Below are 144,179 nucleotides of genomic sequence, written 5' to 3'. Positions count from 1 at the left end.
CTCCTTTAATGTGCCCCTTGAGAAGTGACTAAATACAAATATTTATTGCTGCCTTCCCTGCTTGTATGCATCATCCCAGATGTTAATGTTGAACCCCAATATTTTTCCCTGTTTTTTCTTGTTCCTGAGGGCTCTGCAAAGCTGATTTAGCTCAGGCTGGGACCTGGGGTCCAGGTCCCATTCCTGCTGGTAGGAATGGGCTGGTTCCAGGCAGAGGGTGGCCTCAAGGTCACTGCTAAGCCTGTAAATGACTGGACATGTAGCACGATGCAAAATGACATGTCGCCTTCAGAGTCTGCAGGTCAGAGAGAAAGAATGTTTTCTCCAGTAACGTCTGGGGGATGGAATCTGTGAGACCTGACAACACACATGACCCTTGGTCATCCCATTTTTACAGACCTTTTCAGAACTTCTACAACTGCAGCAGGTCCTCCTTTGGATTCCCAGTTTAAATCTTTCTTTTCTATATCAGTTTTTCAAAAGCTGGTGATTTTAGTGTCCCTGGTGTCCAACCTGAACCATATGAGGAAATCCAAGCTGCACTCTGGCAGCCAGACAAGGCAAACAAAGCTTGTTTTTTGTTTGGTTCATTGGCTGGGGTTTTTTTCCCCTGGTGTTTGACTTACAAAGTCACTTTACAGAGAAGGAGTGCTTCAGATCTATGGCACACTGAGGCTCTATTAACTCATATGGCTGCTGGATGTTCATCTAGATCCAAATCACCTCAAAAATTAAGCTATCTACCTGTAGACTTTCACTCAACAGGAGCAATATTTACTTTTTTCCTTACTTAATGCACACAGCATTATATATTATATGGGTAGCGTGAATGGTAGGTAAATCTAGGTTCTGGTTTTGACATTCAATGGTATTGCTAATAAAAGAAATATGTTTCAAACAACTTTTGTATAAATCATGGTTATTTTTGTAGAAGATTAAACAATGGTTTGGTCCCTTAGGCTATTCATGAACAGAGGAAACATTAACCACAGGGTCTTAAATGTTTTATAAATCTGCAGCACATTCCTGCAATGGAAAAATAAACCCCATGATTTATAAGCCAGGAGCCCATGGTAAGATGTTTACTTTTGCAGAAACAGGGCTGCACATTAGGCAGGGCTGGTACATTGTGGTTATGAAAATCTGGCCAGGTCACAGCGTGCTTTGGACATGTAGCAGAGAATTTCTGCATAGGCCAGAAGGCCAAAAAATCAACCTTGGGTTCAAAGGCAACATAATCCCCACGCTACCCTGTCAAGGTGGAGAGGAGGCTTGAAGGAGGTTCAATCTCACTGCACATCTTGACTCAAGCTTTTCATCCTGCCCACTGACTGGTTGTGTATTTAAGGGTAGGTGAAATTATCTTGTGTTTGTCCCTTACTAATCTGGATGATGTGGACAGTTTAGCCACCTCCACTTGCCTTGGCTCCAGATTGCTGTGATGTGCTCAAGCCCAAACTCTTAGGGTAGGGATATTAGGTCTCAGCTCCCACAGTCAGCTCTGCATAGGTATAAGTTCAGCTGCAGGAATCATTTCCTCTCATCTTTTCAAAATATGCACAATTACAAATCCTTTTCACTTGCTGTGGCAGAGAAAAGAAAACCTGTGAAGCTGTGAGGAAACTTCTTTTATATCATTATATATCATAGGCAAAGCTGCTATTCACTGCATGTTGTATTTGGCGTCACACACTTCTTTCATACAGTAGAAGGGAATATGCTCTCCTGGGAAAACAGGGGCATAAGTCTCAGACTGCAGAGAGGTGGCCAGAAAGTATGATTCTTGTTCAGTGGAAATGCTGGGCTTTATGTCATTTGCTTTTCAGCCCAACTGAAAGGTGCTTCTACCAGGGAGACAGAGAAGTTCCCTGGCTGTGAGGCCCATGGCTCTTCCCTGCCTAGAGGAAAGACATCAGGCCAGTCTTCTCCTGGAGCTACTGTAAAGTCCCTTGTGCTCATTTCAGGCAACAGAGTTTTTACCAGCCATGTGCGGTGTGCTTTCAGGAAAACTCCAGCTGGTCAGTCAGGTGCGTACCTGGGACCTGCTTCCCTCAAAGGCAGGTGTCAGACCCGTCCCAAAGATCCTATGTATCCGTGCCCCGAGGATCCCAGGCGTCTGTGTCCCGAGGATCCCAGGTGACATAAGGATCCCAGGTATCCGTGTTCCGGGGATCCCACGTGTCCGTGTCCCGAGGATCCCGGGCGTCCCTCCAGCACTGCGGCGTTGCGGCAAATGGGCAGCAGGGGGCGCTCCGCGACCGCGCAGCCGCTGGCGCAGCGCCCGTGGCCGCTCCCCCCTCCCCGCTGAGTTCCCCATCCTCCTAAAGCCTGTGATTGGGAATAAATGTGCGCCTGTGCCTGCTCCCGCGAGTACCTGTACGCGAGAGAGCCTTTACGTGTGAGTGCCCACACCGCAGGTGTGCCCGCACAGCCCTCTGCCTACAGGTATCTCCGCCGACACGTTATTCCCTCTCCTTCCCAGGACAGAATTAAAAGTGCAAAGCCCGACGATGGAAAAAGCATCAAAACCCCAAACAAACCCAAACAAAGCCTAAATAGCCAAGCAAAGCAACAAAACTAAACCAAACTAATGAAACAAAAAGCAAAAACGCCCACTCTAAAGAACAAACAGGAAAAAACCGCCAAACAGGCCATAAACATCCTTCCCTAAAGCAGGTAGGGGGGATTGGAGGTCAAGAAGTATCTGCTCAAAAATAAAGAGAGAACTACAAATTAAATAAACATATCTAAAAACCAAGCCCAGCTTGATACAGTAGGACTTTAAGACATAATTGAATTAGTTTAAAAGGCTGAGGCCCAAGCCTTAGGAACACAGATTGTGTGCCACAATTGCATGGATCCTATTAATTTCAGCAAGTGACATCAGCTAGAAATTGAAAACTACTTTTAAAAATACCAAGCAGTTGCAATTGCCAAGCTCTTGTGCTTTCCCTGACTTCCTGTGGTTTAAGATGCCTCTTTTAGGTTTCGGGAAATACAGATACAATTGTCATGTGCTGTCGCTCACATTGTTTAAGTCAGCCATTTATGAACTGAGTAATTTTGAATTAATTAAGAATTAAGGTCTGTCTGTCCATTTCTGCTCCACACCCACTGGTACTGATTTGTGTGCTTCTGAGAGTGAGAGTTAAACAACTTTATATGCTGTGCTGCTGGCTGATTGATAACAGAAGGCTGCAGTTAGTGCTTTTTTGTTTCCACAATACAGTATTGTTCAGGAAGAATAATTTAGCAATAGTGTGAGGTCAGAGCACTTACAGCTTATTCTCTCACTGAACAATAATCTGAAGTTTTGCCTGGAATATTTGTGGGCCTTCGTGTTTTTTAAAAAGCACAAAATAATTTGAAATCCAAATTTTTTCAGGAGCAAAACTAGATCTAGCTATGGGCAGGCAACCAGTGCCAGGCAGACAAAGATGCTACTTCAGAACTGCTTCAATGCAAACCAAAGCTTTGGCCCCATAAAGAAGCCTTTTAAAATGATACATGTATTTGCTGTGTGTGTTGTGCAAGCATCACAAAAGTAGTCGTTGCATTGGTAATGTGACAGCTAAAATAGCTGTTTTCACATTTCAGGGCTTTAGCACTATCAGCAGATGCTGATGGAACAACCCAGAAACTCAAAGCACGGCCCAGTGCAGATAAAACACTTTTTATGTTATCTTTAATCTGGGGGTGGGGTGGGGACGGGGACGGGACAGGACAGATGGGGGGACGGACGGGGGGATGGAAACAACTTATCATTCTGATAGGGAAAGAAACTTTGATGTGATGGTGGACGTTCATGTAAATAGGTTTTGAGGCTGGCAGCTTTCTCTGTGGCCATCAGGAAGATGCTGCCTCCAGGTGTTCTGGGCTGGAGAGGAAAAATGAATGGAAGGAAGGGAAGGAGGAAAAGTACAATCTCACTAAACAGTAGTTCTGCCACAAATCTGGAAGAATTGAGAATCTGCCCAGCAACCCTGCAAAAGAAACAGAAAACATGACAGATGTTCATTTTTGTGCTGATAAATTCCTCAAGCAAAGGCTGGAAACAGCCGGCTGTTGGATTTACCACCAAAGCACAGCATGCTGAGTGTTAACCCCGTGCTCCTTGACATGGGTTATAGTGAAGACTCTGATCTTCATCACTGGAAATACTGATCAGAGTGCTGCCATCATGTCATGGCATGGCCAGCAACACTCAGACCTCCCCCCTCCACCCCCTCAACAGCCATCCAGAAACTTAATAAATAAACCTTTGGAGATCCCACCCCTCACTGGCTGAGTTTGGCAGATGCAACACAGCAGGAGTATATTTGTGGGGCCTCACCTTTGGCTGTACAGTCAAACACACCCTGCTCATATTTGTGTGTTCAGAGCATCTCCCTCACCTCTGGAGTAGCACGGCTGCTGCCCAGACCTTTGTCCCTCAGTAGGAGCCCTGGGAACAACAGTCCCAGTACGTGTGGGAGAACATCATCAAGAATACCTTTGTTGCTGCATTTTCCCTTTCAGGGGAGCCAGAGATGTGGCAGCAGCAGATCAGAGGCTCCTGTGCCCAAAGAGGGGCACACCATGTTGGCTTCTGGAGGTTCATCCTAAATTTTGCCATAAGTGATTTAAAAAAGCAAAGATGGAGCCTAGAAGCGTCTGAATGATCTTTGTTTGTGAAAAAAGGAATAACAAAGCCTCAGCTAGCTGGCTGTGAAGTGCACAGAAATCTCTCTCTGTTAAACACTTCCTTTCAGTTGCAAAAGAAATTATAGAGTACCATCCGTGGAGGTGTTCAACGCCAGGTTGGACAGGTCTTTGAGCAAGCTGCTACAGTGACAGATGTCCCTGCCCACAGCAGCAGGGTTGGACTAGGTGATCTTTAAAGGTTCCTTCTGAAACAAACCATTCTCTGATTCTATGAAAACCATTTCACATGGGCCCACTGCATTTTCACTGGCTTAAATTTCCCCAACTCTGTAGCCCCCCGGGGCACCATTCAAGGTACTTTGCGTAATAAGGAGGAGAGCACCCTAACAGATGATTCCCATCTCCAGGGATAGAAAGGGATAAAAATTATCTGTGAGGGGCTGGAGGTAATGTTAAAGCAAACTTAATGAATTCCCAGATGTCTCTCCCCTGTGACAGCAGTGTCAAAAAAATGTTGGTGGACTTGGCTGAATGTTCTTTAAAGTCCTAACAGTATCAGGGATAATAATCAAGGGATCAATTCTGTTGCCATGCCTGTGTTTGGTTCATGTCCACATCCATGCCTGGACATGACTCTCCAGGTGCCCCATCTTGATTTTTTTTTTTTTTTTATTTTTTTTTTTTCATGTGGAGCTGTTGGTATTCTAGGAAGTACATCAAAACAAGTGAATTCGTTTCAGAGAGGTCCTTGAGCTTGGTGATCAAGCAGTGATGAGTCAGGTCCTACAGTACTGCTATTTTCTCCCTCAATTTCCACTACAATGCTCTGAACTGTACGCTGTGAATGTTATCTTTTCTCCTAAAAGCAGCATTTTTGCCATAGGAAAAGGGCCCACAAGGTGGCTCAGGTGGAAAAGAAATGCAGAGCTTTTGATCTCTGGCTAGCACATATATATTTTCTGACTGGGACAGAACAGTGCTACTCTAGAACTGCTGTTTGAGACTCTCCCAAGAGATGTGTTGATTTGAATTCAGCTAAAGATGAAGAGTGCAGAGTACCAAACCAGTGGCAATCAGTGCTGAGGGGACCTCATATTAAAAGACCAAGAGCTGAGACAAAATAGCCAGGACACACAAAGAAAATGATATCATTGTGAGCCAGATCTTAGGATTTAGCCCTTCTGACTTACCCACAGGTAGCTTCTCCAAAAATTAAATGTACCCAAAACTGAAAAGCACACACATCTTTCAGCATTTTCTTCAGAGTCAGTCAAGGAAGTTTCTGTTGAACCAAGAGCTGCCTCTCACGTTTGGTAAATCCTTTTAAAGCCGATGAAGAAACTTGTATTATTATAAGTTATTTACAAAGTGAGAATCCAGAATCACAGAATCACATAATGGTTTGGTTTGGAAGAGACCTTAAAGACCACCAGTTCCAAACTCCCTCATTCAGTTTGAAGCCATTACCCATTGACCTATCACCACATGATCTTATAGAAAGTCCACCTCCAACTTTCTTGTAGGCTTCTTTCAGGCACTGGTAAGTGCTATAAGGTGTCCCCAGAGACTTTCCCATACTGAACAGCCCCAACTGTCAGCCAGTTTTCATAGACGTGCTCCAGCCCTCTGATCATGCTTGTGGCCCTCCTCTGGACTTGCTCAAGCAAGTCCGTATCTTTTCTGTGTTGAGGACCCCAGACCTGGATGCAGTACTCCAGGTGTGGTCTCATGAGAGCAAAGAAGAGGTGGAGAATCATATTCCTTGACCTGCTGGCCACGCTGCTTTTGATGCAGCCCAGGGTATGGGTGGCTTTCTGGGCTGCCAGTACATGCTGGTGCCTCCTGTTGAGATTCGCATCATCCAGCAACCCCACCTGAGAGGCTAACAAACTGCTCATGGCATGAATTCATTATTTTATAATATATCATTAGCAAGGTGTATTGTTTTTATTGTCTAAGTGGATGATGGGACATTTAATAGTGGAATAAATGGAGAACAATATGTAAGAACAATATGATCTCAATACCAGGCACTTCAGGATTTCTATGCCATAGAATCATAAAGTAATTTAGGTTGAAAAATGCCTTTAAGATTGAGTCCAACCATTAACTCAGGACTGCCAAGTCCACCACTAAACCACGTGCCCAAGTGCCCCAGCTACACTTAATAGCAAGGTTTGAACTGCCTGACCAGGGCAGAACAGGAGTACAGCAGTTATCTGACAGTTTGCTTTTTGCTTGCATAAAATGGTGTCCCAATAGGTACCTGTCCTCTTTGCCAATAAGTGTGGGTTGAAAGTTCACCAAGTGGAGAGTTTGGTAAAATGAGACTGTTCCTTAGCCAGCAGACTAACACTTTTGTCCTCTGACCCACATGGTTCCAACTACAATATGCAAAGCTTTTCAGATGAAGCATCACAGTGCCTCATGTAACTTCCCTGAGACAAATGTAAATACTCTGGGCAATAACCTTTCTGTCTTAAATGCCTTGTTAAATGTCTCCTTTTATAGTTACCAGTGACAAATTCCTTCCAAAGAAGCAGAATAGTGATTCTTGCTGATGTGGAATAACAATTTCTCACACCTGCAGAAAAGAGAGTGATAACACATCAAGTCTCAAAGTTTAGATAGTAATTGACAGTGTTGTATTTTGAAAAGAGAGGTCTTCAGGATATCAACTTTACTAAAAGGAAACAATCTATGCCTGTTATGCTCAATGCATCACTGAAAAAGCCAGCACTAGAACCAGACATGGTTTTCCCATTCACAGTGCAGATGGTGTGAAGGATGCCTCACTGGGATGCATCACTAGCACAGCTATGTTCTTACACACCAATTTTCATTCCTGCAGCAACAACGGTCGTCTGCCATCACCAGCTTCTCTCCAAATGCAAAGAGGTGGGTCAAGGAAAGCTAGCTCCCAGCACTGGAGTTCTCTTCCCTAGCAAAATGGCTTGCTGAGTGTTTTTGGGGATGCCTCCTTCAAAATCTCCTGAAGTGCTTGCCTTCCATTCTCATATGTACACCAAGATACATCTTATCAATACTACAGGAAAGAGAGGTAAAATATACAGGGCATTGCTTACAAAATATTCCAACAGATACTCCAAGACTCCAGCGACAAAAATATTTTCATCCTGGTAAGTCTGTATTCCCCTTTGATGGTTCATCCCCTGCTCTTTGAACACTGAGGGCAGTATTGAGGGGGTTCAGCAGCCTTCAATCTGGCAGGAAGTCAGGACACCAAGCCTTCACTCCCAAGCATGGTGGTGCCTGAGGGCCATGAATCACATCTGCTGGTCCCAGCACTGCTGCTATGACACCCACAGTCTCCTTCCAGCCCCTACTCTCATGGGGCTCCACTGATTCCCCATGAGTGCCTCAGACTGATGCCCTCCATGAAGTTCTCTTCCCCAACAGAAAAGAAAACTGTTCTGCTTTATGCTAGCACTCACTACTTTGCATTACTGATTTGTTCTAGGCGGTCATGACAACCTCTTCATTTTATAACCAAGCCAGTTAGCAGAACTAGATGAAAATTGGCCACTTACATTATAAAACTGCAGTTTTTTAAGAATTGCTTCAAACCAAAGCCCTATGCCAAATGCATTTAGATGAAATTAACTAATTTTGCCTGACATTTTCTAGGCACTATTTCCATAAAAGCAACACTATGAGATGGTAAGGACGCTGAGATCTGATAAATCACCAAAATAAGGGTGACTTAGAAATTACATTTCCCACAGATGAAAGAAATTAATCAAGTTGGACTTATCTCAAAAACCAAGCTCCTGTTATATACATTAAAAAGCAAAGCTCTTCATATGAAGGCAGTAACTGCCCTCAATAGCCATGGAGTTTCCTTGAATTGAATTTTGGGGGGAAAAAAAAAAGACTTTACAGAATATCTATATTTTTTAGTTAAAGTGATCCAGACTGGTTCTAGGCACCCATGATCTCTGGTGGGAGCTCTTATCTCCATGCAGACTGATAACCTAGCTGGGGGATACCCTCTCCCAAAATAATTTTTCTTTCCCAAACAACTCTTTATGGTTATCTATTTTACCCACCTCCAGTCCCAAACCCTGCCATATCCTCGACAGTCCTGGCCCCATGGGCTTGGGAATGGCACCCACTATGCCGGGCCATGTTAGTGTATCATTATAATCTTCTTCACCTCTCCCTCTGAGGAGATAGGGGACAGTGACATTCTACCAAAGCTGTGTGAAAACTGATTTTCTACAGCTAATCCCAAAAAGATGCAGCAGGTGGGAATTCTAGTGGGAAGGAGCACCCAGGAGCTCTCTAAACAAAGATGGTGGTGTATATAATTTCTTTGGAGACATGGAAAGCAATTAGCCACATCACTTTGAGGGAGGAAGGTCCCTGACAGGGAAAGGAAGAAGTTAACCTCAAGGAATCTGATAGCAGTGATAACACTCTGGGGGTGACCTTGGCTATGGGCATAAACGTTGTGTGCCATCTATGGGGTGGCCAAAGGGTGTTGAGTATCCGGAGACGGACACATGCTGTAATAACTCTGTCATATGCTGCCCCAGCCTCCAGGCACCTATGGGCCAAGCTGTCCATGTCCCCAGCTTGTGGCCAAGCATTGAAACTGCTCTGCCAGCAGCTGGAGATGGCTGGTCCCTGGCTTTCAAACCTGTTAGTGTCTCCAAATACCTAAGAAGCGGACATAAAAATAAAACTATATATTGTATATAAGTTGCTTAATTACAGACATTCTTCAGTTACAAATCTTGCAGCAGCTGAGGATCTGGTGCTTTGCATGCATAAAGGACAGGTTGAGTCTTAAAATATTTACAATAGCTTCCAGGTAATGATTAAAAGATGTAAGTGCCACACCTGAGGCATAAGCAAATTGAATCCTGTTTCACATGTCCTGAAATTTAGCCATTATTTCTAGTTAACTTATCATTCACTGAAGTCTATGGATATTCTAGGTATATTTTTTTTACTCTTTACAGAATTCATAATTTTTAAACTTTTTTTTTTTTTTTGCGTTTATTAGAGTTGCTTTTGTGTTTTCATGCAATCTTTGTTCAGACAGTGCCCATAGATTCAAGGCATGTTTTTTGCTTGAGAGCAGATGTGTTCTGAGCTCTTCAATGACTGTCAGGGAATTTTTCCTGATGGGAACATTCCAAGGACATATGAGGGATGAGTTAACGCAGAGCCACGTGCCAACCTGGAATATAGGAAATGATGGATCAGTGTCCTAAATTAGCATGCATGATAGCAATCATATAAACCATGTATGAGTGGAAGGATGAATTGTATCATTTACAGTATGCAAAATGTTGTCTAATTTTTTCTTCCCCCAAACTGAGGGTTAGCAGTAAATGGTCAAAAGTTAATGCAGTGTGTTAACCCTTCTTTAGAAGTATATTAAAATCTTAAATACAAAGTGTTTTAGGTAGTAAAAACACTACTAAGTGTTTAGAGCTAAGAAATTGTAAGGAAAAGAAAGGAAGTTAATGTTTCTCCTGAGAAATTCCTCTTTTCCATTTATTAATAATATCTAGGCAATTCCTAGCTTAGCAGTACATTCAAAGTAGATTACCTGAAACTAAATTTGAAGTTCATTCAAATTCAGTTCTCCTCTACCATAGAAAAATGTAAGGGCTGATCTTTAAATTAAATGCTTTCCTCCACGAAGAAAAAACAGTAGCCTCTATATGCAAGAATGCAGTTAAAATACTGGCACTAGCAAGGGATTTCTCAGAATTTATTTTTCATATTTCTAGAGTTTCACTGGAAAATATGCTGTCTGACCTCCTGAGGGAGCAAAGCATCTTCTCCACAGATTATGTTGGAGAGCTTGGAAGGAAAGCAGCCATTTGCTTCAGTGTTGTGCCCTGTGGGTTGCTAATTTGAGTTTCTGCAAAATGGAACCAGTTTCAAGTGCCTCAAATGATTCCTATGAAGTGCTAACACTTCCAGATAAGAGAACATTAGCTCCTATGTTGTCTTTCTCTGCAGCTTCAGCAGGCTGGTTCTTAGCCCTCTGCTTACCAATATCACTGCATATTTACACTAGCTTTTGTTCTCGGTGCCAAGTGGCAAGAATTACTGGGAGGATTTCCACACTGTAGGGAAGAACACAGTTTTTTATGAGACAGAAGTAGTTCAGTAGAAGAATTGCAAAAGTGTAAGTTTTATAGGCCTTGAGGTGAGGAATAGTGAGTGTTACAAGGATTATTTAATGGGGTAAAGTCCCCTCAGGGATCTGAAACCCTCAACCGGCTGTTGAAAGAAGAAAATTAATTCAAGAGTGTCTTGCCAGTCAGGTTATACAAAGAGGGATTTTTTTCTAGTGGCTGAGTGGGAGGGAGAGGTGTGACGGTATTTTTAGCTATGTGAAATGGGCATGGCTGAGCAGTTGGAGTCCAGTATCCCCATTTGCTGATGGATCCTGATGATTATCATGGCCTTTGAAGGTCAGTGACTGAAAGTCAGGCCTGGTCTTTGTCCCACTGATGCTCCAGCCGAGTTGAACTGGGGCAGTGGTCCTGCCTGGTCCAGACATCCCAGCTCCTGTTCTGGGGAATAAGCGATGCACAGAATTAATGCCAAACACACAAGTTTCACAAATTTCATAATGACTTACTGAAAGATTTTGATCAGCTTCTGCAAGAGCTGGTGAGGGAGTCAGCAAGAAAACTGACAAAGGCCACCCTGGCTTCACATCATTCTTCCCTGAGAAACTCTGCTGGGGTTTTGCAGAGAAGCACCTACAGCATTTTGCCATTGGTAATAAAGTAACACTTCTAATTAAGTTCATTCACTGCAACAAAAAAAAGCAATCCCTTCCCAATTAATGTGAGGAGAGATGGCATTTCATCACTGGTATAATGATCTTAATAACATCTAATGTTCACTTAATACCCTTATTGGTGGTTGACCACGAAATAAAGCCAGGTTGATTAGGATTAGTGGCTTAATGCCAAGGATAGCTGGGTTTGAAGATGGCCACTTTAATTTTCAGAGTTAATTATTACTGCTAGGATCTGGTGGTGTTATTTCTATAGCAGCACTAGGAAGCCTTTCCTACTTACCACTGCATAAGTACATGACAAAATTGTGACCATTGCCACCGGCAGTTTGTCACTGTGGGGGAACACACCCTTAGTGGCCTGATGGTACCACTGCTGAAGGATTGGGGTACTACTTCTGAGTCTTGTAGATTAAAAAAAAAAACAAAACATTATTGTTATTATTATTACCCACATGAACTGGATTTTTCTCAGTTCACCAGATACCTATCAACGAAAGGACTAAAAGACAAATAAAGCAAGAAGTTACAGAGCAGACTAAGAGAATTAATGGTAATAAACACTCAGTCCTGGGAATTGTCTTTTGAGCTTTGAGTTTCAGATGTCCTCTGTGTTTCAAATAGTTTGTGTTCATCACTTTGTTACTTCTTTAAGGTGAAAAAATAAACCCTTCCCAAAGTAGGATCATACAATTACAGATGTATGTAGAGCTCTTGAGGATGAGCACATTTATCTTGTTTTCTGGTACAGTTTTGAAAATACATGGTCCACTGTTTGCTGTTGTTCCTGCTCTGCTCCCATTAGCATGATTGTGAGCTCCAAAGGGGATGCTGCACATCGACAGATCTGGGGCAGAATGAATTTTCAAAGGTGTGCACAGTGTTTGGACATGAGAGCAAGGGCATTCAAGGGAATGATACAATAGTGTCATTCACTCGCAATATATATTTTTTCTGATTTGAGCTGCATCAGAAGCAAAAGCGATTCAAAAAGCAGTTTGCTTCTGCATTGGGATCTGTTTCCTCTACCATTTGACTGTCATTTAAACAAAGGCTGGTTTTGCAGCGTGGCCCATATTACATCATACAAAACCAACCATCAAGCTGCCACAACGTCACTTATTGCAGAGCGTTGCTGCACAACCTCCACTAATGAACAGAAGCAGCCAAATTCCTCCTAACACTGAGGAAGGAAATATTTCTCTACATCTGATGTCTTTCACTTCTCCTGTTCTGAGTTATAAATATTCTGGTGCATGAGCTCAGATGAATAATGCTCATACTACAAATAACTAAAGCTAAGGATCTTTATATTTAAAGGTGAAGAATCATTTCTTTTGGAATGTAAAGTGTGTTTTTTTCTTTTTTCTGTTAAGCAGCTTTCAAATGTGAACAAAACATTCTATGAAGGAATTGAGATTATGGGGTTGTGGGTTTAATTTCAGATCTAGAAACTCAGGTATGTATTTCTCTCCAGTTTAAGATAATGTTAATTAAAAGGAAGGGGGGGGGTTGCGATGAACCCTGTAACTCTGAATTATGTCTTCTAATTGATCATTCTGTTTTCCAGCAAACTCATCAGTGCTGGTGTTTCTTTTGTCTTCTGTGCAACTCCACCATTAAGAAACTTTTCTGACTGCACAGTTCAAATCCAGACAGGGAATCTGAGATTTTATTGTTCCGCTTTTGCTAGGCTGTGGTTAGTAATGGCTTACACAATGTTTCATAACCCATTTGTAGTCTAGTATCTATCTCCTTGAAAAAGACAGATAAGTTTGACCCTTTTTTCACAAAATAACTCCTCAGTTCGTCTCTTCTTGGCAGAGCTGTACTGATTTAAACACAAGAATAAGAAATTAAGTAAACACAGGGAGGATCAGTTTTGAGTAACTGAACACTTGCGATACAATGCAGACACCTCTTTGTTTTGAAAGCGCTGAAGTAAAAAAGACAGATTTTTTTCTTTTTTCTTCCATAAAACAATTCTGAGAAGCAATGCTAAGAAAGTTATGAGATGTATCAGCAATAAATATCTCTGTCATATTGAGAGGTTTATTCGTTAGGGACAGTATGACACACAAATTCAAGACTGATAAGATTATTGGTGCCAATCTTGCCCATGGCAATGTGCAGGACTGTCTTGTTACTGCAACTATTTAGCAGGGAGCCTTTCTCACCCGCCTTTTAAATTTTTGTCTGCTAAAACACTGCAGGCCAAAACCAGTCATTTTGTATTTGGCCGTTACCTGTTACCATTCCTTTCTTTTTCAGCTAGTGAGCAGCTTAACCCCTGCAGTGCCTTCTCTTCGTTTTCCTCTGGTGTTCAGATTAAAATAGATCGTGTTTAACATCCTGCACTTTTGAATGGGGACAATGACTGTTGAAAAGCAAAAATTGTAACTACTTTAAATAGGCTATAACACGATATGTAGATTTAACATGATGCATACCACTTGTTTTGCAGTTCCTCGTTCAAATGCCTTCAAAGATGGCTTTTTCCTAGGCACCAACTTTACCCAGCCACCAGCTCCAAAACCCAATAAATAGCTCCTGTTGGCATGTTGCACATCAGTGCTTCAGTAAAGTGAGAGGACCAGTGCCTTTAAAAGAGAGGGCTACTGCAGCAGTAGGTCTGGCATTCAGTACAAAGCAGGAATAAAAACAAGTTCTATCAAACAAGTTCCATCAGGAGAAAGCTGGATGATGTTAATTATGAGCCTACACAAACACTTAAGACTATGCATGACTGTTAATACACAATGGACTGTCCACATCTTCAGTGGAAGGCTTGGACACAGATCAAGCATAGAAACTCACTTGTGTTTTCAGCTTGTGCAATCAGTTATTTCTTCCTTTTAGGTCAATATAAACTGCTTCCAGCCTTTCTTAGGTTTGTCACCCCCTAAATAACTTTCCTCACTCTTCAAGCATTCCTCTAAAATACTATGGGGATAGCCATTGTAATGGCTTTGAAAAAAATCCCAACAAGTCCCAGGACACCTCCATTTGAAGTGCTGTGGGCGATACACTACCAATGCATCCTACTGGTGGCAGCCTTATTTGTCACCTGTAAGGCCTGCTCCAGAGTTAAAGCCCGGCTTGCTGCCTATGCTGTGTCTCCCCTAAAATACAGGGTATGTGGTCTGAGAGAAAATGGTAAGGATGTAATTTAGGTCCAGATTTTGCTCCACAGCTCTTGTGTTAAATATTCTAGAGAATACATTTGCAACAGTAAATATCTCTCCAGTTATATTCAACCTGCACATAATGTACTTGTCAATTTAAGAAGTAGTATTTTCCAGTTCATTTAAGTGAGCATGAAGAATGAGTTACACCCAACTACAGATAATGTTGGCTCATGAATAGGCATGAAATCTTCACATTTGTGGATTAAAGCCAAAATTGCTTTTCTGTTTGAATCTATCAGCACGTTGCTCTTGTTACCACCTAAACCACCAGGCTCCAATTTTGACAGTTTTATCACAATGAACTCCCCAGTCCCTCTGGCTGGGATGTGTTTTGTGCTTTTCACCATCATGTACCGTAACTGTGTCTTCATTAAGAAATGCCTTCAGCTCCTCACCCATTTTTTTAAGATCTGGCTCCCACAAGTACTTGGCATCTTCATAGCCTTGCTTGGCAATTGATGATTCGAACAGCCACATCAGACATGAACTTCCTTGCATACTCTTCTGTTCTCAGGGGCTTTGTGTCAGCTCCCTGAGTGCCAGATCTCCAACCATCACACTTCCTCCCTGCTCCCATGCCACCCAGCTTCTAACCTACTTGTTTTGGTTGAACAAGACCCTAACATCCTTTAATTTATATCTAGCTGTTATATCCAAACCTGCTCAGAGCCTCTACTCATCTGTTGTTCCCCAGTTCTGTCATTTAGGATATTAATGCAACAGTGGTATAGCCCTTCCCTACAAAAAAACTACTAGATTGGACCAAATGGAAATACAAATACTCTCTCCAAAACCAATTTTGTTGGAGACATCACAGCCATACTGCATCTCCCAAACTCTGATACTCCAAGCACTCAAAGAATTTAGCTGCATGCCTTTCTCCCAAAATGTCCTTTATGTGTTTGTTCTTCTATATTTAACTTTTACTCCCTATTTGATGAAAATTTTTGTGCAATTAAAAAAAAACCCTCCGTCAACTAGATGGCAAATTCACTCCTGGGTTTCCCCACTATGGCAGTGGTTCACAGTACTAACCTTACTTACCTCCAAATTCTATACAGCCTAAGTCATGAGAAGTTTCCCTACGCTTGTGAAAACATCCTTTAATACTTTCCCATTTTCCCCCCTTTTTCTCAAGGGAATACAGTGCCTTGGACTAGATGGTTATTTTGCTGCAAGTGCTTTCTGCTCAAAAAATTCCCTAAGCTGGCAGCACTGCCATCCTTTGCCCAGTGCTACACATGTATCCCTCCTCCCCTGAATGCAACCACTCTCGTTACCTGTGGTGTAATAAAATCTGATCTCAAAAATGCAGATACATTAATGTCTGCAGTGAAGTACCTTTAGACTATGCAAAATCTAAGTTCAAAAGATCCCTTCTGTATACCATGCGTGCACTTGAAAAGAATTCATAAACATCAAAATCTAAACCCATACATTTTACATCCATATATGTGTTTATATACATATATTTAGATAATCATATATCATTCAACATTTTTCCACCCCAAAATAACAGTTTATGAAACAGAATAAATAGCATCAATTTGGCAAAGCATGATCCAACAGCAAGTCCTCACACAAATGTTTTTTATTCTTAGTGCAGGGAAATAATTTCAGTCTGGAGATTGTAAAATCCATTTGTTGTTCATAGTATTTTATTAGGTTTCTTTTCACATTCAATAACTTTGAATGTTATGAAATTACTACATTTCCGTGGAAGTTTTACACAGCTAGCAGTACTTCTACTTACTGTCTCACACACTGAAACAGTGAGTGTCACCAATATATCTGCCTTTGTACATCAGAAGTGAGCAAAATAGAACAGAATCATTGAAGTTAGAAAAGACCTTAAAGATCATCAAGTCCAACTGTTAATCCAGCACTGGCAAGTCCACCACTAGACCATGTCCCCATTCACCATATCTACACATCTTAGCAACTCTAGCACTTCCCTGGGCAGCCTGTTCCAATGCCTGACAGCCCTTTCAGTGAAGAATTGTTTCCTAACATCCAATCTAAACCTCCCCTGGCACAACTTGAGGCCATTTCCTTCTGTCCTATCACTTGTCACTTGGGAGAGGAGACTGACTCCCACTTTGCTACAGCCTCCTTTCTGTCAGAGAGAAAATATAATTGTACAAAACTCAGCATTTTGACATTACCCTTAAAACAAGATGCCAATTTAGCATAATTTAAACAAAAAGATTGCAAAGCACTGAGAAAAGATCAATGTGGGCCTGCAATACAAGCTTTCCCTGCTGTCACCAGCCTTGATGCTGCTCACTGTACATTGGCAAGTACTCCATATAATGGATGAAGAAAGTATCTCAGCACTTTAATGCTGAACATAGGCTCTGACCTATGCTGCCCATGCCCTTTCTTCATTTATATCCAACCAGCAAAAGTTGCCTTTACAGCTTCACATTTTGCTTCATCCCAATCATGATTATATTTAACACCAAAATTTAAACAATATGGTTCAGACAAGCAAACCAATCCAGAACTGGATGTTTAACATTAAGCCAAGAACATACAATTTGAGTAATGAAGTATTTTAAAGACAGAATTCAATTTTCATTGTATTTTTACTCTTGCTTCTTAATCAAACCCACATGGAATGCATTGTATTTAATGAAACTACAAGATTAATATTTCAACAGACCAGCCAGTACATAAGCCCACAACTGAGTGTAAGTTGAAGAGGTTATTTTAAAGTATTTCTTAAAAAGCCTTTTATGAGAGAAGCACCCTGCTGCAGGCTTGGGCTTGCTTTCTCTTCTCTTTTAGGAATGATCTCTCCTTGAACACTGAGCTTTGTCTCCATGCACTATTCCTTGTTTTCAAGTTCTGGTTTGGATTTGACTGGCAAAGAACACATGAGCTTGGAAATTAAAGCTGTTGTCATCCATTTATTTCCTTACAATGCTGTTGTCTGAAACTTTTACTGTGGAGGACTTGTGAGCCTTTCCTCGTTTAGGACTCCAGCAGTATTGATTCTTTACTGGGCAATGGTTAAGCACAGTTCCTCTTTCTTGGCAGCATGTCCTCTTTCTCTCTAAAGAGATAGTTAATTACAGTTTGCCAGCAATTGTTTATGAGTACTGCAGGTCTTCATTGGGTTAGCTAACATATTTGAACTAATGAATTTATAGGATATAAGCCATAAGATTACCGAATTTGAAGTCCACTTTTATTTTCAAATTAATGCACAACATAAATTTAAGTCCCATATTACATAATTATAGTACTGTATGACCATTATGTTTCAGGTACTTATTAAAATATCTCAAAAGGCACAAGCTCCTCTCACACAGTGTGAGTGTACATAAGGCTCCCAAATTAGTTTGGCCAATGTAGAGTCTAGCAGATTAACATCTAGAAAAGTACTTAACAAGTCCTGGTCACATGGACATTAAGCTTTAGAGCAGAGCCTGAATCTTGCTCCTTTGGCAATTTCTACAGCCTCTTCCACCCACCACCCTCTGCCTTGTCCTCTCCCCGGTTTTTCTTCCCCCCCCAGATGTATCTACATCTCCCTCCTCCTCCTGATCCCTCAAGCCATACCTACAGGAGAGTGCAGTATGTTACAGAGCAGCAGCAAAGCAATTATTCCCCAGCATACTTGCTCTTCAAGGCAAGGATTACGAGAGTTTCACAACCAGTGTGAAATGCACTTTTCCCCCAAGCCTTGCTCCACACTATCAGCTTCTTGCCCTGATGACTGTGTGGGGGGGTTACAGTGATGCAACTCCTTGAAGACTAAACATGAGCAGCCTTGAAAAGGAGTCAGGGCAGCCAGGCAGATATTCTTTACTGTTTCAAGCCTTCATATCTACCCAACATCCTCCACTGCAAGAAGTGCTCACCTCACCTACATTTCTGCCGTGGCAAGGTCCTTCCCTCTGTATGGAACTGTGGTTTGCCACACTTTCCCCCACCTCAGCACAGCTCCTTTTCCTTGGTGAAGGGGCAAGGAGCAAGTCTCACTGGCATAGGGGTCATTTGGTTAAGAGCTGCTATCATACTAGGAATATTTTGTCAGTCTATTAACATCACTGCACTGGGAAGGCCTTATGCAAAAGAAATCTCTGAGCTTCAGCTTCTTCCTTGGGCCCAACCATAACTTAAGAGCAAAACCACACTTTTAAAAGAATAAAAGTCACAAGGAAAATGAGAATCCCTCTGCATTAAACACATATTTAATACTGTACTTCACTACTTACGTAGGTTAAAGCAAGAACATGCTTCTGATAGGATTCATTTTTTTAAACACTCAAGCTAAGTAACACTAGAGTCAAAGGTCATCACTGTGTGCTTTACATTACATTTATTCAGATTAATATTGATCTTCTGTTACCCTTCTTCCCCTCTGCTTTATTAACGAAAGGATAATTCATGTGAACAGTAGGTAGTAGCAAGAAGAAACTGAGAACAGGGAGAACACAGAAGAAAAGGAAAAAAGTTTTCTGCATATAAAGCGAGGAAAAGAATTCCAGAACCACAGAATAGTTCAGGTTGGAAAGGAACTCCAGAGGTCATCTGGTCCAACCCCATGCTCAAGAAGGGCCACAAAGAACAGGTTGCCCAGAACTATATCCAGACAGCTTTTGGATATCTTCAAGTATGGAGACTTTGCAACCTCCCTGGTTAAGCTGTACAAGTGCTTGGTCGCCATCACAATGAAAATGTACTTCCTGATGTTCAGATAGGCCTCCTGAGTTTCAGTTTGTGAAAGAAGACATTGAAGGATGACAGCTGATTGCTGTATCTACATACATTTCCACAAACTGCAACCATCCTTTCTCTGCCTTTTCCAAGGAAGTAGTGCCTGAAGGAACTGTTACACATAGTCACAATTCTGGGATGTCCTGCTGGGAGCTGGAAGTCAGGCAAAATCACAGCTAAAGTGATAGCACTCACTGCAATTGAACTTACTTGCCTTCATGAATTTAGACACAAGTCATCTAGCTGCCAAAATACAGAGTATTAAACAGCTTCTCTTTGCCTAACGGCACTACTTGCACGATTTAAATATGCTACTGCCATTATTTTGAGTCTCCCATACTGTTAATGTTTCCAAAACTAGTGCTGCTGGATTTTACTGTCCAAGTGGGTCAATACTCAGCATTGAGACTCACTTTCATTAAAAAGAGAAATTCATCCTTTGACTACAGCTGGAGAACATTCATAAGAGCTCTGCAACAGATCAAGTATTGGTGCAAGAATGTCGTTTCCAAAACTTGAAAGGTAACAGCCATCAGACAGGGTAAAAATTGTCATTGCACAAATAGGCAGTATTGCCTCACAGCCCGACTAGGCTCAAAATAAAGTGGCAGTCATTCACTAATAGTCCCATGGTGTTTTTTCACAAGGCCCAGGATTCTGTATGCTCACTTCAGCAAGTTACTATATGCATACATATAATTCAGCAAGTAATTACTAAGAGTTGGCTATATGAAGCCAAGTTTCAGCTCTCTCAGTTTGCACCTAATGAGGATGAGGTTTAAGCACACCACCTCTAATATTTTAAATACAGGCTCAACCCCTCCAAGCTATTTTCGATAGTATTAGCACCAGTATTCCAAACAATAAATCCTGGTCATAGAAAAGATTATTTGCCGAGTACAGTCAGCACAACGGGCACCTGGCTCACTTCTACTTCATCAGTTACACGATGTAAGAAAACAGCCTTATTTCAATGGCATTTGTCAAATCTTTTTAACTTTTACTTCCCTCGCAAAGATTAAAAATACACCTTGGATTGCTCTGCAGTTTGTTTCCACTTGTATGAACCCACTTATTTATAGCTCAATGTCCTGTTTCTACCAGGACCAGGTTCACCTCCTCTGGCTCCAGCTGCAAGGCAAATCCTTGACCTCACGGTGTCATTAACTCACCTCAAATACTGCAACTTTACTTCCCATTCTGCAGCTGACAGATGCACTGTGTTGGCAACTTCAGTATCCTGCAAAACATTTCTATCCTGCTGTCCCAAGATTTTGGGAAAAGACCACTGCTACCACCAGAAGCAAAATAAACAAGACTTCAGGTGCTGCTGCACTAGGCGGGCTTTCAGGGCACTTCATTTTATGTGGATCTGGAGAAACTTTCTGAATATAGCTGCCCAGACAGCAGATAAATATAAATATACCAGGGTTTTTAGTAGTCAGGTCATTACTTCCAACACTTTATTTGTATTTCATTGAACTCTATGGTCTATTTATAAATTGTTTATCATACAGTTGCTACAAGTCAGTAAATCTACTTCAGTTTCTAATGAAACAGAACAACTTAGTTGCACGAAAACACACATGAAAGGCTTGGCCTTTTTATCTTTACTAACAACATTTTTTGGTACAAGTTAAATTCTTGCTTAAAACTTCAGCTCAAAACCCAGTCTCTGGAAGCTACTTGAGTAAGCACATTCCTCAACTCTATCAGGTCCCATGGCATCCTGAGACTAACCAGCTACAGGCTGTGCAGCTTGCCTTTACTCTATATTCCCTATGCTCTTAATTATTCTCCCATCACAAAAAACCCCCAGCACTTGAACTTGCACACTGGCTCATCATTACCCCCAGCAGTGCAAGACATGCCAAAATCTTGGCATTTAAGAAGATCCCAACCTGGAAGAGAGAAGACATGAGATAGCACCTTTTATATTCTAAAATTCTAAGATGTCTCTCTTAAAGCACCTCTGTAGAGATTTCAAGCACGTACATACAGCTGAATCAATACATACAGGGAGTCTGGGCCATGCTCAGATCCATTCAGCTTCAACCTTCAGAGTACTTGACAGCAAACTCCTTTCCTGTCCTCCACTTTTCAGAACAATAAATAGGCTGGTATCATTTCCTTTGCCTCTGCTCCTTCAAATAACAGACTTGAACTATTTTGGAAATGTGTGTAATTTACTCAGCATGCTCATTTGCCACTCTTCCAATGAGGGAAGGACTGTAATTGGAATAGACACTCTCAAGTGTCAAAAAGCACTAAAAAATAAAGCAGCAGTTTAGAGTACGTCTCCAGTGATGCACTGGAAGCAGACAATGCCACAAAGTCATTGGAAAATAACGTGTGAACGCATTTACAGTTTGGCATTCAGACTCTTTATTAAATAGCATCACCAGTTATTTTTCTGTTTCCATTTCCTGCATCATCTTCATCAAACACCACTGTTAATAGGTTAGCCAAAGTTTCATCTCCCATTCAAGGCCCCAAGCACTGCTACACACCTCAAGTTTGCTTCTAAAGCCCTACACTGCAAAGAAGTGAGAAAGTTCAAATGCCAGGGTACTGTCAGATCACATACATTTCAGTGCAAGAATAAAGCACAAAATCGGAAGTGTTAAGCTCTTTTCTAGTCCTATCTGAAGGCCACATGATTTCCTGTATCAAAGCAGAAGTGTCACCAAAAGGTCACTATTCAAGTATTACTTGTAGGACAGGAGGTACAACATGCTGCAGACATGTGGCAAGGACAAGTGAGGGATACCAAGAGGCCAAGCAATACTCACCTTACCTTCAGAACCGGTCAGCTTGACCGCCAGGGAACTAAAGCAGGAAAAAAAAAAAAATTGGCTCCAGCTGTAATGTTCTAAAGAGAAGGCAGACAATTCTTCATTCCCACTGCAGCTGGACTCAGATTTGCTATCTGCCATCACACCCAGCCCAATACAAGAGGTTTCAGGATCCTGGCCCACCCCCACCCCGTTCTGAGCTGAATTTATACAGCAATAAGCTGAGATCCAAACACATTATACTTACCTTGAAAGAGTAAGCCTATGCTCCAGTCTGTGGCTTTCCAGAACTCAAAGAATCTATATGGAGTTTTAACCACCAAATCCAAGTATCGAAGAAGCCTTTCTAAGATCTACTGTGCCACCACCCCACCCCCGCCCCCCCGCCAGTCCAAAAGGCTATTCAGTACAAAAATTGGAAACTGCAATTTGCATATCCTGCTAGGCAGGAACCACCCCTAAATTAAATACAGTGGGACTTCAGCCCTGACAGTACAAGGTGTTTCCCTATAACCGCATTGTTTAAACAGTCTGCAGACACCAGACCTCCAAGTCCTTTTTAGCAGACGTCACACTGCACAACATAAAGCTGCAGGCAATTGGCCAAAAATGGTTAGCAAAAAGGATTCCTTAAACCTCCAGCATCCAAATATAGCCCTAGCTGGTCACATGGGCTGCCATACAGTAAGTGCTCCTCACTTTACCTACCCTTTGATTAAACATTTTGAGCTAAAAAGCATGTACTTAGAATAGCATTTCAGTTTCCAGCCCAATTCCATGAACCATATAATCTTGCTGTACCTTCCTCATTCAGACTGGCAGAAAGGAAAAGGTGATTCAGGTTTCTAGTGAGCCCAAGGGGGATGATTAGCTAGAAGAAACTAACAGAATATGAGACCTCTAACATAAAAATGTATACACACGTATTTACGTGCATGTATAAAATTATAAAAATAAAAGCAACATATCTGCCATACAATGCAGCTGCTGTAAAATACTTCATTATTAACACACTCTACGCCACATACTGATCTTTAAATAAACTGTCATACCTTACTCCATCGGGCCTCGAGAAATATGTTTTTCCATATTACTCTCATTATGATGAAAGTGGATCAGCTGATTACATCCACCTCACAAGAACTCTACAGTTAAGTTTACACATCAAGAAACTCTGCAAAACTGCTGAAGAAAGGCAGGCCAGTTACCGTACCGCTGCCAGGTGTCAAACTTGAACTGAAGGAAGTTGAGCTTGGCCCTTCCCTTCTCAACCCCTGAAGCCACCATCCAAGTCACGCATTGCGCAGCTGTCAAATAAGTTTACATTATAAAACCTTGCAACTGCACTAAAAAATACAACTGTCACTTTTCCTTTCAAAGCCTACCCCCCATTATCAGTGAGGATGAAGCCTTGCAGTACTCACTCACAACAAACCTTAGGACCTTTGGTACTGGGCTGTTTTCCTCTTTAGGAACCTCAGACTTTCAGCTTCAGTGGAGTAATACTTAAAGCCTCTGCATATTCAGAGGCAAGGCCTAAACCCTGAATTAGCACACTTACTGCACTGTGTTACAGCAGGGCTCGGTGGCATAGATTTTTGCTAGAAGCATGGAGCATTTATCAAACTCAAGCCCTCAGTTACGCTGCCATATTCTGTTACACACTTAGAAGAAAGCACAATTATGCACAGCATCGAGCACGTTCACATACCCACCACAGGCTCAGCTGCACTGAGCACCAGTTAGTTTCACATTTATACCGGCAGCCAGGCCGGCCTGACTGCACTGAAATAACCCTCAGTACCCAGATGTTGCGCTATTTTTACCCTGCAGAAGAAAAAAAGGACACCCAACAAAACTTCAGAGCGGGAGGCCACGACAGCATAGACTTTATTCCGAGGCTGCAGCGCAGGTTTCGGCGCTCGGCAGCGCCCGGGCTCGCCATCCCCGCAGTGACGTGTCCACCTGAGGCTCCGGGGCCGCCGCCGCCGCCGGAGACAAAGTTCTGTAGTGCACTGACTGCTATCGTACCCAGAGTCGGAGTGTCACAGAACTTTGCTTCCGGAGGCTCCAGTCCTCCGCCGGTACCGGCGCCGGGGCCGCCCGCCAGCACAAGTTTCCCTGCCTGGGAAGGGAAGGCGCACACGGTTAAAGGTGGGGAAGGGAGCCCCCTCCTCCTCCGCGGCTCGGCGGGAGACCCGCTGAGCGGGGAAGAGGGAGAAGGAGGCTAAGAAATTTTTTTCCTTTTTTTTTTTTAATAAATACCCAAAATGCGTTCCCCCCCCCCGTACACCTCCCCCAACCCGGAGCTAACGGGCCGCCCTGCGAAAGCCGCGGCCGAGCAGCTGCGCGGAGCGCTGCCGCTGCAGCCAGCGCGGCTGCTGGTTGCCGCTGACAGCCCCGGCGCCGCGGCCTGCGGGACCCCGGGCAGCGCCGGGCATCCCCCCGCGGCCCCGCAGCGCCCCACGGGAGGGACCCGAGCGGCGCCCCCCCGCCCGCCAGCCCTTCCCCCGCCGACGAGCGCAACAGGTCCGGCCCGCCCAGTGCCGCCCGCGGTCCCCGCGGCGGCGGCGGCCCCGTCCGGTCCGGCCGCGTCCCGCCGGGCGGCGGTGGCGGCCGGTGTCGCCCGCCCGCCCGCCCGCGCCGCGCGCCCGCCGCTCCATCTTGACTTTTGCCGACGTGGAAATTTTGGGTTCGGGGACGAGCCGCGCTCTTATTGGCCGGCGGCGGGCGGGGTCGGAGGTCACGGCTGCTGTCGCCGCTCCGCGCCAAAGCCGCCTCGCAGGCGGCCCCGCCCCGCCGCCTGCCCCGCCCGCCCGGGGGCGGCGCCGCCCGCGGGGCCCCGGTGGCCGCTGCGGCCGTGTCGGTGCGGGGGGCGGCGCGGAGCGGAGCGGGTGGCGCCGCCCCGGTGGGTTCTCGCCCCCGACTCGCCTCGGGCGGTCGCGGGACGGAGCTGGGGATGTGGGGCGGACCGGAGGGGCTGCCGCGGGCCCGCCGGGGGCGTGGACGCGGTGCCGGTCCTCGGTGCGCCCCCCCCTCCGCCGCCTGCGGCCCCGCAGCGTTACCGCCCCCGGCGGGTCCCGTCCGCGCCCGGCGGTGCCCGGCCCCGGCCTCGACAGCCGCCCCCGTCCCGCCTCCCGCAGCCCCCGCGGGGAGGGCTCGGTGTTACCTCAGGCCGGGGCGCTGCTCCTGAGCGCTGAGCGCCGCGGTGCTTGGGCTCCGCGGGCACTGCAGGTGTCCCGGCTTCCCCCGAGAGAGCAGCCGGGGCTGTGCCGTGGTGGATGAGAGCAGGAGAATCCTCGGCCGCCTCCAGTTCCCGCTTGGCATTTGATGGACTTTGGAAAGAATGTAACAACTTTTACTGAAGAGTGTGTTCCCTCCCGGGAGGAATAGCTGAGGGCATCTGTTGTCTGAAAACAATGTTTTCTGCTCGCTCTCGGACGTGTGAGGACTTCATTAGTTCTATGTGGAACTCATCGTACGCTAGTAGTACATACCTAAACAAAGCTTTGAAAATATTTCCTACAATTGTTTTTATCTCTTACATTGAATTAAAGTCATAGAACTTAAAACTGGTCTTACTGTGCAACTTGTTCGCTAGGCTCAGACGGAACGGCTAACACCAGTAACAGTTTGAAACACTGATCCAGGGCTCCTCCAGCCATGGAAGCCTCGGCAGTAAAAATGCTCTTTCTGTACTTGAGGCACTGGAGTAGTTCCAAGAGAACCCTTCCCCGATAGGAGCTGTGTGAACATGCAGGTGTTCATGGGAGGAGACGTGCCGGCCCTGTCCCGCAGCAGCAGCATCGCTGCACCATGAACTCCAGTGTGTACGTGGTCCTTGTCATTGCGGGATCACAGTGATACCTGTTAACCCAAACCTATGGCTGTCATTAAAGTGTCTGAAAGAGAAATAAGCTGAAAAATGCTTTGAAATTAGATTTTGCCTCCTTTAGCTCCTTTGTCTGCAGAAACAGAAAGGGCAAGCCTTTCCTGAGCCTTTCTGTTCTGTTAGAAAAACATGTTCCTCCCTCCTTCTCAGCACCTTCACTGTGCTGTTCAGTCATCAGCCCTATTCTGTCGTACTGCAGCTTGCCATGGGTGGTAGTACTTCCCACCTTCCTGTTGCCCCTCTGTCCCTGCTCCCTCCACATACACCTTCTCTACTAGGCCATGGAGCAGGCCCCAGCTATGATCTGCTACTCAGTTATGTGTACGGGAATATTGATTTGACAGTGTGTATGCTCTGTAAAAAAAAAGAAAATCAATATTTCAGTAGATTGAGCAGAGTGTGTGGCAGTGTAATGGAGCCCAAGCCTGCTAATGTAATGTGCAGGGGTCCTCATTCAGAGATTGAGGTCACTCAGAAAATGGAAATGTGTTTTCTTATTTTATTGTGTGCTTCAGGTATAATGTAGGTGTTTATGTTCTAGTGTTTAACTTACAGCACGCAGTTACTTTAAAGTCATATCCAACAGAAGGTCACATATTGCAGGTGACACACACAAAAAAGCATGCCACAGATGTACAGTCCATTTTTTTAAAGCTCAGTGAATCGCCTTTTACCTTTATCCATCATATATCTACCAAACAACAGTTGTGAGGGAAAATGCATTATTTTTGTTTCTGCAAATAAAAATAATGTTCTGTTGTTTGGTGCAAACTTGGCTTCTGATTATGTAATGAAACATGCAGTACTTTAACAAATTCCAATATAGCGACATGTATCGAAGAGTAGCATAAAACAGGCATAAGTGAAAAGAACGAGGGAGGAGAAATAACCAATGTATGACACAAAATCAGAGTAAAAGCTCCCATTGATTTTAGTAGACCTGGGATTTCAGCCAGAATGTTCTCCATGATACATTTTCCACTTTTTAAACCGTTGCATCATGCCTTAAAATGTAGCAAAAGTAATTCATAAAATGACATGAGAAACCACGGCATTCTTAGGCTCAGAGTCAAGATTAGTGTAAGTTAACTATTGTTTCACCGCTCTAGGGACACTCGATACGGTTTTATCTTTACTTAATAATTTCATCTGCTTGTTTTGTCTGAAGCTATTTCTCGTCCACCAAAATCTCTCGCTGCAGCAGTGAGCACAGATCTGTACAACAGGCAGGAGAGTTTTATGTTTGTGAATGTTACAATGCTTTGTGCCGAATATAACATACATTTCAAGATGCTATAGGGGCCCTCCTGTTTGGTAAAAAAGGCAAAGCTATTTATCCTTTCGTCATTCATGTTCTTAATTGGAGACTGATTTGGCAGTCGTGGCCGGAGAGGCACGCAGGGCTGGAGCAGTAACATCTTTCAGTTACAGTTCTGGTTTAGGACATGACTCATGGAGAAAGCTTCCAAATGTAAAATACTGCTACCTACAAAGGCACTCGACAATGGGATTTTTCAGAAGTCAGCTGATATTCTTCAGTCACTGAACACAGATTTCTCATATATGTTTCACTGTTCTGAAGAAGTGTTTGTTTTAGTATTAACAGCTGATGGAAACCTATGCACTCACCACTCTAAAAACATACCTCAAGACATGCAATATGTCTTAAAATATTTTAGCTATCGTTTAAAAAATAATACTGTAATTCCATATAAAAGTATATTAAAACCACTATGATATAATATTTTACTTGATCCTAGAATGCTTTTCACAGTAGAAGTATGATAAACTGCAATGAAAGTATTATTCCAATTGAAATTAGAAGATAAATCTCATAGCTGAAGATTAAGAAATAATAATTAGTGTTGCACTTTACTTTAAGAGTCCATCTGTTTTGGCAGCATGATTCCAAGTAAGAAGATTCAAGGAGGTGGTAACTATGTGAGACAGACAAAAGTACGTGATATAGAGGACCAAGCTGTGACGTTTTGTAAAGTAAAGCTGAACAGTATTTCACAGAATAGTTTAAAAGGTGGGAGAGTTTTATAATAGAATTTACTTCCATGAACTAAAGACTCTGTTTTTCAAGGGTTTTTGTCTGCCCACTTTGTGAAATAATAAATTGGGGGTGGGGTTTTGTGTTTTTTGTTTTGATTTGGTTCGTTTGGTTGGTTGATTTTTTTGTTTTGTTTTGGTTTGGTTTTTTTTTTCATTTTGAAGAAATTAGTGCATTATAAGAATTAGTATTTAAATGTAATTGAAAACTGGAGTTATGCTGGATGGGAAATTAATTTTCTTGTTAGTTGGAGAACTTTTATGGTATTCGTACAATAAGTACTCAGCCTAAAGCATCAATCAATATTATAGAATGTTTTAAAACAAATACAATTTATATTATGACAGTTTGTAGCATTACTTATTGATAGAAGAAAAATGATACATAGAAACTCAGAGCCATATAATTCTAATTCTTAGTTGGATATTATCTGAGATTGCTCTTGATTAAATATGATTTGTGTTATATCTGTGTAATTCTGGTCTTCATTATTATAATAGATGTGCATTAAAACTGCATTATAATGTCCTAATTGTGAAAAAACCATTGAGTAAATTAAGGTTATGAGTATTGTAATGCAATATTTTACTGAATGTTTTTTTTCCCAGTGCTTAAATTTCCTTGCATATTGGAATCATAAAATTAATTGCTAAAGTTAATAAATAATGATAGATAGTCTAAGTCAGTGGTAAGTCAGAGAAGAATCCAGGTTTCCTGAATTTCTATTCTCTCCCTAAAGAATAGACAAAGTAGATACTTCTTTCTGAAATTGTAGAGATGCATCACTGATATAAATATAATTTTAGTATTATATGAACATTACTAGAAACAGACAAGATCAGGCATCAAATCAAAACTTGAAGATACAAGGAAAATGTAATGAACTTTCACTCGAGGTCAGTAGAAATCTTTCTATTGACTTTAATAAAACTGTTATCAATTCATAATATGCTGGCATCAAGTGTATGAATAGCTCCATTAGTTAAGTAACTAAAGCTCCTAACAGCCTATATGTTAGAAATTTGCAGAATCAAACCCTAGATGTCTCCTAAAAAACCTTCAAAGAGTCAGAAGGGGTGCATTTACATCATAGATCCCAAATGGAGTGACTCTGTCATCTGCCCTTTAAAGAAGTTATGAATGGATCTGCCAGGCAATCACTAGCGGGTTAGTGTAACACTATCTGCAAAACATTAGTATTTTGGAAAACAATGGTCATTCCAAAATGTGCTTTTGTTGAGCATTAAATTGATATTAGAACCTTTCTGAAAAAAATGCCAAACAGGCATAAAAAGACAGAAGCCAGTAAGAACACTCCCTTTTTCCCTGTCTGATGATGTTCAGCTTTGCATAGCTGGACCAGAACGAGATTAATACACTGAACCAATGGGGTTTGAACCTCTCTCGCACATTTCCTCCAGGGAATGCCTGAGCACTAAGCAGCCATCTACTTTGAGGAAAAGACTGGAAATCTGCCTTTCTCTCTCTTTTTTTTTTTTTTTTTTTTTTTTTTTTTTTTTTCTTTTCCTTCCAGAAATTCACTTCTGAATCTGAGAAGCTTTCTTACTGGAACAAATATTTTCCACGAAAAGGTTCCATTTCCTCAAGTCAGCATTTTTTCACACAAACAAATAGACTGTGGGAAAAATCCCACCAAGCTTTACTTTGGAGTCTTTCAGAAAAAGCCATGCAAGGGAGAATTATAGGAATGGCATTTACAAAGGCATACACATGTTGTTCCTCTATTGAGTTCAAACACAGTGACATGGCAATATCTAGGACAAAGACTTGAAGGCATTTAACCTTTCATTTTTCTAGCAGCAGAAATCTCTGATACAAGAAAATCAGCCAGACATAAATAAACAACCGAATTCTGTACCATCCATCACAAGCCACAATTCATTCAGTTTATAGAAACTTCAGTGGGGATTGTGCTGAAGCTTGTCAGCAGAGTCTGCAGGACCAGGATTGAGAAGGAGCAACCAAGAGGTTATTGACGTAACAGGCCCAAGTGTCTTGAACGGCGTGTCCTAGAAATGGGAACCAAGGATAATACAGCTTTAACTGTCCGGCAGCTACTTATGTAAGTAGTCTCACCAAATTCAAACCTGCCCTAAAAAGGCACTTAACAATCTTCCGGCTGCAACAATGCGAAAAAACGTAAATAACTGGAATAAGAACTACGCAGGCTGTAGTCTAGCAAAAATGGCTGGGATGATCGTGAAATTACTTAATTCTTCCATCTACCCTACATGGGCGGTTCAAGATAAACCAGTTGCTTTCACACTTATGGAAAAGCACTTGCATAGGGTGTTCCTGTGGTGAAAGATGTAAAGGCATGAACCATCACTGCCATTTCTCCTGCCTGTGGCCTCAGTGTTTGAGTGCTACATTTTCTCACAGAATCATAGAACGTCCTGTGTTGGAAGGGACCCACAAAGGTCATGGAGTCCAACTCCTGGTCCTGGACAGGACACACCACGGGCCTGAGAGCATTGTCCAAATGCTTCTTGAACTCTGTGAGGCTGGGTTGACTGGCTGGTGACAATTCCCCTGGGAAGCCCGCTCCAGTGCCCAACCACTGTCTGAAGAACCTTGTCCTAATATCCAACCTCAAGCTCCTCAAGCCTAGCAAATCTCAACCGGTGAGCGAGGCTGAGGAAAAGAATTCATCTGGCAAAATTTAATGAATTAATGCTGGTAATGAAGCTTGCAACTGCAGACCAGTTGAAAGTGCAAAGAATGTTAAAAGCATAGCCCTGTCCAGCCTGCACACACAATTTCTCTGGATAAAATAATGTCATTTGCAGATACTAGTCTTGTAGGAAAGTTCTATAAGCATTTGGGAAATGAAAACTATTCTTACATACTGAATAACCAAAGAAGATAGAGGGTGTTGGAAAAAACATATATGACAGTTGTGTTGTGCGACAGTTTTTCTTATCCTCCTCCAAACCATTTGCCTGGCAAATCCCTTCTTTTTTTTAGTTTTTCCTTAACTTTTACGGTCTTGACCACAGCTTACCCCTCAAGGAATAGGCTTAAAAAATAATATCCAGTGAACATTAAAAATCATAATATCTCTACCACATTAATTTTATTTCTGTTATTTACATCAAAGCATGAATTTGGGGAAGGTATGGTTATTCAGGGTAAAGAAACTGAATGTTTAGCAGAAGACCCCTTTCCTCAGTCTCCTTAAACACCTAAATCACAGATTCTCAAACAATCTTTTGACACAGAGGTATTTGATTAGGAAAAACCGGCTCTAATGGAAAGGTTTTAGTTAGCTCGGGATGAAAGAGATTGGATGCTTTCTGGTGAATCCTGGAGCTGTGGGTCTTCCTGGGTCATGCATTTCTAGCTCCCTTGGAGACTGTCGCAGTGCTGAACGCTCAGCAGCTTTGGTATTCATCCAAGATGCAGCGTGACTGCTCCAGAAGGTACTCAGCTCCACAAGCATATTTAAAACATCAGCTTCTGTCTCTGAGGTAGCAAGCTGGGTATGATGAGTTGGAATCCCACTGAATGAAGCATCATACAGCCATCCTTCAGAGGCCATCTGTACCTCCTCCAGAACACTATGGCTTTTCATTAGCAGTCTTGGAAGAAGAAGTGTACTCATCACACCTCCTGAGAATTTCTGAAGAATACAGTTCAAAAGTTCCCTCTTTCACTGTTTCCTTATTCCAAAGCAGGGAAAGTATCTTTGTCCTGTCCAGTTCTTAAAGAGATGAAATGAAGTTTGGCATCCTAATTTCAAAACGTTAACAATTGCTTAGACTTTCACTTCTGCTCAGACCTGATTTATGGCTCTCACCTTGCAGGACATATAATTCAAATCACCATCCACTTAGGTCCAGAGGAAAAATCTTCAGGCTAAACCATTACAACAACCCATCACTGTTCTGGCTTTTCTATACCACCAGGAAATGTCAGTGAATGCCAAACTTTTGCAATTGCAAACAAAGGGAAATGGATATTCATCTCAACCATTACTTTCATAATTAGTTGAACAGGGAGAAAACAATCTTACCGGGAAATCCTCACAAGTCTGAACTACATCTGTCAGCCTTGTTTGCTTGCCAGTTCTTCTGATGAACCACAGGAAATATATTCCAACTCCAGCACAGATTGTTCAGAGGAGACAAGACAGGCTCATTAGCACTGTAACCTGCAGGCAGTAGGCAGACACAAAAAGCCTTCAGCCTTTGGATAGGGTAGAGCAGATGCAACCTCACGGGCTTGCCTGACGCAACTGGATTATGTATTCGTATTTATGTTGATCATATAACCCCGACTGTGGCTCTTTATCAACGCACATGTGACCTCGATAAAGCAGGATCCTAGATCCCAAGACCACATGCATGAGAAACCTGGATAGTGCAGGTTCCCCTGCGTGCAGTTTCCCAAAGAACTGTATTTCTTCCACGCTGGAGGGTAACTGCAGTAAAACTACTAATTGATGCAGTCATCAGATATTAATAGAGTCGCTTGAGGGAGTGGTGTAGTTGCTGTGCAGGACTTCCTAGGCACAGTAAGTCACAAAATGAGTACATCACTTTTTGAAAACGATATGATTTTGTCAAAGCTTGCTGGACAATACACCAGGAAATGTATTAAAATAAATAATCTGAATAACCAAACAGTGTATTTAAAATTAAATGCATCAAAAAGTAAATGAGGCATATTTTGTGGGTCTGGATGTTTCTGTTTCCTCTAGCTAAATTCTGTATCATTAAATGAAGAATTTCACTAGGCTTATTAGTTTGTTGTCAATAAAACTGTTAGTAAATTTATATATACCCCACTCAGCTACTTTCAAATAAAGGCATTAGAAGTTGTTTAACTGAGGGGCTTTTTTCATTAAAATCCACAGAAAAATATTTGTTAGTTTCATCAAGTGAAGGAGGCAATCTTTATAAAAGTTTCCTTTTGGAACAGATTGCTTGGAGTCCTTAACTGTAAGAAGAATATTTCTCTTTAGATCCCACAATAGCGCTCTCCTAATTTTATGAGATTAGGAATAAACTGTCAAAATTCTGAAACACAGGGAGATCCTAATCATGAGCAGCTTGTTCCAGCTAGAATCATATTTCCTATGTTGCAGGACAGCAGTGGGCAAAGTGCTTCATTTGCACCTCACAGAAATGTGCTTTTCCTCCCCTATTTCTCAGCAGAATGCAACAAGACACTTCCTCTGGCCCTTAGCAACAGCCCTTAGCAAGGGCTGACAGAGAAGTACAAGCAGCAAAGCCAGGACTAGCAAAGAGCTATTGATTCGTGAATGAAAGAGAACATTTTCTGAAATTAAAAAAAAAAAAAAAATCTAGTCACAATAACTCTAGGACAAGTCTAACTTTAGTGACTAGAAGCAAAACGAGCAGGCAACTTGAATTGACATTGATCTTGCTGGCAATCCAAGGGTAATATTTTCATTATGATAAAACGTTCCTTAACAATCTCTCCGGTGAATTGGGCACAAGCCTGCTTTTCTTCTACATTGGTCCTGCCTATCTTCCTGTTCCACCTATTTTTATACTTCTAAAAAATATTTGTTTAGGCAATGCAAACAAAATCCCCCTTCCATGTGTGTAAGTTCCCTTGCCGTTTATGCTATACTGTAGTACAGGACCAGGAAGACAGTTTATAATTTAGTTTCAAATTAATTTTTTGTCTTTTTTCACTCTCCCATCAGAAAAGGAATAATAAAACTTGCCCACAAACTTAGTAAACATGCAGGACCTGGACGAAAGTTCTACAGCATCCCTTCCCAAGAAACACACCAGCAGAGGAGCATACACACATACATAAATAAAAACACATTTGTGGAGATGGACAGGCAAGTGTGTTTTGTCCAGAGAAATATTTTTGTGTGCAATAATATAGAAAAATCAACACAAAGTTACATACTATATAAAATATATGTAGATAAAATTTCTTCAGCCATTTTTAAACTTTGATTCCCAAGGAAAACAGGCGAAAAGATATGATTACAAATAGTCACTATGGATCTTCATCTTTCATAAATTTCCATGGTTTCTTTGCCCATCTTAATCAGGCGATAATTTGTCTAACAACATTTTTCATAGGAGGGGAATAGACTGTGTGCTTTTCAACACTGCTCCAAAAATATGTAGCAGTATTACGTGACAAAATGCACTGATAGCAGATATATGACTATTGCTTGTTATTATAAAGCATCCGCTGTGCATTCATGGGCTGCACAGAAGACAATCTCTGACTGAAGTCCTGTAGAGTCCCGGTGAAGATTTATGTGACTTTTTTTTCCCCTGCAGCTTATGATGTGGCAGGATGACCAATTTATGATGTGGGTGGAACTTTGTTCAGCACATGGAAATGCCTCCACTCTCCAGATTATGTTCTCCTGTGGTGGGCAGCAATGCTTTCTGCCCTCCATATGGCCACCATGTGCCAGCAGACACCAAATTGCAATGTGGGTTAAATGTAAAATAACCACAAGAGCTCCTGAGCCAGTAATTACAAAGCTCCTTTTGATATGGTTAGTGTATCATTATCTGTACTGTGCAATAATAAAACAGAGCTAATGTTGTCCCTCTCTTCTCCTTCGGTAGTTGGGGACCTCATTGCAGAACTATCACACAATTGATGTTCACAAAATGCTTTCAGGAATTGTCATAGCAGCAGCAAAGAGCACACCAGAATTGCAGTTCTAATTAGACATTAGCTTGAATAAAATACTGGAGAGAACAAAAAAAAAAGAGGTTTATTCTGTTCATTTGCTAAAGACATGTATCTGGCATCCTGGTCTGAGCTGCTTGGGCTCTGGGGTAGATGAGCTGGTTCGGAGGGCATCTCAGGCGTTAAAGAAGTCCATTCAAAGCCTAAATTATCAAGTTTTAGCACTCTGTATTTGTGTGTTCAAGGAACACACAGCTCTGTAAACACTGCTAGTTCCCACTTCTATCCAGATCCAGTTCAAGGCTTGGATGTGAGTTATTTTATAATTTTGGCCTTGCCACAAGTATCTCAAAAACTAGCCCCTGTGGTTTTACCCAGCAGCTGAGATAAACTGGGATTCAGAAGCAAATGCTTCCTGGACATGCTTAGCTATAGGCTTAGGACAGGTCGCTCTTAGGTAAAGAGCTCATGACTATTGCTTTGCTTTGGTGCACCAAATCCCAACATTTTTGTTAGGGTTCTTTATAGACTTGAGATTTTTGAGAGGGTAGAATTTAGTGGGAGGGATTTGTTGAACAGGGAGTGCTTAAACTGGTTTTTCTCTTACACTTGGCAAATATGGATTATTACTTGTCATAATTCATAATGGTATTTCATGTGTGATTTTGACTGACCTGCTGTGTTAAATAGAAACAAATAGGACTTGTCAGTCATTTGTCTTCTGAAAATGTCATTCAGAACATTCTAGCTGTCTGGTGCAGGATGAGCTTCCTGCTCATCTTCTTGCAACGTCTATAAAGCAATAGATGAGCACAAATCTGTCTCTATCTGGAAATGTACAAACATTCCCATTAATCAGGGACCGAGAAGTTGGTGTGCATACAAAATCCAGTTAGAAAGTAACTCACATGAACACCAAATAAGATTTTCAGGTCAGTTGCCTATTTGTCATTTATAACAACCGACAGTGTTCCAATGAGCTTTAGCATTTTCCTCCTTATAATATATGGAGTATATTATTATGCCATTAATTATAGTGTATTAATTTTTCATTATGTTGAATTAAATAATACAGAAAAGTATGTCTTGGGTATACAAAGGAAAGCTATGTGCATATATAGATGTGTACAGGGCAGGGCTCTAAGAGACCTGTGATCAAGGGAGTGAAAGACCTCCCAGTGGCAGCTTCTCCAGCTGTGACTTCCACCTAGGCTGCACATTGTGGTCACTGTAAAACCAACAAGGTGACACTTCATTGACAACCATGTCACACTTCATGGGCGGCTGCAGCTCCTCACATTTAGTATGAACAATTCCACCTCAGCTTTAATCTTTATAAAGACTGTCAGGCAACACTTCCAAAAAAACCCCTAAAGCAACACTTCAAAAAAAAATCCCAAAACAAAACAACAAAACCAAACAACTTTCTGCTTTACCTCGGTAATTTTTATTTAATTACAGTTGTATTTGTATATTTGTAACTAAAATGCTAGCCATGCCATTTCTACCCTTTTCTTTTTATTTTTTTTTCCCAATCTGTTATAAACCAGTCATTGGTTTCCTGACCCAGACAGCTCCCACGGGTATCAAACACCCACTGAGTACTAGATTTCTGGACTGGCTTTCTGATTTGGCTGACAGACATGCGAAATCACACACAGAGAAACTGCTCCAAACCAGGTTGGCAGAGACTGAAAGCTACTGCTATCTGGAGTTTGTCCAGAGATAGATGGGAATTACAGTAGTTTTGTAGTCTCAGTCAAGTTCCTGGCTGACCAGTATCTGCATCACAAAGCCACCACTATACCCTTCACTTGGCAGTAATTAGTACTTTGTTAACAATCTCCACAAGGAAACTGTTAGCAAAAAGCACAAGACCAGAGAGTACACGATGGGGCAAACAGCTGGATATCCAAAATAGCTATATGCAATATCAAGAATATGTTGTATAAAGGGGAACATTCACAGTCTTCATTAGCTCAAATCTGTAACATCATAGGGGCCACGAAGTTCTGATGGAACAAATCAAGGAACTGGAATAGGAAGAGAGATACAGCTTTTTTTTTTTTCAAGAAAAAAGGAATTTAGACATGAATACTTGCTTTCCAGTTCAGTGAGAGCTAAGAAGCTGGCTTCTTGACTGCCTTTAAGTGAAAATGAGGAAGAAACATCTTGTTGGATGTGTTTTGGAGAAAACTAAATCATGGAGAAGAAATAATACATGAGGGTCTTTTTGCTTGAGCAACTCATAGAGATGTTCAAGAGTCAACCTTGTCCTAACAGGACTCTTCAAATAGCATCATATCCTTTGAAAAGCAATAGAGGAGGACACAGACAGTTGTCAGGGTCTTGGAATACACTGAGGGTAGGTTTTCCCACAGAAGGTGTGGTGTGAAGAGACAAAATGTTTGGGGACATAGCTAAACTGAATATGATTCAGCTAATAATGAGGGGTTGGTTAAAAGGCTGGAAGGTAATCTGGGTGAAAGAAAGAAAGTATGAAATGACAGAAAGCTATTTTAGGAATAGCCTTACTATTACGGATGAACTACATAAGAGCAGATTTCTAAAAATTCATAAGCTGGTGTGGAGGCCTCTTGAGAAGATAATTGAAAGGATAAAAGGGTAGGAGACCACTGGCAGATACTGAAAAAAACCATATTAAAGGTTCTTCAATAAGCTGTTCAGATACAAAGGGAAAAGAAAGCACAACTGCAGGTTGATATTGTATTCTAAGACATCCTTTTGGCACCTGGAAATGAAAGTTCCATAGAAATCCTGGAAAACCGGGACACCTCTCTATGTCTGACTGTATAATATGTAAGGACAAAGCAAAACATTTGGGCATACAAAGAGTAACAAATAGTAGGAGACATAAAAGGCAACCAGAAAATGTTACCAGAACATTTGATGAGGAAAGAAGGGCAACTATATAGCAGGGAGAGCAAATAACAGACTGCACAACAGAGGCCAAAGTATCCATTGCTTGTCTTCACTGAAGAAGTTTCTTATCCACAATGCCTAATAAAATTAGTTTAAACAAAAGAATACAGGGTCAGGCCAGAGCAGACAGGAAACAGTTAGAAATGCCTATCTAAAGCAATATTCAAGGCCTGACCATGTTCACCAAGAAGTACTGAAGGAACAAGTCACAGTAATATCTGAGCCATTAGAACTTGCCTCAGAGTGTGTTGGCCTGAGGAACAAGGGGGCAATTTAGGATAGAAGAGAATAGATATAAATATAAGTATAAATATAAATATAGTACAATACCTGTGTGTTGAAAGGGGAAAAAAGTAATTATAAAATAACCAGCCTACCCTCTGACACCAAGAAAGAGGCTCCAACAAGTCCTTCTACAATATACTTACAAACATTTTGAGGTCAAGGTGTTAAAAATTATAACCAAATCACACCAAATCAGATTGATTTATTTCATTTTCCAGATAACTCCCATTCATAGCATTCAATATGCTGTATCTTTATTTTTGCAAGGGTTCTGGCATGACCCTTTTGACATCCAAATCTTAACTGGTTAAGTGCAAGTAAAACCACTGTCTAATGGAGTGCACACAAAAAATTGCAGATACACATGGGTAATAGTTTAAATGTGATCTCACCAGGAGATCTTGTATATCTGCTTTCTACTTATGGATGATATGGGTATTGGAACAGAGAACAGACTTACAAAATTTACAGGTGACAGTGAGGAATAGGGATGAGAGAGCTTTCAGGTGCTTGGGAGGCCAAGATCTGAATTCAAAATAGTCTTCACTCCAAATTAAACAAATGGAGTTCAGTAAAAAAGTATCTAAAGCATTATTCTTGGGAAGGGGAAAACAAATTAATACTTAAATAATAGGAAATAAAGACAATATTTTCACAGCTACTGGAGAAAAGAAAAAGGTCAAAATTACGATAGATTTCAAACTCAGTGAGCCAATAACATGGTATTGTTACATGTATTAAGAGCTAGACTGTGTGTAAGAAATGGGGATTGGGAAGTTTTAGGAGAAGTCCCACTTACAGCTCCAGGAATACTTAAAAACACAGGTGAATTACTGAGAAGTAGACAGAATCAACAAAAGTGAAGGGAACATATAAAGAATGGTGGGAGAGACTGGGATGCCTCCTTCTTGAGGGGAATGATGAGGGGCATGACATCAGACTTAGAGTGCATAAGGTTGTTTCAGGGAGGGTGGTGGTCCATTGGAAGTTGGCAGGACAGAAAAGAAGTGAGTTCCCCAACTAATGAAAGGATTACTGGCAGCCTGTCTCACATGTTTACTCAACACTATAATTATCATTACCTACAGACTCACTGAGTTCTGATTTGCCCTCTACTAAATGATTGGTATCCTAGTAACACTTTTTTTTTCTTTTTATCTTTTTTCTTTTTTTTTTTTTTAATATCAGTTATTTTTATCTTTGCATTATTTGTCAAAGCAAAGGCTGAGGATCTTTTATGCAGTGTAAAGTCTATGTTTTACCAAGACAGATAGTCTTTGTTATGCTCTTCAGGAGATCTTGGATCATACAACTTGTTATTCCAGTTCAGATCAGTCACTTCACCTGACTTTCCTCTCCACAGCAACTGTTGCCTTCACAGTATGTTCTTAATGAATGTAGAAATCAGAGAACAAGAAAGATTGCTTCAACTCAATTTTGCTTTCTCTCCAAACCAATCTTGCTCCCTCCCCAGGCACTCAATACAGTTATGTCAGGCCAAACAATTTGAGTCTTAATTAGAAAATTATCATTAGTCAAAGAACATGGTGATTTCTTCCCACACACACATCCACTGTGATATAACAAAAGCCACCATTTTCAAGGTCCATGACTCCCTAAATCCACCTTTCTTTTATGGAAAGAGGAGCACTAGTTCTGCAGTGTCCCACATACCCTCTGGATACCACTCTCTAGGACTTCTTATGATAAGAATTTGCTGCCTGGACCTTTGGTTTTGGAAGCTGTCTCTGGGACAGTCTCATGTCCTTCTATGATGAAGGCCAATGATTAAACCAGCTATCATTGTCACTTCATTGTGGGGTTTGGTACCTTTATTAATAGTCTGCATAAGATTAAGGTTGTTTGGAATCTCCTCCTAGCTGAAGGTGCCAGCAAGAGTGCAGGAATTAGAGAAATGTCAGGTGACAGCCAAGATCTACCAGATAAATCAAGGTACAAGATGAGTGGAACTGCTCAAGCTCTTAGCTTTGCTGTGTTTTCCAGCTTTTACCTTCCCCTTTGGTGACCATGGGTTTTTCTCACCCCAAAACACTCTGCCATGCCATATTCCCATTTTTATCTGATTCGCAAAATTTTTGCATGGCTAAGGAAATTAAACAGTGATGCCCAGTGGTTCTTGAGTGCAAATATATTGAAAAAGGAGTGGAATGCGTCTCTTGTCATCAGTAATGTACTAAGGACCCTCAGCTTCACCTGCAGGTCCTGCTTGTTTCTATGTTTGTTAAGAAACTCTTATGAAAGGTCATCTTGCTGGAACATGACAGATTTGCTTTCCTGTCACACAGGACATGCACACAGAGTCATCACAAACATTAACTAATTTTGGCTAGTAATGACCCTCCAGAACCAAATCCTGCCTGTGCCCTGGGTAGAGGCTCATGACTCCTGGAAGCCCATGGGAGTGAGAGTTGCTGTTGGGTGAGGGTTTCAGATGGGTATGCCAAGGAGGCACTGACTGCTGCATCATTAAAAGCACACGTTTCCTAGGTTATAGAGAGAGATAATTTCTGCCTACAGAAGTTCCTTAAATACACCTTTATTATAGATGGTTTGAAAATATGTGTTGAGAACCAACAATACTAATACGTAGGTGAATTATACTGTATTGTATGAATTGTCTAGTCACAAGCATATTTGCCCAAAATATCAAGACAATTCCTCTTTTCTGTGGATAAAGTCAAAACAGAGGGATCAAAATTTGATGGAAAAAGACACTCACAAGTTTCAGACATGAATTCTGCCACATTTCAGAGATTTCATATTTGTTGTTTGACACTGTATCTTGAGTGAGACACTGGAAGTAGACTCTACACACTTTTTCAAGAGTCATCTGTGTTGTGCTGTCCCTGAAGTTTTCTATGATTTCATATGTTCTTAAAGATTTAGCATTTGCACTTCCATCACCCCTACTTTAAATGCAATTTTTTTTTAATACAGGACCAAATAAGTCTGAGTGCAAGAAAGATATCAAGAAAAGACTTGAAATGAATGGAAGCTATCCAGATGAATGTCAAAGAAAAAGCAAACGGCAAGGAAAAAATAATCTTATCCTGCCCACATCAGGTCTTGGAAACTAAATTTCTGTTTGCCACTTCAGCATAACTATGAGCAACTATATAATCACCTAGGTTATCATTACTCATTTGTCTGCCACACAGTCGGGGTGAATGATGGCATCAACAGAGGAAAGATGCCATTAAAGTCAGTAGTCTCATTGTGAAGTTATTTAGCTATTGCACACAGAAGATAAGGTACTCCCTGCTCAAAAAAGCTGCATTTCTTCTTCGCAGACATTAAAAAATCAATGCAAAATCACAAAAGGGATTGCATGCTCAAAACTTCAGAGCAGACCATTAAAACTTGGACAGTGGACTCAGCCTGTTAATGTACTCCACAGCTGGGATTGTACACATGGTGCTCGGAAACATCCAGTCTCAGGGTTGATACATCCCAACACAGCTGCCATTGTGCTCCCATCCACAATGAGATGAGGAGGGTAAAGAAATCAAAGCAAAACAGAAGCTATAGATTTTTCTTTAGAGTCCCTGAGAACACTGTACCTCTACTGTGGGGAAAAAATAAAAAGAAAGCAAAAAAGAGAAAGAAGCAAATAACCTTGTACTCAGTTTAGAAAATAAAAACAAAGGCAAAATTACTTTTTCTCATAGAGGTGATGCAGCGGGTTATTATGCTCAGTTAATTTATTTTAAACGTTGCTGTGTGTATGTAAAGGGTCTCACTTATTTCTCTTTTGTTTTGCTGTAAGGGTTTTTTTTAAATCAGAAAAATGTTATATGCTATAACAAATTGTAGAATATGAAAGCCAGATGCCTTGCATATTCCTTTGACTCTTATCTGCGTCCCTCCACCTAAACATTATAATTTTTTCTTTACCCCAAGACAAGAACTTTTCCTAATCTTTCTTTTGGTCCCTAAACAAAGACAAAATTTGACTTGAAAAATGGAGGATTTATCAATTGGTAGAACCATATAATTAATAATTTTCAAAGGGAAAATGTTAGTAGTTGGACACTTGCCAAGCACCACTCTCTTGGAAGGAGGAAATTGGTGTACAATTTTGGAGGGGTGGAGTGCACATCTGTCTTTGCACTAAGGACAAATGGTGAATAATGTTTCAAACCAGCATTTTTATTTTGTCATTAGTTAAAAAAAAAAATCCTTAGGGTTAAAATCTGATTCTTTTCATGCCAGTGGTGAAATTTCTCTAAGCTCTGCTTGGATCAGAGCTTCACCTGTGGCGTATCACAGGAGTGAATTACCTCTCAATCTATTGTTTCCTGCAAACTGCCCAGACAAAAGGACTTCATTCATTTAATGTATATTCTTAACATGGGGATGTCAGAGACTGCAACTTGTAGCTAGAGAATTAAAAGAGGAGGAAAACTTGACTTCAAAACAGATATAAGAAGAGTCAGTTTTGTGACAGTGAAATAATCGTGCTGAATGTGGAGATATTGATAATGCCTGTGCAGCTTTGTTTCAACAGGAGATGCAGCAGAAAATAGCAAAGGTAAATTGCTCAAGTAATGTTCACTTCAAGTTGTACAGTGGGTCATGGTACAATGGTCACTATTATCTCTATACTCAGAAAGCAAATGTACTTAGCAGAGTCTCAAGAAAGTTTTGCTTCAGTTGAATGACAATTGAAATGAAGTCTGCAAACCCTTGGTCAAAAGAGGAACCAACACAGGAAAAAATATATAATTTTCCCAGTTCTTTACTAACTGTGCAGTGTAATCTGATCACAGAAGGATGAGAAAGTTTGTATGATGTGTCATCATCAGAGGAAGACATCATTTGCATTGTGTAATGTGTTATATAGATATGTTCCCTGACACCAAATTGCTACTTGTGTTTTATACCCTGGGCACCAGGAAGGGAGAGAGACATGACTGTCAAAAAAAAAAAAAAAAAAAAAAAAAAGGTCTAAATGGAATAATGGGGTCAGCAAAAATTAGATTCCCAGAAAAATACTGGAATTATTGACAGTCAGCTGCAATAAAAAAGTGAGATAAATAATAGCTGCCAATGATTTGTAAAGGACAAATAGGAACAAAGCAACTAAACTTTTCATGGTGGGTAAGCCATGTAAATAGAGAGAAGAAATATTTCATGGCTTTAGTAAGAACTCACTAAAAAGGACAGTTAAGTAAAGAAAAACAAAACACAAATAAAATAAAAACCCCCAAACAAACTGAAACAGAAAAATAAAAAAACAACAACTAAAAAAAAAGACAACAACAACAAAAACAAAAAACCTTGACAAAAAGTGGAGGCAGAATTGGACAAAAAACTACTCAGGAAGTATTCAGTAGTTCTGCAGAAGGCCTTACAGTACTTTTCACTTTTGTGAGGTGGAAAAGTGCATGCATTAATATTACAGATGCACACCTGGAAGGCTGGAAGGAAGGAGAAGAGCTGTGAAGGATCTCAGCAAACTAAAGGAATTACCTAGGAAAAAGATGGAATCCAATAACAAGATTTTGGAACTGCAAAACGATTAAGACAATAGTGATTAACTGCACAAAGAAAGGATAAGGATTAACTGGGTAGGGAAGAATTCTGCAGAAAAGGTTTTGGGGCTTGTTGTAGATTACAAGTTGACAAGGACCCACTGTTACGAAAAAGATAAATATTACAGTGAGATGGAAAAAGGGAATTATTGTCTGGAGGACAATACTCTACTCAGCATTTCTAAAACCTCAGCTGGAGGTCTATGTTCAGTTTCAGAAAATGCATTTCAAGAATGTATAGACCAGTGGAGAAGAGTTGAGTTTGGACATCTTAAAACCGAGGATGTTTCATCTAGATACAAATAACCCCGAGGAACAAAATAACAGTCATTAAGTATTTTATAGAATACTATGAAAAGGAATGGGATGATCTGTTTTCCATGTCCATGTAGGACAGGACAAGGAATCATGGGGCTTAAAATGAAGAAAGAATTGAAATAAACATTAGAAAAAACTTTTCCTAACTCTAAGAGTAGCTAAGTACTGAGCTGGAAGCTTTTAAGACTCATTTATGCAAATCACCGAGGCACAGGTATAAGAAGTAGATGATTTTCACAGGTCCCTACAAGCCTTATTGTCTGAGACTGTGTTCATTTGGAAATGCCTGAGCTATTGAGGTAATAGATATTATCAATAACTTGTAAAAAAATTCAAATATTTCATATTAATATGAAAACAATGTGTTCCAACATCTGGTTTTGTAATAGCTGCCATAATAAATTTCACCTGCTAGTGAAGAGATCACGCACATTTCCCTTTGCCATACAAAGAAGCATTTTTTCAATATTATTTTCCAGGCCTTCATTTACAGCTATATCCTCTGAAAGGAGCTCACTTTCTAAAAGCTGCAGATGCTTTCATTTTTCTAGCAGTTTTGAAGAAACTCCATTGAAACCCAATTAGTTTTAGTACAACAGAATAAGCTAGCGATCTTTGCCAACTACTTTAAGAAAGAAGTGGCTCATTTTCTGAGAATAAATATACTGTAATACTGTACATTTGTAAATACATATATATTATATTTACAGTAATATTGTATACTTACACATGCATTAATACTGCAGCAGGCAGTGAGGAGAAGGACCCTTATATTTGATATTATCTGTGCCATCCCTTGCTAGGGCAAGCCTATTTTTTACAAAGCATTTTATAGCCGTTTTTAATGATTGCTGCATATAATGAATGGTTGCATATGGCTGGAGGGTAACATTAGCTTGACACACAGGGTGATGTGAAGAGCCCTTTCATGTTTTATGGGTTGCCTGTCATGCTGTTGCTCTTATACTGTTCTTTGAACACAGTATATAAAGTACATATGCCAAAAAGAAGCTATGTAGTCATTCCAAAAGAGCAAGGGGAAGGGCAGGAAGGAAATACCTGCCTGTTAGATATATCAGATGAAAATCACTTCATTAACAGTGTATTCAAAGGTTAAAGGGGAAGGATGTTTGCAGCCAGCTATCTCTGAACTCTTGAAAAGCAACACACACAAATGCACCAGAAGAAGTGGAAGTGAGGATCCTCTCTGCCAGCACTCCTGGTTTATCATGGTTACCCACATCAGTTTCAAACAGGTGTAAATCAGTGACCAAAGCTAATCCTGATTTCTATCAGTGTGGAGGAGCAATCTGGACATCCTTCTCTTCTAAGTCTTGCAGATTTAGTGATGGTCTGTAAGTATTACGAGGTTCTCAGAAATGTGAGACTGTAGGGTTGTATAAGTTTTATGTTTCACAATCTGCAGTGGAGGAAAAGGAGCACTGACACCACACGAGACTTTTTTCCTTATGTGTCTGTATACCCAGGTACTGGGCCATCTTCAGACCATTACAGCTCCTAACACAGTCACCATCACTGCCACGGGAGCTGAATTCAAAGGAGCAAGGGGTGGTGAAAACCCTGGGTACACTTCCCAGACTTGCCTTCCCTGCCCAGGCTGGCTGAACAACATCTTACATCCTTGCCTTTGTGACCAGCTTACCTGATGTACTTTCTCCAGGAGCTGCAGGTCCTTTCTGCTGTGACAGCAGTGTGGGATAACACAGATGTTGCCCAGCAGCACTATCAGCTCCTACCTCTCTCTTCAGCACTGCCACTCTCTGTGGGTCCCATGCTGCACCCTCCCCATGGCACTACAACTGCCCCTAAAATGGGACTGGGGAACTCAGCTGGGTTAAAAATAACCTTTTCTTTTGCTGAATTATTTTTAACTCGGATCAGTTCCCTGATCCGGGTCACCATGTTGCTGCACAAATAGCTGTGCCAAGATGTGCCAGCATATTTGCAGAGTGGAAAAAATTTGGTAGAGGAGGGAAGGAGAGAGTTTGATTGTGGGGTGAAACTACTAAGAGCATTCTCAGAGCTTCTGAGCAGGCACATTGTGTTTCCTCACCCAGGGTCTCCAGTGAGAATGAGGCCCAAAAGGCTTTGTGCTGCATGATGAGCACACCTGGACAATATCCATGGTGCAGTGTTTCATGTTGCTGTTGTGGTTTGGGAAAGATGGATAGCGAGACCTCTAAGGCCATCAGGAATTTTTACAAATACCTTTGACACCAGCTTTATCAGCTGCTTTGCTCATGTGGTACATATGGGCTTCATGAAGAGCTGGTCCTATGCCAGTCTACAATACGATTTTGTGAACTTTACAGAGCATGTGTATAACTGATATCCTCTACAGTGTCAAATATCCGATGTTAGAAGCTGCAACTCAAGTTGAAATGCATAAGATAACAGTTTAGATTAGGTGAAAATGGAATCACCCCACAGGTGGGTTGGGTAGGAGCTGAGCACAGAAGAGCTTGCTCTTCAGTTTTCCAGGCTGAAACAAGGCTGCCATGGGTAGTTGCCTGTGCAGCCCAGAGCAGGGCATGTGAACTAGCCCACGTGGCAAGTGGAGTATTTTGAGACTGTGCCAGTAGTAAATATGAACCAGGAAGTAGAATGCAAGGTAAATGAGGGATACAGAAAGAAAAATCAGCTGCTTGTGCACTTGTGGGAGTTGGTAGAGGAAAGGCCAATCAGGGTGCTGCTGGGGGATAGCAGCCCCAGCTCTGATAGAGGTTAAAGTACCTCAAGTCTCCCAAGTAAACTGGAATAAGCAGTTGCCAAGATATCCAGTTTTACACTTTTACTGGAATCGTATTTCACACCTCTCCTCCTGCAGCCTTTTGTTTGATCTCATAACCAGAACTCTCGCTGTAATTCTTGATGAATAAACCATTTCTGTCTTCTGCCATTAAGGTTGTTCGGTGTTGCAAAGTGAGACAGAATAAAGATGCTGCTTTAGTAGTACCAGAGTCATATACAGCGCTATAGCATCACCCCAAGGGGACTGCTTCTCAAGGCATGTTCAGGGCCAGGGACTTCCTACCACAAGCTATGTTTTGGAAAGAAGTTCTTGCTGCCAAGTATGTCCTTTACCCCACCCCATTTCTTTCTACTGCAGAAAAATGAAATACCAAACATAACTGCAGGCAAATCCCCAAACTTCCAATAAGGAAACACTGAAATATGTGATCTCAACAGAAATTGGAAATCAGAATAGTATTTAAATAAGGTCATATTGGAAATTTGTCTTGGAAGTGGTTCTATGGCAGTATTGTAAAATAAACTTTGTGAGCTCCCGATCTTTCTGAAAGATGACTAGCAAAAACACAGTAAAGAGATGCATTTTTCATTGATTGTAAATTTTGAAGTAAAGTTTTAAAAGTTTAAATGGTGTTGCCAGGTTCTTATAAGGAAGAGCCACCTGAAGATTTAAATAAGGTTTAGATGCAATGGAGATGTGCTTCAGACAAGTCTCGGAAGCCCATGGTTAAGCATGTCGCAAAATGTCACTGCTCAAGGGTGCCAGAATGAACCTTTAGCAAGGTCAGCTGTGTTCCTGACTTCTTTTGCTCCAGAAACCACTCCAGCATACCAGGACACTGTGATCAGCACGATGGCAGTTAACACAGTGGGAACCATATTGCTAATCTCCCCATTTTGCAGAATACATGTGTTCTGTGGAGTGTTTTTTGCTCTGAATCAGGATGTTTGGGAGTTTAGATCAAATGTTCTTACTGAGAGAGTCAGCCAGCTAATCTCCATGCCAGGAAATGAAGCCATCTGATGTCCCGAGGTGAAGCTATAGGAGGCTGTATGAGTCCAGAACAACTTGAAATCTGTTTTATAAATAAATCCTCATTGGTTTGGAGTGTCTATTTTCTACCACTATCAGTACTGCCTTCTTTTTATTTTCAGGCCTTCTCAAGGGGACAAATGCAGGTAACTTACAGGTACGTACTACTTACAGGTACAGTTTCACAGATTTTACAGATTTGTAAACAGCCTTTCTAATGCTGTTTGCAAAAAATCTGAATGCTGTCTGAAAGAGAGAGAGTAACACTTCGTACTGGCAAGCTGTAATTTTCTATTCTGCCTCTGAATCCTGCGCATTACAATACTGCAAATGAAGATCCTGGAGACTCAGAGAAGCATGTACTGTTTGTTTGGCTCTATCAGCAGTGACATTAACCTCAAACAAATGAAAAGTTTCAGCTAGAGAAGTCTTTTTAAATTTTATTTGTATCGTTAGCTCAATAGGTCTCTGTCCTTCAATCTTTTGGGCGATGCGGAAAGTCCAAGAGTAAATATCCTCTCTTTATTTTGATGATGTTCTGAAAAGAGTATCTCCATATGATGAGCATAGGATGTGCTGGCACAGACAACTTGTGCATCCAAGTCATTGTCCAAAGGACTTATATTCCCCCACTGACTACAGAAGGTCCCAGATCTTTGTGTGAAGACACACAACATGATTAGATCAAATACAATTGCGGCTGGTGCCAAAATGGGAATATCCTTTTCCCTCTTCTCAGTTCTGCTGCTGGCTCCAGTTTCCTTGTCCACTTACCTTTGTGCCAGGTCTGGCATCCAGCAGGGTCAGCCATAGATCTTCTCAACTCAGGAGCCCAGGAGAAAATTAAAGCCATCAGAAAATTGTGCATAGCTGTCTGCCAGCTTTGTGAGCTGAACTGGTCCAGCCCGGTGAGTTGCAGAGTAAGTCCTGTGACATTAAAGCAAGATGATATAGATGTATAAGAGCAGTAAGGTCACCTGCTTGCAGTTTTCATGGGAAGCTTGAAAAATTTTGAAAGCATTTGGACAATTTAAAGTAGCAGGATGTAGTTCCCCCATCATGTGTAGCTGCCCAGAATCCAATAGAGAATTTCTGTGCTAAGGAGCCAATTACTCAGGGTAAAGATGCTAGGGAAAGATGCTGAATTCCCAAGCCATAGTTTGTAGAAGGGCTCTACATGCATGACTTGCGCTGGCACAGGGACCAAGAGAGCTAAATTTGTTCAACGCAGAGCACAAAGCAGAGACTTCAGGTGATACCAGAGTACTGACTCAGCAAGTAAGAGGTCCAGTTAAGGGCCAAGGAAACAGCAAATGTTGTGCTGGCTGGGCAGTCCCCACTACCCAACCAGCAGGATGAGGGAAGAGGCATCTCAGCAATGAGGGGCACTGACAGTAAGGTCAGGTTATCTCTGCTTCCCTCCATACACCACTCATGGGGTTGTGTTCAAAGACTACATGAGTGACAGCAGCACCATTTTGGGGACTCAACCACCTTTATCTGGAAAAATTGGGAGGATTTATAGACTATACACAAAAAGGCCTGGAAAGGAAGACCTCAGTATTTTTTGCCTTTGAAGTTTACGCTCTTTCTTCCCCTTATCACTAGAATTTTTACCCGAGCAGAGAATGAGTTTCACCATCAAAACATTGGACAGCTGTGTAAAATAAGAAGTATTTTTCCAAAGAGGAAGCTCAAATGTTTCTGCCCAAGGCAATTCAGGATCAAAAGAAGGACACGTTGATTTCTCAAATAAAAGCGTTTTCAAATGAGAGTCCCTTACTTTTTGGAGTTTTTTAGAAAATGATTTGCAGATGGCACATCTCTCCCCGGTGTGACTTTTTCCAGACACATGGAGCATTTAGCACATCCGCAGTTCGAAAGCAGCGCAGCTCGAACATTTATGTGCCGACTTAGTAAATGAACATATTACTGTGAGTGCCTCCTAGGTAAATAACAGAAGTTTCCTTATGAAAGGATCAAAGGAAATGCTAACAAACCCTTTCCACTGGCACAATACAAAGTGCCCGTTTATCAGCTATCTGCAATTATTTACACAAGAAGGTCCCGCAGAGCCCAAGGAGGCTCACGGTGCCAGCTGTGACGCATGGCCACATGCACCTGGAGCTGAGGGAAAGGAGAGGAGCCCAGCCTTTGGACACAAACCTGCATGAATGGAATCAGTGTTGTTCTGGGAATGCAGCTCAATGGAAAGGTCTGTTTCAAGTGCATTGGTACATAGAGATCAATAGCAAAATGTGCAGAATTGGCAAAATTTTCAAAGAAGCATGCCTTTAAAAAATACAGGCAAAATCTTGACATCCAAACTACAGCTTCCAGATGTTTACCAGAACACCTAGAAATTATTATTGTGGTGAAAATCGTATTTCTTCACTTGGCTCCATGTGCTGTCTTTGTCAGCTGTGTTCTCACCAAGAATTATGTCCGTAACTTCTGCTCAGTTTAACCAGTGAAAGCTACACATGTGAAAAGATGAGATACATAATTCTTCAAGTTAACCATGACCAAATCCTGTCAAGTGTAAAACTAAGTTTGTTTTAATAAGAATTGTTAAATAATAGTTGTCTCAAAGATATATCTTTGCCTTAAAAAATTACTTATGAAAAGACACTCTAATTTTGTTTTATTATTATATGCATATTAAATGGATACCAATAACACACACATACATTCACACACAGTGCTTGGAGGAGTTCTGTAAATGACTGTGACATAAGGAGACATTTAACAGCAGCAAGTTGAAGATGGCATATCCTAAAAAGTGCCTCTTCACATTTTGAGATGCTGGTTCAGTACTAATGCCTCAGGAGGAGGGGTGCCTGCTGAACCAGCAGCAAGACCTTCTCTGCACAGAAACTTGGGGTTTCACTTGGGGAGCTTCCCTCTTTGTGTTAACTGTCTGCAGTGCACTTTTCAGAAACAAGGTCACAGTCTCAAGAGCATCATGACATCCATGTATATGTGCTTCAGGCTGCTCCAGCAAGAACATATGCCGGTACTTTTGGGAGAGGGTGTGCTTTTCATTTCAGTGTGAAAGCCCTTATCAATGTGCTAGCATGTGGGGAGGCTCAGGAGACTGTTTGGCAGGAGAAATATATAGAAAAAAAGGAAATCTATGACAGGTGGGTTAGGTACAAATATTGGAACAGTACATCACTAAATGATTAAGAAAACCCTAGCAGTGCTGTCTCAGTGCATGGAATTAGTAGGAACCCAATTAAAAGCTCACTATTGTTAGCAGTAAAGTGCCAACTGAATTTGTGAATTCTGAATCAGGACAACTTTTGAAAAGAAAGAGGGGTTGTAGCTGGATAAGCCAGAAAAAAAATGTGTTGGCAGAAAATTCTTTTCACTATCAGTAATGAATTTGTTGACAGATATTATGTAGAACCGGATACAGACACTGCCTGTACATGAACGATTTAACCAAAAATTACAACATACACTCTTTCAGAAGATTATATGACAAAAATAAACATCTCAGTAAGAATGTCTCTGAGCTCCATAATTTATCATGTTTCACAGGAGTCTTATACTAAGAAAATTTACAGCTGAAAATTTCATGGTTGTGCTCTCATAGTCTTAGTCTTAACCAAAAGTAACATAAGATGCGTTATATCTAAAAAACCAGCTAAAAAAAGCAAAATAATTATCAGGCTAGTTTCTCCACCATGTAAGGCAGTTGCAAAGATTTATAGACCAATCCTGCAGATTGTTTTTTTTTTAATTTAAATGACAGCTACCAAGGAAGGCGAAGTGTTTCAACAAAAGAGAACATAATTTGAGATTATATTTGAAAAAACAGTTTGGAGTCTACAGAAAGAAGGAACTTTGAAAAATGACCTGGGGGTTGAAACTATACACAATTGTTCTTATAGGAGCTTTCAGTTGGAAAGTGCTGGCCTAACCTGTTTCTCCTGAATGCAAATTCTCCCCTGACGCAGTGGAACGGCGTTGTACAATGTCCGTGATGGAAGGGGATGGGCACAGCAACCTCAGAGCTGACTTTGCACGCTGAAGGAACAGGAGTCTGGCAATTGTGTAAGCAAAGTTAAAGCCCCTGACTGCTCAAATGCGCCTTTTGTATCCAAGGCAGGGAGGAAAGTGCAGAGGTCAGGAAAAACAGAAATTGTAGTTTCAGCACTGAAGTACCTCTACATCTGGGGAAATGGGCTGGTCTCTTGTCACTCTTGTCTAATTCTGCTGGGTTTGCTACTTCTGTGGACAAAATGCAGTGGAAGGACAGGAAAGACAAAGACAATATATCACATTACCTTTTTGCTTCTGTTGATAATTTCATCTTTTCTTATTTAACACATGAGGTGAATAAAACTGGTCCTTCTTCCTTCACTTTGAACCATCTCCTATTTCATCTGATGGGCACCTGGTTTCAGAAGACTGTTCTTCCAATCCTACTCTTGAGATGGGTATGAGCTCACATGCATTCTGTTACACTCCCAGTGCTTGATTTGGAGAGTCAGTTCTGAAATGAAGAACGTCTTTGGACCTGATTTCCTGATCTCTGTGTGAATCAGTGGTCACTACCCAATAAAGGCGTGTTTGTTTGTCATTGCAAATGTAAACACCACAATTCAGGGACACCTTGCTATAAAGCCTATAGCCTCTAGGGATGTTTAGTTTGCCACAATAAGCAAGATCTTTGTCTGACAATGCTGAAGTTAATTTTAGCCACTTGCTGCTTCCATAAAGCTACAGTTTAGGTTCTAAATCATGGATTCTGTCCCAGCAGACTCAATGAAAATCAAGAAGTGTTTTATTTCTAGAGCTGAAGTAAAACTTACTACAGTAGAATTCCATACTGCAACTCTGTAGTCTAGTATCATCTTTCTTATTCAGAGAGAAGTTAGACATTCCCAGCCTGTATTTATGATCAAGAATGCTTCAGAATAATGTATATAGAGTTTTATTGATCATTGAACATCTGCTGGCACTTAAGCATGTGAAAATCTAAGCATGAACAAAAGCTTTGCAAGTTTGCATTTTTTGATGCTTATAAAATTATAATTTATAATCAAGTACACTATGTTATGTTTTCTTTATCACCTTCATAAAGATAAAGTAATGTAAGCAGGGGCTTGGATTACAAGACCATTATAAGATTGTAAAGACCCAGAGGTTTATGATTTATGGAAGAAAAGTTCCATTATTTTCCCTTAAATCTGACACAATTTAATAGCATTTTGCCTGCTGTGGTGGAGGGTATGTGCCAAACTATGATTACTGCAAACAGAATTGGAAGTGCTATAAAATAATTTTTTTTTTTATTTTGCATCCATTGCCAAAGGTGGTGAGCAAATGTCTTTGTCCAACTTCCTGATCATGCAATTTTCACCCATCCTTTCCAACACTGACTAATATAGAACATGTGCCAATGCTGATGCAGACCCTTCTTAAAGTGTGTGCCCTTCACACACAAGTCTCATGGATGCTCAGATCATTCCGTGTAAGTACAGCCTGAGCAGGGAGTCAGGAGGGGGGAAATGTAGTACTGGAGAGAAACAAAACAACAGGGCATGCCACCCTTACAGGTGTGGGTTCAAGAAAAGCCTCTGCACATCAGGTGTGTGTTGGGAAATTATGTTCTTTTATGAAAATGCGGGTCATAAGAACTGAAAGAAACTCAGAAGAAAGAGCCTTTGTCTCATTTCCCGGAGTTACCAAGCCTCTTTCATGTGGCCTGACCTTTTCTCTTTATTTTCAAAGTCAAACGTGAGCTAAACCAAACATGCCAGCAGCATGTCCAGGCATGGAAGCAGTAAAGTTGGCCCCTCTTGAGTTTATAGACCTACTGCTCTGCTGGCATAAGTCTGACCAGCTCTAGGTTTGAGCAAGAGGACCCCCAAAGTTCCTGCTGAACTCAAGTTTTGCTAGATAAGGATTACCTAGAAATTCAGAGCATGCTGGAAGGTGTGACTGCAAAGGCTCTGAGAATATCACAGTTTCATAGGGGTTCTGAGGTACCTGAAATGAAGAAAGGACAGCTTTTTGTTCAAGAGAGATTTTGTAAGAAATGGTGGCCTATAATGGGTATCACACTTAGCTAGCTAAACCAGACTTTAAAACACTTGGATAAGATGATGTTTCATGACTAACAATTAAAAACATCCATCCTTAAACTCAGAATGTAAAATAACTGTGGAAACCTACTACATGCTGTTACCCATCTTTTTAATAAGAAAATCACCCTTTAATTGTCATCATGACAATGCCAGAAAATTCCCAGGATGGAACCTCTCTCTTTCCTGTGCCAGTGCCCAGTGCCTAATCACTACTGCTTGGGAAGGAAATGCTGCAGATTTAAATACTACAGACCAAGATGAGGAGGTTAAACACGGCATCTTGACTCCTGCCCAGCCAAATCCTGCACCAAGGTTAGGGACTGTGCCACTGAGAGGTCTCACTAGAGGGCAGCCAATAAAACCTCTAGCAATAAAATTGCACTGGCTGAATGCTGCCTTTTTTTTTTTCTTAGACCCTGGAGTGTGATGGGATATGAAATTTGGCCCCTTGAAATTGCTGCCATTAACTGTTTGTGCTGTGTTTGGTTTTTTTCCATGCAGAGTTGTAGAGGAGGACCTACTCACTGCTTTAGCTCCATGAGATTGCTCAGGCCTGATGGATGTGGAACATCTTTGTGAAGCTTTGAAAAATCATGAAGGTGAGACAGCACTTGATGCAGAGGAGGGTGATTGTGACTACCCCTGTTCGTGTTTCTTTCCCTTGAATCCTAAAGGGAAACATCACAACTTACAAAAAAATATGCATAGCTTGATATGTAGCACACTCTGAATCGCTGGCCATAAAATCACTACTGAAGTAGTTATTGAAGTTCAAATGTACCATGCCATATTTTTTATTTCTGTAGTCCTTGTAATAAACTGCAATCCTCAGTGCCTCAAGGTCCTCTCTCACCTCTGTTTTCATAAATGCTTCCCAGTACCTGTCCTATCCTGTAACACCAAAGAAAAAAAAAAAGTATGCTATATACTTTCCAGAGAAACACAAGAACAAGATCTCAAGAGTTTCCAAGATAAATACATTCTCTGAATTCCATACATTCATCACGTAGTTTTTATTAGGCCAAATTTTTTTTACAAGATTTTGTGTGGTTCTGAGCTGAGATACATTTTTCTATCCTTATAGAAACATCTTTTTTTACTAGATCATATATTGCACTGCTATTAAAAAAAAAACAAAACAACAAAAAAAACCCCAAAACCCCAAAAAAACCCCCAAAACAAAACAAAAACACAACTAAGCATGTTTTCTTTAGTTTTCATGTACCAGGAACGATGACTATCAAAACCAGCCCTTTAAACCATAAACTCTTTCAGAAATAAATATCACTTGATGTTAATAAAATACATTCCTCTGGCTGTGACTACTAAGAACTCCATTTGATGCAGGAATCCATATTTTAAGTAATTCTGACTTCCCTTAAGGTGACCAAATGTATATCAGAATCTACTGTAATGTCCCAAATCTGATCCTGCTTTATGCTACATATTCAAACCCCCTATTTTCTTCAAATGAAAAGATGGACCAAAAAAATGCTAATCTGCAGTTTGATAAGTAAAGTTTCATCAGAAAAATCTTGTGGATGAAATTGAATTCATTGTAGAAGTTTCCATTTCCTACGAACACAGTAAAAAGTATTTCGTTTTCAGTACCAGTCAATAAAGCTGAGTGAGCAATTATACACAAATCTGCTTTTCGTGGTTGTGTAACAGCTGCACTTAGTTTGAAACTTCACCAGATATATTAATTACCCAAACATAGTTAACATTTTTTGTTCATGAGAGTAGCAACTTGAGTCTTTGTTTCTTAATCAATTAGAATGCTCAGTTTTTTGTTGTGCATGTGTGTGTCGCACACACAATTCATTCAAAATTGATTTTGCCGGTGATTACGAGGGTCTTGCAACATTGGCTCCGCTCCCTGTCTGGCTGATCCTATCTCATCCATCAGAAGAATAGCCTGAAGATAATATCAATCCAGTAGTTTATGAAGTAGAAAAAAATAATACATGATCAGAGATTTCAGAAAATACTATATTGTTTTCCTCTTTCTCTGCACCCCACAGACTTTAGCAAACCATCCCTCTTAGACCAGAAAATGGTAAGATATATTGGCTAGGAGAGGAGTTTCATTCAATTCTTACTCATTGCATTCACACAAAATAATTGAATGCACATGCAGTGTCTGGTTTTAAGGGATCCAGTCAGGCCTTTATCTGATTCACCTAAAGGTCCCCTAGATAGTGAACTGGCAATGAATTTCAAAAGCCTCTTTGCTACCTCACACCAAGCAGTTTTCCACTCAGAGGAAGGACTGAGAGAGGCAGAGTTACAATTGTTCATGGAATACATAGTGTGATACTTTGGGCACCTTCAAAAGATCTTGAAAAGCTGAGGTCAATAACATGCGGATTTTTTATGCGTATTTGTAAATATTAAGGGGGTTTTATCAGCTTCATTATCACGTGGTATATAGGAGACCCTACCACAGGTTTAATGGAAAGCAGAATGTAAAGAACTGCTGCTTTGCATTTGTTCTTTAAGAGGCAGAGCCTACCAAAGTGTCTCCAGCTGCAGCTGTGGCAGTAGCCCGGCGGGGCACCACAAGGAGTTTAAAACCCCAGCAGTGTTCTGCCTGGCTCCATCCCTCAGCTGCCCAGCCATGCAGAGCTTACGGCTTGCTTTCAGGATTAGTTGTACCTACAACTTTGGGGATTTCTTTACAAATAATTATTGCCATAGTAACTTTGCACTCTTGTGACCATAGCAATAACAATTGCAATTCAACATGTCCAGTTCCTCCTTCTCCCCTTTTCTTGACCTCGCCTCGCTAAGGCATGAGAATCCTATGGGGAAAGGCAGTCCAGGCCGAGGGAATCCTCCCAAATGTCCAAGGGCTGGAGTTAAAAATCAAACACAGTAGCCTTGAGTACACAGCTCCACATCTGGAAACACTGGTATGTGATCTCAGAGGAGGGGCCTTCCTGGCTTGTCTGGAGCTCCAGGTGTTGCTACCTCCCACCTCCCCCACAGAAGGAGGAACGGCTCTCCGCTAGGCGTGTGTCATTAATTCGGAACACTCGCTTCCCTTTATTTAAACCATATGGATGCATTTCATATTCTTATTATTTTTCATAGGGCTGAGACCACCGCAAGTGCTTGCTCTGCATCTTTGCGTGCTTTAGTCTCCTGGAGGAATTTTCTCTTATGTTTCAGTGAAGTACAGGCTCCACCAAACACATTATTAATTACAGACGTGGGTTGCCTTATGCAGTATGATGTGTTCTCTCTGCACATTCACTTAAATGTCTGTTGTGAAACAGTCACACAGATACTGGCATTTTATCTACAAACTGCCTGAAATAGAAGCCTTTATAATTAAACGTTGATTAAAGCTTAAATTCTGTGATGAAAATGCTCAGTTTTAGGAACAATGTTTTCCACACCCAGGAGGTGCTTCACAACATTCTAAAGACCTGTTGATTTCATTGGGAATACTCACAGGCCTTTAGTTAGGCTTGCACTAAAGTACTTTGCTATGTCACGGTAAGCAAATAACTTTTTCAAAGAGCTATGGTAGGTGGTAAAATCCTAGTGACTAGGGTCCATCTTTGTGTTTATGGAGTAGCCTGCTGAGTGCAACCAACAACAGTGGCATTTGGATTGACACTACCAACTCACTGGTGCAGAAACCTTAGAAGCCCTAAAAAATGCTTATTTTAAGCAAACTCACCTTCCTGTCGGCTTTGAAGAAATAATACACAGATGAAAGGGTGTGCGATTTGTTACTCATTCATTTATTGCAATTTTTCAAACCATTGTTTTCAATAGTGGTCTGTATTACTTTTCAAATATTTGTGTTCATGTGAATTGGTAAAGTGATGGAATAGTGACAATGCAGAATACACTCATAATAAGAGTAGCAATCAAACTCAAAAGCGTAATATTACTTTCAGGGGCGCCTGAAACCTTTCCTTTTTGCCAGTCTGCCACATTACTCACTTATAATTAGGTCAGAGTGTGTGTCAGTTGTTAATAATATTATTAACCAGGAATTCTTGAACAGACAGTGAAGAAAGATGTAAGCTAATGAAGAATTAAGTTGAGGGAAGACTAAAGGCAGTGCAGTTCAGATTCCTGATCACTTCTCACAGTGCTAAGTCAGGTAAATGGCACAGTGACTGCTCTCATCAGATTGAATTTTCCTCTGGTGGAATTAATGATACGAGGTGCAAAGAAGTAAAGAATTTGGCCCAAGAGACTTTTAAAAGCCTGCCAGTCTAAAGCAATATGGGAATCATCCTATACTGTGACTACATCTTCACAGATCACTTCACTCTACTCCGACACAAATAGAGCTGCTGTAACAAATGCTGTCTGTAACAAAATAGATGTTTAACATTGATACACATTTTAAAGCAATCCCAGATTATTGTTCACTTACTAGCATTAGATTATTGTCACTAGGTTACAGTGCTGTGACTGTCTCTGATGCTGAGCAGCAAGCAAGATCTATGGAGCTGCCTCCCTCAAGTGCCTAAAATAAATATCAAGTGTGAACATTTCTGAGATGTTCATTGGAAATGGGAGAGGAAACAACACATTAAAGCTAGGGTCCTGCCTTTGGTCATCTTGGTGGACAATTAAATCCATCAATTAAACAGTGACTAGCCTTTTTAAATCAGTGCCCACACTGAGTGAGGAAGGTCCCTCACATGCTCATCCCGAACAGCTCTGTCCAAAAGTAAGAGTGGGTGGGGAGAGAGTTGAACATCAGAGAGGGAGCTGGCTTCTGTCAAGGTGGATTTTAGACTTAAGAGTGATCTAGACACTGCCTTAATGATACTCATCTCCACCGGTACATCAGTTGGCGTTACAAAGTCGATGCCCTGGTTGCATCACTTTTACATCAAGAAGAAAAGCAAGCCAGAATCTCCATGAATGCCAGGCACTATTAAAGTTGACCAGGTACCTGCAGTCCCAGCTCTGCCCATCATAGAAATGGTGCCTAAAAGGCCACTGGAAACCCCACTGTAATAAAACACCAGCAGTGAGCATGCACTGCCCGCTGCCTGCTGCCCCGACTCAGGGCTGTGCCAGCTGCTTCCCTCATCCCATCTCTCACATCCCCTTCTTCTGAGGGACCCTCTTAGCCTTAGCAACCCCATGCCAATGATAGCCATGCTGAGGGGAAGCATTCTCCAGGAGCTGGGTTGTGCCTCTTGCCCCACAGTGCTACAGGGCTCCTCTGAAGGCCACAGGGAACAGCGTGGGGAAGTGTCAATGACTGAAAACAGAACATGGATATCACACTCCAGTTTCACTGTGTCAAAGACAGGCAAACCATCTGCAGGTGTGTCCCCACTAGAGAACACATACCCACATCCTTTCCTGCTCCTGTGCCCCAGCTGAAGAGCAGGAGAATGCATTCCTAATGAAAACCTGTGGCCAAAATCCTCCAGACTCCTTTGGAAGCCCCATTATTTTAAGCAAGTCTGCTATGCTCATCACAAGGTCAAGGTGCTGGCCTAGAGGACAGTCACTGCAATGAGGTGACACACACATGCACAGCAGCAGGCAAATCTCGGATAGAATTGAGATGTAGATCTCTGTTTGGTGTCTTTCTGCCATACATAGGAGGTGTCAAGGCAGATCTCGGCAGGGTTTTCCCACTGGCAGCCTTTCACAGTGCAGTTTTTCTACTCAGGCAGCTGGCTTACCTACTCTTCTGCTGCCAGGTAAACACCTGGTTTTGTGAGGGCAAACTCCAGGAAAGCCAGAAGAATTAATTACCTCATGATATAAAAGGGTAAAACAACACAACCAGTGTTTGCCTATTTTACCTGGTAGAACTTTGGTCACTGTAAGGTACACTGTTAAGCCAGAACCACAAAAATAGATGCACCTGGGTACTGGGTATTAACTTGCACCTCTCATTTCTTATCAGGAAAAAATAGCTTGTGACTCTGCCAAGAAACAAACCCGTGCCCTTTAGGCAGTTCTCACCTCCTTCAGAAAAGTAGACAAACCAGCTTTGAGTGAAGCTAGGTATGCAACATAGCCCACAGCCACTGAAGCTAGAAGTAAGAGGTTTCAATGTTTTTGGTGCCTCTGCCATACAGGAAGCAAAGCTTTGCATAATTACACTTAACCCAAGTGTTTCAGGGTTATTTTTCTTCCCAGAGTCAGACCCTGAGATAAGAAGCCAACGTGCTTTGAAGCATGTAAGTGTATTTTAATGGTTGATTAAAACCTACCAGCATTCTAGTGACACCAGCAACTAAATAATGTAACAATTCACAAAACATTAAAATGGCCCTGATTGTCAGGATGGGGGTGGGAGAGTGGGGAAGAGTACACTCATAGCTTTTAGTGTGCTCCAGGCAGATACCTGGAAGTGAGGTAGCAGAAGTCACAAATCAGGTGGTTGCTAATATAGAAAGCAGAGAAGCATATTTTTAAGAATTGTTTAGTTCTTCAAGAAAGGTTGCAATGAAGGAACAGAAAATGGAATAAATACGTATTTTTTGGAAGTCATTTGTCCTAGGGTTTCCCCACCTGGTATACAGCAATAAAGCTGTCAGAATTAAACGCACTTCTTTTTGGAGCAGGTAGTTTTAGTTCTGCTTATAAAGCAATCTAAAGAAATTCACCAGCTGGAAGACCAAAACCTTTCAGTAGTGGATACAGGAGGCTTCAGTGTTGCGTTAGTATCATTGCTATAGGAGTCAGAGGTTTGCCACTTCTGTTTTGCTTTTGCCCTTCCAGAATTTAACAATACTTTAAATTTTGCCTGAAATTTGTCTGTTGTTTTCTACTGCATTAGAAACAAGAGTGGTGGGTCCAGCGAGGAGCTTGCAGCAGCACTGGACTGCTTCCCTTGTTTTGTGCACACCACTTTCAGACTCTCTAGGCCTCCCTGGAATGACACTGCTGTGAACACTACTCTGTTCTTCTCTGAACCATAAAGAACACTTTGAAATTAACCTAAAATCTGTCTCTTTCCTCTTTTTATAGACTGGTTTAGCCATGCTGTTTCCTTCCAACTTTGTTTCTTTATCTTAGTCATCCGTTATTTGAAGAAACAACTCCTGAATGTAACAATGTTCTACTATCCAGTCTCTCCTGTTCAGTAGTGTTTTCCATGTATTTCTTGCAAAAGTAAAAGATTGCAGGATCCTAGTAGAATCCATAGAAGCCATAAAACCCATGGGGTAATTTTTTCCACAAAGCCACACTGATGTTAAGAAAATGTAAGGCCACAAGAGAGATTTCTGATATCTCTTTGATAGACTAAGATGTGATGTGTCCAAAGTCTAAAAAGTATTTTTGGACACTGGTTTCCTGCTAGGGATAGCAGCATGCCTGTTTCCCCTCCATGTACACATGATTGTGTTGGCATATCCAACATTCTGCAGCATCTGAAACTACAGTTAAGGGATTTATTACACGCTGGCCGACAACAACAAAGCTTCCAAGGATACAGCCTACCTGAGGATCTTCTGAGTCTGTTTGTGCCAAGTGATAAGAATCATTCTATCCAAATTTAATATCCAGCAATGCCATTGGACTTGGAATTTCTGTGAACAGGTGAAAGATCCCTCGTGCACGGGGGTAACACCATCTGAATGTGTCTCAGAAAGGTGGAATAGGGTGGGAAACTATAAAATACTTGACTATCAGAATATCAGGGCTCAGTAATATACAGACTACACTTCTGCATGTGAAAGAAATACAAATGAGTTGCTACTATTGCTGAGCTGTCACTGCTCTTACTTCTCAGGCAAATATCTAGCTTTAGAGAAATAGTAGTTTTACTAAAAACAAAGGAAAAATTAGGGAACTGGGAAAAAAGACTGATATGACAAGACAAGCAAAAATATTAAGCATATTGTAGCAACTTTAGTAAAATCATTACAGTACATTAGTAGCTAAGTGTAAAAGAATAAGATGAACCACAATGGACTGAGAGATGTTTTTATTTCCTCACACCTACATATGTATTTATGAGTCTATCATCTGAGTACAAAAGAAGCAGAAAAAAATCCCCTTCTGAGCTGGCACCATTTTATTTCCATTTTGCCAGGGCCTGGATGACTCCACAATTTTAGGAGCAAAAATAGCTAGAGCAGAGTCTGAATGCAATGCAGTGATAGGTAGGATGGATAAAGGTAGTTAGTGACACATACAGATCATGTGTGGTACGAGACCAGAGAGAAAAAAAAAAAAAAAAAAGAATAAAAAAAAAGAAAAATGGGATACAAAAAAAAGTTAGAAACTGGTAAAAAGTGGAAATAAATGAGGTCCAAGGAGTAATTTCCAGTAAAAAATTCAAGAAAACTGTGATCTTGTTGTTGACAATTTACAAACAAAGAAGGTGAAAGACCTTGGATAAATTATTCATTATCCACCAAGCTTTAATTAGAACACACCCACATACGTGTGCAAGGGTTGAGAGAAGATTTTTTTAACTAATAAAAGCAGTTTTGATCTGCATCCCAAAATGCTGTAATGGATTGCCTCAAGATTTGTCTCAAACTGGAACTTTCTTAGGATGTTTATCTCATCAAACAGTTTGAGGGTATCCCCATGTGTCAAAAAATGTTCAAATGAGAAGTGTTTCCCTAAAAAAGGAATATGGCATCCCATAGATTGTATTGCTAATTGCAGCTACGTATTTCTTGATGGTTGATTATGACATTAAAATAATTTTCTAGATCCACACCTTGAAAAAGGAAAAATAATTTAAAGTCACATTTAAAGACTGTAGGTCTTCAGAGCCTGACAGGAGAAATGGATGCTTTGGGATGCATTCAGACAGCATGGATTCAGTATCAGTGCATAAAATCCATCTGTCCATAAACTTTATAAGACAGATATATCATTCAAGTCCAGCATTTTGAAGATTATATTCAAAAAACCACTGCTAGACTAATTGAAAGTCTTATCTGGCAGCAGAGTTATAACAGAGTTAAAACAGACATTGAGTCAAACAATTACCACGAAATTTGGTCCTCTATTCTGTTGATGCCTGGTCTTTCTTTTATTTGCACAGAGTCAGGATGTCTTTGAGACCATGACTCTGATATTTCTCATAGTTACACTTGCACATGGACAACCAAAGGCACAAATATTAGAAAAAGAGATGTCAAGGAGCTGTATTTATTTGATTAGCATAGGTAAGCAGAGCAGTTGCAGTCAGACTCTTATCTGTTCTCAAAAATGTAGCCTAAATTCTTCTAGAAAAAAAAACCAACAACATACAATGGATTCTGGATGAAAAATGGAATTATGAGACTTAAACATCTGTCATTATTCTCGTGTCATGATCATGAGTGTGGATATGGTGGGTACCCATGAACAATCATGGCTTAACCAAAACACAGTGTGAGGCACAGGTGAATTTCTGCCAGGGTGGGAGGTGCAGTGGCTGTGGCTCTGACCCAGAGTGGAGCTGGACAGAGAAGTTCTTGTTCAAGACCCAGGCTTGAACTCACCTATTCACCACCTTTGGTGGTGGAGCTACACAGCCAAAGGTGGCTGGGCCTGGTTGTGGCAATATTATTCTCGTGCTTTAACTGTGTCAGTTAGTAAGCTGAAAAGACCATTTGAGCTTGACCGGTGTCATATTCAGTTCAAGTCATAAGGCTGCAGGTGAAAAGAAAGGATTTATGGCATTAGCAAAGGAAATTTATGGCATTAGCAATGAAAAGCCTCCTGCAGGAGTGATATGACATGACACTTTGAGAAGCTTTGGAAAGGGACTTCAATCCTGTGACTTGTGCTTTCAGGATTCAAACCATTTTAAAATACAATTAAAATATTGTTTTACCAAAGATTACCAAGGACAAAGATTCCAGGCATGAGAATCTCTGTGCCTATGGAGCTGAATCCAGCAAGGGGAGGCTGTGCCATGGTACCAGGAGAGCTAGAGAAACAGAAATTCTCCATGTAAGCAGGGGAGAGCAGCTCCACAGTTCCATTTTCCCTCAGATCCAATTGTTTGCATTCAGCCCTTGCATTAAGAATAATCTATACACTTGCTTTTCCTCAAGAATGAGAATGATCCTCAAAATCTGTAGCCTAAGGCTCTGCCTCCTTTGTCATGCAAATGAGCTACCCCCGCCTTTTACTGTATAAGCCACAAAAAGATGAAGATATATACCTTTTTCTTTCATTGCATACCCATATGTTTGTACAGTGATTACCTCTGCAGCTAACAGATGCTCTTATTTCAGGGTTCTCAAACAGAAACCCAAAATCATCTTGTATCTGTGTTTTTCTGATACAGACAGATGTGAAAGGTTTTGGTTTGTTTTAAGTTATTGATGGAGAAAGTTTTTCTCTACTTCCCTTCTACATTAACATTTTTTGAATAATTGATTCCTTTCTGGGTAACAGAAGTAGAGCATTTTCCTTTACCTGCAGATCACTTCTGAAGCAAGATGGAAGATCTGATGGACCAAAACTCCTTTTAGGTCGGTATGACAAGGCATGAGCCCTTAAATTATTTGATTCCTAGTAACAAATAACAGCCCCTCAGGCACAACATTTATTGGAATAAACTATTGTTTCATTTTGCCTGTTGGAGGAAGTGCAGAACCACCTAAGAAGAAAAATCTAAGACATTGATGGAAGATTTTGAAAGATGTGCATAATTTAAGGATTACAGTAATTGACATGCCTCCTATTCTTAGATTTCTTTCAAGTCAGGGGTGTGTTTAGTAGATTTGGCTCTTAAATGATAATACGTGTGAATTAGCTATTCATTCCAGTATCTAGATCTTTGCAAATCATAACATATCTATGGAAAGCAATCTACTTTTATTTTCTAATTGTTGAGCTCCAGGGGCTGGTGGTTTTTTTGCTTCTGGAGATTATACTGGCAAATTTTAAATGGTGGTTTCAGTCTGCCTACCCAACAGCAAAATTACAGTTGAAATTTCAGAATAGAAATTGAAAATATTTTCTTCTTTTATTCTTGTTTTCTCCCAGTTCTTCATTCCTGGACATGAAAATATCCCTCCATAAGGACATGGAAAGCAAGGTCTCTGCCCCAAGAAGAAGATAATTTAATCCAAACAGAGAGGATAGGAACAAAAAGATCAAGTGAAGAGATGGTGGCAGATAGTGCTGGAGGGCACACTCAGTGAATTCTAAGTGGAAGGAAGACATCTGAAGTGAGTTTTGAAAGCAAAGAAAGAATTATCTTAATGAAGGAATGTGCAAAGTGCAAAGTGTTGCTTGAGAGTATGTAGGACTCAAGGAGAGGAGGAAAGACCAAGAGAGCAGTTGGCAAGCATTAGGTGAGGGCTGTACCTCATGCCTGTTAACAGAGGTTTGCTTGTGTAGTTTACACAATAAAAAGCATGCAATGGAAAAAATATTTTTTTCTTCATGAATGCATCTGTTCAGCAAGCAATGAACAAGCAGTTTTATACATACATACATATACACACTCGTATCTACAGAACCCTTCTGTCAAAGAAAGAAGACGACAAAGATAACATGCAAACCCACTGTAGAGTTAAAGATGCTTCCTGCACAGACCTGGCCAAAATTATGCCAGAGGGCAGTAGAGAGGAGCAGAGAGAGTTAGGAGACAGACCTCGCACTACCTGAAAGAACTTTCTTTCCATGCAGAAATGTAGGCAAAGAATAAGGCTGCCTTGAAAAGACACAGAATTTATTTGAATCCAACTTATTTAAAAAAAGGCACTCACGGATGTGGTGGAGTACATTGTCCTCAGACGGGCAAGAGAGAAAAGGAAGTAAGGTATGAAGCCTGTGATCCAAACCTTCATATATATCAAGTTCAAACTGTCATGAGATGAATAAGGGCTCTGATGATTTAGTTTGTGCTGAAAAAATATTCTGATTCTGAACAGTGCACAGTTCCAGATAAAAACAAAAACAAAACCAAACAAAAACAAATTTAAAAAAAAAGGAAAAAGAGATGTATACCTTGAAAGAAGGCCATTAGCTCTTCCATTTGAAGCATGTATTATAGCTTCAGCCCATTGGTGTTTAAAAGACAAATGTGCTAACTTTCATATTGAATCTGGTGCTTTGCTTACTTTTTTAGTATGCCCTACTTACTCGTACTTATCCCTGTCCTTGCAAAATTAATGTTTTTCAGGTCTCCTCCTCTGTCACCTTCTTTACAGTAAAAATAATGTAAATTACTTCACTTAGCTTCTGCTGATAATTAGAATAGTGCTATTTATTTGAACAAAAAAACCTCACCACCTACCAAGTAATAATACTTGCTAATACTGCAGCCAACGATTTTGTTGGATAACGGGTAGCATAGATTTGTATAGCATTTTTATCTACCAGTACTGATGAAGAACTGCAGCAGTCAGAACAGCTCAGGAATTAGGAGTATGGCAGAATTAGAAATCAGACCTAGTGTTTTGGACTAGACTCTGCAGTGACCTAAATTCAAGAGCTAATCCCTGTCTCAAGTAGTTTGTACTACAGATTATACCATGACAAAGATTATGAAATGGGAGATTATGACTCACCTTTGTGAAGCCACTTCTCTTCACAAATTACTCTTTTCGGAACACTGTCATCAAATAAGAACTTTATTTATTTATTTATACGGCTTCCAAAAGCATGTTAAATATTTGAGGGCAGAAACAGGCAGGATGCAGAAGAGAGGCATTTTTCTGTCTGACAGAATCAAGACTTTGCACAAGAACTGTCAATTTTTCTTTTGTGTGTGTGTGTTTCTTACAGGGTTTTTTGTGCATTTCTTAAAGAAATGAACAGAACCCTGTGTCTTATCTCTTTGCAATAAAGATTGGCGGGTACTGCTTGATACTGTTTTAAAAAGCACAGAGCATGATAGATCATGTCAATTTAAACATATTAACAACTTCTTCCAGACTGTTTTATTTGAAAAACATTCAACTCTACAGCATTCTCTTTAATGCAAGAAAAAAGCTAAGAAATTATGTTCATAGATCTTGTCCTGTAAACCTGTCTACCAAAGCCTTTTTTTTTTACCAGAAGACATTAAGGCATTACCTTGATATGAGTTTACTTGCCTATTTGTAAATAAAAATGGAGCAACAGATATATTTCATTTTGAAATTGTATCACATGGTTCTATAATTAATTTGGTTCAACTGCTCTGTGATTCCATTTGTTCCTATTAATGTAGAAGTATGTTAGAGCTTACAGAAAGTTAATCACTGACACTAAGACATAGATGTTACGCAGTGCAGTGCATCATTTCCCTATTTGTGCTGAATGTGAATTACTGTACTAGGAGAAACTTGAATAATGCCCCAGATCCCTCATACCTTCAAGCAGAGGTTCACATCAGTTTGAGTTGAACTAATGCATGAAATCATTTGTATGTGTTATCATTTCTATGAATTTGACCCACTCACCCTTTACAAGCTCCAAAGACAGAAAAGGCAGATGGGCAAGGATGCTGGATGGGACCTGCCAGAGTGTGGAGGCATGTGTGGATTTTTCCTCAAGACCCTCAATCCCCTCCTAGTAAGTCCCTGTACAAGTGCCCATACTCATGGCAGTGTCTTAACAGGGATGAGATTTTCCAACTCCCTTCCAACATCACATGTCTGCACCTTAGTGTCTTTATTTAAGCCTCAACATGCAAATTCTAGAGATGGCTTAGGAAAACAGTGGACAGCAGAGGCTAAAACTCTGTTCCAAAAAGTCATATAGCTGCTACTGAACTGTGGGGATGCCTGACTTGCCTACATCCACCCCTGGCAGCTCCTGTGGTCCTATTTACAGAGGTGCCTGGGCAGCACAAGCTGGAGCTCCAGCTCTGCATCAGCTTGCAGGCTCACAGCAGGCAAAATCTCCCAAACCTGACCTACCTTGTACACAGATACATAACAACAAGACCAAGCAAGAGCTGTAGAACTCAATCCTCTTCTGCATGGAGCCTAAATAACCTGGAATTTTCCCTTCTTGGCCTATAGGGGTTCAAATTCCCATCTTTTATGGCATCAGGCTTCTGGCTGGGCTGAGGGGTTTGTTTAGCCTTTCTCTGAGTGAAGCTGTGCCACCAGGCAGAACCACAGAGACAGTGGTCATGGATTTTCCATTGAATCGGGGTATGAATATGACCACTACCTACAGCCCAAACACAAAAATCCTCCCTTCCTGTTGAGCAACCTTCCACCAGGTGACAGCACCTGGGTTCTCCATATACTTGTAGTTTCTCTCTGCTCTTGTGGTGGTCATGAAGTTGCTCTCTGAGAGAAGGGAGATGAAACCTCTGTTTTTATGTGGAAAAGGCCCAAACTTCATGGCTGTTCAGAGGGAACGTTTTAACCAAGCAGACTATTAAACAAAAGATAAACAGCTTCACTGTGCTATTATTAAAAGAGAATGGGGGGGCGGGGGGGGGAGGAAATAAAAAAGCAAAAGGGAAAGAAAAACACAATCCTTACGGTTTCCCTAAAAAGCATTAATTATAAGAATATACAGAGTTATGGAGAAGATATCAGGCTCAGAGTACAGAGTGGGTGCAGTGCATGTCATAGATCTGAGAGAGGTGCTTAAGAAATGACATCCCTGTGCTCAGCAGCAATCTTTGGAGGAGGGGAGAACAGGCAACATCCCTAACCTGGAGTGGACCTTACTCCTAAGATTATGGTTTAAGTGAGCAAGAAAGGAAAGAAAAAAAGAAGGTTTCATCCCTGGGGTATGGGGACAAGAGCAGCTCTGGGGTTTAGAGCCTGCTTGTGAAGAAGAGAGGAGGCTCCTCAGCATTTTGGGACAGGGCTTTGCATTTTGGATTTCCTCCCGTGTACAGAAAAGGTTCTGTATAAACACTGTGCTCTTTCCAGCAGGGACTTTTGCCAGGTTCCTGTGCTAAAGGCTGGCATAATCTAGGACTGCAATTCCCAGCAGTCTCTGAGTTACTTTTTCCCCTCTGGCAGCTGGAGGAAAAGGGGTGGTTAAAACACTCTGCTCGAGGAGCTGCCACCACGGATCCTTACCAGCATATATAGTTGCGAAACAGGAATTTCCTCTCTCTGCTGCAACTTCCCCCATGCCTGTCCCCCAAAACCACCATTTTTTCTCTGACTCCATCATTAAAAAGAAGTTATTACTGAAATTAAGAACATTTGTCCACAAAAGCTCCCTCCTTTTTGTCATGGTTTAACCCCAGCCCCATACTAGGTACTGTGGAGAAAATTAACTCCATCCCAGCCAAAACCAGTACATTTCCTTAAAGGGCAGAACCAGCCCAGAACAGGGGCAATGTGATGGATTTTTTTTAGAATCTTGTCTGCAGAGAGAAATAAAATCTGACATCCCCAGAGTAGCATCTTTCGATATGTAAGTATTGAATGTACTGAAACAATATGCAGGTGACGTGACGGAATCATGAAGACTTTTGTTAGTTAATCACTTGGAGATCTCTGACAGTGAAAAGCAGCAACTCAAATATGCCCTATTTATTCTTGACAGCTGTTAACAGTTGCAAAGTCACAGAAAATGTTAAAGTCATAGAAGAGGTAATGAAGGCACAAAGACCTAATATGATTTCCTTCGAGGTTGCTTATGAAGCCAGCACTGTCCCACTTGATAGAGAGCAGAAGATATTGGTATATCTTGTTGGTACACGTAGATGTGGTTCTGCTTATCAGGTACACTTAAAATCTAGAAGGATCTGGCGCTCTCCACAGGGACTTAGTATAAAATATTTGCAAGTCCTTCATTGCTAATTTGAAGACAAGTATTCAAAATGTATGTGAATATAGTTACAATGATATGGCTAAAAAAGAACAAAATCATGGCAACTATTTAGTTCTGAATTTAAGTAGACACTTAGCAAATATCTTTATTTGTCTAATAGAAAAGTTGCTCTTTTTACCTACTGGAAGGTGTCATGCCTTTGTTAAATACCGTATCTCACCAATCTATTCTCCAATAATCATAGCTTCAATCACTGTCACTAAAAGATGAGAGATGACTTGTCTCCCAGTAAAAATATGACATTGGTAAATACTGTAAGGGCCCATATTGCTAAAAATTAATTCTTTTACAAAATATATTACAAGTATCACAACCCACCGTGATCAGCACAGAAGTGTCCTCCTGGTTTGAACTTGCTTGGAGTTCTGCCACATTTTAGGATTCCCCCCATTGCTGTGCCACTGATGAACTCTGCCCTGGGATTCCCCAGCTGTCCTCAGGGGAGTACCAATGCCAAGAGCTGGGGCTGTCCAGGGCTTTCCTGCTCCCAAGCCATGGTGGTGAGACAGGTCCTACCTGTGAGATCCTGGCCTGGCATGCTCCCATGCTGCTGGACCCCAGCGAGCACCCAGCCCCCAAAGTGCCCTGGAAATTACTGCATGTCAAGTGTGAAATTGTATTGTTCCATTTGGTTTTATAAACAATAAAAATAATTACAGCTGGCAAAATAAATAAGCTCAGAGTGTTTTCCAATGCATTATCCTGGCCTTACTTGTTTGTGTCTATGTCTGTGTCTGCATCTGCGTCTGTGTCAGTGTGCCTGCTTCCTGGATTTTCTGAATTACAGTGATTAAAAAAAATTTTGCAGTAATTTTTGGCTACTTCTGTCAATTAGTCTGTTTCTAGAAAATCCATTATCATAAAAAAAAAGGATGCATAAAGGCAGTCTGGCTTTATCCTAACAAAATGCACAGAACTGAACGAATCAAACAATGTTTGCCCCCGGATGCTCAGGCTCAGCAGTGCTGATGTGACTAGTACCAAGAAAGGGTGGGAAGCTGGGGATTTGCTTCTTCTCTCCTTGTACCAGAGCCTGCTAAGCCCAGGGATCTCCTAACCACCCCATTAGTAAATGAAATGTTCTGCTGTCTTGGAAATCAAATGGGAAACAGCATCTTTATGACACTGCATAAACAAAAGTGTGGAAACAGGCAGGAAGGCAGATTGGAAGTATGGACTAGCTCATCTGAAGGTTTTGACTGAGAAAGGTCTGTAACATTCCTACAAGAAAGAGTGTTTGCTTTGTTTTGTTACTTTTTCTCATAAGACAGATCATATGATAAAAGGCACAATTAATAAAATGACCAGATAACAGGTTATCCCAAGCAGGCTATGAGGATATTGTGGAGATCTCCATGTGACGATATTGTGGAAACCTAAAGTGCAAACGATTTCAAAAGGGAATTAGATGACTTGAAATGGGGCCAGGGGCAGCTGACAAAGATGATGTTCCAATGGCAACCTCTGGCAAAGGAAGACCCTGAACTGTGTGTTGCCAGAAACTGGAAGAGCTCAGCATAGGAAGGATCCTACCCTGATCCTCTCACTCTTTCCATCAGTGCTGGCAACACGTAGATGTAATGAGTGATCTTTATAGGCTGCAGCAATCCAAACACTAAATATCATTTCCACACAAATAACAAGTCCACTTACTATTAAAAATAGCAATGAGAATAAGAACAATGTCTTTCTTCTCTACAGGCTCTGGAGTGAAACTTCCTTGCAGAAGCTGCTGCAGGAAGCTTCATGTAAAGGCAAGAACTGTGACACCCTGGTGACAGCCATAAGCAAAGCCTTTGAAATCCATCGACCTTGGGAGTAATGCTGAAGATTTTATGACCCTCCCTACACGTTTCCTTTACCTCCAAAGATCTCTTTCTTTTCCTTTTGTGTGTGAATTTTCATAGGAATTGTAAGTTGTTTCTTAGACAGATGGAATGCTTGAGTCAGTCCTTTCATTTTCTTTAACAGAAAAATAGGATTTGTTGGATTATTCAGGGAGAGGGAGGAAGATTTTTGATAGCTCCTCCATATCTTCTGTATTGCTGATTTAAAGGTTCAGAATCACATAATAAATGACCAGTGAACCTATCCATTCTAAGCCAAGAAGTGCATTTCTGGATCTAGTTGTAAGGACAGTTGTTTAGAAATTTTATTGCATTACAGAAATCTGCATAATACCATACACAAATGCAGTTTATAAATAGACATGTTTGGGTGAGTGTCTTTACTCCTCATTTGTCCAGGGCATATGGACTAGTGTGATGATAAATGCAGCACATGCACATTCAGGATCTCTGGTTAGGCTAAATGTTTGCCTGATTCAGCATAGCATGCTTTAATAATATAATTCAATTTTTCCTCATTTTTTAATGTTATTTCAGCCCATTAACATAATTTGGTGAGCTATTATAGTTGTTACAGCTGCTAGTTTTGCCCTTAATACTGATTTCACTTATGACCTCAGTCAGAACTAGATTTAAAGTTTGAGATGATGTAAGTGAATAAGGATTATTAGATTTATTCATACGGCAATTTAAATAAGAAACTGCCTGGCTTAGAATAAATGGTAAATGAAAAATGCATGTGATTTATAGACCTGTCCACTTTAAAGATTTATACACAGAGTGGGATGATTAAGTAAGAGACAGACCTGATTACATGAAATATGTAATTTCTGTAATGCAATATTGGAAGCAAGCTGCTAAACAGCAGCAGCATAACAATGATTGCCCCAACAGCTTTTATTACAATATTACTGTACAGCTGGTATGCAGTCATGTAAACACAAGCAGCAGGCTTATGACCATTTCTTTTCCTTGACAACTGGTAGATGTTGTTATGTTCCTATGAAAAGCAACTTCCCCTCGCAGAGACTGCAGTACCATCTCCTGGAAGCAGGATGTGGGACTGGAGTTGCCTCCAGGCTTTGTCTATCCCTCCCATCCAAGAGCACCATTTTCTGTGTCTCTGTGCTTTCCTACAAATATGTGTACAGGCACTCCCACGACTGCATGCCAAGGTCATGATTAAACTCTTCTGTATCTGAAATAGGTAGAGATTTCTGAGGTTTGGCAGAAGCAATTGTGCCTCTCCGTCAGAACCTGAGAAGGTCCAGATGCATCACCACAGAAACAAGAGGATTGGAAAAAATCCTCTCATTTTTCCACTACTTAAGAGAAAGAAAATGCTCTTCCTTTGCTCTCCATCAAGCTTGAAAAGCAAAAAACTAAATGCATGTCCTTTCACTGGTTTTAAGGGTGAAAGAAGGTGCTGTAATTATTTAGCCTTTCTACCACAATACAGTGCAAGCCGTGGACCTCCATTCAGCGACTGCAGCTGTCTTCCCCTTCAGCTGAGAACTTGGTGAAGCCCTCAGTCTCACCACTGCTGCAGTAAAAGAATAACACCAGTGAGGTCTGAGCATTGCTACAACAGTTTGGGCCTCCTAAGGCACTATCTCTGCACACAAGAATAAAAGAGCAATAGGGTCTGTGGTTATTGTGGCATTTTTGTGTGTTTGCATATTTTCTCCATGTGGAGAGTTGAAGACTACATGAGGAAACGGATACATTTGGTACAGAGATATTAGGCTGTGCTGTTCTATATGAATTAAGACAATTTTTAGGAGAAAGCTTCATAAGTGTGTTTTAAACCAGGGGGTCTTCCATAACATAATTTGCACAGAGTGAATTGACCCAGCAAATTTTAATCTAAATCCCAATCTGATTTGTATAAAGTAATTTAATTTCCTCCCTAGTAGTTATATGGATTTTATCAATTATACCAATTAAATTGTCAAGCAGATTTATTGACCAGTCATCTACAAGACACTCTCTTTGATGTACTATTCTGGTGTCATCAACTGGTCATGAATGTCTAGCCTTAGTATTTTGGTGTCATTATGTGCAGCTCAAAAGAGAAGATCGTATTAAATGAGTGTTGTGAACCAAATATTGAAAAGAGGAGGGAAAGCTCCTTGTTTTGAATTGCAGACACAAAATTACAGGTAATGGCAGATGCAATCCATTTAGATGCTTAGCCATCCTACATGGAAGCCACATATTTGATTTCTGACCTCTGAGTTGCACCTCAGTTAGAGATCTCATGGCTAATAGCTATTATCGAAATGTAATAATTCTTGAAAAAATGCATATCCAGTAAGTTTCAAATACAAAAACTGGAGCATAAAATTGAAGCTTGGTTTTAAACTTGACAACTCATGCTTTTCAGTATGTTGCATTTTCTCTATTGCCTGAGTTCTAGACAAGGGGCAAAACTTTGTTTCTATCCATCCTGAAAAATTTTGTTATTAAAATAAATTTTACTTTGTCAGAACAGATTACTATAATCAGACTTCTTGCTTCCATTGAGTGAGTCACAGTGCAACTTCTTTGTGACCTTTTCCTAAGTTTCTTCTACAAGTTTGCCAAATGAGAATACTACTAGAAAAAGAGTGAAGAAGTTACAGATCTTTGTAGTCAAGGCAAAACCAGAATTTGTAGCTGATAATCAAGGGAGATTGCTGTGAAGCATATTCAAAAGTCTAAAGACAAAAGAAAATGCACATAATGAACCTGACACCCTCTGGAGTGCTTTGGTGCCTATTTGGTCACAAGATTTGGCACACAGACACCCCTTCTGTTAGGGGCCCAGAGAATATACACCATAGTCTGCAGCATGTTTTGGTCTCTTACAATATGCTTACAGAACTGAGGGGGTTTATAGAAACGAGACACCCAGCACGAGTAAGAGAAGGCAAACTTGTTCTCCATCAATGAAACTAAGTCCTGTGGTACCAGTTGCAGGGAACCCCAAATCTGGTGGTTGGTATTATGTCCTATTATAACTAAACTTAAGCTTTTGCTTTTCACTGCTGGCATAGGAAGTCCAATTTTTGGTTCAAGTCACTGCTTGAAACTCTAGTCTTAAAACATTTGGAGAAGTTTGCAAAAATCAATAGATAGTGTGAGGTGGCAAACAGAGCTGATATGTGAAAGATGCCTGTTTTTCGGAAAGAAAATAACTTGTTGGAGCATTGAAGAGCTACTAGGACTGCTCCAGAAACACTTGGCTACGTGTCAAATCTCTTTTTTTTTTTGTTAAGCCTGACTGTGAATGCATACTTTAGCCAAAAGCTCTGTATCACTCTAGTGAATGATGTAATGAAAGATATTTCATTATGAATATAAAAGAAAAATAACAGCTATGTCAGTGCCAAGCTCAGCCTTGAGGAGTAACCTTCAGGTCAGCACTCCAGGGAAGGATCTTCACACACCTTAGGGGGGTATGCTAGATGTCCTCACCATGAAAATGTGGGATTGGCCTCTCATAGAATAAAATGACTGTCATTCATATGCATTATTAGATTATGGGTTGTCAGGTTTACTAGGCAAAATATGCTTTGTTGCTGGAAAGGTGTTACGAGCTCTTTGGTTTCTTCTGCTTGACACTTCTGACTCTCACTTCCGTACCAGGGCCCTGCACAGCCTTGCTGATCCCAGCCTCAGTCAGGAAGCACCTGGTTTTCATATCCTCTAAAAACAGCAGACCCTTTGCTCAACCTTATCAGTGATCACCAGACCCTCCTTGCTAAATCCATCACTGATAAGCTGTAAATGTGACAAAGTTCAAGCTTCTGTATCCTTGCTTAGGCAGAGCACCTTGCTACAGAATCTTGGGGAACCATTTTCTGCTACAGCAATTTAATAGTTTGGGTTTGATTACTGGTCTCCAGTGCTTAACCTAGCTGTAATTACCCAGGATTGTGATTTAAAGAGACAGTATCTCATTCCTTATTATTATTTTAAATAATATATTAAAATGTTTGATTTAAAATGTACATACTGGTATCATCTGAGCAACTGAAGGAGCAGGTATGGCACAGAAGAAAAAATCATTATTAAGTGAACTCATTCATCAAGCAGGTCAGCATCAGACACCACAGAGGGAGCAAAACATGGTCAGAAGGAAGGTCCTTGTAAGACCCTACTCCAGAAGAAGACTGATGGATCTCATTTGGTCCTGAAAAAAAGTGATGGGAAGGATATGAGTTGGCAGCAATTCCCTTCTCCTTCTCTGCCAGCTCCTTTTGGCCACTAACATTGGTGATGCTGCTCTGTGAGCTGTGCAGCCAGCAGCACCTCGGTGGGTTACCCAGCAGGTGGCTGTACTCCCTGCACCAGCCCACAAACTCATGAGGGATGATTTCTTTCTTCATTGCCTTCTGTGAAGAGCTGTGCCATCACTGAATTTTAGAACATGACCTAGCAGGTGACCAAATAAAAGTTCTGTGTTTGAAAGGATGTAAAATTTTCACTAACATTTCCTTTCTTTAAAGACGGCAAAGGATTTTTAGAGTGAGAAAGCAGTGGTTCTAATTTGATTATGGGATTTAAAGTCAATTTTATACTTAGGGTAAGTATTAATTCTATTTACTCTATTAATTCCATTTATTCCATTCAATTAATTCTGTGTGTTCAACACACACCAAGAGAAAAGAGAGTGGTTCAGCCAACAGAGAATTTGCACAAAAATGCAGGTAGCTGTTTCCTCACTAGCAGAACTCATCACTAGCATAACCTGTGTTCTTTGTTGGTTCTTCAAATATTATTGTTATTGCTACCATTATCATCCCTGTTGGGATTTTAGTAACAGCAACCATATTAAGGGATTTAAAATAAATATAGGATGCAAGACCCCAGCAGATAAAAGAGATTTCAGCTTTTTATTTAGGCATGCATCACCGGTGCCTTCCAACATGCTCCTCACTTGGAGAATTGCTGCAAAAGATGTTTTGCAAAAGGTTTTCAATCTGGCAATAAAGAACTATTTTGTGTAAGTCATCCCAACTGTAAAGGATGCCGTGGGAGAACACAAGCAGGTGCGTGAAAGAGATGCTATACTGATGCTGAAAATGTTATTAAAAAAAAAAAATACACAGGGTGGGGAAAAAATTCAACAGAAAAAACAGATGCCACTCAAATGGTGCAATGGTGCCCAGGTAAACACAGTGTTAGCAATGCCTCTGCTTGCAATCAGCTTCCAAGAGAAAAGACATCATGAGACACATCCAGCCTCAACATGCATTTGGTCTAACCAAGGTGAAGATACAGCCTTTACAAAGGTAGAAGCTGTTGTAGTAGCATAGATAATATGACACTTTCTACCTTTTTCACCCTTTCTCTGAAAGCATCTCCAAGCCAAATAGGCGGTATACAGTGCATTGTTGGCACAAAGCCATCCACTAGGAGAGAATCACAGAATCAAAAAGGAAAAGACAGCAGAAAGAGATTTAGGAATATTTAAATGTTTTGAAGATAGAGTTACAAAATATGTAAGCACCAAATGGCACCGAAGTGAGTTTCAAAAATTGCTCAGGCAATTATCAATACCATAAATGTAGCTTGACTAAAGAAACTCGGAGCTGAAATCTTTTCTTCCAGGCATAATAAAATATTTTCTGATAGCCGTGGGTCCCTAAATCTTCCTAAATCAAAAGAATAAATCTTTTGACCTGTTGTAGGCCTCAGCTAAAGAGAAACTCGCATGTTTCTGTTGAAATCTCCAGTCTAACATAAACTCCTAATATTGCTAAATCTTTTAAGGCTGAGGTAAACTGCAGAGATACTTCTCTGAACTCTTTATGTTCCAGCAAATCCTCATGAGTCAAAACACGTTTGGCATTTAGCCATGAACTCCATTGCTTGCTGGATGCTATCTTTCCTAATGCTGTGGCCACAAAATGCAATGCAATCTCCCCTTTCACCTTGCACTGTCTTTCCTTTCTATCCTAAGTTAACACAGTCTCAGTGACAAATTGTTCCTGGCATACAACTGCATCAATTAGGAAAAAGAAACCTAATATAAAAATATCTTGAAAACACTGAGTGTTCTGTCTCTACTGTTTTCCTCTGCTTTGGTTATTAGTGGCCAGAAGTAGAACAGTGCTTCAGGCTCTCAAGAGTTAAGGCATTGACTGCCTCCAAAAAGTCAGGAACTCTTGTAACACCATATACCCTTGGATTCCACAGATGCCACTACTATGGAAGTGACAGCTTCAGCTGAAAATGAAATGGAAATGTAGTTCTTTTTACTGACAAGTGCTAACCAAGTTTAGTATGTGATGACTACTGTCCCCTTCCCAAAAAATATATTCCTGCCACATACATCAAATTATTTTATTTTCTGCATTTCAGTATATTTTGTGCTGCTTAAGATTGTTTAAAGGATTTCCTTCTTGGAATTGGTTTTTTTTTTAATTCCATCTTCCTTTCCTTAGCTTTCAGCTAGTGTCCCTACCAGATTTTTTTTTTTTTTTTGCCTTTTGGCTTTCGGTGTTTGGTTCTTTTTTTAATATGGATCAATCACTTCTTACTTATCACTCCCTCCAGGAAGAAGTCAAGTGTTCCTCAGGTTACAACTGTTATTTCCACTAGCTTTGTACTCCAAATATGTTTCTGTACATGAGTGCTGTCTTCTCCTCTGGCACATGCCATTGTCACCGTGCTGGCAGGAAGAATTCCTGCTGAGCTGCAGCCTCAGCTGGTCCCCAGCTACTGTCTGAACTTTACTGTCTGAAGAAGGAATAAAGCATTAAGGCACAGATTCACAGAAAGCCCATCCATACAGGGCTGCCAGCAACTCTTTGGGTATTGAGATCAGTTGATGTAACAAAAAGATGCCACAGAGGAGCAAAGAGTGAATTTCCCAGAGCTGAGGCTACTGGGACAGGACAAATGGCCTCCCTTGTGGAGGATGGAGAGGGAGCTGGATCATATCCAGGCACACCTTAAAAAAGGCAATGTTGAACGTTGGATGTCTGCTATGTTTTGAACTATATGTCAACAAGGGAAAACGATACCTCCCATGGTTTTGAAAGGAATTGACATTTATTTTATGTTCTCCAGATGGTTTAGAGATAAAGCACTAAGTAGGTGGATGGTACGGGTCAAAAGAGAAAACCAGGACCCATCTTTTCCTGTGGGAGACTGCTGTGCATAGGCAGAGTGCCAGCATGGGGGGCAGCTTGGGTAAGCATTTGGAGAAGGAGAGTTGGCAGCCTGAATCTAGGGGATGGGTTGTGAAAAGAGAGTTTCAGCTTCATACCACTTCTTGTCACATACTTAACTAGCTAAATCCGTGAGTGAGTGGCTCAATGTCCAGGGGACAAAGCTTTTTACTTTTTCAATATCTAGAACTTAAAGTCTTTCTGTGTTGAGGCATAACTGATCTCCCACCCTCGAGGATAGATAGATAGATAGATAGATAGATAGATAGATAGATAGATAGATAGACAGATGGATTTAAATCTGTATTTGCTTATATCCTTTGCAAGGAGGCCTAATGAGAGACAAGACATGAAAACGTGTGTTACAGACCTGCTTAGGAGGACTTCATGAGCCACTCTTCCATGATCTGTGCCCAGCTCTATAAGCCATGGCCTCAGCAGCACTAATGCAGCTATTTCAGAGCCCTTCAAAAGGATTTGTAGTAAGAGGATAGCAAGATACATCATCCAGCCTGGTATTTATACAGTGATTTCACTGGTATTGTATCTGTACATCTGACATAAAGGAGAGCTGGTTTAAATGTGTGAAAGTGATAAAAATGTGATATGTAGAAAATGGGTTCCAGGTCCGTGCTCAGCTTGTGCCTTTTGATTCAGAAAATGCCAGACCTTCCCACTACAGATTCATTAGGTCTTTTTCCTTACTGCTCATACAAACACATACAATGAATTATTTTTTTGCAAAGAACAGAGCAAAAATTTGACCAAAATTAACAAAGGGGTGTTTTTTTCTATTTGTTTTATAGCTAACATTGTTAGGACTGATAACTGAAACCACTTATAAATGGATTTGTGATAGAATGGTTAAATCCAGTTCCAGTTGTAGAACTTCCTGTGATACAAAAAGTAGGAAAGTGAAACTAGAACAGGGGCATCTGTTAGGGAAGTCATAAAACTGCTGCTACTTGGTCACAGTCAGGGTGACAAACAATGTCATGGTGAGAAATCAGTCAGATAATAAAGTAGGAAAATTATTACAGTCTAAAGCTAGGCAACAATTCTTGACATTTGTATGTTTGTGATTGATGGTACCTGTTAGCTCTAAGGGTCCAAACTTAATACTTGCATTAGCTGCTGCGAGGATTTCTATTCCATCACTTGCCTTCTGCTGTAAATGCTCTGATGGTAAAGAGTCTGTCCCTCCTTTTCAACACTGGCATGAAGCACAAAGACATGATGGGGACCAATGCACCCATCTAGCACAGTAGAATCAACAGCAAGTAGTTGAGCAACATACTTATTAAAGCTGATGTTAATGCTTCCCTGCGAGAAGATTATCTATATAAGTTACCTTGAATAAAAGCAAGTTTCACGAGAAGTAGGTTTATAAATTAAAATAATCCAGAATTATGTATGAAATGTCATATGTGAGCAACTTTGCTGATGTGTTATTAAACAAAATAAATTGTTACCAGAATTTAGCATAAGGAAAAAGCCCCGGCTATTTACTAGATTCACTAAATGTTAGACTGAGTACTTGAAACTACCATCTGATTTCAAGAAGCAACTGTAACAGTTCAGAGCTTCTATTAAACATTTTGAACACAACTCGTTGAAGACTAAACGACTGAACAGGCCTGTTTCATATATATCCTTGCAGTGGCCTACAGTGGCCACAAAGAGGCTCTTGTCTCCCTTGGGGAGTGGGATGTGCAAAGTTCCTTCCCTGTCTCTTGCAAGAAAAAGACTTGATCTATAAACATAAAAATTATGTGCAAAGTTTTTGACCATGCTGACGCACTCCCACCCCTCCCCCTCCCAAAAAAAAGGGTTTAACACCAGTGCATAATGTTGAATATAAGGACTTGTGGTGGCTGTCTTGGCTTTTATGCAGTGAATCATGATTGTTAATATATTTACCTTAACACACATATAATTTATTTTTCCCACGGCAAAATCAACTTTACTTCCACTTTAAAAGCCAGAGAACTCGCCCTGGATTTAAAAACACAAACATACATACAAAAAACCCCAAAAAAACCCCAAACCCAAAACAAAACTAAACAAAGAGGAAAAAAAACCAAAAACACAAACAAAAACACAAAGAAACAAAAAACCAAAACCAACCCAAACCTGTCAATGGAAGACTGCATCCTATTCCAGTACATCTAGATTTTTTAAAGCAAATTGTTACTTCGTTAGAATTCAAGAAACAAGTTTTGCAATAAAACGTTAGGAATACTGTAATACACTCATAGTGTGGTATCACACTGGTGCCCACAAAAAAGGGGAAATGTCATCTGTGATAACAGCGAAATTGAGAAACTGCACCCATTACACCCAGAGTTATCACTGGAGAAGTGACACTTTCAGGGTCTGCCCGAACAGTCTAACGCTTTGCAAATGCCAAAACAAGTCTGAAACACTCAGATAAGTAGAAGTGATGAGAAATGATAAGTGACCTTTTCAGAGGACAGAGAGAACACAACTGTAAAATATATCTTTAGCATGTGCGAGAGTAAGTTCCTGTAGTGCTGAGCAGATGTAGCAAGGAAAATGCAGTTCAATAGGTGGGAAAGAAAAGGCACTGAAGAGACACTTAAGCAGCAAGTTGATTGTAGTTAAAACCTGTCTCTGCATCCTGTAATTTTATTTCGAGATTCTACTGACAGGGGGTAGTGGAGAATCTCTTAGCTTGCTTTTTTTTTTTTTTTTTTTTTTTTAAATTTCTTTCCAGCTACTGCCCCTTGGAACTCGTCTCCTGTATTTCCAGCTCGCTTCAGCAACCGCATGCTGTTCCTGCCCCGGCACACAGGTGGGATCCCGGCCCCGTCCCGCCCCGGCGCCGCCTCCCGTCCGCGGGCAGGGCCGGTGCGGCGGCGTCGAGAGGAGCGGGAGGCGGGTTTGCGCTGCGGAGCCGGGGTTGCGGTCCGCTTCCCCCCGAGCACACGCACCCCCGAGGGCCTGCGCCGGGCAGCCATGGGGCACCGAGCCCCGAAGCCGGCGGGCCCGCTCCCCCGGCCCCGCCCGCCCCGCCCGGGTGGAGCCGGCCCCCGCCCCGCCGCGGAAGGAGGATGAGGCGGCGGCGGCCCCGGCGGCGGCGGCTGCCCCATGGCGGAGGTAAGGGAGGCGCATCGGCCGAGCGAGGAGGGCGCGCACCCGGGCGGGAGGTGTGGGGTGTCCGTGGGGGGCGAGCGGTGGGGACGCGAAGGAGGACGGTTTTCTGAGCCAGGCACCGTCCCACAAAGAAAAAAACAAAAAAGAAGAAAAATGGCCAGGAGGGGGACAGACCTCCGGCAGCGTGCGGGGCTGGCCCGTGCCCTGCCCGTGTCCCGGGCTGCGGGAGGCAAAGCAGCGAGCGGCGGGGCCGGGTTGCCGAGCAGCCTCTGCTGACGAGCGACCCGCGGAGCCTCCCTGCCCCGGAGCGGGGTCGGCGCCGCAGAGCTGCCCCGGCCCGGCCCCAGCGCCCCTGTCAGCTGCCGGGCAGGGCTGTAAGGGCAGGACGGACAGTTCTGCTTGGCGTTTCCTCTGGCGTCGCCTCTGTTTTCTTCATGTGGGCACACGGGCTTCTCAAGAACATCACGCGGCTGCAGAAATGCAGCTTCTCCAGAGTGTTTCACATGATGCACCCCTCCCCTGGGCGCAGGACAGGTGCGCGTCGTACTGCGGTAACTACACTTGTCAGGAACATTTCTTACATGTAAGAGGGTCTTACTGTGCCAGGGCAAACCTCCGGGCTCCTTTTATCTGCCCTCCATTATCAGCGCGGCAGTTTCAAAAGTCCCCGTGAAGCAATAAGCGCCCAGCAGCGATGAGCAGTTTCCCTCTTTATTCGCGCCTCATGCAGTCCGTGCTGCGCTTCTGTCCCCTTGCTCCCACTCGGTCTCCCATCCTGCACGGAGCTGAAGAGTTGTGCACAGCGGTAGCTCCGAGATTAGCCAAGCCACTCCGCTGCGGGGCCGGCTTTTCCCGGTTACATTGCTATTGGGAATAGAGTTTCATTGTTTCGTGCCTAGTTTATGATCTGGGACTTTTGTGGTGCACTTTGTGGATACAAAAGGTACAGGAATGCCAAGACGGTGGGCTTGGGACTCTGATGTTCACTACGTTTTGAAATACCGAGTTGAACAACCAATATTTTTCAAGTTGGTTTTGAACAATTGTGAGTAGCTGGTTCTTATTGTGAATTAATAGACCAGCATCAACTGGTAATTTTTTAATTTGTCTTGCATGGTAGATTTTATTTTTTTTTCTAAATTTTTCTTTAAATTTTTTTTCTTTTCCTCTATTTCCCCATGTGTTAACTTGGTTATTTTTGTAAAGTAGTTGCAAAACTAGTAGTTTCAACACCCTGACTGTAAGGGATGACTTTTCTGTGGAGAGAAGATGATTCATTTATTTGCTGAGTGTAGAACTGGGCCTATCTCTTTAGCACGATGCAGTTAAGTGAAATAATGATTGGAGCAAGATAAGGCACTGTTCAGTTCTTGAAATAAAGTGTCAGGGGACATCTATCTAGAAACCCCCATGTCTCTTCCACTGGATGTCTTTTGAAGCACACGACAGGTCCAAAACATGAAACACAGATCAAAAAGTACATCTTTGTTTTTAAGGTGACCTTTGATTGCTTTGACTGGAATCTACTTATGCTGTCAAAATGTTACTGTAATAGTACAATGGCTTCCAGAGTGATTCAGCTGATTGATAACCTTCAATTTGCCTTTTGTAAAAATAGATTTATTTTTAGCTTTCTCTTATCCACACTAGATCAGGATGAGAAGTTTGTATAAACAGATGGAAGTATTTGTTTTTTTCTGCTTGGTACTGTGTGGCATCATGAAAAGTTTGCAGCTGGATTTAGCTATCTCTGGATTGATTTTATTCATTGGATTCCAGTCCCTGCTGAGAACATTGCTGGCGACACAATGCAAGCTATTGGTCCTCGTCCTTTGAGATCTGGTACTTAAAACTACTCTTGAAGACAACTGCAGATGAAAATTAATTCAGTGGCCAAAGCATGGTGTTGGAGCATGCTAAACTGCAGGGGTTTGCCTGTTTATCTGTCCTGTGCTAAGATGAGGTGCAGTGTTAGAACAGCCTGAGCACTTTGGTTTTGACGAGGAGTAAAGTGTATAGGTGAGTTCCTACACTCAGCTTGCTGCCCAGCACTCTGGGATCGGCCCTAACCTTCATATTGACTGTATTCCCAGCAAGCTATTTAATTCTCTTTGTTTCTGTAATCAAACATAGGCTTGCTGATGAAATGTAAACCCCACAATATTTTATCACCTGAGTAATAAAAATAGCAAAATATATTTCATCTGAAATATACCCTTTATTGGAGAAAATAATCATACTATCTCAGTGTCCTGCTACTCATTTTCTTTGATGGATATGTGTAACAGGACCAGGGATAAAACTGTTTGTACGGTTGCAGAGACTACGTTAAAAAAAGGTTTTTGTTTTGAGTTCGGCACTGTCCATACTGCCCCGTCCTGCATCCGCTACAGCAGCTCAGAGCAGGTGTTGGTAGGTGTGCCCTGTGGCTTAGGGTATCGCTTCAGTCCCTCTGCACTGTTCCGGTCTGGGTCAGCTACAGAATCAAAGCTTGTAGGTTTCGTTCTCAGAGGTGTTTGAGATTGAGACTCTGCTCCGTGAGAGTCATGAGTTTAGAGGAAAAAAAAATAAAAAAGCAATAAACATTTGTTTTGGATAACTGGAAAAGCATACATCAGTTCATGCAAGGAAATGGATTACTTTCTGTAGTAATGAAAAGTGGTGATTCAGGCCCTACCTCTTTGCAGAACACCTGAGACCAAGAGTTCAGGCTTCAGTGGGCATGTTTGCTACGGAAACAGATAAAAAGCCTAAGAGTGAGCCAGGTATTTTCTTTGGGTTGATTATTTCTCATGCTACTTTGTTTTGTTTTGTTTTGTTTTTGTTTCCTAGATCTAACAGTGTTTGTTCTACGCCTAGTCTTTCTCTTCACAGTTTGCTGGAAAAAGAGATTGCAGTCCTGATTGGTTTTGTTTGCATTTCTTTTTTAAAGAAAGGGAACGCCACTTGCTCCTTAATATTCAGCACCTGTTTGAGCGCTGACATCCCCTTTTGAAAACAGGAAGACTAACATTTTTTGTCCTACTCAGACCTACTCACACAAGTAAGTCACACTGAGTAGGCCATGTGTTAGTAGGCCACATTGAATTACTCACACAGGTAAAGTTGGGCACATCTGCTTATTTTTCCCCAATGTGCTTGTAAAGTATTGCTGGATTGCTGAAGGAAATAGCTTATTTTAAGGAAAACTAAAACTGAAATGTAGAGGCACCATGTGGCTGTGTGCATTTTGAAGTGTTAAGCTCAGAAAGAGCCAAAAAAAAGGGAAGCAGAGGGAAAGAACATGTAGCTGATGCTGGGTACAGATCTTACATTGGTGGGGAAAAGAGAGAAGCCCTTCTACAGGCACATAACTTGTGTTACATTCAAGTGCCTCAACAACACTTCTGAAAGCTCTCACACTAAGCCCTAAGTCCATATGAAAAATAAATGAGACATATTTTCCCCAAAGCACCTTAAAAATTCTGTGTGGGGAAATGGGAGGTCTTAGTACTGCAAGATGTGGCATCACTCCTATGAGTATGGTAATAGTGTTCCCAAATAAAGAAAGTCTCAAGAGGCTTGTCACACAGCAGTGTTTCAGCTGAAGGTCTTGCAAGGGTTCAGAACTGCTCTACTCAATTCAACGGTTTTCTTTTTCCTTTCTTTTTTTGTTATCAATATTTCTATGCGTGCAAGTATATGTTTATGTACGTATGTAGACATTTGAAGAAAGGGAGTTTAAAGACTCAGTGGTTTCTTTATCTTTTACAGAACATAGATGGGAAAATATTTAGATTAGCACGAATGGACTGTGTAGCTCTTCAGATTTTTCTCTGTGTTAGTCTTGCGGTAAAAATGTTCGTTCCAAATCACGTGTACCCCGGCACTGATGCTGCCCATGCCAGCAGAAGAGGCAGTGCCTGAATGAGAGCAGGAGTTTGCTGTGCTGTGTCACTGCACTCCATGTGAAACATCTCCAGCTCAGGGTGGGACAGAGAAGGAAGGTTCTGCTCCCACACAAGTCAAGTAGGTTTGTTGTATCTGAATCTATTGCATCCTTTCAGCAGATCTTTGAGGCCCTTCCCAGGAGCTGAATTCCTGCACTCGATTAAACAACACCTACTCTAATTAATAATTAACAGCATAACACTGCTGTTGTTTATGAATTACAAAATTTAAGGAAGAAGATGCACAGTGGATAATTTGTATTGTTTGTACTGTTGTCTCTGTATTAACTTTTAGAAAGGGCAGTTTGAGTCAGGTTATGTAAGTCCTCATTCAAGCACAATTCTTTGAACACTGTCAGAGACAGAGTTTTATGGTATTAAAGCACTGCAGTGGGGCTTTGAACACCACTTGAAATATTTATATAGAGTGAGAATAATTTGAGTTATGGGGTTTTTTTTTCTTAGTGAGTGTCAAAGTTTGGTAAAGTGAAAATTAAGTAGGAACCAGGTAGGCTTTTCTCTGAAGGTTTTTCTCCAAAGACTTTTCTCTAGTCCATTTGAGAGCTTCCCACTGAAGCTTTGTGCTTAACTTACAGAACATATTTCAAATTATTCTTTTCTTTTGAATTCATTGAGCAGTGGGACACAGCAATATTGCTGTGGGAGGACATCTGGAAATAGATAAATGGGCTGGGTCCCTGCTTGTGAATGGCCCTTACCTGTCAGCCAGAACTCAGGTTAAGGAGGTGGGGGAAGGAAGGACTTCTGGTGTTTCAGAAAGAGGTGGCATAAGAGAAAAAGCTCAAACTTAGACTTTCAAGCGTTTGAAAAAGCCTAGTCAAAGGAGTGTTCAGGGAGGGTGTCAGAGGAAGTTGGAGTTGTGGTGTAGGGCTGACTTACATCAGCATTTTCCTGCTGTCTGGAGAATGGCCATGGTATTCCCAGTGCAGGGGGTGCATGAAAAGTGCATGTGAGAGTAGATGAGGGGAATATCAGGCATAAAGAAGGAAGAATTAGAGTGTGGTAAATGTGGAAAATAGAAGAGGAGTTACAGGTGAGGGTCAGAGGGAAGGTGAAGATACTCAAATCCTAGAGGAGCTGAAGTGTCAGACTGAGCTTTTAACTTTTAACAGTGCTGCCTATTCAGAGCTGTGAGTTGGCAGGCATTTGGTGTTGCAAAGAGGCTGGTAGCTTGGAAAAGCTGGGAGTTGGGTATTGGATACCTGAGAAAGTATGTTTGCGTGGGAGGGCTCAAAAGGAAGACATCTGGAACTCCATTTCGGACAAAGTTTTATCTGAAAGGGTGGTCCCTGGGTAATTTTGTCTTTATTCAGTACTAATTACATCATATCAATGAGGGTATACAACCACTCTATGGTAAAGGTAGAGCAGGAAGGGAGGGAGGTGTCTTACAGAGCCCTGATGTCAAGTAGTTCACTGACCACAAAAGAAAGCATCTTGAGGCACCCAAGGCATAGAAGGAGGGTTTGGTTTGTTTTTTTTTTTTACTGTGCTCCATCTGAAAGAGTGATTGAATAAATTTCATTACCCTCGTCACGTTTACTCTCAGGGATATTGCATACTTTACTGATACTGAAATTGGCTAGAAAACAAACTTTCAAACACAGTTTGAAGTATTAGAGAGCAGGCATTCTTTATTCTCAGTGTGCTGAATACACCCAGGGGATATCTCCTCTAATCGGGTGTATTGTGAAACTTTACAACGAAGTATTTATTCCATCAAGACCATACATATTCATTACAGTGTACTTCCTCGCTAACAAACTTTTCCTAGAACTAATTTGTATACATGTGCCTCTTACTGGAAGCCCTTTTGTGGTCCTAGAGGGTTGTCTGAAGGGCTCTCTGGTGGTCATACTGAGTGCTCCCAATGTGACGCATGACCCTGCCTTGAATTTGCCTTAGGGCATGCGCTGCTGCTTCTTGTTACATGGCCTTACCGCAAAAGCCACTATATTCCTCATTATCTGTTTATCCACCAGTTCCAGTTATATTTAGCATCCTGTGTGTCTACTTTTGCATTCTTTTATCTATTTTGCTAGTTAGTCTTTAAGCTCTATTTAGCAACTTTGAGGGGAACTGAAAATTTCTGTTCTTTATGTTGTCTGTCATTACAATGAAATCAATTTCTGGTGAAAAACATCTGCACAGGACCAAATGGCTGGAGTGTGCACCTGTTTGGTGTGTAAGTTAGAAGTGGTTTTAAAAGCTCATTTTGAAGAGGATATTGAGCTATTGTCAGCATGAAAACTGATGTTTTAATTGAAATAATGACAACACTATTGGTCTCTGTGTCCTCAACGTGTACCTGTCTCTGCCTCCATCTAGGGAGTAGGTTGGTGTTAATTTTGTGTTGGAGCAGAGTGCACACAGTGTGTTTTGTAATAGCTGACACAGCTGGCCCATGCTATCTAAAGCCCTGAAATGCATGTGGTTGAAAAGGTGCTATCATCTCACTGCAGCACATAGGAGGGCTCTCACAGGGAGTAGTTGCAGCCCAGATGGTATTATTAGGATTTAGAGTAAATAAATGTCATAAATGACAGGTGCCACATTTGGAGTCACATCTATGAACCATTTGATTAACTCAATTGCATTGCTTAGTTTATTGGCATGGTTTATTGTCATTTTTAAGCCTAGCCATATATGACATAGAAGTTTCTTTGATATTTGGTGTTTCCATTCGCCATTCCACCCTCCACACATCCTAAACCCTGGCTGCATTTCAAAAAATAAAGTCCTCTTCTGTTCTGGTGTTTTCAGGATATTTTAGGGCTGATTGTGAATATAGAGAAACGGCAAGAAGTATTTTTCTTTCTTTTTTTTCATATCTATTGAGTAGATATCAGTTTGTAAGATTATTATCAAATATTTAAAGTATGCAGGCACAGAGCAAGATCGCTAAAATTAGAGCTGAATGATATCAGATACACATCATTTAATTATTAATTGTACTTAATCCTACCAAGTAGTAAAGTGAAACTACTGGTTATGTTACTAGAAGCTGTTTTGTTTAACTTTTGCTGGTATTGTGCAAATTTAAAGGATCGTTCCAACATAAACTGTTCTATAATTCTATTCTGGAAATGCTGCTTATAATTATTCAAAATGTGGTAAAGAACACGAGGCCTGTGCCACATCTTTTCAGCTAGTAACAAGGAGAGGGCTAGTTCTACAGAGAAGTGCAGTTAGTATTGGAGAAAGGACAGAAGTTTGTAGAAAGCCATCTCAAAGGTTAATGACATCAATGAAGCAGTTTAAAACTTAACAATTGAAATAAAGAGAGCATATTGTAGAGTAATTAAAAGATAGCACATGAACATGTTCATAAGTAATCAGCACCAAAAAAAAATTCTTTTGCAAATAATTGTGGTCATGTACCTTTGTTCCAGCACTGCGGTATTTGTAGTGATAACTCCGAGTCTGACTGCAGTGAGACAGCTTTCCCGGGGCAGGTACCCCCGCCTCTCAGTGCTGTCTGGGCACACAGGCAAGCCACCCTGACTGCTCTGCTCTCTTCCAGCAAGACCTTTCTGTTACTCCAGAGCTAGTTCAAGTATTTCTGTGCACCTGTAGCCATGGGTTGTGTAGTTTTCGTCCTGTGTGCCAACTGCACATAGATCAATAGCTGAAAACAGATTGATTAGGCTTTCTGCTGCTCCTTCAGAGGGATCTTCTTCACCTATCCAATACACTGCGGCAGACCTTTTTGTATTTTGGTGTCATTACAGGTTCTGCTCCCTGTACATTCTTTTAAGGCCAGCAGATAAGACATGGGTGTAGGAAGCAAGGGGAGGAGATATGTGGAGGGACAGTTTGATGTACAGCACACCCAGTTCAGGCTGAGATCAATACTCTGATTTACTTAATTGGAAACTGTAGGCTCTATTTTTAACATAGAGTAAGAAACTCTGGAAACCTGCTGGAGCAGGCAGCATGCTTCCAATTAAGTGTAGGCCAGGCCACCCACAAAACCATACTTTCTCTCGCTTCCACAATGATTCTTGGCCCTCCTTAAGTAGCAGATTTGACATTAACTACTATTTTTCATATTCAAAAAACTGACAAACTGAAGCCTGTAGCTGACCTGTGGTAAGCTGTACCTTAGGGAAGGGGCAGGTGCACAGTTAAAGCCCTCCACATACAAGGCTGATGGATAATTTGGTAAATCATACTCAGTCTCAGACTGTGTTCTTTAATGCAACTGAAAAAAGTAAGTGGCAGAAGCAAGGTGAAAAATTCAGGTACTTGTGATTTTGGTTTTTTTATTAGTATTTTATGATGAGAATTTTAGTGTAGCTCTCTGGCTTTGTGCTTGCACAGAAGTCCTTCCAAATGCAAATCAAAGGTTGTCCTCAGGTAGGGTTGCAGTTTACCATTTGGAAACAGCCTACTGTTGGAGGCATGAACTTCCACACCCTCCAGTGGTAGAAATGGAGAGGCTGCTGCAGTAGGTGGGTTTGGTGGTATTATTAAGTCTTCTACAATCAGCAAAAATGAAGTCTTTTTCTCTGTACATAGAAAACCACATGCTGTCCCAATTTCTTGGGCTAAGTGGTATTACTGTCACTCAAGTACTGTTTCTTCTGTTACCCTTTCTGCAAAATAAGGATGGGAAGGACAGAAACACTGAATGTGGCAGCACAGTGCTGAGTAAATAGTATTTACACCTAATCCTTCTTGTCATTAGATTAATATCCAGACTCTGTAATAAAGCTTTTGTCATTAGATGTACATCCAGTCTGTAGAATTAAGGTCTCTTTAATGAAATGCCTTATTCAAAAACATAGTGTGGCTGTTTCTTGGAGAGACACCCCTCTTATTCTTCCCATAGCAGTAGTCCAGCAGTCAGTCCCAAGCAATACAACAGGCATGGAAGGAAGCCTTCTGTTGTTCAGCTGTGCTGTTCAGTCATTCTTCATCACTGAGGAGTACTAACAAGGTGGTGCAAAGTGTAATAAAGAGCATAAACCTGTGTCAGCATAATCCTGGGGATTTTTGTGAAAAGCCAAAATAGAGAACCAAAGGTGAAAAGGTTCTGGTTGATTGCTGTATAGAGGGTTTTGCTGAAACGATCCCATAGGTGAAAATTTGTGATGTGAAATATCTTACATGTGCTGTATCTATACCACCACTGTTGTGAAAACCTGGCTACAGGGCCAGGAGCCTTCAGCAAGTGCTCTGGTAGTGGTGAAAACAGGTTTTTTTTCAAAGGATGGAAAACTTATTGCAGTAATAATTGCTGTGAGCAGCCATGAGTATATTTTAATATCATCTGCCAGAGGAAGAAATGGTATTAGTAAGACTAATCTTCAGAGGCACACAGTGCAGCTTTATTAGGCTCACTCAGAAGAGATGACACATTCCCTTTGATAAAATACAGGGAATGGGCATGACTGCAAATGTGAGACCCTGCTCCCCTCCCTTCCCCACCGGCACTTCTGTTCCATTCACATTAGTAGGAGCTCTGTGCAAAGATCAGAAGGAGATTCTGACCTCCATTCTGTGCTTAAAGGCCAAGAGTCCTTTAGGCAAAATGGTTTATGATCCTGTAGTGCAGTTGGTGGCTCTCAGCGTGGAAACTGTGGGTACCATAACACCATCTATGGCTGACTAGAGAAAATAGATTTTTTTTTCCCTTAAAAGATACATAAAAATGAATGCTGACTCCAGATAAATTCCAAAATTTATAGTTGGAAATATTCTTCATTTCCTTAGCAGTCAACAGTTTTATATATTGATGAGAAAAGACCAGAAAATTCACTTGTCTCTGACATCTTGGGGAAGTTAATACAAGACAGTTTTTACAAATTTCTGTGAGCTTCAGGAGCATTTAGTTTTCCTTCAAAAAGGAGATGTCCCATCAGGTCCATCAGAATTTTAGTTGTCTTAACAGTGGTTTGGAAAAGGACCATCTCTATTATAGACTTTATCAGACCAGCATCATCTGCAGTCAGATTTCCACCGTAAAAAAGTTGAACTGTGGGGATTTTGAATGATCTGTAGGATACACTATGGGCGCTTCCCAAAGCTATCCCAAGCTTTTCTTTTCCCTGGAAGGAGAATAGGTTTGTACCCCTGGAAAATTTAAAAGGAAGAATCAAGTTGTGACTCATAAACCTTCTGTACACCAACCCAGTGCTTGCAGTTGGTTTTTTGAGACATCACATTTACAGATACCACATTTCTAACTATTTCCTGCATTTGTCTCTTCTGCAGCCAGCAAAGGTATGAATTTGTTGTGTTATCCAATTGCTGCTTAAGGTCTTTAATAGCAGTTATCCTTGACTTCTTAATCACTTTTGATGATCATGCATTTAATTAATTAGAATATTAACAGGTCGTATTAATTCGACAAGTATTAGGTTGGTTCTCTGTTAAATTTAAGCCTAGACCTGATCTTGGAAGCACATGGGACTAACTTCATGCCTGTGATCTGCTCCATTGGACTCATTTAAGTGTTTGCAAATAGCTACTTACCATGTTATCAGTGTCTTGTATAGTAAATGCCCTCTCCTGTTTAACTGCATAGAAAAAACTGCTGGTTAGGAGGTCTGTTTTGTTCTTATTGTTGTTTTATATGTGTATATGTCTGTTTTTAGGCAAGTAAAATTGTTTTTTCATATTTGGCAATAAAAAAAATCATCTGGTCATTTCCAGATGCAGCTGACAAAGAAGACCTAATGTATTGGAATATAATTTCTAATGAGTAGAAACTGTGTTAGGCATCATTGAAGGAAACTGTTCACCCTTACATCAGAGTGATGGATGAGTGCCCTGTTGTTCTGTTTGTTTTTACAAATGGCTGTTTATAAAGCTAAAATTCTCTTCCAATCTTGAATGTGCAGGAAAATTAAAAGCCAACAAACAAAATTAGTTTAAAATAAAATTAGCTTTCTTATTTTAAAATTAAATTTAAACAGAATGCACAAATTTGAAAATAATATTCTTTTGTTCTAAGGTTATATATAATTTTACTCTAGAGTCCTGTTTTTAAACTTTTTATATTTACTTTTTAATATGTTTTGTATGAAGGAACAATTTTAAAACTTTTATGTTTTGATGACTATTACAACTGCAGGTTTCATGTAGTTTATGCTTTCATAAAAACCTGTACAGTAAATTGTTTGCTGAGATTTTTAGAACCAAACACAATCTCATTATGTTTGCTGCTGTTGAAAACTTGTCTTCTCTGCTCCTGCAATATGATTTTGCTGGGAATACCTGGAACTAATGCAGTGTGTCCACTTGGTTTCCTGGCTGCCATTCCACTTAGTTTCACATTTTAATAACACAGACTTGCCCTGTAAAAGCTGAAATATCAAAATATTTTTAAATACAAATACACACTTTTTAAAAATAGGAATTAGCACTGATTCCTTCTTACTGTAGCAATACTCCAGCCATTAACAATGAAGGAGTCTGATGATGCGAATATAGGTAAAATAAAACTTGAAAATTTCTTCTGAGGCCCTTAAATTTGAACAATCTCATCGCTGGATATTGAAAAACTCCATCATTTGGATAAATGAAAATGAGTAATGTCTACTTGGAAGTGATGGGAAACAAGAATTTCTATTACAATACATGTATGCAAGGGATTTTGCTAACTGGCCTATTTAAAGATTCCATCATTGAGTATCTATCTGGGTTGGATATGCTTTGTGAAATGACTTCCAAAAGACACTGATACCCTAAACATTTCATGAAATCACATCATAGTTCTTTGTCTGGTTTAGAAGAATCTGTTTCCAGTGTTCATTTCTACTGCAGATGGGTTCAGTGTCTGGGCACCAAAACAGGAGGTGGTGGCTGCCCCCTGAACTGACACTGGTCTTACTCTGCCCCCAAAGTCGACACACTCAGTTCATCCACATGACCTGTTCAGTGCATTTTTTTTTTTCTTTTTTTTTGGAATGCTATCGCTGGAGAAAAAAAACTTCAGTGCATTTTAAAGATTAATTTTGACAGCAGGCTGTGTAATAGAACTGTTTTATTTGTGTCTTCAGGATGTTGACCTGAAAGCATGTCAGGCAGCTTTGGATGACTGCTGTCCACCTCGAGGAGAGGATCAGCTGGAACTGCAAGAAGAAGAGGAAAAAGACATAAATCAAGTAAGTGACGAAAAAAAGGGAAGAAGGGAAAACTGGAGAGGAAGTGAGGGAAGATACAGAAGTTATCACTAAGATAAATAGTAGTGAAAGGTGAAAAGGAACAATTGAAAGGAAAGTGAAAGAAATAATTTGTTTGCCCTTTTTATTTGAAGTGTTCCTTGCCAGGGCAGGAAAGGAATGCTCACTTCAGACAATGCTTTGTAAATAACGCCCTTTTACACCTTTTTGAAAATTGCCTCCTTCCCTCAATCCCCCGCTATTTTTGGAGTAGTTGAAATACTCATAAGTTTACAGGAAACACTTGCAACTAATCGTTTTTTAATTTGGGTTTGTTTTCTCTGTTCTAAAGATGTTGTGCTTGTGGGAAAGGATGTTTTTGCCTACAAACACTAGAGACGTGGGTTCTAAATTATACTGCTCTCACCGTTTATGTAAAGCTAAATGCTCAGATGTAGAATTGCATTTGGGACACTGGACTCTTCAGTTTTTTTCTCTCCAAGAGCTACAATGAAAAGGGTCCTCAATTTTCTTGAGACCTTGTGAGAGCTGAGAACATCTGATCCAGGTGTCTTGCCAGCCTCTCTGTTTGCCACTCCCCTGAGAGCTTGGTTTCGAAAAAATACCTGATTTTTCTGCAGTGGTGGGGAGGTACAGCTGTGGAGGAAAGCCCAGTTCTGCTGTTGCAGGCAGAGTAGGGATGCTCAGGCCATAGAGCTGTTATGCTCATTCCAGCAACATGTCATCTCCCATCGGGATGAAGACTTGATGATGGGGTCAGTAGCAGTATTGTACTCTGCTCTGTTTCCTCTTAGACTTCAATTTTTACTTCCTTTTATGTAAAATAACTGTGCTTTACACTGTTTCTCTTTCTTTTGTCACAGAGCAACAGCAACCATGTAGATTCCCTTCTCTTCTTCGAGGGCTATTTACAGCTTCTGTCATCGCAGGTGGAAAACATGCTAGAGGTAAATGAGAAAATACAGGTATTGCCAGTAAAATGGAACAGTCAGCAATTACTCTGTTTTACCAAATAACCACAGCCTTCCCCACCCACTCTGGGAATATATTAGCAAATCAATGTAGTAAAACTTACCTAAAACTGCTAAAGATGCTACTATCCACCTTTTACAGCAGCTCTCATTGGCTCTACTTGAAAAATTTTTCCCAGCAATTTGTCTGGTGTAAGAGTTGTGTCTTTACTGTGATCTGGAGTTCGAAGTTGGATGGAGCCACTGGGCAACTCAATTAGTTCAACTAATAATTGCCTTTCCTAAACCTAATACCAGTTTGTATTTATGCAGCAGCTCTTGGTGTATTTCTCTAGAGCAACAGTGATTTATTACACAATAGGAGCTATTGGGCATTTGTGGTGAAAGATTACATTCATCATAAATTTTGGGTCAAGTACTTGCAGGGCTACTACTCTCAAGAACAACAGATCATCTTCAGTGCAAATCAGGTTGGTCAGCATTAGCAGTAAACCCATTTAGTGCTTTGGTTTTTTGGTTTCTTTTTTGGTTTTTTTTTTTTGATCTTGTGGCCCTCTGATACTATGTTTTACTTTCTGAGTGCCCATCTTCACAAGAAGTGGTTGTTATCTCAGTTTAGTTTCCCTCTTCTCCCACAGCTCATAGCTGCAACCATTGACCATGAAGTTACTTCCTGCATTCCTTTTTTTGCAATACTTCAAGGCCATCTTACATACACTTCCCATCATAGGATCCTCTTCTGGGGTCTTAGCATTTTCCATAAAACTTCTTGCTTATCTGGTGTTGGGAATCTCTAGCTTGGATAGTACCTTCTAGCACATAAATTAGCCTCCTCTTCTGTTCAGCGCTGGAAATGGATTGCACGCTAATGACATGTAGGAGTTCATCAGTTTAGTTTTCTCCGTTCTCAAATTTGAAAGGAATTTGGCTGTAGCCTTTATGCAGCTATTACAATACACAATAAGGTATTGCATGTTTTATTTAACATTATTAATGCACTGCCATCTTGTGACAGTCTGTCTGTTGAATATGGATTGACTGTTTCAGCCAAGTATCAAGTCTTTACAGTGAGTGGGATTTTTTGATAGCTACTTACTAAGAATTGTTCTTTTTAAGGGATTAATTGAAAGCATCTTTATCTTACAGACTGCAGGTGGTCTAGTACAAGGTAACTCCCTAGGAGAAATAAGGCAAGAACTTCTTCTGTTACCTGAGCTCCCAGTAAGCATAATAGAGAACTTAAGATATTCTGGTCCTTACAGTACATCATTCCTTCCCTGTGGAAAGTGCTTTTTACATAGTCTGTTCACTTAATGGCCATCAGGAAGCCCTTTCCTGAAACACTATAAGGACACTCAACTATGGAGGAATCCTGTACAGTTCCTACTTGATATATTTACATTCTCAAGTACTTTGTATCCATCTATTTTATGACTACTCTGCTTCTCAGCAAGCACCCAACATAATCTTGGACAGTGGCTTTGTGCTTCTAAGACCCAGCAACTGTAATAACTCAGGTCCACAAAAGGTGGGCCTTAGTGCTACTACAGCATTACCAGTCCAGTTTACTGTTTGAATATCAGGGCCCAGGCATCATATATCAACTCTGGTTTTGTAAAAAAACCCTGAGTAGTAATTTAAAGTCAAGACATCCACAAAAGATGTGACTTTGTAGGGGGGTGTTACCTCCGAATTGATCAGTAAAACAGTTCAGCTGAGGTTTGGATGCAGTAGACCTCAGTTAAATGGAACTAAACCAAATGTGGCATCTCACAGCCCTGAAAACTTCATAAACTGTGAAGCACAGTTTATAAACAGCACGGTCTTATTGTTCTGTCTTCTACTCCTCTTTTCTTCACCGCTGTCCTTACTGGTTAACTTCTGCAGGTGAGCTATTTATCTTCTTTAGTTTGTTTTCTAACAGTTCAGCACCTTGAACCGGCTCACCCTTGAATCGTCAATACCACTACCAGGGAAGGGTCATGGCCTCCTAGAAGGATCAGATCAGACATAACACATAGGCCATAGTTTGTACACTTGGCAATAGTCCCATTTTTATCTCTCAACCCTTATCAGTCCCACACTGTCCTTAGCAAATCCTTCTCCCATTCCTTCAGTCACTTCTGCACCCTTCCTGCCTCCTTTTGCCGTATGCCAATACGGAGATTATGCTTTGTACAGACGGGAAACTAGCTAGAAGAGGAGTTTAACATACAAAAATTTGGCTTTAATAGAATCAAGTAGTGGAATATTAAAAAACAAATTGATTGTGTAGGTGAGGGATGTAGAACATTCATTTTATGAAAGATCCTGTTTTTCCCCCTTTCATCTTTTAGGTGAACTTCCTGGAAGATACACAAGTTGCTACTTCTAGTAGAGGCCAAGACCCACCATCATCACACCACAATATAAATTTGACCCAGACACTTCAGAACAGTTTCAGTCCTCCTGATGCCACACTACTAAGAACAGAATACCCCACTCAATTAAATTCAAAACCAAGACACTTACAAAGACAAGAGTTTTTTCCTCAATCAAGCTCTGATACCATAAATCCAGAATTGCTATTTCATGGGTCAAATTTGACAGGGCTGTTTTCAGCTGCTGACCTTAGAAATCTAACAGCCCACAATGATAATTTTGATGAAATTAAGCTCATGTCTTTGGCTTTGGAGGAAGGCTTTGGTCCTATAGAAGTTTCTCAGATCTTTGAAGAGCCTTGCTCAGATACAGGACTATATTTGAATTCAAATCACAGCACCATCTCTTCAGTTTGCTGTGAAGATTTTGTTGGGTACAGCAGCGGTGTTAAATCTGCTCCTTCACATGGCTTAGGAGCTGTTGGTGGCCACTGCCAAGAAAACATTAGGCACAGCCATGTGGAATATCCAGGTGATGCAGAGTGTCCTACAGAAGCCACGCTTCAGCAGTTTCTTCATAATTACACTTACAATCAGCTGCCAAGTCAAGCAGCACCCACTCCAGAGCATCATCAACAGATGTGGATGAAGAAATCAAACGAAGTAAAGGACAAGTGCCATAATTCTACTGCTACTAACCGGAGCAGAGATGAATGTCGTGCAAAAGCTCTGAGAATACCATTTTCAGTCGATGAAATTGTGAGCATGTCTGTCGACTCTTTCAACACCATGCTAGCAAAGAACCAGCTGACAGAAACTCAGGTATCACTTCTACGTGACATCAGACGAAGAGGAAAAAACAAGGTAGCTGCCCAAAAATGCCGAAAACGCAAACTGAATGCAATTCTTAACTTGGAAGAAGATGTGTGTAATCTCCAAACACAAAAGGAGAGCCTTAAAAAGGAGCACTCCCAGTGTAGCAAATCAATCAACCTGATAAAGCAAAAATTAAATAGCTTGTACCATGACATTTTCAGTAGACTGAGGGATGACCAGGGCAGACCTGTTAACCCATGCCAATATGTCATTCATTGTAGTAGCAATGGTAGTGTTTTCATAATACCCAAGCATTTGGCCAAATCTGAACAGAAACAAGATAACAGAAAAGAGCAGAAACAAATGTAAGATGACTGGAGATCACCTAAATCACCTTTATTTTGCGTGAAAGGGTGGTAAGAGTATTTAAGTGAAGACTAAAGGTCAGCGCTAACAGCAGTTCAAAAAGAAACAACTACACTTGAGGAGAAACACTCTATGTTTAAGGGTCTGGCAAACCCAACCAACTGTGATCTGTTAGAAGGTCCCTAGGCTGGGGCTTCTGGACAATGTAATCTGTTCAGTTTTAGGTAGAATTAAAGGAGTTAGACCATCAGTGTAGTGTAGCTTTATAGATGTTAAAACTAGGAATTTAGTAAACATCAGTGAGGGATAAAAGTCAACTTTAGAGCAATGTTACACATGCAAGAAAATGTTTTAGTCTTGAATACTTGACTCTTTATACAGAGAATGATCTTATTCTCTAGCACTGGAAGAAAAATTAATAGTTCATCTTCAGCTTAAATCCACTGTGGATTTACATAGGCTCGAGAGATAACTGCGTGCATTTATTCAGAACAGCTCTGCTTTTCCTAGTTTTCCTCTGAGGAGAGCAGCCTGGGAGGCTACTGATTTTTTCCTCACTACTCTTACCATCGTAACTCCAAGCAAAGATAACCTGCCACTTAACTTTACAACTCATACACTCAATCTGCAAACAGATGCTGAAAAATAGTGTCTGATTCAATATTGTCTTACCTTCATCCTCTGCAACTGAGTAATTCTCAACTTTCTTCCACAAAAATGACCAATGGTGGAGTTCCTGTTCTGTTTCCTAGTGACTGTGATACTTAGTTGTCTACCTTCTCTTCTCCTCCCATTTTGACACCTTCCTCAAGAAGTACTTGAGTTTTTCTCTGTAGGTTTAACTGGTATTTTTTAAGTGTCTTTAATGCTCCAGATTTTTTAAAATGTACATTTTACCTACTCTTTAAATTAAATTGAACCAAATTACTATTTATCTATACTTGTAATTATGAGGTTACACTCTGATAGTGCCCCAAATGAAGAGTTTTTTGGTTTTGTGCTATTAAGAAGGAGTTTTATTAACTCATGTACTTAAAACATCCTATCCTTTACTGTTTTACAGCCTGAAAAAGGTTTGCAAAAGAGATGGCCTGAAAGGCCTGTAATGGATGATAAGGAAGGAATGTTCAGGTATATTATTATGAAAATTACTAATATTAATGTCCAGATAACAAATACTTCTTGTTCATTTTATAACTAAAACACATAAAACTGGTATTAAATAAAGTTCTCATTGGTCATGATGACAGTGGAGCAAATTTACATTCAGGTATGTTAAATCACTTGTACCAAACACGTAAGAGTCACACACACAAGCTTAAATGCCAAATAATAGCTACTGAAGAAACAAGCTGCCACTGGCGTGGAAGTTCCACTGGCTGCTTGCACTTATCTCTAACAAAACTGATACTATCATGTGGCATTTTCTAAAAAGGGAGCCCTAAGATTGTGCTAAGTGCACTGAATTATCAATAATGAAATCAGCCTATTTGAACAATTTTCTCAGCATTTTCTATTAAAAAGATTTTTTAAATAAATGTGTGCGTATCTCTATTGGTTTCACCACAGGCTCGAATTGGTAAGTGTAAATTCATAGCAGAAGTCTCACTACTGACTGAGGCCATGCAATTTCTTGCTGTTGGTTAAGCCATCAGTGTGAGACACATCTATCCCAACTGGTATTCACATGGGATTTGTCTACTGGCTAAATCACAAAATTCATCCAAAACATGCAATAGATATCAGATATGTACAGGGAGTTGTGAACTTTATTTCTAGTTGCTGGGGGAAAAAAGGAGGACATATTCAAGTCAGTATGATTGTAATTGATTAAATGACATAGGAAACATTTTAAAATCCATGCACTTACCCTTTGCAGGAGGAGGTCTTTAAACCTACTTCACTGCCCATGTGCTTGAACTCTGCTAGCTACTGCATTAAGCTCCTGACTGAGAAATCCAGAAAGCCAAGTATTTCTCCCTTAGGGCCTCATATAGGGAGGGGAAAAAATAGCCTGAACTTTCTGGTGCCCACTCCTTCACTAGCAGTGGCAGGTGAGTTCTCTGGAGTTTTATAGGGCCAGCTGCTAATGAAGGATTGCATGTACCCAACTGGGGAACAGCTACACAGTTGAATTTTGGCACATGCCAAAAATAAAGCATACTGTAACCCTTTCAGAACGCAATCCTAATGCAAAGCAGCTTACTCCAACTGATCCATTTAAGACATCAGCCCCAATCTCATTCTATTACCTGTAAATTTCCAGATTGTAAAGGATTATGAACTGCCCTCAGCTAATTCAACTGGCATTATTGCCCAGTAACTATTTCTTCAGTAAGCTGATGCATGAACGAACCTCAGTTCCTCAGAACGCAACAAGCAACTGTACACCCCTACAAAAACACAAAACTGAAATACTAAGTTTGGGTGGACTGCAACAATAGTGATGATACAATGAGTGTTGTGTCTGGATATGTATATTTCCAAACCATCAGCTACCCACAGAACAAAACCATAGGTAGAGTTCAGACCAATGTCCTGTTTTTAGTTGGAGTACACTCCTATTTCACCTAAAAGCTGTTGAAGCATCTTCCCTTTCTGCAACTAGCCTGTGTTTAAAAAAAAATACCAAACACATACACACACAAAAAACCCACACCAAACAAAAATCCCCAAATATTGCCTGGTCTTGGCTATCCTTTATATTTGCATGTCCTGAAATGATGGGTGGTTAGGCTAGACAGCCTGAAGCTTTTAATACTGTATTAGACTGTATTTGCAACCTCTGTACCAAAATAGGGACCACTGTAGAGTTGAGCTTTTCAGGTAAATAGGAGTGATCCAAGGAGTTGTTACTGAAAGGGTTGTAAAATGTGGGTTAACACCTGACTGAAGTCTCTCAGCTTTATTATTGATAAAGGTTTTCACAAAATCAAAATCCCAAGCGTTCAAATCAGTTTTACTGCAAGACACAATGTGATATCAAACCTACTCTGGAGCCAGATGTGACAACGCCATTACAACTGCATTCCACCTTACTACTACGCTGTTGACACACAAGTCTCTGAAGTTAGACTGAAAACACTTTTTAAATATAGCTAGGAAACCACTAAGCTGATTGCAAACGTAGCTGTTGACAACACAACCAAAAAACAAATACCAAAGTGGGAGTGATGACTAAAACGCTGTTCCATGGCAAAGCTTTTAAGTAGTCTTGAACACTTCAGTGGTGAACTGCATTTTTGTTACAAGAGTTTATGTGCAAGAGGTTAAGAAAGACCAGATTAAGGAAAAAAACTGCCTGATGGGGCCATCACCGTGCACACATACTCTACTCCCATTATTGATGGCAGCAGCATGTCCTATGGGGCATTAGCTGCTGGCTGCTCCAAGATTCACACCTGTTCTGGATAAACACTCATCAGCAACAAATGCAAGCTGAGTACTCCACCAAACTGCAACCCCCTTCCATGTTTTTTGACCTGTAAGGCTGGACAGTTCCACAGAGGCATCCTGCAAACACGTGCTCCCAGAACAAATACAGCATGCTGCTGGAACACTGCACAAGCTTAGAATGACCACTACAGTGCTACACTGAAGTGCAGCTTTAAATTCATGTTTTAGGTTTTATTAAATAGATTTGGCTTTTCACAATGCCAAATTTTACAAGCTAAGGATGTTCCTGCTCAAGAGCTTACAATCTAGTTTTAGACAGGGGAACCAGAAGAACAAACTTCAATAGGAAAGAAACGACCAAGCACTTCATGAGCATCAACTTGTCAATCTTTGTCCCAAAACACACACACACTTTAGTTCATCCTCTGGGAGTCAGAAGTACAGTTCTAACAAGAATCATGAGGACAGAGATGGCAGAGACCTATAAATGAGGCAACAGGACACTCAGCACCAGGGTGTAGTGCAAAACTGTTTATTAAGTAAACCAAATGTAACCAGGTGAAGTCTTACTAGTGTACCTCGAAGTACTGCAACCTGACACCTGCAGCACAGCTACTAAGAACCCCACGAAGTCCATCAGCCACCCATTTTCATACAAGAATGCCCCAAAATGAACCAAACAAGGAGGGAGGGAAGAGTGCTGGTAACAGCAGTTTTCTAGGACTTCCCCCCGTCACCCTTTTTTGTACAGTGAAGCAGCATGGGAGGTCACAGAAACTAATTTGTGACTACGAGGTGCCCAAACACTGTTGACCTTTTATGTTCATAGCACTCTGTCAGGCAAGTCACACAGGTTATTAATACACTGTTAATTTTACTGCTGATAAACAAACCACTTTTTGCTCCATTAACTGGAGTAACTCCTGACAAAATTTCTGTGCAACACAAACCAAAAGTAGCTGCAAAGCAAAAACATGACTGTTAAAAGGGACAGTACTTCTGGCAAAATGGATCATTATTACCCAGGCAAACCCTTTCATGTAACACTCCTATGCGTTTCTAAACACACCGAATGGTATGGCTGAATAAACATGGCTGAAGAGAAGCAAACATCTTCCTTAGGTGGAAAAAGTGGTAACAGCACTACTACAGGGTTTCATTTGCATCACACACTGCTTCAAAAACCAACTGAAACACTAAACCTACAGGGAACGTACAGCCCCAGTATGTTCTCAGGACATTATCCTCTACCAATGAGGTGAAGTTGCCAAAACAGACTCGGCTGACAACTGTTTGAAAATTCAGATCCATTTATGAGGCTTGGGTTTTCTTCCCCCAGAAGTGATATGATTTCATCACCAAGAGATCATGTACATTCACCATCAAACTAAAAGAATACAGTCTTTCCTACAAAGTTCAAGTCCTGTTCATTTTACAGTATTAACAGCAATTGTTCACATTTTCTTGAATGTTTTTAGCACCTGCAGCACAACAGAAGTGAGTATAACTCAACCTTCATTGTAAATAACACAAAGTCTCAGTGGCCAGAACATTAATACTGACTTCTTTTCAACATCACTTTATAAATACCACTCATAATCTATTTTTGTGTGTTCTTTGGCTCACATAGCAGTTAACAAGTTATGCTGTGTTTCTTTCTTCCCTCAAGTTTGCTGCAAGAAGTGTTTGCTGGGGGAAAGCTGGACCTAGTACTGACAACCTAATCCTCAGCTGTTAGTACCTGGAAACACTTACTTGGAAGACAAAGTCTGTAGTGACAAAACGGTACTTGATAGAAAGTAAGAATCCGTTGTCTGCAAATTGATGACCAGTAATTGACCACATAATGCTACTTTTATTTGAAGTTGCTAACTTCCAGTATCAGGTTGACTCAAAACTGTGACTTCTCTCACCACATTCATTGGTGAACACTGTTGACTGTCACGTGCTTTAACTTTTAAGACCATACCAAGATAAAAGTCATGGAAGTTCAACAGTAGGATATCAGGGAACTTATATACACCAAGTTTTCAAGACTTTAAATATCCAGTAACTTCATTTCTTGCAGTGCAGTCCCCCTATATGCTCCCTTCCCCCACTGCCAACAGATCAAAATGAGAACCTCATCACGGAAAACATACTCAATTCAAGTAAAGTTTAAACCTTGTTACTAAACTACTGAAACAGCATTTTAAACAGAAAAATGATTACTGCCCTTTGAAGTGGTTTTGTTAGTTTTTAATATGGTATATGAATGTGGACTTGGCAACTGTAAAGAAAAAACTTCCATCAACTACATCTAAGTTATAGGAAAGAAGGCAAATTGCTTATGATCTGGTCATTCTGTTGGAAAGAAGAAAGTAAAGCAGATTTGTGTCTTCATTTTCTGCTTCCGCTGCAGCTCACCGGTTACCTATGCAAGCATTTCAAAGTTCAACTTAAGAAACAGAAAAAAACTGTATGTGAATCCTTAAACAGTATTATAAAGGTTAAAGATTCTGCCAAAGCATATAAACTTCAAGTTTTGAATAAACCATACATGAAGATAAGTGGTTAAAACCGTGTAACCTCAAGATACCTTCCCTTAAAATACACTCCCAACTGAAGCTTTCCCAAGCTCACACTTGTGTAAGAAAAGTTTTAGTGGTTTGGTTTGGCGTTTTTTGTTATTGTTCTTCTGCCCCCAGATGCAGCTATGGGTAATAGTTTTGTACAGCAGAACTCTACATTCCGGTCAATCTGTCTGTCTTCACACTAAAAGCTTTTAAAAAGTGGAAAGGATAAAGCTCTAGTCCTATTGCAATCTGACAAACTGACTTAGGTCACAGTTTCATTAACAGGAAAGTATGAGGTAATATAAAACACAGCCAAAAAAATCTACTTCTAAGCACTTGTGTTGAACAGCAAAGACATGAGCACTTTAAATTTGCAGCACTGTTTCTCCCAAAAGAGAACAGATGCCTACGGTCAAAGACACAAGCTCCATGAACACATTTATCAAACTGATTCTGTTTTGAATTCACCTCAAAATGGAATGTTTCAAATCATGAAAGGGTCTAAACATAAACATTATTTAATGTTAGATACGCACTAAGTTTGTATTAAGCATTACACTAGAACTACTTTGGTATAAAAATACTTTATTTTAAAGCTATTAAAGTTATAAATAGATGTAGTTAAACTTTCTACTCACAGAATGTTTGCTATTTTAACATTAGTGATTTGTTTCTCCTAACGAATCTGAATTTTATTTGAAATGTTTACAAGACATTTTTACTGTAATTTAAAAAAAACCCATCATAACAGGGAGCTGTACTAATTGTGATGTTTTATCAGTATTCATTTAACCTCTAGATTTTTAATGAAGGCAGCAAAAACAACTATTTTCTGATGATACAGAATTTCTTATTTCTTGAAGCGTTTCTGTGGTTGACCACTTCTTCATTAGTTACCTGCAGCATGGCACCTTCCTGCCAAAGAAAAAAAAAGTGTATCTGAAGATGTTTATCACATATGTCTAAACCAAATTACCAATAGGGGAACTTCAGCCATTTTTTAAAAAAAAAGAATAAGCAGTTCACTGGTGTGTCTAACACAAAAGGAACAGGACTTTTGTTAGCTGAGTCCACGTTCTTCAATGCATAGCCTTTTAGAGGCTATCAACTTTGAAATTAAGGCATTTTTGGTTGCCTTTTTTTTTGATAGGTTTTGTTGATTTTAAAACCAAATCTAGTAGAGTATGCCACCCTTACTCGGAATAACTCATTCATTACTTGATAAATTTCCATCAATTTGAGGTGCAAACATTCAATGCAGTGAGAGTAAGGCTGACTAAATTTGGCACTAAGGTTTGTTAGCTGCAAGAACTATAAAAAATGGTAGAAACCTCAACATTCTAGCCGAATTTCAATTTACAGAAATACATCACACACTTATGAAATACCACCTGCAGTTTCATTTGAAGATTTCACTTTCCCTCCTAAAGAACTGCTTATGCAGTTGTTAAAAGAATGGACGACACATTCCTTCACAGAGGCAGATGTATTCTGTGGTGCAATTTTTTCCTTACACGTAAACAGGCTACAGTTACTTGGGAACCTTCAGGATGAAATGTGTTATATAGAATAGATTACAGCAGACAAGACACGTAACAACATAGTTCATTTTCAACAGCACAGAACTACCTTCATTGCATTACCTTGCAACCACCATAATGCATAGACTCCCAAGAAAAAAGAAAATGTTGCAGGATGCAAAAATAAAGTTGTATGATTTAATTAACTTGTGACCTACCATTTTAACTACCAACACCAGGGATGGAACCCTTGCAAAGCTTTACTAATGGACACTTGCAGGTCTCATTTGTTCAACTGTAGCAGTGTACAGTGGCAGCAGTCTATGCTTGTCCAGGGTTCATATCATAGCTAGATTCCAGTAGGAAAAAAATATGTTAAGTAGCTGAAATTAACAATTCTTTTTTTGTAAAAAAATTTAATAATACAAGAAAACAGGATTCACAAGTTTCTTTTCAATTTGCAATTGTTAACTCAATTCATTGCTATGTTAAACTACGTAACGATAATCACTATACTGTAAGAATACTGTCATACATTATTAGTTTCTTGGTTTTGAAACATTAAGAAAGGAAAAGTAAATAAGATCTTACCTAAAGAAGTTTAACTGAAGCTTAGAACTATTTTGCTCTACACCCTCAGCCTTCGTTGCCATCCTTATAAACAATCTACCGTAGTTAAAGCTTTGCAGAGATACAGCACAGCTTTTTAAGACTGGCTGAACTTTTAGAGATGTTTTCAAGAGTTCTCTTGTACTAGACCTGTGTCCCTGGAAGAGTACCTTGCTGGGGGTTTTTCCTTTCCTTGCCATTGAAGAAGCAGCATCTAAAAAATCTAAAAAGGTGTTTCTCCTTGCAGAGATACCCCTTAAGTTACCTAGATATTTTAAACCTGGTAATTTACAGACAACATACTTTTTCTCACCAGCATTAAATTTTACACGTACAACAATAGCTTTGTATTATGTGGGACCTTATACTACCCACTCCTTGCCTTATTTTACAGTATTAAAAAAAAAATCTAAAATTACACAATATTTCCTTTAGAATTATTTTATTAAAATCATAAATGTACAACAGCTTCTTAACTCTACACACGCACTTAAATTTTTAAAAGGAAAACGTTATGTCTTATTACACCATGATCCTGGCTAAAAGCTTTTCAAAACTTTGAGAAAAATCTTAAAAAAGGTTTCACATGTCACCTGAAACTTACAAATTTAACATTATCAAAGGAATGCTTCTACACTTACAAAGACCACTAGAAAGAAACAACAATTAAAAAGCTAAGAAACTGTCTCAAAGGCATTTTTACAATCCTTCCTCCACAGTAAGGTAATGTTTTTAAATAATCCAAATCCATTCACAAAATGGCTCTCTGCATCTGCTCTGGTGTCTTCTGCCATATCACTGCATATTTATGCATGACTGAGATAAGTGTTTCCTTAACATTGTTATTTCGATAACCTGAAGCTGTTCTGTTACCTCTGGGCTCTCATCCTCTCCTATTTATACAGTGAAGCCTGTTTCAACAGAAGTAAAGAGTAAAAAAATAGGTTATGAAATTATTCATCTAACCATTTTTTAAAGGAAAGATAATATCCTAAAAAGCTTTTAACTCCTGCAGCTACTCTCAAGAATCACTGCAATTTTAACATTTAAAAACATACTTACCCATGGCATGCTTGAATAAACTCAGTAACGGCTCCTCCCTCCATATCCACCACTTCCTCCACTGCCCCCTGGACCATAGTTTCCTGCAGTTGCAGAACAAGAAACAGAATGGTCTCATCAGTTCATTTTTTAATCTAGGAAAGTTTTTGACTGAAACCATCAATCAAAGCTTGACCGAAAGAAGAATAACATCTGCTTTACTTCCAGAGACAGCATACATAACAAAGACTTCTAGCATTTCCCTGACTTCCTCTACAGAACCTCCAAAGACTGCCACAGGAAGGAACTACCTGCTGAAATCTTAGAAGATTCAACAGTGTCACATGTAATTTGATGCACTGTGCTGTCTTGAGCCTGTGAGTACTGAATTTGCTTGCAGGCTAAACTTTAGCAGAGCTCGCATGTTTCAGTTGCCATTTCACAAGCCTAGTGATATTCCATATTAAGTAATATTTAGACAACAAAAAGCAAGAAGCATCAGAAAAAAAAGACACAAGAGGAGGAGAAAAAGAAATCACAGCAAATATGCTGAAAAATAAGTAACTAGACTCTCCACAAGTAGTGTGAGCTGACAGTAAAGAACATGAAATAGGATCTTCAAATGCAAAATTGCAAAACACTGTGCAAAAAGTTAGTACATTTTATCTGTTTCAAAATAGTAACAATAATTTTCCCTGAGACAAGCTTTACAATCTCAAGATGATTGACACTGAAGCCAACTTGCAAAAAAACACAGGCACTGCAGCCTATCTATTGCAGAAGTTATCCAATTTCTACACATCCATCTTGGAATCGTACAGAATGACCTGCGTTGGAAGGGACCTTTGAAGGTCATCTCGCTCCAACCCTTCTGTCACTAGACCAGGATGCTTAAAGCCCTGTCTAACCCTGCCTTGAACATTGCCAGCAATGGGGCACTCACACCACCTCTCAGCAACCTGTTCCAGTGTCTCAACATCCTCACAGTACATTTTTTTCCTAATATCTAATCACAGTCCCCCATTTTTTGGGGACAAGTTGCCCCATGTCTTCTCTTCTATTTCACCTAAAGTCCTAGAAGTCCACCCACTCCAGCTACAAGGAAACATACAGGACATATACAATACCTCCACCATATGGTCCCCCCATGTTCCTGCTGCCACCAAAATTTCCACTCTTCATCGGACCGTAATTTGAAGGTTGTTGGTTGTAATTGCCAAAATCATTATAGTTTCCACTTCCATAATTGCCTGTATTACCAACACAAAAATGGAGAAACACCTGGATGAGCTAAAATGGATGCAAATACTCAAAGATACCCCATTATAAAAATTCTAAATAAAGTACAAAATTGCACATGTATTCCAGCAGTGCATGCACCAAATGGTGTTTTCATTCTATTTCATACTACTTGAAAAACAACAGCTTCCTTACACAACATATACAAACACCCCTCTCCCCAGCCTCAAATGACCTGCAGTAATTTGTAACTGAAATGCTTGAACGTTTTAAGCCTAATGTTACCTCCTCCATAGTTGTCATAACCACCTCCATAGCCTCCACCCTGGTTGCCATATCCAGGGCCTCCTCCACCATAGCCTCCTCTTCCTCCTCCGTAACCAGGACTGCCACCAAAGTTGCCACCTGTGAGGACATAATCCTTTTAAATGAACTTTTCAATATAGAATGTACTCAAATTATACACAAAGGATATCTTTTTGTTTAGAAAAACAAAGAGAAAGAAAAAGGTAGTTCTGTGAAGCAATTTTTATGAAGTGTTTTTTAAAGCACATACCGACTCCCACTGTAACTGAACTATGACCAAACCCCACCAGTCAAACTGCCTCAGGGCCTCAACTGAAAGTTTAATTAAAATCTTTATTTTCCAGGAAATTTAAGACCCACTCGTATCCTAAAGAAAATGACTGTCCAAGAAATAACCATACAATCTGCCATACAGAAATCTGACATAAGCCAACAACCCTGTACACTTTTTAAAGCCAACAAAATGGCTCAGGTAATTCAGGTAGATTTTATACATATGGATATAAATATGGAAGTGTTTCTTCACAAGAGAAAAATTAATCACCACCACAGCAGCAAACTAACCTCCAGGTCCTCCACCATAGCCATTATATCCATCACCAAATCCACGGCCACTTCCATATCCATCTGTCGGGAGAAAAAACCCCAAAGAATTTCAATTTACCTGGAGCAAAGTAGTCGAATTCTCAAACCCTTATGACCTGAAGAACTAAATCTCAGAAATTATCAATTAAGAACATGTGCAATTAACTTCAGAAAAACAGAAGCGAAACATCCAGTCATCGCTCTACATTTTTCCTTTTCTTGCATTTGTACAGTGCCCAGTTTTAACAGGTCAGGCAAGTGCTGCACAGCATCAGAGAAATCTCTGACCTTCTTAGCAAATAATTAAATTTAGGTTACTTTTGGCTTTCAATAAAAGCTAAAAAACAACCAACCAAAATAAACAACCGAAACAAAAAGACCAAAACACAACTTCATTTGCAAAATACTTTTCCCAAAAATTCTCTCAACGGCCACAGCTGCTTTTAAGTTAAACAGCATCACAGCATATGAAGTTATCCAGAACGAGAAAGGCAGTATTAATAAGGTAAAAAACATAAATGCTACAAACATGCCTGTCTTACCAGCTCCCCCTCTGAAATTGCTGCCAGGTCCTGGACCAAAGTTGCCACCACCTCCACGAGCATCACCAAAACCGAAGTTCCCTGTATCAGTTCAACATTTTTAAGTAGTGAGATTGTAGGAAGTGAACACAAACATCAACCACAAACTATGAACCATTATTTGTACATACCTCCTCTCCCACTCCTAGAATTTTGAACCTCCTGCATTTCCTGTCTAGAGAGAGCTTTCCTTACTTCTGCATTATGGCCATTGATGGTGTGGTACTTCTGCACTGTAACCATACCAAACAAGACGATATCAGCATTTAACTGACAACAAGTCAGAATATCAGACTTTCAACCCAAACACATTCTGAAGCAAATAGAAGAACACAAAAAACTGTATGATTTTTGAACAAGGATGACAGTACTTATTTTAAATACGTATTCCCATACAATTCAGCAATCTAAGATGTAGCAAATATACAAGCACGTAACTAATCCCGTTATCTCTAAGTTTAGCTTTACACAACCACCAAGGCTGCAAGAATCAGCACTATCCAAGGTAAGAGTGAGATTACTTACATACAATTTTATCCACGGGATCATGGTCATCAAATGTAACAAATCCAAACCCTCTCTTTTTACCAGACTGTCTGTCAGTAATAATTTCAATAGTGTCAATTTTTCCATATTCCTCAAAGTAGTCACGAAGGTGGTGCTCTTCAGTGTCCTCTTTAATACCACCAACAAATAGTTTTTTCACAGTAACATGAGCACCAGGTTTTCCAGATTCCTGTTAAAATAACTTTTTAATTAGCACAAAGGAAAGCAATTCCACAAAGCACTATTTTACCAGGATTTCAGGAATAGAATTCAGATAATCTAGGATTTTTCAAGCACTAAGGTACAGCCCTTTCATGAGGCATGACCTTGGCAAGCTCATTTAGGGGGCCTTCTGAGAGAAAAGTAACAGGTTACTTGAAAGTTTCTCCTCCCTCCTTTATGTCAAAGCTTTAAAAGCACTGAAAAATTATACAGATAAAGAGTTTGAAAGAACTGCAAGTATTTAACAACTTAAGTTAGAGCATATTTTTTTGTAATTGTTGGAACAAAGATGCATCAGCTTCTTCTCCCGAACTCCCCAAAGACAGTGAACCCATATTCCACTTGTATCAAGGTCCTTTTAACCTCAGCAAACTCAGAGCTATGCATTTTAAGCCCATTAAATAATATACACACATGCTGCTGTAATTACCTTTTTCCAAATCTAACCAACCCTGCATTCTGCAGAGAATGGAAAGAAAACTGGAATAGCTAACAGGGGTACCAGTGATTATGATTTCCATTTCCCTATACCTTTGGGACAGCTCGTTCAAATCCAGTTCTTCAGTCCCAATGTATTACACACCTCAGTCCAACCTCAATCTGGTAAACCCTCCCAGGAGATCCTTTGTGGTGAATGGAACTTGCCTTATAATCCACCCTTATTCTCAAGTACGTCTGTGCCACAGTTACCTGGCTTACAGGTTCACCGTGTTCCTGTACACATACCCCTAATTTGTGTAATTCGTACCCTGAAGTGGAAATCAAGTATGCCTGAGGCTAAAACCAACCTTAGTCCACAGATGATTCTGTACATCACCACTGGAAAAGTATCCCTGCTACAGTCTCTGTTTTTAGGTACCTTTTAGAAATACTCTAAAAAGATCTTGGAATAGTCAGAAAGACTGACAGGAGTTAATATTAATTCGAAGCTTGTGAGAGGAACTATTCCAGAGAAGAGTTACTTTGGAATTTGCATCATTACAGATAACCAACCTAACATGTTTGCTACAACAGTTTTCAGACCCCAGATCTGTCCCTTGCAGACGTGACTCCAGTACCAGAATAACAAATAACTCAGTGTAAGAACAGACATCTATGTAAGTGACCAAAAGTGTGGGAAACACTGCCTCAACTATGGGCTTTTTACCAGGTAATTTAAACCCAGGCAATTTCAAACGAGAACAAAGCCTGTCTGACCAAAACAGGTATTTTTCAAAGCATGAGAAGCATCTGCTTTCAAAGCCACACTTACCTCTCTAGCCACAGCTCTCTTAGGCTCAACCACCCTTCCATCAATCGTGTGAGGTCTTGCAGCCATAGCTGCATCAACTTCAGCCATGGAAGAGAATGTTACAAAACCAAACCCCCTTGATCTTTTGCTTGCAGGATCCCTCATTACCTAAAACCAACAAAAACACTTAAAACTATTTGTACCTGTCTCATATTAAGCTGTTTTGGTAACAGTATTTAGAGTATGTGTGTAAGCTTAATTTACATTTTCCCTGATTTCATTTCAAAACACAATTATAGTGAAATAGCAGACTGTTGATTTAATACACGAGTGACGCTGCTTGGGATCAAAGAAATTCAGATCACTGTTGTTCTCCAAGACTCAGTTAACTCAGAAATTCTGCTAGATCACTGAGGTGCGTTTATATTTACATTTGTTTTTGCAAAAGAAAAGCGTACACATCATTTCTTTCAAACTTCATGAAGACCACAGACTTTACATCTGTGCTATGACTTACTACTCCCAATACAATTCAGCAGGAAATTTCTACCAGAGCCACCATCCCTGTTGGTATTTAAGACACGCACAAACGTGGTGCTCATGGATATGGTTTAGTGATGAACTTGTCCGTGCTGGGTTAACAGTCAATGACCTAAATGGTTTTTTCCAATTTTAATGATTCTATGAAAACAACACAGAGAAAGATATTCCTTTTTCAGCTTTATTCAGGCTGCTTACCACACCACCAGCTTTTTGCCAAATGTCACCAACTACACAGATGTAATAGTGCTCCGTGTAAGCACTTCCTAAGGCACTTCAGCCACTGATACCAAAGTCTAACTACTGAAATTAGATAATTGGGAGAATTTTACAGAAAACAGATTGTGAATGCTCCCTAACTCTATCAAGTCTGCAAGAGAAAAATGTATGCACCACTGCACTGGACTGAACTGTGTATAAACCAACGAACTGTACTACTAAAATCTAATATTCCACCTTTTCTAAGCTATCCAGAAAACAAACTCCCCATTTAAAATCCTTACACATTCCATGCCATTGCTACCTATTGGCATGCTAAACTTACCACACAGTCTGTAAGTTTTCCCCATTGCTCATAGTAACTCCTCAAGCTTTCTTCTGTGGTTTCAAAGCTTAAGCCGCCAATAAACAGTTTACGGAACTGCTCCTTTTCCCTCTGCCATAAGAAAAAAAAGATTACATTAACAGAATTTAAAACACCTCTTCTGCATTAGCAAATCAGACATAACCAAGATTTTCCTAAGTGTCCAAGACATTCAGGAAGACGTATTTTCAAAATGAGACCTGGCTCTTCTAAAGGTTCTACCCATATTAAAGAAAATTAAGCAATTTATGCAATTCTGCAGGCCCACTTTTACAATACAAATTTCTTTAGTCCTTATTCCTCTAGATCTCCCTCTAGAGATCACGTACAAGGGACCACACTTGAAGACTTCCAGAACATTCCTCTCAAAGACCCACATGAAATGCTTTTTAAAGGAAATGAAAATGAGAACTTTGGGATTTGTTTTTATTACCGAAAATATGAATTAATTTATACTGTCTGATGCTATCCCAGGCAACATTCATTTCTAAAACCCATTCTGGATTAAACTGTTTTACATCAGTACTACCACACTATTCATCCAAGGTATTTTAAGTAAAAATAACTTAAATACATATAAGTATTTTCTGTAACAGGTTAACAATTCATATTTTCTCTGCAGTTACTAAAACTAACAAAAGTCAAGCACCTGCAAAATTAATCTAGGATCCCACACCACTGGAATTAGCAACAAACCTATACACCCTCAACAGGAGCAGTATTAAAATAATTCCCTTTAAAGTAAAAATGTGAATAACCCATATTTGCATCCACTAATACCATGTTGCAGTAAGACTTTCAGAAATTTCCTTGCAGAGAAATTATCACTGCACTTGATCAGCAGAGATCTCTTATGCAATGAAAAGGACATTATAAAAAACCCCTAACAAACCCAACAAAAACCAGGACCAGTATTAAGGTAATGCATTTAGGTTTTTTGCGTTCAGTGGTAAACTAAAGCAGAAAGACAACCTTCCAACTTGTATCAGTTAAAAACACTTACTTATAGTAACTTTTTACACAAAACAGGCCTTTCAATTGCTGATTTCTACATACAAAAGGATCACTAGTTCACACGTGAAAATTTTATGTCAAGCAATTAAAAATGCACTAAAAAGTAGTCTCCCTCCATAAATTTATTATTTTGGAATCTTGTTTTGAAGACAACCATTCTGCTAGGGACAAGAGAACTCAAACCAAATCACTTCAGCTTTATACTGTAAAACTTTAGACTTTAAAAATCAAGAAGATCTGCTTGGTTGTTTGGTTGCGTGCGTTTAGTGTGGTGGTTGTTTTTTATACAACTCAAACACTGCTGCAGTAGGTGTAATTGACAAACACAACATGATTAACTGTGCAATGGGCATTACGGTAATTTTTAAAAGGAAACTAGAAAAACAATGAGACTAAGAAAACAACAAAATACTTCAGTGCACATATGCTTTTAGAAGTATTAAGCCAATTTGCATGTAGACCAACATGTTTTCTGAGGATGTCCAGGGCAGGCCTGGATCAAGATCCATATAACAGAAGACAGTTACTGGCATTAACAAACCAAGGTTTTTTTCAAATACCCTTCCTTATTACCAGCTTGACATACTGCAGTCTGACAAGGAAGTCAACTTTCTCTCCTCCAAATACATACTCTATTTGGGACTGATCAGTCCAAATTTCTCTTGAAAAGACTTTGAATCTGCTGTTGGATCTAGTTTTTTTTTCCTTCTAGGAACACAAAGAAAGCCACTACTATCTCCTCCTTGCACATGAGACAAGTTTAAAAGCAGCAGACACGTGTTTTTAAGTAATTTCCTTTATGCACCTTATCGCATAAAAGGAACAAACAAAAGAACATTGCATTGCAAACCAGTATCTAAAATACCATGTATTCATATGTCATACTGTTATCTATTGAGTACAATGGCAAAGAAAAAAATTTACTAAAACAATACTAAAAAAAAAAAAAAAAAAAAAAAAAAAATCCTTCATTTCTGCTGCTTCGGAATTAGGGACCACTTGCTTACAGTTTCATAGGTCTACATAAGACACTTTTTCTTGTATAATCAATTGCCATGCATTTAATAATGAGCGTTATTATAATAATAAGACAATCAAGAAAATTTAGTAAGCAGGTGGGATTTTTCCCTGAAACATTTACCCCTGAAAACAGCTATAAACCTGTAAATGGAACGAAAGGGAAGAATGGAATCTATCAGCTGTTCACGATGAAAATATACAACACGTAACTAACAGAAATTGAACAGAATAGTAATGCATTTTACAGATGTATTTAGGGTCATGGCCTACCCAGAACACCACCTAGGCACCCCAGGTCAGAACACAGCAGTAACGAAATTCATTACCAGTTCTTTAACGAAAACCACTGTGCGAAAACAGCACACACGTGCTGCTCCACTAACACGCAATCAATCTCTAGATGCAGACAAGCTATTTGTCTTAAATGAGCCAGTTTCAAGAAGCTCTGGTTAGCCTAACACTAACCTCCCACCAGCGTCCAGAGAGTTCTGTCCATCTGAAGTTGTAAAATGCACAACAATAGCTATCATCATGCCAGTACCTCTTAGAATCCTGAGGAAAATACTCTTTTGGTAAAGACACAGACGCCTCATACCTACGAAGGGCCACAATATAAAAGCTGGAGGTAACACCTCTTTCAAGACTTCTACAGTATGCCCCTTGGCAGGAACCAAGCGCCAGAGGTAATTTTTACAACCTCTATAGGATCTTCATCCGTGTGTATTTTAAGCTTTCCTTCACAGGCTTAAAGCAACTTAAAAGGACTGGAAAACGCACAGCCTTTACTGAAAAATTAATCACCATAGCAAGGAAAGGTGTTTTATATAGAGTAACGTGCGCACACACAATCCACGCTGACTGCGGGATTAGTAATTCGGTAACAAAAATGTTAAACGGAGACAAGCGAAGGGGATCCCCGAACCCCAGGCCTCTGCAATCCCTCAGAGGCCGCGCCGGCTCCGCCATGTGGCGGCAGCGGGAACACCTCGACCCCGAGCCGGGCGGGGAAAATGGCGCCCAGGAGCAGCGGCCGCCTCCAGGGAGAGCGCCGCAAATTGCTTCTAGCGTGCACCTACACACGCAGTACTACGTCCTCGCCGACGCTCCTCCTCGCCCCCGTAAATACCAAACGGCTACCGCTGGCCCCCGCTCTGCCGGAGCGAACCCCACTGCCCCTCGCAGCCACGAGTCTCAGCCAGGCCGCCATTTTACCCCTCCCCCTCGCCACCGCCATTACCCGCAGCGCCGCCTCGGCCGCTCCGCGCCTCGCGGAGCCAAGACGGCCCCCGGCCCGCGGAGTTCCGACTCCCCCTCCTCAGACGACACCTCGGCAGCAGCGCTGCTGATAGCCATGGCCACAGGCTCAAGAACACGCTGTCCGCCATGCGCGGTTACCGCAGCTTCCGCCGCCTTGCCCGGCAGCGCGCCAGCCCCCGTCGCCGCTTCCAGAACCTTCCTCTGCGCAAAGACATCCAGCATCCGCCCCGCGTTGCGACCCAGCGGCAGCGCCCGGACTTGCGCGTGCGACTCAAGCTTGCTTGCAATTCCCAACCCCGAAAAAATTCTCTCCGTCTGCACAAGCAAACGCGTCTCCCTCCTTAAAAGCAAACTATAGATCCTCCCATTCCACGTACCATGTTCTTCATGGTTTACGTATTCCTGCTCGAGAGTACCGTACAACCGGTCGGTAATGGCTGCCTGAGCTGTTACGTAATTTGAAATTCAGCTCCGTGTAGTGTTAGCGCCCTCCTACTCCAGACCGGGCTCGCTTCCGAGGTTTAATTAATTTAAAGAAAAAAAATTTAAAAAAAAAACCAAACAAAAACAAAAAAAACAGGATCTGGAGCTTAAATATCTCCAAAGGGGCTGCAGTTCTGAATAACACCCCTACGTGTTTTTATCGTGTAACGAAAAGTCATCGACTCCGTTAGTAATGGCCGTCTCCGAAATGAGCCGAAGGAGCTGTCGTCGTCGAGCTTATCCGCTTCGACAGCCGCCGGAAAAAGCCGAACCAGGACTGGAAGCCCATTCGGCTCGCTTCGGTAATTTCCGGAATCTGCCGCAGCATGCGAAAATGGCGCTCGGCGCCAGCTCGGCAATTTCCGGACAGAAAGACGCAGCAAGTCATCGACTACTTCAGCGAGCTCGGCAGTTTCCGACAACCGACAGGCTCGCGAGACGTGCCACAGCGCAGCCGAAGCGGCCTCAAATGCCGCTGGCACCGTGTCACTTTCTTTTTGTTTTTTCCGGAAATTGACAAAAGCCCCGAAGACTCAAACCTCAGCGTTAATATTGGCCGGGGGCGGCCACGCATCGCCCCCTGAAACCTCGCCCTGGCCCCCTTCCCCCTCCGCCCGGGCAGGAGGAAGTGAGAACTACACAGATTTTGGCACAAGCGCGACACATCGCGGGGCCCCGGCGGAGGGAGGCGAACTTCGCCGCAGCCCGCTCCGCTCTACCCCGCACCGTCGGCATCGGGCGTGCCGCCCGTTCCACCGCTCTGTTCTCCTCCCCTCCTACATCCCCTCCCCTCCCTTTTTCTCTCTCCGGCGGCCCTGCACGCACCGCGACAAAGGGTGAGTGCTGCCGCCCCGCGCGCCACAGAAATGGCGCTGGAACGGCTCCTTTCTTCCCGCCCCCTCTGCTCCCCCCTCCCTTTCAGCTTCACCGCGGATCCACCCGCGGATCTCCTGCCCGCAGCAAAGCCTCCCCAGCCGACACCCCCGACCCCTTTTCCCGCTTATGAATGAGTTCTAAGGCCGAGAGCCCCGCTGCTTTCCTAGCCCATTTCCCTCCCCCCGCCCCTCGCTCACGCCCGGGCCTCCCCGCCGCAACGCGGGAAATGGCCGCGCTCCAAGGGGGGGCCCATCCAACCGAGCTTCAAACCCACCCTAGCGCTCCTCGCCCGGCTGCATCGACCGAGGGCCTCGCTCCGCAGCGGCGGGAAGCACCGGCCCGGCGCGCATTCGCAGCGGCGGCCATGATGGCGGCCGCGGCTCTCGGAGTCCGCCAAGCGCGTCCGCTCCCCCAGACTTACCCAGTCGCTTTCCCTGTCGCCGCGAGGCATCTTCCTTCTTTTGGACGCCTGGCGCGGTCCTGCGCTCGCCCCGCGTTGGAGAGACGTCTTGGCCCCCCTCCTGTGCCGGCGGCGACGACGGTCGGAGGTTGTAGCGGCTCGCGCGTAGGCGGCGGCGGCGTCGTGCGCTCTGCCCCGTCACAGCCGCCGGCGCGCAGTGCTCGCCCAGCCCAGCCCCGCCAGCCACCGCCGCGCCGCTCCCCGCCCTCCGCCTCCCGCCCTCCCTCTCTCTCTCTCCCTCCCTCCCTGCCCCCACCCCCCGCCTCAGCCCCCCGCGGATGTCGCTGTTGCTGCCGCCGCCGCTTCTCAGTGCGCGCAGGGCGGGAGCCAGGAGGAGACAGGAGACCCAAGCGGCTGGGCACCATTGAAGTCTGTATCCTTCTCTCTCTCCCTCTTTTCTCTCGCTGCAGCCGCCTCCTTTCACCCCGCTGACCCTCGAGTCCCTTTCCCTGACTCCCCTTTCCTCTGCGGCTCGTTGCGGGCCGCCGAGGGGAGATGCGGAGCGCAGCCCGCCCGCCTCCCCCCACCGCCGCTTCTTCCCCACCCCCTCTTCCTTGGCGGTGGGGGGTGACGGGCGGAGCGGGGCAGTCGGGGGATCGGGGCCTCGGCACCCGCACGGGGAGGGAGGGAGGCCCCCCAACCAGCGGGCGCTGTCGCCCCGGGGAAGGAGAGCAGCGCCGGGGGCGGGGGCAGCGGCACCCGCGCGGCAGACAAAGCCGGCACGCCGGCGGTCCCTGCGCGGGCCCGGCCCGGGGGAAACGTGAAGGGGCGGGGGAAAGACGGCGTGGAAGGAGCCCTGTCAGGGACGGCGGGAGCGGCCCGGGGCCTGCATCCCCGTTACCTCGCCCGGGGCGGCCCCGCCAGCCTCATGTGCGCCCGCCGCAGGCCCGAGGCGCAGCCGCCCCCAGCAGGCCTCCGCAGGGCTGCCTCTGTTTTCTGGTGGGGGGGTTGCTAATGGGCTTTGGGTTTGTTTGGTTTTGGTTGGTGGTTTTTTTGGTGGTTTTTTTTTTTGTTTGTTTGTTTGGTTTTGGGTTTTTTTCCCCATTTCTGCTACCTCTCAACCGAGGGGATACAAGGCAAGACCTTCGGCACTGGCGCCCTGGCCCCGGCCCTTCTCCCACCTTGCCTACCCCACCGCCCGTGGGGACTGCCAAAATGCACCTCCCGTGTCAGGGGAGGATTGGGCGGGATTGCTGAGTCCGGGAGGCTTTCTGGCCTTAAAGGACTTTTCTGCCTTACCTAGGCATATGGGGAATTCTAGCAGTTCTATAGCCCACTGCTGGGCGGGGACAATACATGCCTATGGAGCTGGTCGGTATGAGAAATGACATGGAAAAGGGGATGGATTGTGTTCAACGTAATTTGCATAGGTTAAATATTTATTATGTACATCTTAGCTGAGTTAATATTGTTCTAGGACCTTAACTCGTGCAAACTTGAGAATCAGAAGGCAACGTTATAGTTGCATTAAGATAAATATTTGTTGTTTCTAAGAATTTGCTACCATGTAAGAATAATGGGTGATTCGTTACACCACATATGTGTATCTGTTCCCCATCAGATTTGCAGTTAATGTACCTTAGGTATATCCTCAACTGCTAGAATCTGAACTCTTGTTCTATTTGGTTTAAGGAAATAAGCATCCCTGATGGTCCTCCCCCTTTTCCCTAGAAACATGTCTATGCTTTTGAAGGCCTTGGGAAAAATCTTTTTTCAACCCTATATACCACCTTGTCAGTATCATTTATCCTGGCTAGCCTAATGGTGCATTACTGGGTTATGCCAGACAAAGTAGTAACCTACTTTTTGTTCTGGATTTAATCCATGTAAGAAATGTTGTATGCAATGAATACATGGGGGTTGGAGCAAGGACCATGCTTGTCTTGGGATGCCTTTCTTTGAGTAATGCAAACTTCCTTTTAATTGTCATGCATTTTTCTAGTAAAAGCTCTGCAAGTCTGCAATAAAAATGGCCTCCAATAAAACTACATTGGTAAGTTCATGCACACCTAAAGTATATAAGGATTTAATCAACATATTTTTCTTCAAACTTATAACTTGGCATCTCCATTTAAAAGATACATCCACATCTCCCCTCCCCAGCATTATTCTGACCAAAATTTCAGATCCAGAAAGTAAGGCTGCTAGAATGGACATTGTCTTTGGTTTTAATAAATCTGCCATTTCTAAAGAGCAACTTGTTGGGAAAAAATGTGTGAAAGGACTCTGCACTATTTCATCTATCCTACAATAGAAAACACTAAGGATTTTTTTTTAGCCTCCTTTCAGCATACCATGTAATTCATCATACATGTAAAAAAATTAAGTCCAAATCATGTGCTCATTTAATTTCTCCCAGCGTATTTGGAGAAAACTATTTGCCTGATAAAAGGCAGTCTTTACAGATGAAAAGTAACATTATTGAGAAATGATGTGGCATAATTTAGATGCCTTTTGAAATGATTTTTAACAAATAACAGTTTCTTTGAATTTCATAGGAGCAGAGATTATCAGATGTCAACCCCTCCTGGACCATTTAAATGATGCATTCATGGATCTCAAGTCCTCTAAAGCTTTGCTTGACATTAAAATATGGACTCCTAAGGGCAGTTGGTTGCTGGTTACAATTCAACTAATAATGATACATAGTTTCATGACAGACCTGTAGAAGTATAATGTGACATACATCTGAGGTTGAGATGGGGAAGTAAGCAAAAAATGTGCACAATTCAAAACTTCAATAGCAGAACAATTAGTTTATAATACACTCGAAAGGCCTGTTCTTAAATTAACAGAAATGAGTACTGAGCTCAAAATATATTCAAAACTTGTATTAACTCCTGGCTTAGAAGTGCAATGGAGTGCTTCCTCTGTTGTACTGTTTTAAAATATTTCACCAAGGTGAATGTCTGAACTTTCTGTTAGTAATTGATTGTCCACTTACCCTAATTTGAAGAAGAGAAGGAGTTAGCCAGCCTGGGGAAGGGTACTTTAGAGAGAGGAAAAAATCCTGTGAATGCAATATTTTTAATCTTTTGATGCTGTTGAGAATTTTGCTGCACAGGTCAGAAAAATCAGTTATGGTTCCCATGGGAACCATAACTAATTCTGCTTCGTTATATATTTGCATGCAAAACCTAAATGTGTTAAGGGATAGGGCAGCTCTAGAGCTGTAATTCCAATTTTCTTACGTCTTGTATGTTAAAATTCTACACAGTGTCACATCAGTGTTTTAACCTTGCCCCTCAGAGAAAGATTGATTATCCATACATCTGCATCTGTCATATGTGGTGTCATATGACTTCTGAATGCAGAAAGAGAAACGAGCTATACATGAGCCTTCAATGGTCAAATGCCCAAGTTACAGCTTATAACATGCAACCCTAGAGAAGAGAGCTTCAGGGGTCAAGTGCACATTTAGTATGTTTTAACTTCAGTCAGGTATCACAATTCACTTGTGGGCTCAGATTTGCATGGGCTTGTATAATCCCAGAATGTACAGGTTTTTAACATGTTCAGTATTTCTGCAGGCTCTGCAATCAAGTGTTATTTTAATAGGCTCAAGAGTTTGAAGAGCAGTGCTGATGCACAAGATCTAATAAATCTCTAATATTTAAAACAGAAGCAGCATACTATCTATTTTGTTATTTATTACTGCACTTCAAGAAAAAAATACAGACCCCATGACATTCATTTTCCTCTGTGGAAGATACTTAAGTCCTAGAAAGTAAAAAAAACAAATTGTTGCTTTGATACAGAAATCCAAAACATTGATCTTTAAGTGACAAGAATTAGTGAAGCCGAAAAGAGTACCAGAAAGCAGTCTTCCATTGAATCAAAGAATTTTAGTCCAACGGAGAATACAGATGGAGATGTTCCCCACTTGTAGCCTGCTTGCCTCATCACCAGTAATTATAATGTTATTACTATGGTATAGTGAGTCTGTCTTTTTCTGTGTTGTCGTTTTTCCCTCTGCTACTTTTATTGTTTGTTTATTTTTGTCATATCTACCCCTTTCTATTTCACACTTCCATTTTTTGAAAGAAGCTGCCCTCATAGAAGCCTTGGACATCTTCATGTTGTACTTCCCTTCAATATCAGTCTTGCATTTTTTTTCCTGTGGAGGCCAAAAAAGCCAATATGCTTAAGTTACCACTTTTCAGACATGAATGCTGTGGTCAAAATACACCTGGGATATACAGACAGGCACTAATAATCTAATTGGAAATACATGCTCTGTTCTCTCTTCTATGCTCTCAAAATGATTGCCATGTGAGATATATAAAGAAACTTTCTGTTTAAATGAGAAACTAAAAACTTACTCTCCTCTTTGTTGTTTGAACCTTCAGTTTATGGGTTGCTAACCATAAAGATTAAAGTATTTTGGGGAGGGAGGGAAAAATTAATTATGAAAAATAAGGGGTACAAAGGGCTTTGGCAAGAGAATCATCTTCCAGTCTTCACTAAAAGAAGACAGTTTTTGTTCTAACATATGTTTTTTTTTACCTTTCACCACATCAAGACAAAATTCTACTCTAAAATTTTGAAAATTTCAAAATTGCAATATTGTCAAACTAACCCACATTAGAGAGGACTAGAGAATGGCTATCAAGCAAATAGAGATGCTTTGTGATATTTGCTTGTCTGTGTTCCTGTTGTAGAGGAAGTACTTTAGTGAGGAATAGTACTTTGATTTAGGGTCCTGAATAACTATGTTTTAGGAGCATAATACTTAGTTTATGGCTGCCAGTTGACAATTTCGTTATGAGGTGCAGTCCAAAATAGCAAACAAACTGCTTTTGGTCTGCTAGTCCTCCAGAAATGTGATACAACATGATAGGCTTGTTCCAACTTTTTAAAGATTACAAACAAGGAAATTCTGAAATGTGTCCTTCTACTTCTATTTAATTGTGCCTTATTAAACTGGGAATGCCTTGAGGATGATGTGGATGTAATATTTGTTTAAAGAACTTAAGAATATTTCCTGAGCTATCAAATGTAAACTTTAAAACACTTTAAAAGTTTTGTAAGTTAGCAAAATTCCATTTATGTGTTAAGTGCTGTACTTAAGTGTAGCAGTCTTAAATGTATGCACCTTTGTGACATCTCTTTGTAAGTTACATGGGTGCATGGCTAAGAATGAGAAGGGACTGCAGTAATGGAATGCTCCTAGCATGTGTCCTGTTCAATAGTTGGGGGTTATTGTTGAGTATTTTGCTTATTGTAGCAATAGATCATAAACTTCGCTGCCATCAGTTTCTCCTTGGTTTTTTTTTGGAAAAGGTAGAAACCACCTTTTTTCAGTACCATCCCTCTTCTATTTTATGCATTTTCACAGTTCCCTTTTTACTTCTCTTCTGCCTTGCTCTCTGCCTTTTCAGAGGCATAGAGTTAACTTTTAGATGCTTCCTGACGTTTTGAGCATGTAGCACTGAGAATTAAATTTTTAACTGGAGTATAGTTACTGAGTATGTGGACAAAAAAAATTTCACCTTTTTAAAAACTGGTGTTGGGTATCTCATTAAGCAACTGAAAAAAAAACCCCAAAAGATTAACATGTCTTGCTCAGGTTACCTGACCACATGCACTAACATGAAAGGAGTCTGAGCTTCTGGCTTTAATGTTCATAAGCCAGTGAAGTAACTGTGTAAACAAAAAGAAAAAGAATAATGTCATTCTGAATTTCTTTTGTAGCACAAAATGGGAAAGAAACAGAATGGCAAAGGTAAAAAAGTTGAAGAGGCAGAGCCTGAAGAGTTTGTTGTGGAGAAAGTCCTGGACAGACGTGTTGTAAATGGAAAGGTGGAATACTACTTGAAGTGGAAAGGATTTACAGAGTAAGGCATTCTCTTTTTTTCTTTTTTTTTTTTTCTTTTCTTTTTCTGATGGAATGATAAACACCACTGATTTGAAGCAACTGTGCAAAGAGGAGATTGGATGATGGGCATCCACTTTAAAGAACCTTGAGGGAAGGACATCCATAAATGCATAGTCAAGTGGGACAGTCGAATGTGAAAATAAAATAGAAGATAATGCAGTTCATTGTTTGCACTATATAAAATATTCGAGGACTTTTACCAGGTTCTTAGTGATTGATCTTTTACCACTCTGATAGAGCTTGTGTCCCTAGCTATCAAGGTAAGATAGACTGACAGTTATCACATATGTAGCAGAATGAATGGTACTTCTGAGTAACAAATCGTGCAGGAATGTAAAACTGCAGGCAGCTCTGAAGCAGATGGTTTGTTTATTACTAATTTTTCTGAACTTTTCTCAAATTAACTGAATGTGCCTGTGGAATGGTTGCCTTCATTAGGCATACTTGAAAGGAATTTATGGGTGTCTTTCCCAGGACTTAGATACGTACATGAAAACTTTACAGTAGACTGAAGAAGCTGATTGTTTAGGAAGGAATGCAGTTGTGCCTCCATCCAGTGACTCTCTGTGGCAGCTTGCTTTACCAGCTGAAAGATCATGCACCTTGAATTTGTGCATAAATGGTTATGTCTGCAGTGATATTATTGTTGCATACCTTCCAAAGTGAGTGCATTGCAACATTGTGCTCTCTGCCAGCAAAGCACAATGTGTTTAGTATTTGAGGGTCTGATTTGAACTTGTAATAATATTGTAACTTGTAATAATATTATAACTTGTGATGTTATTGTAATGGAAAATAATTTGTAGATATCTTGCTGGTGTGGTAGTGCTGTGCCAGTATTTGCCCATGAGATGCATAGTGGTTGTGGGGAGCAGTCATGGACTTCTTAAAATTTTAGTTAGCAAAATGCATACTCACTGAAACATATGCAGTGCCCAGCGCAGCCCACCTTTGTTCCCTCCCGCAGTCAGTCAACTGAAGGAAGCAGATAGTTCTAGGTATAGTTGTGTTCAGTGCTTGGAGACAACTTTAGAGTGTTTCTCATACCTGAAAGCTTTATATGTTTATACTTAGGTTGTTTGTAATGGCTGCTGTGTCCACTCTGTTCTGTGTAAGTATTAGTGATCATATCATATTGTTTGTTTTCATGGACAGTCTTTAGAGGAACCAGGGAAGTGAGTCAGTTTAAATGGACAGGTAAGTTTTGGTAGGGTGCTGATTGCTTGTCTCAACTCTTACATCCCACTGAGAACACAGCTGTTAATAGAGCTGCTTTTTGTGTTACCTTCAGATTAAGAACATAGGTTTTCAATACTAGTGGAGTATCCCTTCAATCATCAAAATACACTACATGAAGGCTACTAAAGGTGGCAAGATAAAGGTCCTGAGGGTTTAACAAACCTACCTTATATAGTGAGACAAAAATTGAGTTGCTTATTTTAAGGGGGCTAGTTTGACATTTTTATTCTTCATCTAGTTTTACATAAACATGTGTATGTTTCAGTGCTGACAACACATGGGAACCTGAAGAGAACTTAGATTGTCCAGAGCTAATTGAAGCTTTTTTGAACTCTCAGAAAGCTGGTAAAGAAAAAACAGATGGTGCCAAAAGAAAATCTTTGTCAGATAGTGAATCTGATGATAGTAAATCAAAGAAGAAGCGTGATTCTGTAAGTATATGTTCACGTGTAAAGCTTTTGTTTCCCTGCATCTCTCCTTTACCTCTCCATCCCTCAAAAATTATATTGTGACTTTGAGAGACTGAACATTGATTTAAAACTGCAAAATTTCATAGCATCTGGATCTGCAGTTTGAAAAGGGTATACATTCATTGTCATTAATGAGACTGTCCAAATGGTTCGTAAAGGATGATTGACTGACATGATGATTATAAGTTCTTGCATTGTCCCTTAACACTGAATAATTGAAAGTAAGACTGGTTAAGAGTTACTAATTGATGGTATTAAGTGATAGGTTTATATTAGAGAAAAAGATCCATGAATGGAACAAAGATGAAGTTCTGGTTTGCTGCCATATTTAGTATATGATTTTGAATAGGTGAGTGGCAAGGTGACAAAATGTGAAAAACAATCAGTTACTTAGAGTAGAACCAGGCATGATGGTGGAGAAGGAGTAGAAAAGGTGAGTGAGAAAAGCTTACCTTTCTCCTGAGAGGTCTGAATTTCTCCTTCAGTTTAAATGAGTAAACAACTTGACACATTTAGTGCTGATATATACAGAATAATGCACACGTAGTAATGTGTTCAATAGTTCATGGTTTTTTCCATAAACTTTTGGACTAGCGGTTTGAAACGCTGACATTGCCAGTCATTTTCGTGTACTGAAGACAGCAGGTAGTTGGACATGTGGTTACTGTCAAAGAGGTTGGAAAGGATCAGAAAGAATAGTTAATGAATAATACAAAGAATATCTTGCCTTCTGTATAGAGTCAGTTGTTTGGCTTCATCTGGTACAATAGTGGCCACTGTCTCTAAAAGGATATTGTGAACCTATAAAGGAGCTAATATGGGAAATAGTTGTGATTTTTTTTTTGTCACCAGTGTAATGTGAGTGAGCCAAGAAGAGTTGAGGTGTTCCCCAAGGGTGCAGTTTCATTGTTGGTTTAGCCAACCCAAGCCTGTTGTTTTGCTGAAAAGGATGTGTTCTTTCCACTTCTAGGTGTGCATTTTTATTTTGCTGCTTTTGGTATTTTTACTGACCGTGCTTGTTCGCTTATCTACTGAAATGATTTTAGACCATTTGTTTTATCTATTATGTTTTCAGAAATAAATGCTGAAAACATGGATGTAAAATCTTATATTATTACCCTATCTCTAAATGACTTGGCCTGAAGATTGGTCATGAAAAGTTCCACGTCATCTTCAAACAATAATATGTAATTATAGATTTGATGGGGTTTTAAGGTTATATTTTTTGATACACACACATACACGTATGTGCAAAAATTTCTGTATCTAGTACCAAAATAGAATTTTGTCTTAAACTAGATAACTGTCTTCTAACTCACTAGGTTGATAAACCAAGAGGGTTCGCAAGGGGTCTTGATCCTGAGCGGATAATTGGGGCTACAGACAGCAGCGGAGAGCTTATGTTCCTCATGAAATGGTAAGTCTTACATCCATAGTTCGTGTCCATAAAGGGAGGCCAGGCAGCTGCACTTAGGCTAAAGAGACAACTTCATTTCAGGAGTAAGACGCAGAAGCTGGTAGTCTCCTTATTTACCTTGTATTGTTAGAAAAACAAACCTTCTATATGCAGTTAGGACTTAATCCCTCTTCCTTCAAAACCCAAAACATCTTTTGTTTCTGTTGGCTGAGTTTTACTTTGAAAGGTAATTCCTGATAAAATAGGGAAAAATTGGCATTTGTATGGAAAAAACTGAATCTTGGTAATGCTCTTGCAGAGGGAATGGCAGGCAGAAATCCAGTTTTACATGTTTCAATAAGCAGAAGCCAGCTGTTGGGTAGCCAGCTGTTTAACCAAGCATAGTGCCAGCTGTTTTGCATGCATCAAAGTGGAATTGAAAGCAACTAGGGGAGAAAACAGAGGTAGAGATGAAGAATAAACAATATGGAGAGGCTTGACATTATGGGCTGGTAAGAGGGGAGAGTGATGTGGGGAGTTTGTGTTGTTGGGAGGGTAGGTGGGGACCAGCTTCATTAGGTACAGTGTTGGGAGGATTTCTTGCGTTGTGAACAAATGGGGTGAAATTTGTAATTTTTCCCAGTGTTGAGAAATCAAGACACTGAATTGATATTTGCTGAGAGTCAGATTTCTTAAGGTGATGGGATAAGAAGGATGGCTTTCCACAGCCTTTGAGAAGGGCAGATTTTCAGAATGGAGTCAAATGAGTGTTCTCCTGAGACATGATTTGTCTTGTGCCTAGACTGCTGAAGATTAGTGCTGTTGGAGATTGTCTCCCTTCTGCCTTCTCAAATTCTCTATAAATTCTGTGCGAAACTTAAAAATGTTGCAAAATAAAGATCGTGAGTGTTTGAATTTCTTTAGTGATAATTGGCAAAATCAAACACAGAGGACTTTTTTTTTTTTGTTCAGTTGCAGTTGATTAGTTTTTCATAATTGGTAACAAACAGAGGTATGAGTTTGTATGCACAAAAGCTGACTTTTAAAGGCAGTATACACTTTAAAATGGAATCTGAAGCATGTCAGACTGGCAAGCTTGGTTTGTTTCCCCAAGACAGCATCAAGAATAACAGTATGAAATACAGAAAGTTACTTGCATAAATAGTAAATGTAGTCTGCATGTAAGTATCAGCTCTTAAGATTGGTCCTATTGATTTTTAAGTCTTACTTTGAGGCTTTGATTAATCTTTAAAAGACAAAATTAACCAAGTTTTACTTCTTCCATTACATACTGCAGTATGTAATGTTATAACTGATTCTCTTTGAACAGCATTTTTCTTTCAAGCAGAGAAAAACATGGGAAGGGAAGAACAGTGGAGCTATGAAACCTTGTCACTACCATTAGCATGGAAAGTTTTGGTAGCTTTAGTGAAAAGTAAACTGGAAACTGATTTCTAGCTGATATTCTTTTCAGAACTTGGGACTTATCAAGAGCTGCTAAATGTTTTGAGGTACTGATTATTAATTTTCTTAAATCCTGCTCTCTTCTACATCAGGAAAGACTCTGATGAGGCAGATTTGGTGCTGGCCAAAGAAGCTAATGTGAAGTGTCCTCAGATCGTAATCGCTTTTTATGAAGAACGGCTAACTTGGCATTCATGCCCAGAAGATGAAGCACAATAATTGTTTGCGTTGCTTTTTTTTATATATAAGAATATTAAAACCTGAAATTTGATTTATTAGCAATGTGAGAAGCATACATTCTAACAAGTTTCAAATTTGATATTTTTTTGAAGTAGTATGTTTTGCATCAACAGCAAGTAAATAAAAGCTTTCTGCAACTTGTTTCATTTATCACAAGAGAGCATTTGATACTACTACTTCCTCCATATTAGGTAAAAGGTTTTATAAAACATTGATGAACTTCCATAGGTATTACAGAATCATAATGAATGTCTAAACAAACTCACAGATGTTTTGTAGTCTTCTATACTATTGATGTGCATGTATCTTCTTTACCCAAACCTAGCCCTTTAAACCAGTAGGGTCATTCTTTTTAGTATTTGGGATCACTTGGTCTTAAGAAGACCAGGTGAAAACTAACTTTGTAGTAATTTGAATGTTATCAGACTGTATATTGTTTACTTTATTGTAAATACTGGTGAACAGTGGTCAATAAAATAGTTTTATATTCTTCCTTTATACTGATAGGCTGTGACTCTTTTGAAGCGGGGTATTTCTCAACTTTTGATATGTTAAACTCAATTTGTAATATATTTAACTGTAAGTTGTTTTCTTGGGGGTAAGCTAATTATCAATATTACCCCACTGCTACTCTTACCACAATACTGGATGAGTACCAGGCTTTGATTATTAGTTGGGGGTTTTTGTGAATAATGCCTGAGACACTTTTTTTTTTTTTTTTTTTCATCAGGAAGGGCCTGTAAAATTAATGTGCTTTGGGTACTCCTGTAAGTTACAGATGGCAACCACACGACTTAGGTACAGCAGTTGGTCACAAGGCCAAGTAGCCTCTGCAGGCATACTAGGAAATATTTGACATGTATTAGCCCTTGCTTTAATTTCAGGTTTTAATAAGAGGCTATAGTGTACTTTAGGACTGGTTCAGATGGAATTATTCTTCAGGCCATCACCTGAAGAATACTTACATAGCTCAGCTTTTAAAGTGGAATATTTATATGGAGATACTTAAGTCATATATTTGGAACAGAAGACTTTCTTTCTATTTCAGATTGAATTTTAAAAGTAGCTGTATAATCAGCTGCTTGGAGAATACCTTCAGAAGGGCAAAACTAAAGGGTGGGGAACTCAGGAAGAGTAAAGCTGTCTTTCATCTTTTCACTTGCTTTTATCTACACACCATCTTTTCTTTGTGTTTTGACTACCATAGTATAGTTTGCCTTAAGATGTGCATATATGTCAATGGCCAGGAATAATTCAGAATTATCTTTAATTTATAGTTTTGACTATAAATAAAAAACATAATACTGTAGGACACTGTCAGTGTCAATAGGCTCAGAATGGTTTGGATTGAAAGGGACCTAGAAGATCTTCCAGTTCCAACCTGCCTGCCATAGGGAGGGACACCTTTCACTAGACCAGGTTGCTCAAAGCCCCATCCAGCCCAGCCTTGAACACTTCCAGGGATGGGTTGTCAACAACTCTGGGCAACCTGTTCCAGTGCCTCCCCACCCTCAGAGTAAAAATTTCTTCCTGTAATATCTAACCTAACCCTATTCTCCATTTGAAGCCATTTCCCTTCATCCTGTCACTACATGCCTTTGTAATTCCTCTCCAGCCTTGTAAGCCTCCTTTGGGTCCTGGAAGGTTCTCTAAGGTCTCACTGGAGCCTTCTCCAGGTTTAACAATCCCAACTTAGTCTGTCTTCACAGGAGAGGTGCTACAACCCTCTGATCATTTTTGCAGCCCTTCTCAAAGGTGAGATGGTTGGGATTGCCTGGGTATGTTTTTTCAGAAGACTAAAAAAATATGGATATTCCTGGAAACTCTCATATAGAGTGCACAGCCTGAAGAGTGAAGGAAGGAATCCAGTCTGTGCTTGATGTTCTTTTGACACTGTTTCACAAATCATTGCTATAATTATTTGTACTTTAAATAATTTCAAAAGCCATTTATATTTTGAAACAAAACCTGTCACCATAGAACACCTACTTTTAGTTAAACAGCAGTAGCTAAACTTGCTATGTGAACTTTTTCCAAAAGATTTTTTATTACTGGTTTTGGGCAAAATTCAGTCTTTATTTGTTTTAGGAAAAATCTGAAATCCCTGTTAACCTGGGGTCCCTTGCACCAAATAATGGTAATTTCAGCACTTAACTAATTAACCTCTCTTGCCTGTTCCTTAGACAAATCACCCCGACTTTGTAATTTCATTAAGCCTTCTACAGAGTTCATGGCTTAATTTTTGGGAGGCCTGTAATAAGAATATTTATACACCTAGTATATGGGATTCTGAAATCCTTGCTTTTTTATCCAGTGGCTTGATAAACACATGGGCTAAAGAAGAATTTCAAAGCAGTATGTGTTCTCCTGCCAGTTTCTTCAGTATGGAGTGCTTTGTAAAGAGTCTTAAAACTGTTCCTGTACAAGTTGCATTTTACTGCCTGAAACTTTACAGTTTCTGTAACTCATTTCAAGTGTGGATATCAAGTCTGTGTGAAGTTGCTGATTTGAAGCGATACAGGTTAAACAGTTGTTTTTAATTATTGGTTATTGTTAGTGGTAGACAAAGATTTTTGTTGAGAGATTGGTTCTCCTCAATTTGTAACCCTTAAAATACAGATTTGTAACTAGAAACAGCTTTTTACATTATATTTGGCTCTTCCTTCTGACTTAATAAAAATACACTGTATTCACTATTCAACAACTTTGCAGCTTGTTAGACAGTTCTTTAGATTGCTAATTTTTTATGTTATGGTAAATATGCTGACTGGTATTTGTTTCCTTTTTTTTCCTCTCCTTTCTTTTGTGCTTTGTGTCAAACTGAGTTTTTCTAGTAATGAAATGCAACACTTTAAAGTTACAAGTTATGTAAAGTTATACTGAATGTGCTGCATACATAGGCAAAAAGTTAACAAATGTTATTAATTTAAAATTACCTGTTTAAATAAATGAGATATCTTCTGTAGTTAGTTGAGTTGTGCGGAGGTTTCTCGTCATTATCTCCTTTCTAATACCAAACCAAATGGATTTCAGGTTGTCACTTTGTGATTGCTCTGTGTTAATGCTCTCTGTCCTTAAAGAAAACCCACACGAACCACAAAAATCCCAGTTGTGCTTGCTCCTATGCTTCTCACTCTGGCTGAAGAAAATACTCAGGTTAAGAGTAACTGGGCAGTGCTAGGTTATGTAAAATTGAGATCATGATCAGTTTTGACATCATCATCTTTATAGCCTGGTTCCTACTTCTTTGCTAGGAAAGAATAAAACTCATACTTTGTTAATTATTATTGTATTAATTGCAAATTAATCAGAGTAATTGCTGTTAAATTGAATAAAACAAATACAGTACCTGCAAAAAGCTATAAGCATTGCAAGTGATTTTTATCAGTTCAGCACAAATGGAATCTGCATGCATTGTGGTAATCCTTTTAGATTTATGTTGCAGGTCTCCTTAAAACTGTTTGACAGTTTCTTGCCAATAGATTATAGTACATTTAGAACTTAACATATGTTGTCATAACTTGAAATGTACCTAGAACTACATTTTTCCTTTAACTGCAAATTATCTTACTTGTTTACCTGAATTGCGCTTTTGCAGCAGAAAAGATTGTACTCCTTTCCTATTCTAAGACCTTTCTCCAACATTCTCTGCATTCTCCTTGCCATTGGTGTCCTTCTCTTTCTGTAAATGTCTTCTCAAAATGCCACAGTTTATTCAACTCTTGAATTTAGCTGGTTATGTTAAGACATGTCTACTCTGCTGACAGAGGCTTCTAAGGTTGGGCTAGTAGCCAAGCCAGAATACCCCCAGATTTGTTTCTGAGGTCCCTCTCCTGAAGTGAAAAGTTACTACACAGACCAGCTGCACTGTAGAAGCCGAAGGAAATAGGGAAATAGGGCTGTTGTGGTTCCTGGAAAAAAAGTCACAGGACCAAACAGAACCATGTTTTTCCCTCTAGGTTTATAAAGCTATGTCTCTACCAGCTCAAATTGTTTTGCAGAGAATATCCAGACGAAGTCTTGCAGGGTATACCTGACTGATGTATACTTTCACAGGCAGTTTCCACCTGACAGTGTTTTCCTATTCTCCTAGCCTTTAGTTGTGACAACACTTGAGGACATGCAACAGTGGAGCTAAAAGTGTTTGGTAGTATGTTCATCTTAGCAGGACCAAGAAAGAGTTGCAGAGGCTTTGTGCTTCATTCCTGCTGCCTCTTGTTGGGACAATCCCAGCCATCAGTTTGGGTAATACCACATCCTTTTGAAGTTTAAATGGAAAACTTCCATGTTCCAAAATGCCCGTCAGGGACTCCTGTGAAAGCATTCTGGGCTCTGATTTCAAATAAATGATAGATAGTTTAGCTAGAAAAACTAGAAAGTTACACCAAACAAAATTGAAACACTTGTCCCAAAAAAGAGCCTGCAATTTTTCCAGTGTGATGCAAGTAGAAATGGTGCTTTTCTTCCATGTAGAGTGCTGCAGCATTTTTTAACTTGGTGAGAGAACTGGATATGATTCCCAGGGCTCCAGATGGCACCTGCCAGATGGAAGCTCATATTGTCTTAAGATGCTGGCGTTGATGGCATGGTGTTAGAGAATGTAATAACCTTTTGTGATGGATTTTCTTACTAGATAAAGTAAGTGGTCAAGTACTCGCATGCATTGCAGTGTCTGCCAAAATATTTTAATCTGGTGAAAAGGTCACCGTTCTGGGGATGGGAGGGCAGAGTTTGGTTTCCTTTTTTTCCTTGACTGACTGTACAAATCCCTCAGATTTGCTTAGACCAGAGGAGGCATCGTTGGCTTCTATAAACAATTTCGCCTTCCCAGAAATGTTATCCAGGTGCATTGCTCTGCAGAGATTTTAAATTTGAAATGTGTATGTAGTTTTGCTCCCAAATCTTCGTTGAAAAGCATTGGGCCTTGTTGCCTGAGCTTCTATAAGCAGGATCAACAAACAGGAAGTTCTGTCTTTATAAAGACAAAGCATGTTAAAGAAACCTAAAATCAAAGAATCATTTATGTTGGAAAAGACCTTTAAGGTCATTGAGTCCAAACATTAACCCAGCACTGCCAAGTCCATTGCTAAACTATGTCCCTAAGTGTCACATATACACATCTTTTAAATACCTCTAGGGATGGTGAATCTACTACTTCCCATGGGCAGCCTGTTCCAATGACTGACAAGCCTTTCAGCAAAAAAAATTGTCTAATATTCAATCTAAACCTCCTCTGATGCAACTTGAGGCCATTTCCTCTCCTCCTGTAGCTTGTTTGGAAAAAGAAACTCACCTCAACCTAGCTACAACCTCCTTTCAAGCAGCTGTAAAGAGTGCCAAGAGCCCTCTGAGCCTCCTCCAGGCTAAGTAATCCCAGCTCCCTCAGACACTCCACATAGGACTCACTCTCCAGACCCTTCCCTGGCTCTGTTGCCCTTCTCTGGACTCGCTCAAGCACCTCAATCTGTTTCTTGTCATGAAGGGCCAAAACTGAACACAAGATTCAAGGTGTGGTCTCACCAATGCCCGGTACAGAGTGACAATCATGGCCCTGGTCCTGCTGGCCACAGTATCCTTAATCCAAGCCAGGATGCCATTCACCTTCTTGACTACCTGGACACATGCTGGTTCCACATTCACCTGCTGTGGACCAGCACCCCCAGGACCTTTTCCACTGGGCCACTTTTCAGCCACTCTGCCCCAGCCTGTAGCTCTGCATGGGATTGCTGTTACCCAAATGCAGGACCAACATTTTGCCTCACTGAACCTCAGACCACTGACCCTGGCCCATTGATCCAGCCCATCCAGATTCCCCTGCAGAGCCTTTCTACCCTCCTGCAGATCAACAATGCTGCTCACCTTAGTGTTGTCCATGAACTGACTGAGGGTGCACTCAATCCCCTCATCTGCATCATCAGCAGAGATATGGAACAGGACTGCTCGTAGTGCTGAGCCCTCTGGAACCTCTTGTGACTGACCAACAGCTGGATATAGCACCATTCATCACCACTCTCTAGGATAAGCCATCCAGTTTTTCACCCAGTGAACAGTGCACTTGTCCAAGCAATGAGCAGCTGGTTTCTCCAGAAGGATGCTGTGAGAAGGGCATCGAAGACTTTGCTGAAATGCAGATGAAAAATCCACAGCTTTTCCTTCTTCACTAAGCGGGTCACAAAGTCACAGGAGATCAGGTTGGTCAACCCATGCTGGCTGGGCCTAATCCCCTGGTTATCCTGCACTTGATGGCACTCAAGACAAGCTGCTCAGAAACCTTCCCCAACACCAAGGTTAGACTGACAGTCTTGTAGTCTCCCAAATCCTTCCAGCCCCTCATAGAGATGGGTGTCACATTTGCCAACTTCCAGCCAACCTAGACCTCCCTGGTTAGCAAGGGCTGCTGATAAATGATGGATAGTGGCTTGCTGAGCATCTTCATCAGCTCCCTCTGTACCCTTGGATGGATCTCATCCAGCCCCACAGATCTGTGTTTGTCTAAGTGGTGTAGCAGGTTAATGACCATTTCCCCCTGGATTATGGAGCTTCATTCTGCTACCTGTCCCTGTCTTCCAGCTCAAGAGGCCAGATACACCAAGAACGACTGGACTTATCATTAAAGACTGCAGCAAAGAAGGTATTAAGTATCTCAGACTGAGCTCTAGCCAAAGCTATCTGTTCAGCCAGACTGGTTTTCCCCACTGGTTCATCTTTTGCATATGGGGACAGCCGGCTCTTCTGCCTTTAAGATTTCCCTGTCGAAGAATGACCAGCCTTCCTGGACCCATTTTCCCCTCAGGACTGCCTCCCAAGGGAGAACTTTAATCAGTCTCCTAACCAGGCCAAAGTCTGTCCTCCAGAAGCCCAAAGTGCAGTCCTGTTGACCCTCTTTCTTACTTCTCTGGGAATTAAAAACTCTACCAGTGATCACTGTATCACAAGATAGGATGTGGAGGCTGAATGCAATGCAGTATCACACAATTATAAGTGGAGCACCATCACTCATCCAGAGCAAAGATTAATTATGTCTCTTTGGATGGAAGATGTGCAAAGTACCTTATTCTCAGCTTGAAGGTATTTTCAATTCTAGAATGGAGAATATTTTTTCACACATTTAAAGATACACATCTGCTCTGGGAAATCATAATGAAAAGAAGATGGTGGCAATTTTTTTCTTCTCAATAATTTCTAGATTAAATTATTTCAATGAGGAATAGTCTCTTTCTTTTTTGAAGGTAGTCACTATTTCTTATCATATTCTTCTAGAGCCCACCTTTCCCCTTTTGTGTCCACCTCTGCCCCTGTGTGCTGGACAGGCCTGGGATGTGCAAAGCAAAGAGATGCTGTCCTGGATAGACCCCTCACCTCTACAGCAGAGTTTGTCATGCATAATTCTGGGCTTAACACTGCATAACTATTCTATTTTATTCATGGACTCATAGAATGGCCTGGGTTGGAAACTTTAAACATCACCTGGCTTCAATTCCCCCACCGTAGACAGGGAAATTTGTCTTCCTTTCACTAGACCAAGTTGCTCAGAGCTTCATCCAGCCTGGCCTTAAATGCTTCCAGGGATGGAGCATCCACAACTTTTTGGAGTAATCTATTCCAGTGCCTCACCACCCTCACAGTAAAGATTTTTTTTCTGTTCTATTCTCTTCCCTGAACTTACAATTATCTGAATAAAAATGACACCATTATTTGCATGAAATGCCAGAGGTTTGTCAGCTTTAAAAAGTGCCTTCAAGAAGACAAATCAAAAAGGTTAAAAGTGGAAACAGGGTTTTATTTTTCTGAATTTGTTTCAGAGTTAATGCTCACAAGTATTAAAACAATGTGCATGTGTGGTCAGGCAGGCTGGTAGCATTTCAGAAATCTTTTGCATTTGTTGCAGGGAGTGTTTATAAATTTGCTGATGTTAATTAACATTAATGTGTCTAGTCTGGTGGTTTGCTTGTTGCATTGCAAAACTCAGGAAAAAACAAGAGTTTGAAAAACCCCAGATAACGATCCATTAAGGGTACTGTACAGAAGGCAGATATTTAGAGACTGATAAAAAATCACTCTGGCAACGTTGTTCACATCCTTGAAATGGAGAATGGCTGTTGATCTCTCAGCCATTAAGTAAGGTTAAATAAGCCTTATTTCTTGAGTGGTCTTCAGAGGAAAAGGGAGAGTCATGGGTTTGTTGTTGGAGATGTTGCTGTAGGCTGTAGAAGACAGCTCCAGCTGGGCTCCTATCCAAAATGAGAAAATTTTTGTGCTTGTTTGAACAAACTGTTCTTTTAGGCACAACACCGTCATTCACATTCAAAACAACAGTAGAAAATGCTACTGTCACTGCCAACTCCTGGAACAAAATAAGCAAAATCACCTCTCAGAAACCACCAGAAAAAAAAATACAAAAATACATACACACAACTACTCACGTCTATATCTATCTATATATCTGTATCTATCACTATAGCAATATCTATATATCGCTCTCTACCTACGTATCTATATCTGTGTGTGTGTATATATATATATATATGTATGTATGTATGTATCTATACCCATCTGCTGGGTTAGTGCAAATAAACCCTGACATTACATAGTACTGCTAAGTCCAGTTGAAGGTGTGTACTGAGGACACCAGCTCAACATACCAGCACTGCAGCCAAGGCAGAGGGAGACAAGCTGGATGGAACTGCAGCAGCAATGCTATTGCAAGAGAGGAACATAATTAATAGCGGGAAACAGGAGAAGCCAGGAAAGGACATATTGCTGATTCATGCTATATCCTGAGGTGGTTCTCAGGGAAAAGGAATTATCTTCTCCGTAATTTTTTGCAGGTAGTGAATCAGTTTTGCACATAGAGTTACACACCAATTCTACATTGCCACAGGAAAGGAGCTGTTACAAAAAATTGGGTGAGATCTAATGATTCTACCTGACCCTACTGTAATTCAAGACTTTGTGTTCAGTGGATTGTTTACCATCATTTGAAATTATTGACCTGAAACAAACAAACAAAAAAAAAAAAACAAAACCTGCAAAAAAGCATATCTTAATGTTTCAGAAAAGCTTGCATTGCTGAAATGATAGATACATAAAGGAATCTTCTTTGCACAACCAAGAAATGGCAGTTTTATTAATTAATTTTTAATCATATGAACAGTGTTGTGCTTTGGGTTTTCAGTTAATTTTCATTTCTTTGATTAATTGAAAAAAAAACCCCACCAAACCCAGACATAGACCTGTAAAACTAGAAAGGAGAAATTTTTCACCAGGGCAAGGAAGGCAATCACCTTATATGCTGAATTTTTAAACTTGTTACTCCAACAGTTGCACTGAACCATATATCCTGTGAAGGCAGTAAAATCAGAGATTCAAGGGAGGAACAGCAACAATCTCATATTGTTGTTACAGACATTCTGCAGTTGTTGCAGGAACATCACTGTCTGTTACTGAGCAGCATTTCTGATTATTCTTTATGATTCCATCTACTGCAGCTGACTAATCTGCAGTTTTGGATGTTGTTGCTAAATAGTTCTTGATTTTGGCAAGTCACAGCATGGTCGCTTTTCTAGTAAATGCATTTCTCTGAATTCTGGATTTTATATTTGGCAACTCCCCCATTTCTCTCACTGCAGTGTAAAATCTGACAAAGAAATAGGTCAGTGCAACTCTCTGGATGAGGAAATTTATGGCAAGAGATACTACAAAGATACATCTGAGATGTATGTATAGGTGGATAAAAAGTACCTGCTTCCTTAGCAAATTAGGAATTACAGATTTTGATTTTCACGATAATTCTCAGTTATGTTGGCCCTAATAGACTCAGTTGCAAATTTTCAAGTATTCCGTAAATGATGTTAGAAAGTCAGACTTTCTTTTCCTTTAATGACAGCAAAAAGCTAGTTTAAACTAGATAACTACAGTTAAACATAAATAAAATGGGAAAATACTGAGAAATACATAAAAGCAGTTCTCAGCTACAGAGAACAATAACACTTACTACTACATTATTGATTTGTATTGTCTTTTGCTGTCCCATATGCAATAACAATTTCTCCTTAGTGTGCACATGCTATGGTCAGAAAGCTAAAAATATCTCTCATTTTTGTGGACAATCTGTTTCAGAAGAAGCCAAGAGAATGTCACCAATCAAGACAAATACAGTCATGGAGGCTACTATACAGGAGCCAATATGTTCACACAAGATGGACAACAGAAGCCTGCTAAATGCATTTTATTCTTCCACTGTCTGCAATTCAAAGGCTGCTTGAACTTCTTTACTCCACCTTTTAAATTACCAATAAAAAGGCAGGCAATGAATTATGACTTTGGTTTTCCCAGAATCACTAAATGCTCTTTGGACTAAATGTATTGGGAAGGTGAAGAACTGAAAACCTATTTACTCCTTCAATCATCAAGCACCACAAGAAGCCTGGACAGGACACAACATTTCTGCTGAACAAAAGCCAGGTGAAACAGTGTGCAGACAGCTGATAAAAGATTGTGTCCTGACAGTGTTAATAACCATTGTAGTCATGAGCCAGGCACAGGTGCTTAAAACTTTTGCTTTTACGGAATAATATTATTTCCTCTGTTACTTCTTGGATCAATAGCAGAATTTGTGTGCTTCCCATCGAAATTCTGCTGTTTCTCTAAACTGTCACAGATGTACAGGGGGAGTGTCTCAGTATTCTGTATATCCCTGCTTAGAAAATGTATGCTATCCCCTCAATTTATAAAAGAACCTAGTTAAATCTATCATTTTTTTTTAATGGGTTGTTGACTTACAGCTGATTTTACTCCTTCAGGGACAACGGAGAACCCAATTGCTAGGTTTAAGCATTTAAGCATGTGGTTAGATATAAGACATAATTTAAATATCTCAGGTGTTGCTGCTTATATTTCAGCTTCTGCGGCTAAATCACCAAACTGCCATGGGTAGCAGTGATTCAGTAGATGGCACTCCAGCCTGGAGTCACGCTGTTGCCTGCACCCAGCCCTGTCAGTCCCCAGCAGGTGGAGTGGCCGTGCCCGCACTGCCCGGGCGGGCACCTACCAGGAGATGATGGGGAGCCACAGGGGACCTCGGAAAACACCTGGCTGTGCATGGTGTGAACGGCGTCGTGGTCTTGCAGAGTCAGTCATCCTTGTGCAGTCCTGCTCTTGACTCTTCCACGAGTTTCATGGCTAAAGGGACCCTAAGCTGTTGTGTTTTAACAGCAGATTGCTGCAGTCTTTTCCTCGCCTTTCAGAAAGGTGCTGCTAGGGGGTGATGTTTGGGTTTCCCCACATAACTGCAAAGAATTAATAGCCTGTGTGCTATTCTGCAATGAAATACCTTTTGTCTGCCCTGTGCAATGTGTTTTACAAGCTATCAGAATACTAAGGATTGGGGTCAAACTAACAATGTACCTGTTTTTCCATGTTCAGTGCTCCAGAGTAAATTTGCTGCTAACGTTCTGGGTGCCATATTCAAAATACCGTGCACTGTTTTTCTGACAGACACTAATACTGAACTTTCTTCAGCCATATTGGCCCCTATCTTGGTGGATGACTTTAAAGAGTTGGAAGATGGGGCTTTGAGCAATGCGGTCTAACGGAAAGTGTCCCTGCCCATGGCGGGGGGGTGAATTAGGTGATCCTTAAGGCCCCGTCCAGACCAAACCATTCTGTGATTTTATGGTTCCATGCCACTGTGACATAACATATGGAGAAGGGGGACCATGAAAGCAGCTGTTTCTGTATGGCCATCTCCTTCTGAAGCTCCACTCAGGATGCGCTAGTCCCAATAATAGAATGGCGAGCAGTGGCCAAAGAATTTCAGAGATGAATGGTGACTTCCCTCAAGATGGCTCCAGATACTGACATCTCCTCCAGGAATCTAATTATGCTCATTGCTTTCTAGTGACTGATCTATTTGCTGCCAGTAGATCAGCAGTCAGAGCTCCTGTCATGAAGATTAGTGCCTCCATTAAGAGGATGTTGTGATCATTTAGAGGGAAGTAAGTGAACCAGGGGAATAAATGGTAATGTAAGTCTTCAATATGAACTGCTTAAGTATGGGTCAAGGCTTGAATAATGAGATTTTGATTTTCTTTATCTCATGGCAGATATGCAAGATCCATGCTGAAGTTTGTAAATGCATTTTTAGGATGAATGACAACTAAACATTAAACTTAAATTCAATAGATAAGAAGATCTAATCCATTAAGACATGGATTAGAACATTAAAATCCCTTACAGAAGACATTGTAAAGGACTATTTTAAACTACGAACAATTCTGATGAAAAAGAACATCTTCTCAAGCTGATTTTGGGGGAGTCATGGTTCCCTTCCTGCTTGTGATTTCACGGCTGCATGTCACACTGGTGGTGGTGTGATGTCCTAAATATACGACCTACTATTTGCTTCATTTGCTTACAGATGGCCTTGTTGAACATTTGGGCAGGAGGCAGAAGTTGTTTAACTTCATCCAGGACAGGTGTGGGGTGGCAGGAGAGAGCAGATATGGAGGAATGCAGACCAGCTGTACATAGTGATGTGCAGTTTGCCTGCTGTGCATATGTGCAAGAGCAACAGGAGAACCAGAGCAAATGGTGATAAACAGAGATCTGGGAAACTTCTCAACAGTTGAAAGTGTTCCCTCTGCAAAATGCAGATATTTCAAATTGGTTAAAAGACCATGTATTGATAAATCACTGTCTTTCCAAGAAAGCTGTAGTGCTAAAACAGCCCTTAAAGCAGCACCTACTGAAACATTCCTGTTCCTTTTGCACAAACACCACTCACACACAACATGTAAATGCTGGACTAGACTCACAGAGCTGACCTACAGCAAGGCTGAGGATGCAGCAAAACACCTGAAGAAGAACATTGAAAATAAATGAGAGCACATTACCCATATAGATAGAATGACTCAGTATACACTGGGGATGTTATGTGAAAATAAAAGACACAGAGCATTTTTTTACACAGTTGCAAGAAACCTGTAAACACCAATGCCATCACAGGCTTGATTCCTAGTCCTTCACTCTTTCCCATAATGAATATGAACTTCTCTCAAAATAAGCAATGGTGTATTTTTAAAAATGAGGCAAACTTATTTGATAATGCTTTGAAAAAGCAAAATTGAAGTTTAAGGCAATACTAAAGCTTGAATTAGCAGAGGATGATGTATGTAGCTAAAGACACCAGCACTGAAGTAGATTTCAAAGACAGTTGCAATCTTAAGAGATACCCTCTCTTAGTGGAGAAATGAGGTTCAAACATTTGAACCAAAACTGAGTTTCAAACATCCTTCTCTTGCCTATCACCCCTCATATTCCTTGCCATCTGAAGTTGCTCAGTTAGAACAGCTACAGACAGACTACTGCTTGTGTCTATTTTGAATAAGCACAAAACCAGATCCAACTTCCTCTTTTTGTGTCTAACCCAGCCACATGTCATTATTAAGACAATTCGGCAGGGTCTCACTTGAAATTTGCATGCCTCTTTCCTGTACTTAGTGAGAAATAAATTCTGTAGTTGCTAAGGCTGGTCTGAGTAGAGATCAGTATATCAAGGCCTAGACATTGCAGACATGAATGAACACATGCTCTGCAAAGGCAGGTGAGTGCTACAGGCAAAGAAGAGTTCCTTATGTAGTCCGTTGAAATCTCAATTCTCCCTGTTCCCCAGGTATTACACAATGCTTCTGTAATCAGAGTATAATTGCTGTAATGGCAACAGCAAGCCCAACTACCATGCTCTCCATTCACAGAGGCAAAATGCTTATTTATGAGTTTGGTTTGGTTTGGTTATTAATACAAAAACTCCCTGGGAAAAGAAAGAAATAATTGCAAAAATGCTTCTGGTTTCCTGCTTAATTGTGCCAATGAAGTGAGAGAACGCAGCACAGTGCAGCATGGAAATAATTACATGAAATCACAGCAAGTGTGTAGTAAAGTCCCACATCCCAGACTGAGATGAGGCAGGAAGCATTACAAATCTCCCTAGGAACATTACAATGTCAACAAATCTGAAGGTCAGACCAATGAGTTTTGCAAAAATTTAACTAAGAAATTCTTACCACTCTTCCCACGTTATGTTATTATGCAACGCTGGTAATTAACAAGGTAATTTAAAAAAAACAAACCTGAGTGTTTTAAAATTTGGAGTCAGAAAGAGGAAATCAAGCCACAGGTGGAAAGTAGAGTCAATCAAATGCCTAAAGCCATGTCTAAGTAAGTAACACTTTTCAGATAGATCTTGGCACTTAGCTTTTTTGGCCATGTAATATAATTTTAAAACTTCACACGAGGACATCAGGGGCAGACAAAGCAATGATCTACATCACAGGACTTGTCTACACAGGAAAGAGCTAAGAATAACCACTGCAGAGTATCTGTTCTGCAACAGCTTTCCATGGGGATAATTTTTTTTGCACTAAGTATGCATTTGTGTGGTTTAGCTCACCATGAGTAGTGAGCTGTGTTAAAAGCAAACAAAAACATCCATCATGGAAAATAAGAACATCTTCATTAGGAACTGGTACACCACAGCTTCTGGGCTCTCAGTTCTGCACTTCAGATTGTTTCCCAGTAACCACCTTACATGGATCAATCCAAAGTGCACTACTCCTTCACTGCAAATGTAAAAAATTAAGGAAATGGAACAATAGACCACATGGATTCATGATGAGCTAATAGTTAGTTAAAGGCTGCTTGAGGTGCTGAGCCACTGCTGCAACTCACACATGTAGTCTCACAAAGCCCAGGCTGCCAACTGCAAAGAAGCAACAATAGACCAGCACCACTAACACCCTACAACATGTTTCTTTGGCTGTAAATGGCATTGCAGATGTTTCTCAGACAATCAAGAAGCTGTTTCAAATAAACTAGTGCATACAGCATAATTCATATTGTAAGTTCAAATATTACACAGATGTGATTGTTTATTCCATGCAGATTTTAGACTGAGTCTGAAAAAATTAGCAGCTTTTCTTCACTGTAATAACTTTAAGACAATGGATGCACTCTTCTGAAAGGAACGGAGTATGTGGGAAACAGGGAGGGCAAAACCTGTCTGATGTGGGTGTGCCAGGCAGGAGGAGGCATCTGATGCAACTGACTTACTATTAAAAGAACTAAGCAAAACATCCTAAAATACAAGAGATGACTCTGAATAACTGATAGTTTAGTTTGCCCATCTCCTTTGCTGAACGAACCAGCTGGTTCAGTAGATTTCAAC

General features: G+C 40.7%; 3 protein-coding genes across 11 annotated transcripts; 2 read left to right on the top strand and 1 right to left on the bottom strand.

The window, feature by feature from the left end:
- The first annotated feature begins 81,410 nt into the window (after positions 1-81,410).
- Positions 81,411-98,208, top strand: NFE2L3 (NFE2 like bZIP transcription factor 3). 2 transcript variants are annotated; one of them, XM_066195466.1, is made up of 5 exons: positions 81,411-81,613; positions 93,570-93,674; positions 94,556-94,639; positions 95,810-95,884; positions 97,000-98,208. In XM_066195466.1, the coding sequence occupies exons 1-5, from the start codon at positions 81,605-81,607 to the stop codon at positions 98,206-98,208; spliced, it is 1,482 nt and encodes a 493-aa protein (XP_066051563.1). In that variant the 5' UTR covers positions 81,411-81,604. The 2 variants fall into 2 exon arrangements, with proteins under 2 accessions (XP_066051563.1, XP_066051571.1); XM_066195474.1 differs by lacking the exon at positions 95,810-95,884.
- On the bottom strand, positions 93,537-118,420 carry HNRNPA2B1 (heterogeneous nuclear ribonucleoprotein A2/B1). Of its 5 annotated transcripts, XR_010722918.1 has the most exons (13): positions 118,231-118,420; positions 113,121-113,231; positions 112,058-112,204; positions 110,563-110,773; positions 110,169-110,270; positions 109,990-110,079; positions 109,436-109,498; positions 108,851-108,970; positions 108,454-108,576; positions 107,348-107,430; positions 105,895-106,025; positions 94,298-105,071; positions 93,537-93,641 (listed from the first exon to the last, which is right to left on the bottom strand). XR_010722918.1 is itself a non-coding variant. In XM_066195500.1 (11 exons), exons 1-10 carry the CDS (start codon positions 118,258-118,260, stop codon positions 107,369-107,371), a joined length of 1,059 nt encoding a protein of 352 aa, XP_066051597.1. In that variant the 5' UTR covers positions 118,261-118,420; the 3' UTR covers positions 104,890-105,071; positions 107,348-107,368. The 5 variants fall into 5 exon arrangements, 4 of the variants coding, with proteins under 4 accessions (XP_066051597.1, XP_066051584.1, XP_066051605.1 ...); XM_066195500.1 differs by lacking the exons at positions 93,537-93,641; positions 105,895-106,025 and having other exon boundaries at positions 104,890-105,071; XM_066195487.1 differs by lacking the exons at positions 93,537-93,641; positions 94,298-105,071; positions 105,895-106,025 and adding an exon at positions 106,711-107,196 and having other exon boundaries at positions 118,231-118,419.
- Positions 117,376-129,454, top strand: CBX3 (chromobox 3). 4 transcript variants are annotated; one of them, XM_066195538.1, is made up of 6 exons: positions 118,512-118,638; positions 120,212-120,262; positions 123,964-124,106; positions 125,652-125,817; positions 127,179-127,273; positions 128,809-129,454. In XM_066195538.1, exons 2-6 carry the CDS (start codon positions 120,239-120,241, stop codon positions 128,933-128,935), a joined length of 555 nt encoding a protein of 184 aa, XP_066051635.1. In that variant the 5' UTR covers positions 118,512-118,638; positions 120,212-120,238; the 3' UTR covers positions 128,936-129,454. The 4 variants fall into 4 exon arrangements, with proteins under 4 accessions (XP_066051649.1, XP_066051635.1, XP_066051643.1 ...); XM_066195552.1 differs by lacking the exons at positions 118,512-118,638; positions 120,212-120,262 and adding an exon at positions 117,376-117,769; XM_066195546.1 differs by lacking the exon at positions 120,212-120,262 and having other exon boundaries at positions 118,513-118,638.
- The last annotated feature ends 14,725 nt before the right edge of the window (positions 129,455-144,179 follow it).

Source organism: Chamaea fasciata, unplaced genomic scaffold (assembly GCF_029207755.1).
Source record: "Chamaea fasciata isolate MVZ Bird 193981 ecotype frontalis unplaced genomic scaffold, bChaFas1.0.hap1 SCAF_1, whole genome shotgun sequence".
Classification (NCBI taxonomy): domain Eukaryota; kingdom Metazoa; phylum Chordata; class Aves; order Passeriformes; family Sylviidae; genus Chamaea; species Chamaea fasciata.
Note: the sequence above shows the minus strand (reverse complement) of the source record. Positions and strands in the feature narration are given on the sequence as shown.

What these genes read in the sequence shown, in the direction of transcription:
- CBX3 (XM_066195530.1), top strand. Translation starts at nt 122,136, where the DNA reads ATGGAGATGTTCCCCACTTGTAGCCTGCTTGCCTCATCACCA. An exon ending in GCCTGCTTGCCTCATCACCA is followed by an intron (nt 122,178 to 123,963) that starts GTAATTATAATG and finishes TTTCTTTTGTAG; the next exon opens with CACAAAATGGGAAAGAAACA. An exon ending in CTTATGTTCCTCATGAAATG is followed by an intron (nt 127,274 to 128,808) that starts GTAAGTCTTACA and finishes CTTCTACATCAG; the next exon opens with GAAAGACTCTGATGAGGCAG.
- NFE2L3 (XM_066195466.1), top strand. An exon ending in AGGAAAAAGACATAAATCAA is followed by an intron (nt 93,675 to 94,555) that starts GTAAGTGACGAA and finishes CTTTTGTCACAG; the next exon opens with AGCAACAGCAACCATGTAGA. An exon ending in AGGTGGAAAACATGCTAGAG is followed by an intron (nt 94,640 to 95,809) that starts GTAAATGAGAAA and finishes TTTATCTTACAG; the next exon opens with ACTGCAGGTGGTCTAGTACA.
- HNRNPA2B1 (XM_066195500.1), bottom strand. Translation starts at nt 118,260, where the DNA reads ATGCCTCGCGGCGACAGGGAAAGCGACTGG. An exon ending in GAAAACTTACAGACTGTGTG is followed by an intron (nt 112,205 to 113,120) that starts GTAAGTTTAGCA and finishes TGTTGGTTTTAG; the next exon opens with GTAATGAGGGATCCTGCAAG. An exon ending in TTATGACAACTATGGAGGAG is followed by an intron (nt 108,577 to 108,850) that starts GTAACATTAGGC and finishes TTGGTAATACAG; the next exon opens with GCAATTATGGAAGTGGAAAC.